Source organism: Gymnoscopelus microlampas (genome assembly GCF_963454915.1).
Source record: "Gymnoscopelus microlampas genome assembly, chromosome: 9".
Lineage (NCBI taxonomy): Eukaryota > Metazoa > Chordata > Actinopteri > Myctophiformes > Myctophidae > Gymnoscopelus > Gymnoscopelus microlampas.
The window spans coordinates 7,028,220-7,150,214 of NC_139946.1; the positions used below are offsets into that span (position 1 = coordinate 7,028,220).

General features: G+C 41.8%; 4 protein-coding genes and 2 long non-coding RNA genes across 7 annotated transcripts; 4 read left to right on the plus strand and 2 right to left on the minus strand.

The window, feature by feature from the left end:
- Positions 1-11,646: 11,646 nt before the first annotated feature.
- Positions 11,647-12,192, plus strand: LOC311052050. Its single transcript, XR_014601461.1, has 3 exons — positions 11,647-11,760; positions 11,857-11,980; positions 12,124-12,192. It is a non-coding gene; the product is annotated as an uncharacterized lncRNA (long non-coding RNA).
- Positions 12,193-18,296: 6,104 nt separating this feature from the next.
- Positions 18,297-27,215, minus strand: LOC311052156 (glutathione S-transferase theta-3-like; the record flags this gene model as incomplete). The annotated part of the gene is made up of 6 exons (XM_084066977.1): positions 18,297-18,494; positions 19,860-20,036; positions 23,215-23,365; positions 24,722-24,809; positions 26,910-26,952; positions 27,147-27,215. The coding sequence occupies 6 exons, from the start codon at positions 27,213-27,215 to the stop codon at positions 18,297-18,299; spliced, it is 726 nt and encodes a 241-aa protein (XP_083923103.1).
- A 3,639-nt stretch (positions 27,216-30,854) lies between these two features.
- Positions 30,855-38,497, plus strand: LOC311051369 (5-hydroxytryptamine receptor 3C-like; the record flags this gene model as incomplete). The annotated part of the gene is made up of 6 exons (XM_084065933.1): positions 30,855-30,895; positions 31,469-31,616; positions 31,907-31,951; positions 32,453-32,562; positions 34,412-34,581; positions 38,445-38,497. The coding sequence occupies 6 exons, from the start codon at positions 30,855-30,857 to the stop codon at positions 38,495-38,497; spliced, it is 567 nt and encodes a 188-aa protein (XP_083922059.1).
- A 24,336-nt stretch (positions 38,498-62,833) lies between these two features.
- On the plus strand, positions 62,834-78,834 carry LOC311051370 (uncharacterized protein; the record flags this gene model as incomplete). The annotated part of the gene is made up of 9 exons (XM_084065934.1): positions 62,834-64,182; positions 66,487-66,634; positions 66,925-66,969; positions 67,477-67,586; positions 69,792-69,961; positions 71,409-71,569; positions 72,311-72,521; positions 75,749-76,054; positions 78,599-78,834. 9 exons carry the CDS (start codon positions 62,834-62,836, stop codon positions 78,832-78,834), a joined length of 2,736 nt encoding a protein of 911 aa, XP_083922060.1.
- Positions 78,835-81,583: 2,749 nt separating this feature from the next.
- On the plus strand, positions 81,584-82,376 carry LOC311052336. Its single transcript, XR_014601502.1, has 2 exons — positions 81,584-82,037; positions 82,326-82,376. It is a non-coding gene; the product is annotated as an uncharacterized lncRNA (long non-coding RNA).
- On the minus strand, positions 82,205-121,627 carry rubcn (rubicon autophagy regulator). 2 transcript variants are annotated; one of them, XM_084067229.1, is made up of 21 exons: positions 121,417-121,627; positions 116,264-116,417; positions 114,093-114,176; positions 111,915-112,074; positions 111,046-111,152; positions 110,687-110,954; positions 108,861-109,325; positions 106,110-106,205; positions 105,177-105,292; positions 104,320-104,518; positions 103,455-103,565; positions 100,785-100,859; positions 96,952-97,012; positions 96,360-96,492; positions 95,721-95,866; positions 95,112-95,176; positions 94,133-94,371; positions 93,244-93,305; positions 90,118-90,271; positions 88,360-88,453; positions 82,205-84,654 (listed from the first exon to the last, which is right to left on the minus strand). In XM_084067229.1, exons 1-21 carry the CDS (start codon positions 121,452-121,454, stop codon positions 84,506-84,508), a joined length of 2,976 nt encoding a protein of 991 aa, XP_083923355.1. In that variant the 5' UTR covers positions 121,455-121,627; the 3' UTR covers positions 82,205-84,505. The 2 variants fall into 2 exon arrangements, with proteins under 2 accessions (XP_083923355.1, XP_083923356.1); XM_084067230.1 differs by lacking the exon at positions 100,785-100,859.
- Between the last annotated feature and the right edge of the window lie 368 nt (positions 121,628-121,995).

The following is a 121,995-nucleotide window of genomic DNA, read 5'->3' on the forward strand; positions in this document are numbered from 1 at the left end:
GCCTTCATCGTCATCATCGACCACCAGTCCTACCCAGGTCCACCCAAAACGCCTCATTATCTGGAGGATAGCTCGCACCTGTTTGGAGGGATATTTAATTAGTCTAGATCAGGGTTATTATAGATAACCAAAAGTAATGGAATAACAAAAAAACTTAAATAAAAAATAAAAAATAAAAATAAAAATGATAATAATTTTTAAAAAAATGTTTAGGTAACTGAAGTAAGAATAAAAACGAGGCCTTTACAACAATGATAACCAAGTGAAACTGTGTTGTGTGTAATTACAAAACTAACTAAGACAAACTAAAAGCATAGGGGGAATGTCCTTAGATCTACTATTTTCGCTATTTTTCTGACCTTGTTGAATCTTGCCCTTGACTACCCCACATTACAAAAAAAACACATCTATCGTTCACCGTGAAGGCTCCACTTGGCATTGTTCTAAAGAAGGAGGGGAACTGGTGACGGTCACTCAGACAGGGGCAGGTGGCAAAGTAACTGATCTGTAAAAAGACAGAAACATCTTGAATATGATTTTTTTCATTCCCCAAACGTCCCCTGCAAGCAGAGAATATGAGCATTATGAGCACAGGAGAATATAAAAATAAATCCAGTGGGATAATCACCCCCTCGGCCTCTCCCTCTCCCGGAAACCTTTTGAAAGGATTCACTAAAAGAGGTAAAAGAAGCAGAAAGCAGAACACTTCCATTTCAAATTGTCACCTTCAATTGACTGATAAAAAAAAAACATAACTAATGTTGGAATTAACCATTTAAAACAAGAGAAGGAAGCGTCTCACTGGACAGGTGCTCTTTGGTGGAACAGGGAGGTAGAAAGACATCCTGGGCTTCAGACCACAATGAAGACCTGAGAGGTTCAACACGTGTAGGTCATATATCCTTGTTGTCGGGCAGAAAACCTGTTATCTCCATATTTTTACTTTTTGTGTTTTTTTCATATATAAACGCCCTACTTGATCATACTAGAGCATCACACAAAAGCATCAAAAGTAGCAGATCTACAAGCTCGAAACGCAGCGTGAAGCAACACGTTTCGAGCTTATAGATCTGCTACTTTTGATGCTTTTGAATTTGAATCCTGAAAAGTATCGGTTTTGAACATATGAGGTTTCCACCCGACAGAGACGATATATTATTTCCACTGGAAGACGGAGTGCCTTGGATTTATTTTCCTTGTTAGTCTGAGGTCTGCTGTTGATGAGGAATGAAACAGTCAGACTTTACAGACAGTTAAGCAGAAAACCTTTAGGAATGGCCTACGGGATCTTACGAGACCAGGGACGTGCGTTGTGCACACATGTTGCATTTTGCAACCTTTTTATGCATTGACCAAAGTGATTGATACATAGGGTTTAAGGCAGGGGTGTTCAGCAGGGGGTCCGGGACCTCTAAGGGTCCTCAGAGTTATTCAAGTAACGCCAAATGTTTGAATGATGGGAACTGTTTTTTTTTAATTAACCACTTGAACCCTAGCATCCTTATTCTGGGGGGAACATTGAAGAACCCATGGTATAAGGTTACAAAACATGGGGACACATATACTGTAGGATATTATCCTACTTTTAGGTCTGGGCAGAGAATGAAACCTCTTCAGGTCCATTGCGCTCTGACCCTCTGAAAACCAAAATATGCTCCACTCACATGGTCCGTCTGCAAATAAAATGATGTCGCTGTCGGTAATAAGAAAAAAAAACTCTGCTCCAATGGATCTAATGTAGTTAATATTTAGTCAAAAGCAAATACTTTTCATTGGTGAAATGTTTATGAAAACCCACACAGACTTAAACACTTTAACTTAAAAAAACACACACACACACACACACACACACACACACACACACACACACACACACACACACACACACACACACACACACACACACACACACACACACACACACACACACACACACACACACACACACAAATAGCTGATCTACAACGTGTCACATCATGGTACGTTGTGAGCTTGTAGATCGGATATTTTGGTACTTTTGTGTAACGAAGTAGGGCATTCATTTATGAGAGAGAGAGAGAGAGACAGGGAAAAAAGAAAACATTCAAAGTTGAAATATGGAAATAAAGGGGTTCTGTCTGTAACAAATATCAAGTGTTTAAAGCTGTAAAAAAGACAATATACGATGTTCATCACATTTGTAAATAAATAACCAAAATTGAGCATATATCAAATTGGAGCTGGCAAAAGGCTTTACCAGACTTACCATGGGCACTCTGTACAAACCCACCACACTAGAGATGAAGTAATAAACTTACCATGGGCACTCTGTACAAACCTACCACACTAGAGATGAAGTAATACACTTACCGTGGGCAATCTGTACAGACCCAACACAATAGAGATGAAGTAATACACTTACCATGGGCACTCTGTACAGACCCAACACACTAGAGACGGCGATAGAGTTTGCTGTGCAGCAGGGGCCCACAATACCCAGCACCGGAGGGGACCCGACACAGCTCTCGTCCAATTCAAACCGCTCCTCTCTCCCGTTGACTAATGACATCGCTGCATGGAGAGCACCTCTCAGCATGAAACAGTCGTCATAGATCCTATAGCCCAGAGTCACATTGGGCAGCAGGCTGGGGTCTCTGTTGATCTCTGTGATGGCAAACTCCATGGTCTGGGCAATCCTGAACGCCTCAGGGTAAAAACTAACACAAAACATTATATTTGTAGAAATAAACAATACTATCAAAACTGTCAAAACAAGTTACCCAGTTCTCTTGCTTTATTTATATGTTTATTTGACAGGGACAATACAAAAAACAAATGTATCAAGTTATACACACATGAATTCTATGTGAGGTTTCTAGCCGAGGCTAATTTTCGACCCCTGTCCCTGGTTAGGCCTTTCTATATCTACCTTCTTGCTATTTGCATGTGTGATACTCACCTTTCGCAATTGGAGTCCAGTTGCCTGGAGGTGAAGTCCGCCTCAGGATAGATGACTTTGTTGTGGATCGCAAACAAGCCCCCCAGAACAAAGTCTCCAGCCTGGTAAAATCTGGTGAGATTAAGCAGTGCCTGTGAATCACAAGAAGAGGGAGATGAGGAAGACAGAGCAGAGAATGAAGAGAACAATATAAAGGTCAAGTTCAGGTATGAAAGCAGGTGTGTGTCTTGAGAAGCCCTCATGACTCTCCTCGTCTGTCTGACCCCCACCTTTCTAAATACATTGTCCAGTTGTTACGTTTTATACACGGTGCTATGCCATCCCCTGTGCCAGTTTATGCCACTACGTAATCTTTCACAACACCCATGTGGGCAGAGGCAGAAGTAGGGGCATGACGTAACATTAGAGTTCTCAACAGGCCTGAAAATTAAGGCACAGATATATCTGGGCCCTACTGGCCCGGCCCGAGGCTCTGCCCTAACAATTACTATACTTTTAGGCCAGAAAACCCCCCAAAAAACAAAAGTGTCATTGAATAATGCTTAATGTCTTTGCAAAAGTCAGCCTCATGGTGGCGCTATGACAGGCTGATCTGAAAAATGTGGGGGGTTCTGCTGTGGCATCCAGGGAGTGTGTGTGCGCAGCACAGCAACCGGGCCAACGGTGGCAGAGATTAGCTGGTCGCAGACGGACGGACGGACGGACAGACAGACGGGGTAACTAGTAACTACTATAAAACTAAATGAAATGTTACAATATTCCAAACTATCAACAGTACAACAGTACACAACAATTAACTGCCAGCTCATATGACTCCCACTGATTGTGTAATTACAGTAACCCAAATAAAACTGCTTTGTGAAAACCTGAACCTATACAGCAGTGGTGGAAGATATTGTACTTAAGCAAAAGTAGCAATTCCATAACATAGACATACTTTAAAGGTTCTGTATTCAAAACTTTACTTGAGTAAAAGTACAAAAGTCCTGTCTTCAGCATACAGTTACAGTACCAAAGTAAAAAAAATACTCTATGCAGACTGGCCCATTTTACAATCTTACTATTGGATTGTAGTTAATAATGCATTAATGTGTTCATCAACTTTAACGTTGCCAGTTTTATTTTGTGTTTTTATTTATTATCCAATTCAAAAATTCCTACATTTTCAAAGATCTGCGGTCTGCAGCTCACCTCGGTATGAGGGACAACTCATCTCGGTATGAGGGACAACTCACCTCGGTATGAGGGACAACTCATCTCGGTATGAGGGACATATGAAACATGTGAAACATGTGTAAAAGAATCATGGGGAAACAGTCAGAACATCATACAAACATCAAGGCTACATGTAATTGTTATTTCTATGTTGTCGTGACCTACAGTGGGTGACTGTGGTCGAGGTTGTTGACACATTACAGAACACAAACATTATTTTGATATGAAAGCATTTGCTAGTGTATGTTAATTAGAATTTTCAAATTCTGCCCGAACCCGACACTATCCGACCCTACCGGACGTTTTCGGGCCCGGGCCAGACCCAAAATCTTTGCTAATTAGGTCGGGTACGGCCAGATTCGGGCAGAATTTTATGTGTTCATCCACTTGCCATTTATAATGATATTAATTATGCCTGATCATGTTTAATTGCAATTAAAAATAGCGTTTGTAGACCATTAGTTTTCACACTTCAATGTCATGGCCACTATGAGACAATATAATACTGTGTGTGCGTGCATGCGTGCGTGCGTGAGTGTGTTTACTTTAACACACTCACTCTGAATTAACGATACATTATTTTGGCACATTTTGATATAAAGTTACATTATTCTACTCTACAACATTGTAGGGGAATTATAAATCTATATAAAGGTATTGAACTTATACTTCAGACAATCTCATCAAATAAACACATTTAATCAGAGTGGCTGATTTAGCAAGGCATTGACCCATGTGAGATTTAATTAGTGTTATTGTAACATTTGAATCTTATCCTCTGAGGTCTGCATTAATTAAAAACAACACTGTGTGTGTGTGTGTGTGTGTGTGTGTGTGTGTGTGTGTGTGTGTGTGTGTGTGTGTGTGTGTGTGTGTGTGTGTGTGTGTGTGTGTGTGTGTGTGTGTGTGTGTGTGTGTGTGTGCGTGCGTGCGTGCGTGCGTGCGTGCGTGCGTGCGTGCGTGTGTGTGTGCGCGCAGCTGCCTACAGATGACATCACTCTGCTGAGGGTCATTTGGGACACGACTGGTGAGTTGAAGATGCCTCAGGCTTCTCTCTGGTTTTCCCCTCACACCTCTAAAAACATCCCTGATCCTCCACTCTTCCATGTTTTACATCTCACTTCCTCCTAGAACCTGTGTTTCAGGTCTGTTGCATCATCATGGGCCACTTGAGACATGAATAGTTCAGATTTTCTGACATAATTCAGCTGTATAACATTTTTCTATACTGGGTGCCCAATCTACACTGCTCAGTGCTAATTTCACTTGTGTGCAATGGAACCAGAAGGACCCACAGGTCCATTTGGTTCCGTTTACACACACACACACACACACACACACACACACACACACACACACACACACACACACACACACACACACACACACACACACACACACACACAGGTCTGTAAGGGTCCATTTGGACCGCCGGTGTTTCCACCTTTAAAATCCAACATTTTACAAAAAAATCACATTTCGCTGTTGTCGGGCAGAAACCTCCTATCTCTTTTTTTCTCCGTAAATCAATGCCTTGATCACATTACAGCGTCACAAAAAAGTATCAAAAGTGGCAGATCTGCAAGCTCTAAACGGGGCGCGAAGCGACGTGTTTTGAGCTTGTAGATCTGCTACTTTTGATATTTTTGATATTTTTTGATATTTGAGCATTTCGGGTCTTTTAACAGACATACCTGGAGTGTGTAGTTTGATGTTGTGTGTAACAGACATACCTGCAGTGTGTAGATCGATGTCCATATCCAAATCAATATCCAGCAGTTTGTTTTGTTTCTCCAGCAGAGTTTCTAGTGTCTCTATCTCTCTGGAAGAGGTTGCACATGAACTCTGCAGCCGCACTGAGGCGCTCCAACACAAACACTCTGACAAGCTTCACACAACAAACATCAGCACCACGCTGCTGTTTGTCCAAAACACACAATATCTCCTCTCTCCCACCAACGTCATGTGTTCATTTATCTTCAGCCATACAGACTCCATTTAACACCTCCTTTAAGACACATGTCCGAGAGTTTCTAGTGTCTCTATCACTCTCTGGAAGAGGTTGCACATGAACTCTGCAGCCGCACTGAAACGCTCCAACATGACGCGATGCAGCCCTTTGGCAAACGCGCCCCCTTGCCACAGAAACAGTGTTTTTTTTTAACAAACACGCCCCCTTTCCACGCCCCCTATATAACCTAACGCAAGTGCACGCCTCTAAATCAGTCTAACTCCACCTACGATCCGAGAGGGTGTTTATATAGACTGGAGACTGACGTCACCAGTCTAAAGAGGGGTGTTTATATAGACTGGAGACTGACGTCACCAGTCTAAAGAGAGGGTGTTCATATAGACTGGAGACTAACGTCACCAATCTAAAAAAAGGAAAAAATACATTTCAACTGCCCCTAGCGGACTAACGGCAAGGCCAACGGAAATGCCAGTGGATGTGTTGGATGCTAACCCGACACAGCCAGATCCGAAAAGCTGCTTCACACATTTGTTTCACAGCTTCATCTGGCAGAGTAAGGTTAGTTGGATGCAGCTCAAAGTGAACTTTACTCATGTATCTAGTTTGTCGCCATCCGACCTTCTTAGCTTGTTTTATTAAAGAAAAACGGGCGACAATGGCCAAAAATCAATCGAAAATCGGCGATCGAAAATCTTCAAAAGTGGCCGTTTTCAAGATGCTTTGGCCATTATCTCTGGAACGGAAGGTCCAATCGGCTCAGTTAAAAGCTAGTTGGATGCGTGACTTACAGTTTTTCACAATTGTTAACACACAAAAAGCGAAAATTCTGCACAATTTTCACAACCTTAACTTCATGTACTAATCGCTCCACCCAATTTGGCACTACTTCTTTACACTCTGATGTCAATTACATTATCACCTTGTTGTCCAAACACTACACACAATGTTCAGTTGTTGCACACACTTCTCACATAAAATCTCAAAGCATCAATCTACAACACACCTTGTTGTCCAAACACTACACAATGTTCAGTTGTTGCACACACTTCTCACGTAAAATCTCAAAGCATCAACCTACAAGACACAAATAGTCAAATCTCTAAACACTCAGGTCTGGTGAGCAATTTGCACCACCTACAAGACACAAATAGTCAAATCTCTAAACACTCAGGTCTGGTGAGCAATTTGCACCACCTGCTCCAGTGCGTGAGTGGTTCCAGGACCACCCACATTTTTCCGTTCTGTACCTTCGACCTTATTCTCCTTTCCTGAATCCCATTGAGGAGTTCTTTTGAGCTTGGAGGTGGAAGGTAAATGAACGGAACCCACAGAGCCGGGTCCCACTGCTCCAGGCCATGGAGGAGGCTTGTGGCGACGTCCCTGTTACTAAGGTGTGAATCTTCTGCTATCTCACGATTCGATTCCGATTCTTGGGGTCACGATTCCGATTCTTTTCCGATTTTTCCAAAACAAACGATTCTCGATTGGTAAAATATGTTTTTTTCCAATTCAAAATCAAAAATGTCATTATACAAAAATCGTGAAAATTGATTCCAGCCCTAGTCACCGTTGAGGTCTGTCAGGGCTTCATGCGCCACTCGAGGCGTTTCTTCCAACGCTGCTTGGACAGGGAGAACATTGCCTATGATGTGGATGAGGCCCTCTGGCCAGACATGAACCGGAGGCATGATGCCTAAATCGTGTAGAGAAATAATACATTAAAACAGTTTTGTTTTATGTTTGACTATGAAAAAAGTAGGCCTACACTGAGTCATTTTACAAAAGGAGAAATGGCTCATTCTCCAGAGTCATTGTCATTCATATGGTGTGTTCCATTTATATGATTGTGTTTTCAATTTTTCCCTGCAGTGTGCTGTAAATGCTTGGTAGTGTGCAGCAAATGCTTAGTTGTGTGTACTGAATGAATGGTATGTGTGTGTCATTTGAAAATATGGCTGTGTGTACCAAATGAAAACACGAGTTCCATTTTGTGAACAGTTAAGAGATTTGATGGCAAAGAGTCATCTTGCAAAGGGAGTGTAGGGTTTAGCATTAATGTGTGAGGTTTGCAGTTTTGTGTGTGTAGTTTTGAGAAAAGTGTGTTAACAATTGTGAAAAACTGTAAGGACATTAAGCATGCAATGACACCTTTTCGGGTTTTCTGGCTTAAAAGTATGGTAATTGTTCGGGCCAAGCCGAGCCTCGGGCCGGCACAGTAGGGCTCAGTTAGGGCTGGGCCTTAATTTTCAGGCCTGTTGAGAACTCTAATGTTACAGTTTTTCACGAGTGTTAACACGCGTTTCTAAAAACAATGGCTTTTCTCAAAACTGCACACACAAAACTGAAAACATCACACACAAAATGCTAAACCCTACACTCCCTTCGCAAGATGACTCTTTGCCATCAAATCTCTTAACTGTTCACAAAATGGAACTCGTGTTTTCATTTGCCATATTTTCAAATGACACACACATACCATTCATTACAGTACACACAACTAAGCATGTGCTGCACACTACCAAGCATTTACAGCACACTGCAGGGCAAAATTTAAAACACAATCATAGAAATGGAACACACCATATGAATGACAATGACTCTGGAGAATGAGCCATTTCTTCTTGACTCAGTGTAGGCCTACTTTTTTCATAGTCAAACATAAAACAAAACACAAATATGCAGCCAAAAAAGTTTTTTTTCTCTACATCAGTGGTTCTCAAACGTTTTCATGTCAAAGCCCCCAAATTGATATATATTTGTCCAAGGACCCCCATCCGAAAATATTTTGAGCCAGGGACCCCCAGAAGAGAAAAGAATTTCAAGATTTTTCAAAAATGTTCAAAAATAGCAGATCTACAAGCACAGCGCGGCACGAAGTGACACACTGTGAGCTTGTATATACACTTTATCCACCAACTTATAAATGGATAAAGTGGTTAACTATTTTTGCTGGGGACCCCCTGGAACCACCCCAAGGACCCCTGGGGGTCCCCGGACCACACTTTGAGAACCAATGCTCTACATGATTTAGGCATCAAGCCTCCGGTTCATGTCTGGCCAGAGAGCCTCATCCACATCACAGGCAATGTTCTCCCTGTCCAAGCAGCGTTGGAAGAAACGCCTCGAGTGGCGCATGAAGCCATGACAGACCTCAACAGTGACGTTGCCACAAAGCCTCCTCCATGGCCTGGAGCAGTGGGACCCGGCTCTGTTGGTTCCGTTCATATACCTTCCACCTCCAAGCTGAAAATAACTCCTCAATGGGATTCAGGAAAGGAGAATAAGGTGGAAGGTACAGAACGAAGAATTGTGGGTGGTCCTGGAACCACTCACGCACCTGAGCAACCCGGTAGAAACTCACATTGTCCCAGATGAAAATTGCTCACCAGACCTGAATGTTTAGAGATTTGAATATTTGTGTGTTGTAGATCGATGCTTTGAGATTTTACGTGAGAAGTGTGTGCAACAAATGAACATTGTGTGTAGTGTTTGGACAACAAGGTGTGTTATAGATTGATGCTTTGAGATTTTACGTGAGAAGTGTGTGCAACAACTGAACATTGTGTGTAGTGTTTGGACCACAAGGTGATAATGTAATTGACATCAGAGTGTAAAGAAGGAAAGTCAGAGTCTAATGCAGATAAGGCAGTGTCAAGTAGTGCCAAATTGGGTCGAGCGATTAGTACATGAAGTGAAGGGTGTGCAAATTGTTCAGAATTTTCGCTTTTTGTGTGTTAACAATTGTTAAAAACTGTAACTGTTTCTAGCATTGAAGAAAAACATTTAGATGCAGCAAAGATGTCGCTGAGTGTTTGCACTGGGGGATCAGTCGGCACACTGAAGTCAAATGGAAAAGTTATCAAAATCTCAAAAGATAAGAGTGGATTTGACAGGATATGTCAGGGAGAAGATACAAGGCCCGTAACTTCAGAATCTGATGACATGGACGTGACCAAAAGCAAGACAGTTGCCATTGATGCCAAAATCCTCCATGCAGTCAGCCCTTTTCATATCAAGAAGCGAAAGAGTCTGGCCTTTATGACAACTTCCCAACCAGCTGACGATGGGTGTGGCATGGACATGACTAAACCTTTAACTGTTTCCATTGATCATATTACTCAGATGAGTGGCTCATGAATGCCACAGTCAGATAAACCCTTGAACAGCTTATTTCACCAAGCATCTCATGAAATGAAGAACGGAAGCTGATGCTGATACCATGGAATTCACAATGTGTCAAACAAGGGTCATTGAAGAAAAATATCTTGACACTGTGAAGCCTTCAATGGGTGTGGGCACAAGAGGACCAGTAAGCACATTGGAGTCAAATGGCCAATGCCTTTCAGAAGGTCAAGTCATAGGAAATGCTTCCCAGAATGTTTGTCATTTGCCCCAAAGTAACAAAACCGCGGTTGAGGAACACGGAAAGGTCAGGATAGATGTGGAAGAAACTAAGACAGGCCACATTTTAAATTTGGATGATATGGAGCTGACAAGAAGTCAGACGGTTGCTATTGGCGCTGAAACCACAAGAATGGGGAAGCAGCTTCATCCTGTTAATCAGGTGAAATATGTTGAAGTGATTAATCATTTTGGGAACCAAGGCCTTAGTCATGACATTTCACCTGATTCTGTTGAGCTGGATATGTCAAGAAGCCATAATGTTGCTACAGAATCAAAATACATGTTCACTGCCGTTGCGACTGGGAAAAGCGGTAACCTTGACATCCCTCAGACAAGTACACCATCTGGGGACCTGTCAAGTGACAAACGCAGCTCTCAAGCACAGGGTGAAAGCAACAAATACTTGCAAATTGAACAATTGGACACACCAATGGGTTCTGGAAGAAAAACTGTTCCAGACTCTCTTGAGTCAAAGGAAATGGACCAGAGAAAAAATCTTGAACTGGGTCAAGAATGTAGGTCTTTAGAATACAGATCGGGAAGCTCAGCCACGTTTGGTCCCAGAGTCCACAAAGTTAAGTTATCTTCAGAAGATCCTAAGAGCAAAAGAGTTAGTTTAACAGACCTCCAGTCAAAGTTAAAGCGTATAAGCCAAAACATAAATGGGGCCAATAAAAAGTTCACCATGAACGGCTGCACTGCACCTGCATCTCAATTGGAGCAGGCCTTGGATACAAACGCCACAGAAGCCATACAGTATATCTGCCTGTTGTGGAACCTGATTCTGAAGTGGCTGTGAAGTGGCACAGACTGACGGGGGGGCATTGTACTCCAGAGAAACGGTCCCCTGTAATGGCTCCTCTCAACTTGAAGAGTAAACGTCTCACATCCAGACTGTCAATGGGCTGCTTCATACCCAAACTCCCACAGAGAAATAGGCCGTCAGAAACCACAAATGACAGCCATGAGCTGAGTGTCAACATGCTGATGCAAGAACAGTATGGTGACATTCATGATGAAGTTATGCCCAACTGCCCCAGTGAAGAGGATTTGTCAGAATCACTGGAGGCTAAAGCTCCCCAGGGGACCAATGAAGTGGAGTGTGACATTTTTTTGGGTTGTCCCCAACATTGTTCAAGGCAAAAAGAGAACCCTGCCGGAAGGCTATCTCAAAGATACTGATGAAGATGACAAGAGAAGGAGACCATTGATTGACAGCATCCAAGAGATGGTAAATAAAATCAGAATATATTCTAATCTCTTAATTTAGTTCACTTTGAGATTTCAGATTATTTTCCTTATCTTAATTCGTTTTTTTTCTCTCCAGGGACCATTATCTGTTGTGTGTGACAATAACCTAACTGCATCTTCGAGCGTCATTACACAGCCCATAGATTCTTCAAACAGTAGCAACACAACCAGTCTTCGATGTGAAGCTACACTCGAGTCCAGTAAGTTCATCAAGTAAATGGGTATTAGTTATAATTTGTTTTCATCAACTGCATCTTGTCCTTTAATAAAGCGTACTACTCCAGTGTATGTCTCTTTCTCAACTTTAAACCTTTTTTCTTGTGTCTTTTTGTATTTTTTTCAGGTTTCAAACCAAGCCTGCTTGAATCCCAACTTGAAGATATTACCGACTGGATAAGTAATATACATAAGATAACATATGTTTGCAACTTCCCTTTATAGAGACAATTGTTTCAAACATATTTTATTTATATACTATTTTGTGGGGGCGCTCGGGTGATGCAGTGGTAAAGTGCCTGCCCACCACCGCAGTGGTGGTGGGTTTGAATCCACCTTGGTGCATCGGGCTTTGTCGAGCGTCTACACCAACACAATTGACTCGTGTTCGGGGGAGCACCTGTCAGCAGGGAATGTTGGGCGGGAGGAGTAGGACGAAGGCTCTACATCCTCCCAGTGGGGATTCCTCACTGGTAGGTGAGTCAGTAGGATACAACAGCAGTGACAACACAGAAATGTGTGTGCGGAGGAATCAATTGCCATAACGACTAAATTGGGGAGAAAAAGGGTTAAAAGGCACACACAAAAAAAGATACTATTTTCCCTTAATTTTATGTTTTTGTTACAGAAACTGTATGATGGGCACAGGGCCGAGTGACGTTTCAAGATGGCTGCGCAGCGGCGCTGCTGTCAAAAAAGTATCTTGCAAACAAGGAGTGTGATATTTTTCTAAGATCTCGTAAGAGCAGGGCTGATAACAAGCAGGCCTTCGCACCGCAAACAAACACACCACAAGACGCCAGCATGGCCAGCGTGGCTGAAGTTTTAAAGGAGATTAAATCACTCCGAACAGACTTTGGACTAAGGTTTGACAAAATAGAGTCTTGTTTGACTACTATGGCGAGTTCGCTGGCTGTAGTGGAGGATAAAATGACGAACATACAGCGAGAGGTCTCTTCCAATACAAAGCGTATTGTGGAAGCTGAGGAGCGCATACTAAAGACCGAAGAAACAATGGATCAAACAGAAACCGCACTTGAAGCGGCCATCAAACGGATCGCTCACCTCGAATCCGGTGCAGTGGCCCAGGAGAACCGGGACAGACGGAACAATTTACGCCTGTTTGGCTTGCGTGAGGGGGCCAAGGGACAAGCGACGCTCCTCGAATTCATCAACATCATGCTGCCACGGTGGATGGGTTTGGACCCTAAGGAGTCATTTGCCTTGGAACGGGTCCATCGCACGATGGCATCGGGGAAGCCCAATCAGAACCGAGCAGTCCTCATCCTTACGGTTCTAGGAGAAAGAGTTGGTCTACCGTAAGGGAACAGCTGGACATCAAACACGACGGGATCAAACTATCTTTTGCGCAGGATCTCTCAGCGGAGACGGTTCGGATCCGACAGGGATTTAATCCAATTACACAGCTGTCGATATCAAAGCCTTCCGTGGATTCCATCACCATCCGTGCAAGTTTAGCTCCGACGGAACCTCTCCCTCCGCTGTATAGCTCCGAGATGAGGTTCCTCCTTTTCTCTGTGCCGTTTTAGCAGGACATGGTCGCACATTTTCCACTTTACATGTTTCTTACCCCTTTCTGCACATCGTATCCAAAAAGTAAAGGTTTTCTGCCATGCTCTCAGATGTTTTAAGTTCTAGCACACAATAAAAGCTATCCAACGAGTTGAAAAAAGTATTTAATTCGCCTCTGTCCTCATCCGGTTACATGTTTTTAAGACATTGCGCAAGAGTTGCGCCCGTAGAGACAACATTACTGATTCCCCTACTGGTCAAATGTTGAATTGCATCTTCTAATGCAAAATATTATGGAACCGGCTGAGGACAGAGGCGAATTAAATACTTTTTTCAACTCGTTGGATAGCTTTTATTGTGCGCTAGAACTTAAAACATCTGAGAGCATGGCAGAGAACCTTTACTTTTTGGATACGATGTGCAGAAAGGGGTAAGAAACATGTAAAGTGGAAAATGTGCGACAATGTCCTGCTAAAACGGCACCGAGAAACAAGGAACCTCATCTCGGAGCTATACAGCGGAGGGAGAGGTTCCGTAGGCAATGTAAAGTCTCAGTCCTGAGACCTGAACTGGTGAAAAAGGAGTTCACACAGATGACACAGTTTCACGCAAATTGCTCAGAAATCCTGGGGTTAAATGTTTTTCAAACTGCTCAAAATTGCGGACAATCTAAGGGCGGAGCTTACTGGTCAAAGTGATAGGTGTGTTCCTCATGAGTCAAGGCACATGTGTAAGCAAGTTTCACGGCTGTCGGCCAAAAAGTTTAAAGTTTGCATTTTCAAAAAATTGCTATAGCGCCCCCCTTTGACCAATTGGAGTAATATTGGTTTCAGTGATTCTTGGAATGACCCTCTACATTACTGTAAAGTTTCAAACAAATGTGAGTCTGCATGTATGTGTTCGGGGCAGATGAATAATTGTCATAAAACTGCAATATTCATTGGCTCTTAAAAGCTTCATTTTTTCACTTATGGAAAATCCCCCTCCCCAGTTTGTCGGCAAAGGTCCAAAGCTCATGTGTAAAATGTTTTGTGCAGATTGCTCAAAAATCCCAGGAGATAGATTTATTACTGCTTTTCATATAATTCAAAATGGTGGGAGATCTAAAGGTCAGAGGTCAAAAGTCAAAGTATGAAAGTTGTTAGGCATGAGGAGACGCATGTGTGTATCGTGGCTGTAGGTCAAACAGGGCATGAGTTGTATCTGTTCAAAGTTAGCATTTTCAATTGAGTGCTACAGCGCCACCCTTTGGCCAATGGTTGTGAGTTTCGTGTCTTTGCCGTTTGGCATAGCCCTCTACCATATTGCCGAGTTTCGTAAAAAGTGACCACGCGGTTAGGCCAGAACTGAAAAAACGGCTATGACTGCTGAAATATCAAAGAAATCAAAAGTGCAGCAACCAGTTAAACAACACAGGATCAAATAAACACACTCAAGCCCAGAGTACCACCAAGGCTCATGAAAATAGTAATAACTTACTTTTGGAAAATAGTAAAAGTAATATTTATTACTCAAAACATGAAAGTAATGAGTTACTAGTTACTGGAAAAAAAGTAATAATTTTACTTTAAGTTATATATTACTTTAGTTACTTTCCAACACTGATCAGGATCGAATATGAACAATCTGAAAGAACCGTTCGTTTGGTTTAATGACTATAGAGATACTGTGTACCGATTTGCGTGATGTTTGGATAAAATCTGTAGGAATACCGGTGTGTAATAGTGTGTGTCACACTAGAATTACAACTGAAGTTTCACTTCTCTGTCAACAAGCTCTGTCTACACTTGGGTAAAGAGTGTGGGTTGTGTTGTTAGTTACCCTTTGCCACGATGTACATCGAAAACATTGAGATATAACGTACGTTACTAGCCCCATTACGAACCTCTCACTCCAAATATTGATACACTTTTCAAACGGACATGCGACTGGCACGTTTAACTCAAAATATTTTTACAACATACGTTGTAAAAAACATGATTCAAATCAAAATATTCTCCCCAAAGGTAGGGAATTGAGGTCTGCTGATACATTTTTGCTTGTGGTTCCAACCCAAAAATTTAAAAAGACCAGGGGTGACCGCTCTTTCCTGGCTACGGCCAGGAAAGACTCTGGAACAGCCTGCCCCTCCACATCCGATCCCCCCAATCGATCGGGGCTTTCAAGGCCAAACTCAAAACGTATCTTTTTTCCCTCGCTTTTAATACCATCTAATTTACATGGTTTTGCCTTTATCTTATTCCATTCATAATTATGTCCATGTACGTATTAGTTATTTACCTAGCCTATATGTAACTTCCACTTATACATATTTCTCCTTCCCTCTTTTTATGTTGTCTTTTAAAGTGTTTTCCTTTGCTTGCTCTTAAATGTTCTGTGAACTTGCTCTGTTGTTTTTGCATTGATGTTTTTGAATTTGCCTGTACAGCACTTTGGTTCAGCTTGCCTGTTTGTAAATGTGCTATATAAATAAAGCTTGATTTGATTTGATTTGAAGGTGAGAATATTTACAATGCAATACAATGCACGGTGAAACAGGCTTCAAAATCAATCTTAACCTGGAACCCTCGGGGGAAAAGAAAACCAGGAAGACCCAGAAACAGCTGGAAAAGGTCTGTTGAGGCAAAAAGGAACATCTTGAAAGGAAACAGAGAATATCGCCCAACACCGAACCAGCTGGAGGAAATTCGTAAATGAACTATGGTCCCCAAAGAGCAAAAGGGTTTAAGTCCAGTTACACTGTAGTGACCAGCTCACAATTCCAGTACCTCTTATATTTAAATGTAATTTCCTATACTGTTTTTTTCCCGGTTTTGTTAATCCTTAAAGCTTTTCTTTTACATGAGTCTCGATTTAATGGTTGTATAAATTATATTTATCTTCTAATTGCAAAGGATTTGGTTCCCTATCAATATTGATCTGTAGATGTTTTATTTTGGTAATTTGCAAGTCATTTTTCTAATGTATTTTCTATATACATTTCTAAAGTGTATTTTCTATGTTTCTATATTGTGCATCTTGCTCATATTGATTGAAAATAGCATTATGCAAATATTGATTGCCTGTAGATGGAATGTGCGTGTTGCTTATTTACCACTGATCCACTGTGTTCTGATTCTGGTTAATTATTCTCAGGCGTTTTTACACCTTATAAGACTCTTTCAACTGAACTCTGGTGACATCACATCCTGACATACGTTTTAACATGTTGATATATTATTTAAGGAAGATTTAAACAAACATTTATTAAATGGTAGTGCCTAAATGTTGTTTGGAAGAAAGATGACCTTCTGCTAACAGTTGGTGCTATGAAGTTTAACAATTCCATCACTAGATGGCAGTGCTGTTGCACTAGGATGAAGGATGCAGAGAGCATGAGAGACTATTCACCCATTCATACACCGATGGCGGAGGAAACCATGCAAGGCACTAACCTGCTCATCGGGATCGAACTGGGAACCCATTTAACACTTACCAACAAAATATAACTTTCCCCTTGCTTACAAGTGGAAACATGTCTCAGGAATACTCCTCATAACGTCAACATGAGTGTGGATGCAAACCTTCAAGTGACTTAACATCACTGAAACAAACAACAGAATAATATGGTTATGATGTATTAACAGCATGATAAACATGACATTTTTAAGAGAAATGTGTACCAAAATGAATGAAGTACAAATAACTGTGTTATAGCTTTCACGTCGTGAGGTTGTCATGAGCAAATGTTGATCTTATGCAGAGCCAGATGGAGGTTGGCGTGTAGAAGGTATTATTGGAAATACAGCCGGTTAACTCGCTGTGCTCATGAAGTGGTTCTTTAGTGTCATCAGACAGTTTTATAATATTCTATACACTTCACCGCTCCTATTCTTATAAGTTGTGAAAGTCAAAATAACTGTGGTCATCTCTGCAACTTAATTAATAATTCTACGATGATCTTAATTCAGTTATCAATACAACAATGCAACACGATTGTTCACATCGTGGGAACAGCTGACCATCTGACTGCATGAAATGAGGAAAAGTCTGGCGTTGATTTCACTGCTTACAATGCGTGTAAGTAATGGAGCTGGAAAATGGCCTCTGGAGGTTGTGTGGACACAGAGACTGTGGCTTGCAGTGATATCATTCAGCCAATACTGCTGCCGAGGGGATCAGGTGCTCTCACAACATTTCATATTCCTCCAGAACATTATGCCACGCCTTATTGTGTCCAAAGGCACAAAGCGGCACATAAAAAAAGTGTGCTTTCACATGTTAAGGCTATTAGGTTACATCATTTTTAATCCATTCAGAACGGGAACGCATCTGTGTCATTTTAAGATTTCTTTGGCTATAAAAAAATAGCATGTAGATCTGCTATTTTTGGTATATTTTTTAAAGCGAACATTCTTAAATATTTTGTTCCAGGGACCCCAAGAAGCAAAGATTTGAGTTACAAAAAAAGTTTAAAAGTATATATTCAAAGATTTGCACAAATTTAGATTTTTCAAAAATAGCAGATCTACAAGCTCAAAGCGCGGCACCGAGTGCCTTTGATGTCTTTGAGCTTGTATATCTGCAATTTTTTGAAAAAACAAAGAAATCTAAAAATGACACAGACGCGTTCCCGGTCTTAATGGGTTAAGATAACAGGATTACAAGTTGACCAGAGTGTAGCTGCATAAAGTATACTGTAATGCAATTATGTCAACAATAAGTATAAAAGATACAGCGTTTATTAACTGTGCTGTATTGTCAACCTCAAGCAGTGACCGTTGGTCATCACAGAAACAATCTCATGACCTTGGGTTTGAAGGCCTGTAGCTTGCTGTCGTCCATGGTCGCCACCATCTCCTTAGAAGCGAGGACCTTTTTATGAGCTTCATCGAACAGCCCCTTTCCGATGGTCTCCTGGACCCTGTCCCGCCAGGCGCTGAGCCACGGTCTCCCCTCGAACACGTCCAAACCAGCCGCCACAGGCTGTCACAAAGACACGCACGCGTACAATGCTAAATACAGTGTTCAGTTCACTCTGAAAGGCTGTCACAAAGACACGCACGAGAACAAAGCTAAATACAGTGTTCAGTTCACTCTGAGAACAAAGCTAAATACAGTGTTCAGTTCACTCTGAGAACAAAGCTAAATACAGTGTTCAGTTCACTCTGAAAGGTGCCGAATTAAATCAACAATCTGGATTGCACTGTGTACCCTCTGAAAATTGTTGTCACCGCAAATAAGTCTCTTTATTGATGCTCTGTGTATTCTTTTGGTTGATGTTCTGTGTGAAGCACATCAAATTGCCTTGTTGTTGAAATGTGCTATACAGATAAAATTGCCTTGCCTTCCCCCTACTTACCTCCTCTCTACAGTAAAATCCTCACTCAGTGTTATTTGAACTCAGAGAGTGAACAAACAGAGAGAGTGAACAAACAGAGAGAGTGAACAAACAGAACCAAACAGACCCTAGCAGGTTAATTTTGTTTCTTTTCCATTTGAACAATCAAGAGTTAAATTCACACTACAGATTTAACTGTCTACTAAATCAGGGGTCTTCAACAGGGGTTCCGGGACCCCTAGGGGGTCCTCAGAACTACTACAGGGGGTCCGCCAAATCTTTGCGTGATATTTCTTCTTTTTTTTTACCTTAACCACTTGAACCCTAGCATCCCCTTTTGTGAGGAGAACTTTAGCCAAAAATAGCCGATCTACAAGCTCTCAACGCCTCGCAGCGCGAGGCGTTGAGAGCTTGTAGATCTGCTATTTTTTGAAAAAGAGGCTATAGGTGTAAAAGGGAAAAGAGCAGACTAAGTTAAAAAGAAACTTTAATACGATATAGAGTAGGGGGTCCCTGCTTTATCTCTCTCTCAGCTAGGGGGTCCTTGGCCTGAAAAGGTTGAAGACCCCTGTACTAAATGAATGGTTGTACGGCCTAAATTGAAGTTAAGGACGCAATCCGGAACTCATTTTTATAAAATTATATTTTATCCAATCTGTATGATAGAGCATGGTAATACATGTAACTAGTACATCTGCATGGTAGAGGATTTTAAGAAAACAATATTAACTAGCACATTCCCAGTGGTTGGAGGTGGTCTCTCTACTCTTCCACTGAGAAATAAGACTCTGTTGTCACCACGTGTTGTGAGCTTGAAGATCAGCTATTTTCACCGGGGGGAGATTTTTGAAAATCTTTTGAAATAAAAATGATTAAAAACAAAATGTAGGAAACGAAAAACAAAGGAATATTTACTTGCGACCCATAAAAATGGGTCCCCGACCAACAAATGGGTCCCGACCCAGTGTTTGGGAACCACTGCTATAAATGATAGTATTCCTCCTGCTCACCTGCATGACCTCCACGATGGCCACCAGATCCGCTAATGAGATCTGTTCTCCTGCGATGAAGGGCTTGCCCTGTATGAACTTCTCTTCCAGCAGTTTGAGAGAGCCGTTCAGATCCTCCAAGGCCTCGTCCATCTTGTCCTGGGGGACCTCCTTGCCCAGAATCTTTGGAATCAAAACCTGTGAAACAAAAAGACACCCTTTTAGCAACTTTTATCTCCCAGCATTAACAAAAGATCTTCCCCTGAAACCTGTTCCCCTGCACACACATAATGACTCTTCAGCAGTGAAACTCCTAATGTGAAACTACATGACTGTAAAAATAAAGGTATTTTAGTTGTTTATTATTATTTATTTTATCATGAGTCAGGTGCTTTCTTTCCTTGAAAACTATCTGAAAATAACATCTGGAAATGCAATACAAAGATTGGGCCTAATTTCTGGCTATAGCAACCAGAGGTGGGGACTTGGACTCGAGACTCGAGACTCGACTTGACTTGAAGTCCCGATTTTGATGACTTTAGACTTGCTTGACCAAATCAAAAATAGACTTGGACTTGCTTGGGACTTGAATGCCAAAGACTTGAGACTTGACTTGACTTGAACGCTAAAGACTTGAGACTTGACTTGACTTGAGCCCTCTTGACTTGAAAATTCAAGTCTTTTCAAGTCACTTTCAAGTCACTTAAGCAAGCCAAAAATGTTTAAAAAGTGTGCATCAACTATAATGTTATTAGTCAGGAATCCCGGCCGTCAGTGACACCTAGTGTAGTGCTGCCAAAGCTGCTTATTTACCCTAACCTTTGGACCAAATTTGGTTTGTTTTTGGCTTGTTTTTGGAAGTCGGTTCGCTTGTTTCACTCCCGATACTTGGCAACACTGGCCCACATGTTGCACGTTACCAAACAAACAACACACCGGCTTCACTCCTGCCGTCGCTGCTGGAACTGAAGCCAGGTGGAATAAAATGTCAACTCCAGCAGTTATAGCTTTCGGTTTTAAAGATTAGTGAAGACAAGACGAGAAAAGCAGTATGCAAGGCAAGACTTATACTTCACATTAACATTACTGCGTGCTAAGTGCAAACTATAACCAGTGGTGGAAAGTAACTAAGTACATTTATTCAAGTACTTTACTTAAGTACAATTTTGACTTATTTTTAGCGTCGCTCTATACCTTTAGGTATAGAGCGGATCCTGCTCTATACCTGACTTTGTCCGTGTTCACCGTCAACGCTCTCATTGGTCAGACCCGTCAACGCTCTGATTGGTCAGACCCGTCAACGCTCTGATTGGTCAGACCCGTCAACGCTCTGATTGGTCAGACCCGTCAACGCTCTGATTGGTCAGACCCGTCAACGCTCTGATTGGTCAGACCCGTTTGATACAAAATGTATCAAAGGCGCCGCTACCTTCACACAGGGTGTGATTTTTTATTTACTTTACTGAAGTATTTGCAATTTTCAGTACTTTTACTTCTACATTATTTAGCAGACGCTTTTATCCAAAGCGACTTACAATAAGTGCATTCAACATATGTAGGGAACAAAACTACTAATCACCAGAAGTCTTAAGTGCATTTTCTTCAAAAACAAGCAACCAAGAGTATACCTAGCGCTAAGGTAAAAGTGCTATATATCAGCTACCTACTTCTACTCAACTACATATGAGAGGCAGATATTAGCCTACTTTTACTCCACTACAATTATTTGAAAACTTTAGGTACCAATTACTTTGTAGATTTTGGTTATTAATACAAAACATACATTGACCACTTCAGCGCTATATACATTTCCTCTTCTAACCCGGATTTGAACGCGGTTTCCAGTGCAAGTGCTGAAATTTCACCATCGTGATAATAGAGCCTGCCTGCTTGATCAGAGGATACACTGAATTTGTGTCAGATCCTGTGTCTAGGTGAGACATGGCCTTTGACATTATCTAAATGTCTCAATAGAAGAGCAGGGAGACAAATACAACCACCCTGATTGTATAAGTTATATTGTAGTAACATACTCTACCATACAGATTGTACAAAATTACATTATATTCATTAAAAAGGGCCCTTTTAAACCCTGTCCTCAAGGAGGAAATTAAAAGTACAGTATCTGCGTTCTGTTGGCCTGGAAGAACCCATGTTTTAAAACAAATGCAAATTGTGAAAAATGCTCATGATTTATGTAAATCTTTACATACCTTGAATTAACATTTTGACTTGTTTGGGACTCGAAACAAAAGGTTAGGACTTGTTTGGGACTCAAAACAAAAGGTTAGGACTTGTTTGGGACTTGAAACAAAAGGTTAGGACTTGTGTGGGACTCAAACCAAAATGCTAAGGACTTGTGTGGGACTCGAAACAAAAAGCTGAGGACTTGGACTTGACTTGGGACTTGGCTGTGTTGACTTGGACTTGACTCGGGACTTGAGAGCAAAGACTTGAGACTCGACTTGGACTTGCAACATAGGGACTTGGTCCCACCTCTGATAGCAACCAAGTGACTTAGTGACAATATTTCTACGTAAAGTAATGGTAAACACTAAAAGAAAACTTTTTTTTTGCTAAACTAAAAGAAATACACAGAAAACATAGGGTATGTTTTGCCATACTATGATCTCCACATCAGAACAATGGGATTTAGGTTGAAAATCTGTGAAGTTTGCCTTTAAAAATCTGTGATCTGATCAAGGATCAACAGACATAAAAGGGTCACAGACAGACAAAGGACACTCTACACCAAATCTCTTTGCTGAAAACAGCGGATCTACAAGCTATCAGATCTGCTATTTTCTGCAAATGTTCCCCTCAGAATAGGGTTGCTAGGGTTCAAGTGGTTAAATTAACACTTGCTTAGTTTAGTTGTGTATGTACAACGAAAGCGATGCAGGGCTGCCAACACTCCTGGATCCTGCAGGAGTTTCCTGGATTTTGGCAATGTCCTGGATTTTGGCAATCTCCTGGATTTGGTATCAAACTCCCAAAATTCACCAGAACACAGGAAATTACATCTAGGCTACTATGTTAAAAAGTTTCTGGGGGAGGACCCCCAGACCCCCCACTTTTAAGTAATGAATGGTTATCATTAAAGATGGGTCTTATTGCTTCAGTCATCAAATACATTTATGTAGGCCTACTTTTTTAATGGATGAAATTGTACCCATTATTTTCCAATGCTAGTAAAGCAAGCCTGATAAAAGTATCAAACTCACAAAATTCACCAAAACACAGGAAATGACATCTACTAAAAAAATCGGGGGGGAGGACTCCCAGACCCCCCGCTAGCCACGCCCCAACCCCTCCCCCCAAAATCTCATGGATTCTGACAGTCCAATGTTGCAGCCCTGGCGATGTGTGAACCCACCATGAACCAGAACATCTTGGATCCATTCCATCGCAAGGCCATGTGCTGCCAGGACATGTACTCATTGACACGGGCCCTCTTCTGCAGGTCAGCTGGGTACCAGAAGTCAGGGGTCTTGTACTTCTCAGCCAGGTACTGCAGTATTGCAATGCTGCATTGGTAAATCATTTTTGGGGCGGTGTAGCCGCCCCCCTATAAGTGAGTTTTGGACACCGACCAAAAGATTTGTATACCCCCTAACCCTTCCATTGTTAATGCAAATCGATACTTTTGCAAAGTCAGCCAATCACATTACAGCTAGTGTCATCACCACTAACTGTAATGTGATTGGCTGACTTTGCAAATTCAGGACTGTGATTGGCTAGCGAAACACATGACACATGTGCAGCCCTATGAATAGCAGTATGGACTTTAAAAAAAGTCATTTATCCTTTTTTAATGTAAGAGAGAGAAAGCACATTGCTTTTCTTTAAAAGTGTTGAGTTGTATTAAAGCGGCAATCCAGCATTTATTTTAATATAATACAATTCTATTTTGAACAATCTGAATGGTACAGTATGTTAGTACAATATAACTAGCACATAGTGATTGCAGGTGGTTACCATACTCTTCCACTGAGAAATGTAGACCTGTGTTCGGGTGATTTGTTTATTTTAATGTATTTGGATACATATGTACTAATTTGCTACGTTATTTGCTATTTGTCAATTAAGTGTTGATAGAGTTAGAATCTCGTTATCTTGATTGATCATAATTTGTCTAGTGCCCTAAACCTACTTTAAATGTCAAATTAATATAATGCTGTCATATTGGCCTAATTCTGTCATGTACTCTATTCTGCTATTTCTCTGTCTATGCAAGGTCAAAACTAGCTACAGGCTTTCTGTGGTTATCTGTTGTTTTGAGAACACTGTATCTCGATGTTCTTCTCTGCGCTAACAATTCCTTCAGCGCCACTGAAGTCACCACTGACCAAGTGACCGGTCAGTGTCGAGGTCAATGTGTTGTTCGAGACATGTGGACGCTGTTTTTCCAAAGATAAACGGTCACACCATCATCATCATCTTCATCATCTACCATCCTCATCATCATCTGACGACGACGTAATCATCACTATCCACCAATGACAGCATTACACCTCCGACGGCTGGACGCTCGATGTATCTTCAATGATGTCATATGTTTATGTTACCGGACGCTGTTAAAGTCCAGGGCTTTCTCTGTTTAACGGGAGAGAGACGACGACCGATGATGCGTGAACACCTGGTGATACTGTAACCTCATTCTCTCTCTGTCTGAATACAAGATATTTCACTACATCCATGGCTGCCTGTGTCCTGAGTCTGGTTTTTCTTTGTCGCCTTTTATGAAAGTTATCTGGTACTTTGTATATATACTGATGTGATGTTTCGCCCTGCATTGGTATATATATATATATATGGGTGATAAGGAAAAATAACAGCTCTATCAAGTGTAATCCTATTATTTTATACAGTAGCCTACTCACCTTTCTGCCAAACAGAAGTCTCCATCTTTAATTGCAGGGACTTTTCTTATCAGACTTATCTTCCCAAATTCATCACCAAAGTGTTCACCTAAAAGCCAAGGAACATGATTTTCTCACCAGTGTTGGGATTGACAAACAGAAGAACCAAATGGGGATTATCAGTGTAACATGACAACAGCACTGTTCTAGAAGCCCACATTAGCCTAATTATTAACACAAAAGTGACACGTTGAAAATGTAGGCTAAAAGTCAGGATACGATTCAACAGTTTACTTTTTCGATGTGTCTCATCATATCCATTAAGACCGGGAACGCGTCTGTGTCATTTTTTGATTTCTTTGGCTATTCAAAAATAGCAGATATACAAGCTCATAGCGCGGTACCGAGTGCCGCGCTATGAGCTTGTAGATCTGCTATTTTTTAAACATTGTGAAAATGTGTGCAAATCTTTGAATACTATTTTTTTAAGCGTCAGGATTTAGAAAAAAAACTGTTTAAATCAGCCTCAGGTCTTAATGGGTTACTCAATACGATATACTGCTCTCCCGTCTTTAACTATTTAACCAATAATAATGAACAACGTTTTGGCCGTGAAGGGCTTCATCAGGTTACAAGTATAATGGCTTTGGAACCCTTCATGTAGGTCAGAGTCAGTGAGTGTCACCACTCAATCAGTTAAAAAACCAATAGGTAGGCTACAGGTATCTATGCGAGGTTCCCCTACCAAAAATACATCAATTAAGGGGCCATACTTCTGAACAATTGGTTAAAGAAAACATATAAAATGAAAATACAATGTTTTTGTTAACCTTTTGTTGATTGAGTGCTGACACCCACTGACTCTGACCTACTTAAGGGTTCCAAAGCCATATGTCTGCAACCTGATCATGAAGCCCTATAGACACGGGCGAAACGTTAATTATTTTTTCTTAAATAAATAAGCATGTTCTTAAATAAATCATGTGTGGACATTCCCCCTTTTCTTATTGTAGGACCACATCACCCATTTTCAACTGGTCTTCATATCATTTGTGTCACTGTTCACTAATTCTCACCATTTCTGTCTGTTTGCTCTGTGTCTCAGAGGAGGACTGAACAGTTCAGAAACCTGCCTACCAGTGACATCATCAATGGGGTTGCAAGCTAATAGAAACGGCAGGCTTTCTCTTCCTGGAAAGTTAGCATGCTATAGTAGAAGACATTGTTCTTGCATTAATAAAATAAATACGTTTAAAATCTTGTTTGAAATGACCAAACCTGCCTATACAGATGATGTCACTGGTAGGCAGATTTCTGATTTCTGATATGAATTAAATCAAGAAATAAAATAATTTTCATATATATATATATATATATATATATATATTTATATCAGACCAAATAGACAGAAATAGTGCCATCTTATAATGAGCATTTGTGAGGACAGATTGTGTGTATTTAGGTTGAAAGTGGATGAAGTGGCCCTTTCATTTATGATGTAACTATTTTCACTTTTAAGTAATGATTACTAATGGGTCTTACATTGCTTCGGTCATCAAATCAATGTATGTAGGCCTACTTTTACCTTTTAAATGGATGCAATTGTATTATCCAATGCTAGTAAAGCAAGTAAAGTAAGTAAATGCTAGTAAAGCAAGCCTGATCAATTATAGGATCAATTTGCCCAATGGCTTGGCTTCCTAATTTCTATCCAAATACATTTTGAAATGTTTCAAGGACGGAAGTGGTGGAAAGTAATTACATATACTCAAGTACTGTACTTTAGTACAATTTTCAGGTATTACTTTACTTGAGTATTTCCAATGTCCAATACTTTTACTTCTACTACTTACTTAATAGTTACTTCAGATTTTGATTATTACAAAACATAGGCTACATTAACCACTTCGAGCCCTATACATTTCGGCCATTAGAAAATAGCAGATCTACAAGCTCACAATGCATAGCATCAGATCTGCTATTTTAAAAATATTTGTTATATATTTTGAAAACTTGTGAAATGGGAGATTGTGCATAATGAGTACTTCCTACTTTTGATAAGTACATAATTGATACCAATACTTTTATACTTTTACTAAAGTAGCCTACATTTATTTTGAATTCCGGACTTTTACTTGTAAGTAACGGAGTATTTCTACATTGCAGTATTGATACTTATACTCCAGCACAGACAGTGAAATTAACATACCGTCAAACAGCGCGACTTCTTTAAACTCAAAGGGAATGTTGTTCTTGCAGAAGAGAGGAACGATGGAGCAACACGGACAATTTAGGCCTTTTTTATTTGGTGCGGTGCAAGTAAACAAAAATAGACTGACGTTTCGGTCTTGCGACCTTCCTCAGAGTCGAACTCCTGTGACGCACCGGGACTGGCCGTTTAAGGCTGAGGCGCAACGGTAGAAACCCTTTGTTTTGGAATGTTGTTCTTCTTGCAGAAGATGTACACGGATCTGCAGGGCTGAGAGAACATGTCCACATACAGCTGCACAGACATGATGATGTGGAGGAATGTTAGAGTTCTAGATCCAACCGATCACTGTTTGTTTGACTTGTTGTAGCTCATAGTAGGGTCATTATTGGTGTTGCCAGGTTTTGCGAGAAAAACAAGCAACCAGGTCTAAGGAAACAAGCTCAAAAGAAGCGGCTATTTGAAAATAGCCGATCTGCGACGCTTGTGAGCTGCTTGTAGTCTGTAATTTTCAAAAAAAAGTATGGCGGTAATCTTGGAATATTTTTGAAACATTTTAACAACACAAATCTGGTACGGGGGTCCCTGGCACAAAATATTTTCAGATGGGGGACAATTCCGTGGAAAAAAAATTGTATTGATTGATCATGAAAATGTTTGAGAACAACCACTGTCTGGTTCCGTGTGTTAACCACTGGTCAGGTTAAAACAATATTAGGAAAGAAGCCCAAATAAGAAACTGTCTACACTTTAAAAACAAGCCCCAAAAAAACGCAACTACCAATATTTACAAGCAACTTAAAAGAAAATGGCAAAAGTAGCTTATAATAAGCGGACATGGCAACACTGAAGAGAATCAGAACCGTCTCCCCTACAACAATAAACCATAGTTATAATAATATCGCAATAAACTCTATGCGCGACACGCCTCTGAAAGCCAATTCAGTGCCAAATAATGTTCCATAGTACAACGGTGTTGCTTGTCAATGTCAAAAAAGAACGGCCTGTCACGTTACATAGCCAACTAGCCATGGATCACACGACGGTCGTCTGTCACGACGGACCGTCATGGATGAACTTCAACATAATGTTTGCACTTTCTCCATCTACAACTCGTACATCTACATAAACATTCAAATTTCAAATATAAAGTGCTTACCCCATGGCCACAAATGTTACAATTATGTGTACGGGCCTTCAAACGTGCCTGTATCTTCCGTATTGTTCAATACAAAGTATTTTGATCTGATTGGTGGCAATTTTCTCATAGAGTTATTAATGTATCAGAATGCAATACACCTATCAACCGGTAGGGTCCCGTAGAGAAAATACGGAGAAAATTGGCAACATCTGTGGCCATGGGGTAAGCACTTTATATTTGAAATATAAAGTATACATATAGATATCTAAATACGTACAACATTGTAGTTATACATGACTGTCTGCAGCTGAAATTAAGCATTTCAGTGTTTTGTCAGCTGTATCTGTCATTGTGCGTGCTTGAAATCTGATCAGATCTCAATTCACCTGCATTGTATAGTAGTGTATCTGTCAGTCTCTTATGTCATGATTTGTGTGCGTGGGTATCTCATTTTAAACAAGCTTACGTGCTTTATGAGTCTTCCAGTTTTTAGACAGTCAGTTTAGTAGACCTTGTATCGTGAATTTGTACTTCCATACTGATGTTCTCATGTCTTACTAAATAAAGTACATCAATCAATCAATCAATCACAATTAAATATAATGTATATTAAATGATCAAATATCACAGAACATTATTTTTAGCGGCGCTAGAGCGGATCCTGATCTATACCTGGCTTTTGCGTCAACGTTCTGATTGGTCAGACACGTCAACAAAGTGATTGGTCAAGCTTCACGTGACACGTGGCTATAAACACATTATAAACACTTATTGATGACAAAATGTATCAAAGGCGCCGCTACCTTCACACAGGTGTGATTTTTAAAGTACTCCTACTAAAGGGTATAAGGAGTTATGCAGTCACTAAAGGGAAACGCTCCAAACAGCAGTTCATTTAACCACTTAAACCTCACTTAAACCACCCCAGAAAATAGCAGCTTACAACAACACTTCGCGCTGGGACGCATTGTGATCTTGTCCATCTCTGCTATTTTCAGTAAAATCCTTCCCCACAATTGCAAGAACTTGTGGGACCTCAGATTATCCCCACAATAACAGAAAATATATGAGGATAGAGCCCTGAGGGACTCCGGTCAACTATATGAGGTTTAAGTGGTTAATTTCCAGCTCTGATAAGAGCTGTAAAAGGTACATAGCACAAATATAGCACATGTGTGCCCTCTGCTGCTCATTAGAGGATATTACATCTTAGAGAATAATTGTCTACTGCTCTATTATCTAATCACTTAAATCCTATGTACTTTGTTGACAGGGGTCCCCCAGGGGTCTGTACTTGGTCCACTCATTTATTATCTCTACAACCAAATCTCTTCGCAGAAAATAGCTCATCTACAAGCTCACAGTGCGTTGCAGTAGATTGGCTATTTTTGCAGAATGTTCGCCTATTATGACATGGCCAGAATAGGGACGCCAGGGTTCAAAATGTAATGCGAAAATAAAGTCCCCATAAAACAACATGGTTGATTGTATTATTGATTTTTGTCATCCTAAAGTCATAGTATGTAACTTTGCCCAGTGTTTACATAACAATATATGAATGTTTTACCCATTATTTCCCTCTATACCAGATGTTATCAGTCACTGGAGTAGTGTGGTGGTGTTATTTACCTGCAGAAACAATGTATTTTGGTGTTTTCACCGTTTGTTTTGGTAGACAGGGACGTTTTTGGGCAGTACAGACGCATCGTGAGCTCGTAGATCTGCTATTTTTGTTTGCAGTTTTGACAAAGACTGTCACTCAGCTATGGTTCCCATTATACATTATATTTACTTCATTATACCATGTAATTTAAATCTTTCCAATTGGGGGCACATTGGTCACCTTGTCACTTTTATTCAACCCTAGTTAAGCTGCCGTAGGGCCTTTGGACCCTTATTGAATCTCTAACTTGTATTCTTCCGCCACTTGTTGCAGTTCTGGCTTAACCGTGCAGTATTTTTTTACGAAACTCTGCAATATGGATGAGGGCTATGCCAAACGGTTAAGACACAAAACTCATAACTATCGGCCAAAGGGTGGCGCTATAGCACTCAATTGAAAAATGCAAACTTTGAACATGTATAACTCATGCCCTGTTTGAGCTATCATCACCATGAAACTTCAATACTCATTATGCGTCTCCTCATGACGAACAACTTTCACACTCTGACTTTTGACCTTTGACCTTTAGATATATGAAAAACAGTTCAAATCGATCTATTCCTGGGATTTTTGATCAATCTGCATGAAACATTCTACACATAAACGTTGGACCAATATCTAAAATCCCAGTGGAAGAGCAGTTTGTAAACTAAAGGTTTTATAACCACTAGGATATAAAGCCAATGAATTGACTCCTGGCACTGTAGGAGTCAGTTTATTTCTACCTGCATTTTTACCTGCTTTATTAATTGTCTTAAATCTGTATGATATTTCCTGGGATATTTTCAGTTCATTGTTTTAAAAGATTGTGTAAAGCCAACCAATACCAACCACCTAATGAGAAGAAGACAAATTGTAACTCTCATGGGTAAGAAGGGTTCGAAAATACAATGGATGACTGGTTACCGTAGGTGTTGAACAACAACTTTGCTATATGTGCAGTGTGTGTGCCCGTGCGTGTGTGTGTGTGTGTGTGTGTGTGTGTGTGTGTGTGTGTGTGTGTGTGTGTGTGTGTGTGTGTGTGTGTGTGTGGGCGTGTTTGAATGAATGAATGCAATTACTACTACTTAATGCTACAGCAATACAGCAGTCGGCACAGCTTCTTTTGAATCTTCTGTTAATTTTCCAACATGATTCCATCATGGAACTTCACACTGATCGCAACTCTACTTTTATTAACAGGTAATACGTTGAATCCCATTAAGTTTGTGTACAGTATGTTTAATTAATTGATTTAAAAGCTTGGTGTATATCTTGGCTTCTGTTTTGGTTTTAACCTATATACTGTCAATAGTTTAGTTTGACACACAAACAATATTCTACCTGTCAGTATAGCTGTGGTCAGTTCAGTTTCATTTCCCTTTTTAAATTATGCTCCCAGGTGATTTGTGATTTTGTTTCATTCTCATGATATATATAAAAAAGTCACTTAAGTTGTTCATTTGTTTTGCATTATTAAATAATATGTAACGGTGGCAGCACTGCGGTGCTATGTTAGGTTTGGGTTGAGATTCATAATTAAATTTGGTTTCAAATTTTTATTGCCGATGCCGTTGATTTGTAAGAACAACTCGGCAATGGAAAGAATATAATGAACACAAAAGTCTTCTGTCCATCTCTCTCTCTCTCTCTCTCTCTCTGTCTGTCTGTCTGTCTGTCTGTCTGTCTGTCTGTCTGTCTGTCTGTCTGTCTGTCTGTCTGTCTGTCTGTCTGTCTGTCTGTCTGTCTGTCTCTCTCAGCCTGTCTATGTCACAGTGAGCTGACCTGTAAGGAGGGTCACAGCGGCCCCACCTATGAATCCATGCAGGCGGTGTTTGACCTGAAGCACTTCAGACCAGCAGTGAACCTCAGTAACCCCACCATCACCAACATCTCTTTCACTCTGTACGCTGTACTGGGGGTGGTGAGTAAACAGGCTGTATCGAGAGACTACATAGAAAGTGCGAGCAAAAAGAGATTAACACAAAACACAAACATTTCTGCACCAAAGGTGAAATTGCAGCCACTGCCCTCTCAGTAAGAGGCATTTCATATTTATTGTTTTTACACATATCTGTTGTTTTCACATAGTATTCTGCCACACAGTGTTATTAGCATTTATTGCTGTTCAGGGTTAAGTGGCCATTTCATCATACTCAGGTGGGAAACCTGTAGCGTCCGTTTTACATGTTGTCTGTCTGTGCTTTAAATCAGAATGAGAAAACTCAGATTCTAACGACCTTCCTGTGGCTCAGACTGGTAAGTGGCATGACAAGAAATGTATGTTTTGCACTTTCTTCTATTAGAAAGCTACCTTGCCCTTTTTGTAAGTTTATGTTTATTGTGTTTATTAAATCTTGTGTTTTTGTTTGTTTGTTGGTTTATTTTATAACTGCCAGAGTGAATTATATTCTGTTCTATTCCATAAAGGTGAAATATATGGGTCTACACTCCCAAAAAGTATATTTCACCTGACTATTTCATAATGTAAAATATGTGACTTTAGGCTCTACCTCAGATAGCACATGGTTCCTGCCACATCAGGTACTTACCGCACCAGATAGATAAACGGTGTGTAAATGTAGATAATTGTTTTTATTGATCCCTCTCCCCTTCTTCTCCCTTTCCCCCCTTCTTCTTCCCTGTCTCTTATTGAAATAACAAAAACGATGGAGCTTGCACAAAAAAATAATTTCACCCACTGTTTTACACCTGTAAACCTGTGATGTGACAATAAAGATGATTCTGATTCTGATTCAGTACTGGCACCATGAGTTCCTGGTCTGGGACCCTGACGCGTGTGATGGTGTGACCAGGATTTCCCTCCCTGTAAAGCAGCTGTGGTCTCCTGACATCATCATCTACGAGTTGTAAGTGTCCTGATTTAAACATGATGCTTCTGTTTCAATCAACCAACTCAAAACAGTACTAGCTAAAGTATTTGTGAAACAGGCGAGTTTTTAGCAGCTTTTTTTAAAGGAATCGGGTCAATGGAGGTCATGAGAAGATGCAGTCATGTGGTCATTAATAGCCCACAGAAACACCGCTATTTGACAAGTAGGAAACAAACCAGTCTAGGAAAGTCCCAGCTAATACCCACCCTTTGCTTAAAGAGTTCCTACGAGGAATATCGAGTGGTCTATTGTGTCCAGGAGCAGCAAAACAAAACACTCGCCAGAGTCTGCATGCAACAGGAGGTCATTTGAAACCCTGAGAAGTGTGGTTTCGGTACTGTGCTTTGGACAAAAGCCAGACTGGAACTTGTTCCAGTTAAAAGATTGTTATTTTTGAATAATAATTGTGATTGAAAAATTACAGACCACCTTGTCTAAAATGTTTTGGCAATAAAAGGAAGTTATGTTAAGGTTCAAGGTTAGGTTTCTGTAAAAGTATAGCATGTTTAAAATAATCAGGGATACAACCAGAGCTAAGGGAGCTATTTACAATGTACAGTAAGGTTGGACTTAAGGAGTTAAATGTCTTTTTTTAAATAGAGTTTGGAATGATGTCGAGCGTACTGGAGAGACGATGCATTTTTAGAAACAATGGCTGTGAGGTCATCTAATGTGGATCAATCAATCATGAAAATCACTCAGTAGAGAGATGAAGGGATCGGACAAAATGATCCTATAGATGTATAAGTCAGTGACCTTATTTAAAAGTTATTACAAAAAAAGACATTTCACAGTCATTGTTTGAGAAAACTGGAACTTGATCTGAATAGGCAACGTCACAGCCTTATTGAGTTCTGCAAATGTGATGCTGAGTTTTTTTTAGCAGAGTGGCTTTGAGAGTGCAAGATTGCATGGTGTGTTTGGTTGATGTCAGCATTAAGCACAGTAAGTATAAAAATAATTCCTTTATGGTCCGCAATGACTCAGTACACTGTATCATCAACTCACAATACACAGCCATGTTTTTGGGCGGTGCAACCGCCCCTATATGTGAGGTTTGGACACCCACCCATTGCACCCCCCCAACCCTGCGCTGTGATTGGCCACCATTGTACCCCCCTAACCCTGCACCGTGACTGGCCACCATCGTACACTGGTTGACTCTATTCAGGACTGTGATTGGCTAGTGAACACATGACATGACACATGTGCATAGACCTATAAATAGGACTTAGCAAAAAAACACATTCATGTTTTTTGTGAATCAAGTCAACTTCCATCACTGTGATGACCACTATGACCACACCACCCACTTCACACTGGGTGTGACTTTTTTTTTTCTTTCTGAATTTGATCCACACTCCTCATCTCACGTGTCTCTCTCTCCTAGTTATGACGACCATGCAGACTTACATGCAGGTCATTTGTTCTCACATTTTTTACTTAGGCTTGTTTTTTCTTGACCACAATGTAAAAATACAGACAGAAGCTAGGTTAATTGTTTACTTATAGTTTCAATGTACAGACTATTATTTTGATAGTAATTATTATTATTGTTTTTGTCACATTCCTAAGCCAATAATTTGATGACCAGTGGAGTATCCAGTGAGTCTCCTATTGACCGATGACTCGGTCATCAAATTATTGACTTAGAAATGCGACAAAAACATCTCCATGAATCCAGGCTTCATGGGGTGTGTAATTGATAGAAATTAAGTCATTTTTTTGGGTGAACTACTCCTTTAAGTACAGTACTTGAGTACATGTACTTTCCACCATTGCTAAAATGTCAATAGTGAATTGTCTTCTTCCCTTACTGTCTCAGTGTGGACGATGACGTGTCCCAGGCCTGTCCCTACGTGTACCTGAACCACACAGGACACATCCGCTGGGACAGGATGTTGCGACTGGTCTCTGCCTGCAACCTGGAGATCTTCAGCTTCCCCTTCGACGTGCAGAACTGCACCTTCACCTTCGGCTCCTACATGCACACCAGTAAACGCACACCAGGGTTCTTTATAACAGAGGTTCTCAAAATGTTCAGGCCGCAACCCCCCAAAATAATCATATTTTAACTGGGGACCCCCCACCCTGACAAGCACTTGGAATTGTAGTTGAATTGTAATTGAGTTGAGGCATTACATTTAGTTTGAGTCGGTTCCACAGATAAACATTTTGAGAATAGCAGATCTACAAGCTCACAACACCTCGTTGCTTGTAGATCGGCTATTTTCACAATTCTTGACTCTTTCCTAGGTAAGATTTGACAATCTGACTACACTATTAAATATACAATTTTTATAGTATAGTTTCTTGGTTACTTTTGACGCAGTAATGGTCTTATTTCATTTTCTTTTTCATTCTAGAGGTATTAAAAGGGTCTTTAAATTGTCACTTTAGAAATGTGCAGATAACCTGTATACCTATATCTATAGCCTATACTGTATGTTGGTTTGTTTACTGTTGAGTGAGGAAAGGTTTTTGCATCATCTGGGGACCCTCCAAATTCAGAGGTCCCGAGTCCCGACCCACAGGTTGAGAACCACTGCTTTATAAGGCTCTTTAGCAGATAAAGGATATGAAAAAAGATACCCAAACACTAATACAGTGTTGCCAATTCTGCTTATTATTATAAGTGGCTTTGTTTTCCTGTAAAGACGCTTGTAAATATTGGTGGTTGCATTTTAGCTTGTTTCTAAAGTGTAGTTGCTTATTTGGGCTTGCTTCCTAAGTTGTTTAAACCAGTGGTTCTCAAACATTTTCATGTCTGCAGACCCCCAAATTAATATGTATTGTCTGCGGACCCCCCATCTGAAAATGTTATGTGTGCCAGGGACCCCCATATAAGATGTTTGTAGTAGCCTACTTAAAATGTTTAAAAAACATTCCATATTTTTCCAAAATATTTCAAGATAGTTTTTAAAATAGCATAAAAGCTCAGCTATTTTCAAATAGCTGTGTGTGTGTGTGTGTGTGTGTGTGTGTGTGTGTGTGTGTGTGTGTGTGTGTGTGTGTGCGTGCGTGCGTGCGTGCGTGCGTGCGTGAGTGTGTGTGTGTGTCATCAGTATCATCAATACTAGCAATAATAAAAGTATTTTACAGAAAAACAGTGGGGGGTCATTTCTTTTGGCAAGCTGTCTAGGTCCAATTGCAAATTATTTTATGCCGGTTTTGAAGGAGGGCAGGGAGTCGCACTTTTTGTCTCTCTTTTATAGTCCGTTGGTTTCTCTTCCTCTCGCTTTTTTGTGTATTCCTGTGTGTGTCTCCTGAATCCCCATGTCTGTCCGTGTCTGTCTGTCTGTCTGTCTGTCCGTGTCTGTCTGTCCGTGTCTGTCTGCCTGCCTGCCTGCCTGCCTGCCTGCCTGCCTCTTGTTTGTCCTGTTTCGAATCTTCAAGATAATTCAGCTTTCATGGAACTGATACATCCCTAATCCTGGCTATATTAAGCCAGGATAGGTGTTAAAGCCAGGCTTTAGCTCTAATTCACCTTTTGAGGAACAGGCCCCTGGTCTTCAAGATACGCAAAGGAAAGGATGAGTTAGAGTACTTCAATAATGTGAAAGACACACACAGGCACCACACCAGAGGGAGCTCCACTGATCTCACTCAACCCAGATTCGGCACAAACATGCATGGGGTCGAATCTGTTCTACTGCTATGCCACCAAAATGTTAACCTGACTCCGCCAGATGGGGGCGGTATTGAGTTTCACATCACAATACAGCCTCCATCTGGACTAGCTCAGAGAGTAGGGCTACTCCGCACGGCTACGTGTGCGAACCAATCAGCGGCTGCTAGAGGTGGGATCTTGGAAAATGTGGATCCAAACGAGCATCAAAAAGTGTGACTCCTTACCCTCCTTCAAAGCCGCCATAAAAGAGCAATTGTCTGCAATTTGTAAATGGTCCTACAAAAGCCCTCTAAGCTTAACACTAGAAATTACCCCCCCCCCCCCCCCCGCCCCATTTGAATGTACATTATACGTTCATTGCTAGTAGTGTATGTGTTGTTTATTATTGTATATTGTCTTTAAATGTTTTAATTAATTGAAAACACAGGACTACAATGGAAACAAGCCCATAGGGCTTTTTGTGTTATCCTTTTAACAATGATTGTAAATCGTACCTCTGTACTAAATGCAAGCTATTAATAGAGTATTCAATCAATCAATCAATCAATCAATCAATCAATCAATCAATCAATCAATCAAGCCTGAAAGCTTGCATTAAACTCTTAGGTACCTGCACAGTGTTTGAGTTTGCGGCTGCTGTTTTCTCCCTTTTGACCATGAACATATCACACAAAGGAGGGTATTCAACTTTTCATTCACTTTTATTTATCATAGATAGTAGATGTTTGCATCTCTGACCAGACTGCATACACACCTATTGTTACAAAATACACAGAAAATGTATTATCTTTGAATTTCTGCTTCTATGTTCCGCGACCCATGATGGCTTTCTTAGTGTTTCTCTCAGGTTTCAAAATCATTACATAACACTTTGGTCCAAAAAATACCAACAAAAGGCCGAAACTAGATGCTAAAATAGCAAATACCTCCACTACATCTGCATATTTGCCTGGAGAGCTGATATATGCTGGGATGAAGGCTATCCACACGGCACAGAAGATTAACATGCTGAATGTGATTAACTTGGCTTCATTGAAGTTGCCTGGGAGATTCCTTGCCATCAATGCTAGGACGAAGCTGAGGAGTGCCAGTAAACCAATATAACCTAGTAACACTGCAAAACCAACTGTTGATCCCACTTCACACTCAAAAACTATCTTCTCAGTGTGGTATTGTGTGTTTTTATGAGGAGTTGGTGAGGCAGACACAAGCCAGGCTGTGCAGATTATTGCCTGAATGGAAGTAAGAGCCAGAACTATTCCTCTCTGTTGCATAGCACCGAAAAACTTCATAATGTCTGCACCCCCAGGCTTGGAGGCCTTGAACACAGCCAACACCACCATAGTCTTTACCAGGATACACGAGACACACAGCACAAAGCTGATCCCAAATACTGCATGCCTTAGTTGACAGGTCAAGAGTTTGGGGTGGCCAATGAAAAGAAGAGAGCACAGGAAACATAGTTTGAGTGACAGCAAGAGTTGGAAGCTGAGTTCTGAGTTGTTGGCGCGCACCATGGGCGTGTCTCGATGATAAACAAAAATTCCCAGGACAATCGCACAGATAAGTGTGCCTAACAATGAGATGGCTGTCAAGGAGATACCAAGGGCCTCATGGTAGGAGAGGAACTCCATGCTCTTAGGGACACAGTGGTCATGCTGGGGACTGGACCAGAAGTCTTCTGGACAACTGGTGCATTCTGTAGAGTCTAACAAAGACAGCAAGGTTACAGGGTCAGACAAGTAAAGTATTGTCCTAAAGGTAACCTACATTGTTATATCCTGTCTGTCTGTCTGTCTGTCTGTCTGTCTGTCTGTCTGTCTGTCTGTCTGTAACCATTTACCTCTTTAGTTTGTTGACCAAATGATCGGAACTTGCACATGGGCTCTGACTTTTCTTGGTATTTCTTTGCCACAGACTATGGATCTGTAGTGGCAGCTGTAGTCTCAAGTACGCACATAGTTTGGGTATGGACTAGTAATCTAAACTAACCTGTCTTGTTGCTGATCTCTCCCTCAGAACAAGCAATGCAGTCAAAGCAGCAGACGGGTTCTCCTTTCCTTCTGGCCACACGGGTTCCAGGAGAACAGCTCTCACTGCACACTGACCGAGGAGGCTACAGAGGATATTATCTATGATTAATCTCAGACTAAACTAAATAACATTCACACCATGAGATCAGCATTGGTTATTTTAGAAAGCTGAAGTGACCTTTGTGGATTCAAAGCTCCAGAAGATTTTGTCTTCATCAAGGATGAGTTCTTCATCTCCGGAGGCTGACTTCTTGAACACACCTACATTTTGAACCTTTAGACTTCCATCAGGGAGCCACTTCCAGTTCACAATATCCACGATGGGTAAAGCATCTCCATTCTCATCAAATGATACCTCATCCCCAGATGATGTGGTGAAGTTGACTTTTTCCAGATAATACAAAAGCTAGAAAGTGTGTATACAACAAGGGAATTAAACAATATCAACTCACACACTGCACTTCCCCATGTTTGTGAAACTATTTAGCAAGCGATGTGTCCGATAAACGGCACTAAAATGGATGAGTAGAACTACTACAGTACAGAATAGCCTCTTTCACTTCGCCTTAAGGGTTTATGTGCTTTTGGGGTGTAGGTGGATCGCAGAGAGGAGAGAGATAGTCTAACAGAAGAGAACAGCCCCAAGCGTGCTCATCTAGAATGTCAAACAACACGTTGTGAAGGCTACATCAAAACAAAGTATAATGATCAATAATGATCAATCAAAGCCTAGATAAGAAATACGTATGAGGGTCTGACTACATACACAGGCCATCTATCTGAATGTTGTGCAAGTGCACTGCAGGTTAGACTTGCATGATGACAGTCAATGAAAGGTGTGTTCTATTCACTATATTTATATAGCAGCTGAGTGCAGACATCAGTGGCCAGATTCGGTGTAAATGAAGAGAAATTTAGTTGGCTGTCTGTTTATTGTTAAGTGATGTAAATTACAGTACATTTTGTTAAAAAGGACTTGGTTGCACATATGATCACATGACAAGACATGTCATTTTGTGGTTTGTGGCTAATATCAAATAATAGGCTATTAATTGTAGTTAATATATGGTGTCAGTCTGCCTTTACTACAAGAGTTTTATCTTACCTTCCTAAATCTGAAATAATTACATGGATAGTATATTGCTATTTTAGATTTGTATCTTATTTTACAAGATGGGAAATTAGATGCAAATGATATTTTCCAAGCAATAATTAGCCAGGAATGTGCTGTGGCAATTACATTACATTACATTACATTACATTACATTACATTACATTACAGTCATTTAGCAGACGCTTTTATCCAGAGCGACTAACAATAAGTGCATTCAACATAGGTAGGGAACGAAACTACTAATCACCAGAAGTCTTAAGTGCATTTCCTGCAAAAACAAGCAACCAACCTAGCGCTAAGGTAAAAGTGCAATATATCAGCTACCTGCTTTCTTAAACAGATAAGACAAAATAGCAAAATCAAATGAGCACGAGCTAAAACAAATAAGTGTATCGACTAAACAAGATCCAATAAAACAATACAACAATAAAACAAGAGTTCGTACAACTAGTTAACAACAAGTTGGCCAGGCAAAGAGGAAGGGTAGTGTTTCCTGAAGAGGTGGCTTCGCAGCCTGCAGCGAAAGATGGGCAGTGACTCTGCTGTCCTGACATCAGTGGGAAGTTCATTCCACCACTGTGGGGCCAGAACAGAAAAAAGCTGTGACCGTGTCGATCGACCAGAAGGACCCTTGAGTGACGAGGCAATCAGTCGCCCAGAGGTGGCAGACCGAAGTGGTCGGGCAGGGGTGTAAGCATCGACCATACCCCGGAGGTAAGAAGGAGCTGTTCCTTTCACTGCCCTATAGGCTAGCACCAGGGTTTTAAACTGAATGTGAGCCGCTACGGGGAGCCAGTGTAGAGAACGGAGAAGGATAGTTGTGTGGGAGAACTTGGGGCGGTTGAACACCAGACGAGCCGCAGCTTTCGGAACAAGCTCCAGAGGTCTGATGGCAGATGCCGGAGCACCAACAAGGAGGGAGTTGCAGTAGTCCAGGCGGGAGATGACAAGAGCCTGGATGAGCACCTGACCCACTTTGAACGCAGACTGGTTGGAGTCCAGGAGCTGGTGGAGGTAAGAGGACAGTTGTTTGAAGACAGCACGTTCGAGAGTTTTAGATAGGAAGGATAGAAGGGAAACCGGTCTGTAGTTCTTGACCTCAGAAGGGTCAAGTGTCGGTTTCTTCAGGAGGGGGGTGACTCTGGCAGTCTTGAAAGCAGAGGGAAAGTAACCAGACGTCAGAGAGGTGTTAATAAGGTGGGTTAAGAAGGGAAGACGTTCAGGTGCAGTGGACTACAGCAGAGTGGATGGTACCGGGTCCAGAGAGCATGAGGTGGGGCGACTAGAGGTAACAAGGAGAAGGACCTTGTTAGGGGAGAGGGGAGAATAGTGGGATAGAGAGGGGGAGGGAAGAGGAGTAGATGAAGGTAGAGAGGGGGGGGTGGAAGGCAGACGGGTGTGGGTAGTGCGCAGGGCACCAGACGGGGGAGGAGGGAAGGAGGATCGGATATCGTTCACCTTCTTGTCAAAGAATTAGGCGAAATCGTCAGGGAGGAGGGACGAGGAGGGAGGAGGGGGTGGTGGTTGCAGGAGAGAGGAGAAAGTTTCAAAGAGTTTTTTAGGGTTGGAAGCAGAAGCCTGAATTTTAGTGCAGAAGAAAGCAGCTTTAGCAGCTGATAGAGAGGAGGAAAAAGTAGAAAGGAGAGATTGGAAGGTAAGAAGGTCCCCCAGGACACCAGCAGGGCCCGGTGGGCGATAAACAACTGCAATGGTGAGCTTGACTGGATGAGAAACAGTGACCACGTGAAATTCAAAAGAGGAAGGAGAGAATTGTGACAGTGAAACAGGAGAGTATTTCCATTTTCTGGAAATTAGCAGACCAGCACCACCACTTTTCCGCACGGCTCTGGGCGTGTGAGAGAAAGAGTACACATCTGACAGAGCCGCGGGCGTAGCAGTGTTTTCTGGTGTGATCCAAGTCTCAGTTAGAGCAAGGAAGTTGAGGGAGAGCAAGGATGCGTAGCCTGAGATGAAAGCAGCTTTGCCTTCCACCACAGCCGAGTGGCAGTTCCAAAGCCCTACTGTTACCACTTGCTCGACATGAGTTGACGGAGCCGATTCTCAGTTCTATGTAATGTGGGTTTATAAGTTCTATTCATATTGTTAATGTGTTCAACTAATTAATCATTCAATTGAATATATGAAGTATATTCTTCTCCCTATGTGTGCAGAAGCCAAACACTGCATATTAGGTGGTTTGTTATTGTTACAAAGCTTCTGTGAGTTATGTGTTTGGCATTCCACAGTTATCTCTTATGCAGCCCTTAGAGCTCGCTGCCCCAAGTACGCTATTATCTATTACATTCAGTACTGATTACTCATAGTAGTTTAATACTTTGAGTACTTGTAGTCACGCCTCCCTGCTTGCTTCTTTCTCTACTTCTCTGTCTGCTATATAAACCAATGTAAAAGTATTTGTACTTTAGAAATGATTCAGGTCAAGCTGTACATTTACTCCTTGCGGCAAGTAAAAAGTGAAGGAGATCTCCGCTGTGTCTGTGTCTATCTTATTCCAATCTGAGCCTAAGGTGTTTGTAAAATGATAAAGCAATCTATCATGAGTTGAAAGAGTAGGATAGATGAGATTAGTGGTATCACGACATCTGGGTGTAACCCAGTGTTTTTGCGACCACCAGGAAGAGGCTTTGACAAAGTCGCCTCTCGCCTTTGTTCGCCTAGTCGGGCTTTGACAAAGTCGCCTCTCGCCTTTGTTCGCCTAGTCGGGTTTTGACAAAGTCGCCTCTCGCCTTTGTTCGCCTAGTCGGGTTTTGACAAAGTCGCCTCTCGCCTTTGTTCGCCTAGTCGGGCTTTGACAAAGTCGCCTCTCGCCTTTGTTCGCCTAGTCGGGCTTTGACAAAGTCGCCTCTCGCCTTCGTTCGCCTAGCCTTCGTTCGGCTAGCCGCTTTGAAAGCTACCGCTTTCAGAGCAAGTATTTAAGGCCACTTCAACTGATTGCTAATCGTCTGCCAGGAGTGTAGGCCCCTCCCCTACTTATCGAAGGCTATTGTGCTGGTTCAGGTGAAACTCCCTTTAATGGGGCTGTCAGCTGAGACCTACCAATATGCTTTGAAGCAAGCAAACTAACAAACTACTTTTAAGCTAAACCAACTATACAACACTGATACTTTTGAGCAAAGTACAGCTACTTATAGCAACCTGCTAATATAATAAACTATACTCAAGCTGTCAAGGTGAGTCAAGCAGTTTACAGGGTTCCTCCAGAAGTTTGAATTACACACTGAAGTAACACTGTGCCTGGACAGACTTATAAGCACCTTGAGACTGTGTAGGCCCCTCCCCTTTTATCCAAGGCTATTGTGCTGGTTCAGGAGAAACTCCCTTTAATGGGGCTGTCAGCTGAGACCTACCAATATGCTTTGAAGCAAGCAAACTAACAAACTACTTTTAAGCTAAACCAACTATACAACACTGATACTTTTGAGCAAAGTACAGCTACTTAAAGCAACCTGCTAATATTAGAAAATATACTCAAGCTGTCTAGGTGAGTGAGTCAGGCAGTTTACAGGGTTCCTCCAGAAGTTTGAATTACACACTGTAATCACAGAAACTTACAGAGTAGTTGGGTTTGCTAACTGTCCAATATCTAAAAGTTGGCTCCCCCACCTCTGATCAAAGTAAGGCACTATTTACATGTTATTACTATTCTAGTCCAAATAGAAAACCTTAACAGATAGTGTGAATTGATATTGTATACCTGCCATGGCTGTATTGTCTGCACACTGGCACAGCTGTGCCCAATGAAAGGCCCTCTTCCTGGCTCACACTGCAGCATGTCATGGAGGGCATGGGCCAGAGCATACACAGCCTTGTACGCATTATACTCTCCCCTCAGGTCAGACAGGTCATCCATAAAGTCAGTGTGTTTTAGGACCTCTTGTCCAGAACACATCGCCGGATGGTGTGAAAATGTAAAATCTTCATCATACACCGGAAGGTAATCATAGTCATCATTCTGGTCAGGAAATGTACACTCAAATGTTGACTCCCAAAACTCCCTCACCTGAAGACACACCATGAAACCATGTGAATTACTAGCAGACATTGACAATTACATTAGCAGACATCAGTTTAAAATTGCAGCTTAAAGGTAGGGTAAGTGATCTATATTGTGATAATAATCATTGCTATATACTGTTTGTTCAGTAACAGTGCCAAATAGCTCTATATTGTGATAGTAATCATTGCTATAGAGTGTTTGTTCAGTAACAGTGTTAAATAGCGTTATATCGTGATAGTAATCATTGCTAGTGTTTGTTCAGTAACAGGGGTCTTCCAGCTCTTTAATAAACAGAAAATACATTTTCAGGTAGGTGACAAAAAATCTGTCAATCAGGAGAGAGTGCCCATTCGTCAGCTTCAATTTTATAGTGTTCCAGTTCAACATGTTTTCTGCTCATTTATTTGTCACTTCCAATTCCACTTGGTTATTCTGTATCCTGTCTGAGTTCTCTATCCTGATTGGATAAAATTGGCATCCCGACCTGAAAATGCATTTTCTGTTTAATAAAGAGCAGGAGAGACATGGAGACCCCTGTTACTGAACAAATACTCTACAGCAATGAGTACTATCAGAATATAGAGCTATTCAACACTTATTTTAACCAAAGAAAATCACTGCAACTACCTTTAAATAGTGAATGAAACAAAATACTCACTACAGTGTTGTGAGGGTCATTGTCAGGATGTATTTTCATCATGAAGTCCCTCAGACCTGGTATGTCTCCACGGTGGACGGCGGGGCCCAAGTGTCCTGTCATGTAGGGCATGAAGGAAGGTTCCTGGAGTCTAGTGTATGTTGTAAGGCCAGGCCTGGTCAGCCACTGCAGACCTGTCACATTCTGCCATCTCACCTTATGGGTTGAACAGAATCGTTGGTGACGCGCACACTGACTTTGAAGACGGTCGGACTGTTCGCGAGGTATGTGAACTACCGGCGGACGTACAGACACACAGACAATCATAGATTTTGAACATTTCTTTGTAAGATGCTTACAATAAATGTGCCAAAAAAATAACAATAAATAAGCTTGCCTTATTTATTGTACTGTTGGATACTGCATATCCAAATAAATTCCACACCCACTCTCCCAACAACGGAATTAAACAATATCAACTCAAACACCAATGCATGAAATATTGCCTTGAATACTGTATTATCTAAATTCAGATCCCTTATAATCATGAATCCTAAAATCATAGGTATGTATCATAAAGCCCAACCTCATTAATGACATTGTACAGATGTTGTGCATAATAAATGACCACACGAGCCGTGGATTCTATTATCACAGTGGCGATCCCGTCCAAGATGCCTGTGTTCGGGCCTATAACCTCCACGTACGCCAGACATCCCAGACCAGAGTGGTCCAGCTCTGACCGGAGGGTCGTGGCGATACTGTGGCCTTCATCGTCATCATCGACCACCAGTCCTACCCAGGTCCACCCAAAACGCCTCATTATCTGGAGGATAGCTCGCACCTGTTTGGAGGGATATTTAATTAGTCTAGATCAGGGTTATTATAGATAACCAAAAGTAATGGAATAACAAAAAAACTTAAATAAAAAATAAAAAATAAAAATGATAATAATTTTAAAAAAAATGTTTAGGTAACTGAAGTAAGAATAAAAACGAGGCCTTTACAACAATGATAACCAAGTGAAACTGTGTTGTGTGTAATTACAAAACTAACTAAGACAAACTAAAAGCATAGGGGGAATGTCCTTAGATCTACTATTTTCGCTATTTTTCTGACCTTGTTGAATCTTGCCCTTGACTACCCCACATTACAAAAAAAACACATCTATCGTTCACCGTGAAGGCTCCACTTGGCATTGTTCTAAAGAAGGAGGGGAACTGGTGACGGTCACTCAGACAGGGGCAGGTGGCAAAGTAACTGATCTGTAAAAAGACAGAAACATCTTGAATATGCTTTTTTTCATTCCCCAAACGTCCCCTGCAAGCAGAGAATATGAGCATTATGAGCACAGGAGAATATAAAAATAAATCCAGTGGGATAATCACCCCCTCGGCCTCTCCCTCTCCTGAAAACATTTGAAAGGATTCACTAAAAGAGGTAGAAGAAGCAGAAAGCAGAACACTTCCATTTCAAATTGTCACCTTCAATTGACTGATAAAAAAAAAACATAACTAATGTTGGAATTAACCATTTAAAACAAGAGAAGGAAGCGTCTCACTGGACAGGTGCTCTTTGGTGGAACAGGGAGGTAGAAAGACATCCTGGGCTTCAGACCACAATGAAGACCTGAGAGGTTCGACACGTGTAGGTCATATATCCTTGTTGTCGGGCAGAAAACCTGTTATCTCCATATTTTTACTTTTTGTGTTTTTTCATATATAAACGCCCTACTTGATCATACTAGAGCATCACACAAAAGCATCAAAAGTAGCAGATCTACAAGCTCGAAACGCAGCGTGAAGCAACACGTTTCGAGCTTATAGATCTGCTACTTTTGATGCTTTTGAATTTGAATCCTGAAAAGTATCGGTTTTGAACATATGAGGTTTCCACCCGACAGAGACGATATATTATTTCCACTGGAAGACGGAGTGCCTTGGATTTATTTTCCTTGTTAGTCTGAGGTCTGCTGTTGATGAGGAATGAAACAGTCAGACTTTACAGACAGTTAAGCAGAAAACCTTTAGGAATGGCCTACGGGATCTTACGAGACCAGGGACGTGCGTTGTGCACACATGTTGCATTTTGCAACCTTTTTATGCATTGACCAAAGTGATTGATACATAGGGTTTAAGGCAGGGGTGTTCAGCAGGGGGTCCGGGACCTCTAAGGGTCCTCAGAGTTACTACAAGTAACGCCAAATGTTTGAATGATGGGAACTGTTTTTTTTTAATTAACCACTTGAACCCTAGCATCCTTATTCTGGGGGGAACATTGAAGAACCCATGGTATAAGGTTACAAAACATGGGGACACATATACTGTAGGATATTATCCTACTTTTAGGTCTGGGCAGAGAATGAAACCTCTTCAGGTCCATTGATCTCTGACCCTCTGAAAACCAAAATATGCTCCACTCACATGGTCTGTCTGCAAATAAAATGATGTCGCTGTCGGTAATAAGAAAAAAAAACTCTGCTCCAATGGATCTAATGTAGTTATTATTTAGTCAAAAGCAAATACTTTTCATTGGTGAAATGTTTATGAAAACCCACACAGACTTAAACACTTTAACTTAAATAAAAAAAAACACACACACAAATAGCTGATCTACAACGTGTCACATCATGGTACGTTGTGAGCTTGTAGATCGGATATTTTTGGTACTTTTGTGTAACGAAGTAGGGCATTCATTTACGAGAGAGAGAGAGAGGGAAAAAAATAAAACATTCAAAGTTGAAATATGGAAATAAAGGGGTTCTGTCTGTAACAAATATCAAGTATTTAAAGCTGTAAAAAAAGACAATATACGATGTTCATCACATTTGTAAATAAATAACCAAAATTGAGCATATATCAAATTGGAGCTGGCAAAAGGCTTTACCAGACTTACCATGGGCACTCTGTACAAACCTACCACACTAGAGATGAAGTAATAAACTTACCATGGGCACTCTGTACAAACCTACCACACTAGAGATGAAGTAATAAACTTACCATGGGCAATCTGTACAGACCCAACACAATAGAGATGAAGTAATACACTTACCATGGGCACTCTGTACAGACCCAACACACTAGAGACGGCGATAGAGTTTGCTGTGCAGCAGGGGCCCACAATACCCAGCACCGGAGGGGACCCGACACAGCTCTCGTCCAATTCAAACCGCTCCTCTCTCCCGTTGACTAATGACATCGCTGCATGGAGAGCACCTCTCAGCATGAAACAGTCGTCATAGATCCTATAGCCCAGAGTCACATTGGGCAGCAGGCTGGGGTCTCTGTTGATCTCTGTGATGGCAAACTCCATGGTCTGGGCAATCCTGAACGCCTCAGGGTAAAAACTAACACAAAACATTATATTTGTAGAAATAAACAATACTATCAAAACTGTCAAAACAAGTTACCCAGTTCTCTTGCTTTATTTATATGTTTATTTGACAGGGACAATACAAAAAACAAATGTATCAAGTTATACACACATGAATTCTATGTGAGGTTTCTAGCCGAGGCTAATTTTCGACCCCTGTCCCTGGTTAGGCCTTTCTATATCTACCTTCTTGCTATTTGCATGTGTGATACTCACCTTTCGCAATTGGAGTCCAGTTGCCTGGAGGTGAAGTCCGCCTCAGGATAGATGACTCTGTTGTGGATCGCAAACAAGCCCCCCAGAACAAAGTCTCCAGCCTGGTAAAATCTGGTGAGATTAAGCAGTGCCTGTGAATCACAAGAAGAGGGAGATGAGGAAGACAGAGCAGAGAATGAAGAGAACAATATAAAGGTCAAGTTCAGGTATGAAAGCAGGTGTGTGTCTTGAGAAGCCCTCATGACTCTCCTCGTCTGTCTGACCCCCACCTTTCTAAATACATTGTCCAGTTGTTACGTTTTATACACGGTGCTATGCCATCCCCTGTGCCAGTTTATGCCACTACGTAATCTTTCACAACACCCATGTGGGCAGAGGCAGAAGTAGGGGCATGACGTAACATTAGAGTTCTCAACAGGCCTGAAAATTAAGGCCCAGATATATCTGGGCCCTACTGGCCCGGCCCGAGGCTCTGCCCTAACAATTACTATACTTTTAGGCCAGAAAACCCCCCAAAAAACAAAAGTGTCATTGAATAATGCTTAATGTCTTTGCAAAAGTCAGCCTCATGGTGGCGCTATGACAGGCTGATCTGAAAAATGTGGGGCAGAGGTTCTGCTGTGGCATCCAGGGAGTGTGTGTGCGCAGTTTCACAGCAACCGGGCCAACGGTGGCAGAGATTAGCTGGTCGCAGACGGACGGACGGACGGACAGACAGACGGGGTAACTAGTAACTACTATAAAACTAAATGAAATGTTACAATATTCCAAACTATCAACAGTACAACAGTACACAACAATTAACTGCCAGCTCATATGACTCCCACTGATTGTGTAATTACAGTAACCCAAATAAAACTGCTTTGTGAAAACCTGAACCTATACAGCAGTGGTGGAAGATATTGTACTTAAGCAAAAGTAGCAATTCCATAACATAGACATACTTTAAAGGTTCTGTATTCAAAACTTTACTTGAGTAAAAGTACAAAAGTCCTGTCTTCAGCATACAGTTACAGTACCAAAGTAAAAAAAATACTCTATGCAGACTGGCCCATTTTACAATCTTACTATTGGATTGTAGTTAATAATGCATTAATGTGTTCATCAACTTTAACGTTGCCAGTTTTATTTTGTGTTTTTATTTATTATCCAATTCAAAAATTCCTACATTTTCAAAGATCTGCGGTCTGCAGCTCACCTCGGTATGAGGGACAACTCATCTCGGTATGAGGGACAACTCACCTCGGTATGAGGGACAACTCATCTCGGTATGAGGGACATATGAAACATGTGAAACATGTGTAAAAGAATCATGGGGAAACAGTCAGAACATCATACAAACATCAAGGCTACATGTAATTGTTATTTCTATGTTGTCGTGACCTACAGTGGGTGACTGTGGTCGAGGTTGTTGACACATTACAGAACACAAACATTATTTTGATATGAAAGCATTTGCTAGTGTATGTTAATTAGAATTTTCAAATTCTGCCCAAACCCGACACTATCCGACCCTACCGGACGTTTTCGGGCCCGGGCCAGACCCAAAATCTTTGCTAATTAGGTCGGGTACGGCCAGATTCGGGCAGAATTTTATGTGTTCATCCACTTGCCATTTATAATGATATTAATTATGCCTGATCATGTTTAATTGCAATTAAAAATAGCGTTTGTAGACCATTAGTTTTCACACTTCAATGTCATGGCCACTATGAGACAATATAATACTGTGTGTGCGTGCGTGCGTGAGTGTGTTTACTTTAACACACTCACTCTGAATTAACGATACATTATTTTGGCACATTTTGATATAAAGTTACATTATTCTACTCTACAACATTGTAGGGGAATTATAAATCTATATAAAGGTATTGAACTTATACTTCAGACAATCTCATCAAATAAACACATTTAATCAGAGTGGCTGATTTAGCAAGGCATTGACCCATGTGAGATTTAATTAGTGTTATTGTAACATTTGAATCTTATCCTCTGAGGTCTGCATTAATTAAAAACAACACTGTGTGTGTGTGTGTGTGTGTGTGTGTGTGTGTGTGTGTGTGTGTGTGTGTGTGTGTGTGTGTGTGTGTGTGTGTGTGTGTGTGTGTGTGTGTGTGTGTGTGCGTGTGTGCGTGCGTGCGTGCGTGCGTGCGTGCGTGCGTGCGTGCGTGCGTGCGTGTGTGTGCGTGCAGCTGCCTACAGATGACATCACTCTGCTGAGGGTCATTTGGGACACGACTGGTGAGTTGAAGATGCCTCAGGCTTCTCTCTGGTTTTCCCCTCACACCTCTAAAAACATCCCTGATCCTCCACTCTTCCATGTTTTACATCTCACTTCCTCCTAGAACCTGTGTTTCAGGTCTGTTGCATCATCATGGGCCACTTGAGACATGAATAGTTCAGATTTTCTGACATAATTCAGCTGTATAACATGTTTCTATACTGGGTGCCCAATCTACACTGCTCAGTGCTAATTTCACTTGTGTGCAATGGAACCAGAAGGACCCACAGGTCCATTTGGTTCCGTTTACACACACACACACACACACACACACACACACACACACACACACACAGGTCTGTAAGGGTCCATTTGGACCGCCGGTGTTTCCACCTTTAAAATCCAACATTTTACAAAAATTTCACATTTCGCTGTTGTCGGGCAGAAACCTCCTATCTCTTTTTTCTCCGTAAATCAATGCCTTGATCACATTACAGCATCACACAAAAGTATCAAAAGTGGCAGATCTGCAAGCTCTAAACGGGGCGCGAAGCGACGTGTTTTGAGCTTGTAGATCTGCTACTTTTGATATTTTTGAATTTGAATCCTGAAAAAGTTGAAGAAACACAATGTCTAGGTTTTCTCTATCAGTCTCCCAATCCAAAGTAAGTTGTTTCATAAGCTCTACCATCTTGTCTGTAGGCATATATTCTATAGCCTGAAAATTGTGGATATCTTGTCAACTATAGAGAATGCGTGCTTCACAAATAATGTTCCCTCGTGGAAGAAAGGACAACCGGTGCGCTTCCTCTGGATGCCTTCTTAGTTTAGGCAGCGGGTGCTCAGCTATGTATATGACTCAAAGGAAAACCACCTAAGTGGAAAAAGCGGCACTCCAAAATAAAGATTGCAAGACAGTGGCTCAGATGTGGTTTCTCATTTTATTGAGAGATGTGAACGCTAACGCATTTCGGCCACAGCCTTCCTCAGAGCAGATTAGATTAAAAAGTGATACTGGGGGTGCATGCCCTTCTTTTAAACAAACACAAATCATCCCCACCTGTGTAGGGGGGGAGGTACTAGCTTGTCTGTCACAGTCAGAACAGCAGTTCACAACAATATCAGTGCAAAAATCACAGATCATGGAGGAATCACAGACATCAATTTCTTTTTTAAGACATCACACTAGGAAATAAAGAGATCATCCAAAAAGCACTGAAAGGCCACAACAGGGACTCACATCAGGGAGACTTAGGACATTAGGAAAGAAAAAAAAATCTGATTATAATCAGGTTGACAGTACAGTTGTTTAACTATAAAAAGGGTTTGTTGGAGAAATCATCATTTAGGCCATTTGATTGCATGGTGTTGGGTTGATAGATCCAAAACATTTCTCTCTGAGATAGCAATTTGGGGAGGTTACCCCCTCTAGGGGTAGTAACCACTTGTCCCTACAAAGCGCAAAGATGAGGGTGAACCATGTTTTGCCTCAAGATAGTGTTTAGCCATGGCATATTCAATATTGCCTGTGCGTATAGCAGTTTTGTGTTCAGAGATCCTCAGTTTCAGGCATCTTTTTGTTTGGCCAATATAAGCCTTACCACAAGGACAGGTCAACATGTAATTATTGTTGCATTGTGCACACCGTCCACATCTATAGTTGCCCTTGAGGGACAGCCAGGTGGAACAGTCAGGATTAGAAGATGAGTGAACCAATTTGTCTCTGAGAGTTGGGGCTCTTCTGTGTGCAAAGAGAGGAGAATTAGTTGTTATGTTGTTGAGCATAGGTTCCATCTGTAAAATCGGCCAATGTTTTAATATTATTTGTTTGATCTGTTTAGAACAGTAGTTGAAATCTGACACAAAACACAATCTTGGAGGTTTCACATCTTTTTTACGCTTTGTTAACAAATCTTTCCTAGGAGTCTGTTGAGCTTGATTCACAGATTGATCGAGGATATTTTGTGGGTATCCTCTATGTAAAAAACGATTCCTCATGACAGGGACTTGGTCATTAAAAGTTTCTAGTGAGGAACAGTTCCGTCTGAGACGTAAGAATTGTTCTCCTACAAACCCTTTTTATAGTCAAACAATATGTACTGTCAACCTGATTATAATCTGAATATTATTTTTTCTTTGGTACAAATGAGCAATTCCTGTGCACTTCTGGAATGGAGGAGGTGCTGGCCCGGGTAAGCAGGTAATGTATCAGACAGGTGAGATGAGGCCGCACACTCCAATGATGAGATGGACTTTTATTAGTGTGGTTGCCCAACAGGGCAACCAGACTATAGTACTCTATACACTTTATTTATTTATTTATAGATAAACTTTTTTTCAGACGCATCTCCTCCCACAGTTTTTATCCCCCAATGTTGTGCCATATATCAAAATGACCGTCTAAATCGGGAATCGTGCGCGTGTATAGGGCTAAGAGATTGGTTGAATAGTTTAATTGATATTAATTTATTAGTGCCATTAAATGTCCCCATCCACTTTAATGGAAAAGTGAAAAAACTCAAATTCAAGTATTTTTTTCTCAGAAACCGTAAGAGCTAGAGTTATCAGATTTGGAGGGATAATTCATAATATTGTCCGAAATTATTGAAAAAAATATCACACCATTCGGCCTCATGGTGGCGCTATAACAGCCCCCTTTATGTTTTGGCCTGTAACTCTTGAACCGTAGGTCCGAAAATCAAAATTTCTTTTCACCTGGATTCCTTGGGTCACTACGCATCTCCCCATATAGGCCACGCCCATTTGCGTCAGGATAGATTTTTTGATATTGATTTATTTCTGCATTAAATTTCCCCATCCACTGTAATGGGAATTGCAAAAACTCCCATTCAAGTATTTTTTTCTCGGAAACCGTAAGGGCTACAGTTACAAGATTTGGATGGGAGGTTAATAGTTTTTTGCGAAATTATTATGAAAATAATCACACCAGTCGGCCACATGGTGGCGCTATAACAGCCCACTTTACCTTTTGGCCTATAACTCTTGAACCGTAGGTCGTAAAATCAAAATTTCTTTTTCCCTGGATTCCTTGGGTCATTACGCATCTCCCCATATAGGCCACGCCCATTTGCGTCAGGATAGATTTTCCGCCATTTTGAATTTTCTTCAAAACACACTTTTTGCTCCTTTTCCTACAATTTTTTTCCAAATCTCACACAAATCGGTACACATGATCTCTGAGCCCATGCGGTAAACATATCCAAACGGCATTTTCATAGACCTTACCGTTCGTCCGTAAATGGCTTCCAAAGTTAGCGGGAGGGGCCCGTTTTACCAAAAATGCCAAAAATCACGAACGAAACGTCCGGTCAATCCCAAATTCAAATCACATGTCGAGGGTGGTTTACTCAACAAATTCCCAAAATAATTTCCACTTTGACCCATAGGGGGCGCCACAAATGCGCAAAATGTAACCGTTTGATGCAAAAACATTATTTCGGGGTGGATCGATCCTTTCAAAATGAAACGCAAGCGATCTCATGAGAGACGTGACAATGTAATTGGCGCAGCCTCCGACGTTATTCCTCCCGGCCTATTCCTCGAGTCCCGGCGGCCGCGACCCGCGACCGGCGTCGGCGCAACCACACTCTGCAATTTCCCCGGAATTGCGACGCGTCTAGTATTTTCATTGCTTTTATTTGTGCACGACGCGTTTCGCCTTTTGGCTTCGTCAGGTGCATTCTGCAAGAGAATGCACCTGACGAAGCCAAAAGGCGAAACGCGTTGTGCACAAATAAAAGCAATGAAAATATAAAAGTCCATCTCATCATTGGAGTGTGCGGCCTCATCTCACCTGTCTGATTATTTTTTCTTTCCTTATGTCCTAAGTCTCCCTGATGTGAGTCACTGTTGTGGCCTTTCAGTGCTTTTTGGACGATCTCTTTATTTCCTAGTGTGATGTCTTAAAAAAGAAATGTAATTGATGTCTGTGATTCTCCATGATCTGTGATTTTTGCACTGATATTGTTGTGAACTGCTGTTCTGGCTGTGACAGTGATATTGTGTAATTAATTGATTGACAAGCTAGTACCTCCCCCCTACACAGGTGGGGATGATTTGTGTTTGTTTAAAAGAAGGGTATGCACCCCCAGTATCACTTTTTAATCTAATCTGCTCTGAGGAAGGCTGTGGCCAAAACGCGTTAGCGTTCACATCTCTCAATAAAATGAGAAACCACATCTGAGCCACTGTCTTGCAATCTTTATTTTGGAGTGCCGCTTTTTCCACTTAGGTGGTTTTCCTTTGAATGTTCCCATGTGGCTCAATACAAAACACATGCTGTCTAAATTGTCCCTGATAGAAGCTTGATGTCCACTAAGACATATTTACGTAGCCTTAACTCTTCCCTGATTTTGGTGAAGACCTCTGGTAACATGGGGTCTGTAGGCTTCTTCAGAATTTGGATTGGTTCCTTTAAAAACCCTTCTAAAACTCCTACTACACAGGAATCTGAGCACAACACAATCAGCGTAAGGGCGTATTCACTGTATCGAAGACACACGACAAACACTCGAACCTTTTCTCCTCCAGTTCCAACTCTTTTATCCTGAAAAAGACAATGAGACTTCTAGAGTAACACTTTCTATGTATCCCACATTATAAACAAATGCCTACTCATAATGCACTATAATATTGTATATTGCTTATAACAGTATAATTATATGCACTCATAAGGCTAAACTGTAAATATTGATATTTTATATTTTATGATTTGCATTGTTGTTTACTGCACTGTTGTTTATCCAGCTGTTTGAGTGTTGAATGGAAACAAGCCTTTGGCTTTTTTGTGTCTCATCCAGTTGGCGTTTTTTCCCCCTTCTTTTCATTTTTTTCAATCAATTTACAATTTATGCAATTAATCCAGAGTGGTACAGTAAGCAAGGTAAACACATACATCAAATGCATAGAGACAGTGTAGTGCCTCAGTAATCTAGGATCATAGGTAAGCAAATAACCTTTCATCAGTCTAAACAGTATAATATCAGACTGCATGGTCGTCAAGGCTAGGACAAGTCTGATGATTGGGTGCTTTGAGTAAAGTAAAACAAAATTCATAAAAGTTTGAATTCATACAAAACATTTATGCTTGCACGTTCCTGAATGCAATAACTTTTGATCAATTTACAATTACCACTTACAGTGACAGTCACACTATAATGCATTGTAATAGTGATTATAATACATATACAATTATTATAATGTATTTATAATAAAGTATGATTGTATATATTTTTTCTCATGCTTTTTTTTGTACATAGTGGTATTTTGTTTTCCTCTGTATTTGTATGTTGATTTTTGAACTGTTTGGTTGCTATTATATATGTCTATGAAATTAATTCAAGGACCCCAACAGAAACAAGTCCGCAAGGACTTTTTTGGCCGGACCTTTTAGACAAAAGCATTATAAATGTAACCGTGTTGTTTTACATTCTTTTGCCTAATAAAAATTTCAATCAATCAATCAATCCTCGCCAAAACATTGCATGTGAGTGTCCAGCAATTATGAAGTATTAAAATATTTGAACTCACAAGTCATTACAATGCTTTTTAATGTGTAATGATTATTGTGATGAGGATTTATTAACACTTATAACTATAATTTCACACTTTTATAAGCAGGGTCAGGTAGGTTATTATGGCCTCCTGGTGGCGCTATAATAGGCCAATGTGAAAAGGGTGCCATTTCTTCTTAGGCCTTTCACAGCAATCGGACACTGCATTCATGATTTGAGGCATTTTGTTTGAAAAATGGGGTTTGCTAAATTAGACCTGCTGGTGGCGCTATAACAGGCCAATGTGAAAAGGGGGGCATTCTTTCCTCGGCCTAGTGGGAATGTGCGTGCAAAATTTCACGGAAATCACACACTGCGTTGATGATTTGAGGAATTCTGTTCAAAACGACCCTACCTGACCCTACCCGAAATGTGTACATGGAAGTACAAATTTCCATGTACTGATGTTCTCATGTCTTACTAAATAAAGTACATCAATCAATCAGTCTACTCAGCACTGAAATCTTTGCCAATGTAGGCTGGATATGACACAATATCGAATACATTTACATAATATATAAGATGTTTTCATCATGTGTATCATAGATGAAAATGTAGTACATTGCATGTCTTATGTCAATGGCGGGACGAAGTTAATAATAACTAGAAAAAGTGCTCCTCGGAGCAGCAGACTTGTGTTGGGAATGTTGGGAATGTTCTAATTCTTATGTTCTAATTCTTACAAAAATAGAACATGTTACTGTGTCATAGTAACATGACACAATGTCTGTATAAGTGTCCTATCCCTCCTGTCTGTATAAGTGTCCTATCCGTCCTGTCTGTATAAGTGTCCTATCCGTACTGTCTGTATAAGTGTCCTATCCGTCCTGTCTGTATACTGTAAGTGTCCTATCCGTCCTGTCTGTGTAAGTGTCATATCCCTCCTGTCTATGTAAGTGTCCTATCTGTCCTATCTGTCCAATTATGTATCCTATCTAATTGTTACAGTATCCACCATTTCTCGTGATGGTTCCTGTCTTACCTCACTTTGAAAGTGGCGCAGACACTTTCAAAGTGACGCCATGTATTTATAGGCCGCTATGCGTCACTAGCCAATCAGATCACAGTATTTCACCGTATTGTCATGTGTCACGTGAGGCTTGACCAATCGGTGTGTCATATTTAGAAAGTGAAAACAAAGTCTCCTGGCGGAGACGGGAAAAAAACAAAAAAAGTGTACATGTGATGCGGAATTCTGCCGCGGAGGAGCTGTTGAGAGTGGTCGAGGATACACTTGATGTACACTCGCTCAATGCGGAAGTGGAGAGCCTCCTCGCCTCCTCCACTCGACTCCACTCGCCTCCTCCAAGACGCACATGAACAATTGGACCGCGACTACTTCCGGTTCGAAGTCGGAGTGACCGAGTGGGAGTGAGCGAGTGGCCGAGATTTTCGGTATTGGAATCTGGCTTATGACTCTTTCAAAGTGACACATGTATTTATAGGCCGCTATCCGTCCTGTCTATGTAAGTGTCCTATCCGTCCTGTCTGTGTAAGTGTCCTATCCGTCCTGTCTGTCCTATCCCTCCTGTCTGTATAAGTGTCCTATCCGTCCTGTCTATGTAAGTGTCCTATCCGTCCTGTCTGTGTAAGTGTTCTATCCGTCCTGTCTGTATAAGTGTCCTATCCGTCCTGTCTGTATAAGTGTCCTATCCGTCCTGTCTGTATAAGTGTATACTGTAAGTGTCCTATCCGTCCTGTCTGTATAAGTGTATACTGTACTGTAAGTGTCCTATCCGTCCTGTCTGTGTAAGTGTCATATCCCTCCTGTCTATGTAAGTGTCCTATCTGTCCTATCTGTCCAATTATGTATCCTATCTAATTGTTACAGTATCCACCATTTCTCAGCAATTTCGTGATAGTTCCTGTCCTCACTTTGAAAGTGGCGCAGACACTTTCAAAGTGACGCCATGTATTTATAGGCCGCTATGCGTCACTAGCCAATCAGATCACAGTATTTCACCATATTGTCACGTGTCACGTGAGGCTTGACCAATCGGTGTGTCATATTTAGAAAGTGAAAACAAAGTCTCCTGGCGGAGACAACAATAACATCAGATAATACATTTTTCATGTGAAATTGCTGTACCACGTTACGTTTGTGCAACAAGAGAAGAGCCAGTGCCATATTAATATTTGAGCATTTCGGGTCTTTTAACAGACATACCTGGAGTGTGTAGTTTGATGTTGTGTGTAACAGACATCTGCAGTGTGTAGATCGATGTCCATATCCAAATCAATGTCCAGCAGTTTGTTTTGTTTCTCCAGCAGAGTTTCTAGTGTCTCTATCTCTCTCTGGAAGAGGTTGCACATGAACTCTGCAGCCGCACTGAGGCGCTCCAACACAAACACTCTGACAAGCTTCACACAACAAACATCAGCACCACGCTGCTTTGTCCAAAACACACAATATATCCTCTCTCCCACCAACGTCATGTGTTCATTTATCTTCAGCCATACAGACTCCATTTAACACCTCCTTTAAGACACATGTCCGAGAGTTTCTAGTGTCTCTATCACTCTCTGGGAGAGGTTGCACATGAACTCTGCAGCCGCACTGAAACGCTCCAACATGACGCGATGCAGCCCTATATTTGGCAAACGCGCCCCCTTGCCACAGAAACAGTGTTTTTTTTTACCAAACACGCCCCCTTTCCACGCCCCCCCTATATAACCTAACGCAAGTGCACGCCTCTAAATCAGTCTAACTCCACCTACGATCCGAGAGGGTGTTTATATAGACTGGAGACTGACGTCACCAGTCTAAAGAGGGGTGTTTATATAGACTGGAGACTGACGTCACCAGTCTAAAGAGAGAGTGTTCATATAGACTGGAGACTAACGTCACCAGTCTAAAAAAAGGAAAAAATACATTTCAACTGCCCCTAGCGGACTAACGGCAAGGCCAACGGAAATGCCAGTGGATGTGTTGGATGCAGCTCAAAGTGAACTTTACTCATGTATCTAGTTTGTCGCCATCCGACCTTCTTAGCTTGTGTTTTTAAAGAAAAACGGGCGACAATGGCCAAAACTCAATCGAAAATCGGTGATCGAAAATCTTCAAAAGTGGCCGTTTTCATGATGCTTTGGCCATTATCTCTGGAACGGAAGGTCCAATCTGCTCAGTTAAAAGCTAGTTGGATGCGTGACTTAAGGACATTAAGCATGCAATGACACCTTTTCGGGTTTTCTGGCTTAAAAGTATGGTAATTGTTCGGGCCAAGCCGAGCCTCGGGCCGGCACAGTAGGGCTCAGTTAGGGCTGGGCCTTCATTTTCAGGCCTGTTGAGAGAACTCTAATGTTACAGTTTTTCACGAGTGTTAACACACGTTTCTAAAAACAATAACGGCTTTCTCAAAACTGCACACACAAAACTGAAAACATCACACACAAAATGCTAAACCCTACACTCCCTTCGCAAGATGACTCTTTGCCATCAAATCTCTTAACTGTTCACAAAATGGAACTCGTGTTTTCATTTGGTACACACAGCCATATTTTCAAATGACACACACATACCATTCATTACAGTACACACAACTAAGCACGTGCTGCACACTACCAAGCATTTACAGCACACTGCAGGGCAAAATTTAAAACACAATCATAGAAATGGAACACACCATATGAATGACAATGACTCTGGAGAATGAGCCATTTCTTCTTGACTCAGTGTAGGCCTACTTTTTTCATAGTCAAACATAAAACAAAACACAAATATGCAGCCAAAAAAGTTTTTAGCCGCATGCTTGCAGCGGCTCTATAAACAGCACTAGTCGTAGTCGACACCCGAGTGATAAAGTGTAGACACCTGAGTGTCATTGGCTGTCCTGGCTGTCCTTCACACTTCACGCCAATGGGGAGACGGTACTTTGAAGCACCCGCCTCTCCTCCTTTCACACCTATTTGTCATTGGCTGTCCTGCCTGTCCTTCACACTTCCCCCATTTAAGCCCCCCTTTTAAGCCAATGGGGAGACCAAAATTTAATGGACACGTTAGTCAACGAATTAGACGAGACGAAAATGTTAGGGCGGGACGAATGGAGAAGAGATCCCATCAGAATTACTCTTTTTGTGGGGCTACTTGGGAAGGAATCCAATCAGAACGATCCTCATTGTTAAGTTCGGTTGATCCACCCGGAAGCAGACCATATTAGGGGCCAGCATGGACGAACACGACACAGGAGGAGGAAAAAAGTGTATTTAGTTGTTTTTTTTAAATCCCATTACTTATTGACGCGCGTCGCGTTATTATTCCCGTAATTTCAATGTATTGTGCATCCCAAAAGATACTTTATTAACCACGTTATGGGGCTGTAATGACTTACATTAACATCATCAAATAGCATCTTTTTTTTACTGAGGGATCACTTCCGCCTTTTTCTTCTTCGACGGTGTAAACAATGACTATGTCTATGTTGCCAGATTACCAAGAGAGAAATAAGCAACCAGGTCAATGAAAACAATCCCAAAGAACTAAGTGATTATTAGGCTACATGAGCACTTTAAACCTATACGCAAAGGCTATTTGAAAATAGACTATTTGTAAATAGCCGATCTACAAGCTGTCAAGGTCACAACAAATAAAACGCAACTACTAATATTTACAAGCAACTTCACAGAAAACGAGGTCGCTCATAATAAGCATACAGGGCAACACTAGTTCTTGACGTGTGTTGTGGAACACGTCTACACTAGCGTGTGTGTCACCTACATGGTCAATCAAAAAGTATGCTAACAATTCCAAGACAGCATCAAAAGTCAAAGCTAAAATCAACGCCAAAGTCCGAACATGTTGTTTCATGAAAATAGCAGATCTACAAGCTCACAACGTGTCGCTGCCTTGTGTGCTTGTAGATCTGCTATTTTTGTGTTTTAATTTCATACTTGAATTAGAAAAGCCATTAATGAAACCAAATGGAACCATTTGGGACTTTTGTTCATGTAACTTGGACGCAGTATATTTTGAATGGGGAGTTTTACAAGCGTGCCTGTATTCAGTGTATTGTAAGGTCACTTAGTGTTGTAAATTATTAGTAGCCTTAAAGCTACTATTTGAATACTATTGTGTGGCTGGCTGTGCATCACTCTGATTGCGTCTTTCATTCATTCAGAAACGTGTTAATTGTCCATCACCTGTAAAGCTACTATGTCAATACTACTGTGTGGCTGGCTGTGCATCACTCTGATTGCGTCTTTCATTCATTCAGAAACGTGTTAATTGTCCATCACCTGACAACCATTGTTGTGCTGTTGACGACCATTGATGCAAGATTCCTATTAGAATGTTGCCTCCCACATTGCCATGTTAATGTCCAGGTTGGACCCTGGATATTAGCGCGCATCACTGAGGCACTCAACACACACAGTACTGCACCCCCCAACCAAGACCTGATCACTAAGTTCACAGACAATATCACCACCCCCATGCTAATGCTAATCACATCCAGTCTGAAGAGTCTCTCACACAATCGCCATTTGTCAAACAGCCTACCCTTGTGTCTGTGAAATGTGTCTGCACTATTCTGATTGGTGGCAATTTTCTCATAGAGTTATCATGTATCAGAATGCAATACACCTACCACGGAGAAAATTGGCAACATCTGTGGCCATGGGGTAAGCACTTTATATCTGAAATATAAAGTATACATATAGATATCTAAATACATATGTACAACATTGTATTTGTACATGACTGTCTGCAGCTGAAATTAAGCATTTCAGTGTTTTGTCAGCTGTATCTGTCATTGTGCGTGCTTGAAATCTGATCAGATCTTCAAATCTGTCAGTCTCTTATATGTTATGATTTGTGTGCGTGGGTATCTAATTTTAAACAAGCTTACGTGCTTCATGAGTCTTCCAGTTTTTAGACAGTCAGTTTAGTAGACCTTGTATCGTGATGTACTTCCATACTGATGTTCTCATGTCTTACTAAATAAAGTACATCAATAAATCAATCAATCACAATTAAATATACATGTATATTAAATGATCAAATATCACAGAACATTATTTTTTAAAGTACTCCTACTAAAGGGTATAAGGAGTTATGCAGTCACTAAAGGGAAACGCTCCAAACAGCAGTTCATTTAACCACTTAAACCTCACTTAAACCACCCCAGAAAATAGCAGCTCACAACAACACTTCGCGCTGGGACGCATTGTGATCTTGTCCATCTCTGCTATTTTCAGTAAAATCCTTCCCCACAATTGCAAGAATTTCTGGGACCTCAGATTATCCCCACAATAACAGAAAATATATGAGGATAGAGCCCTGAGGGACTCCGGTCAACTATATGAGGTTTAAGTGGTTAATTACAGCTCTGATAAGAGCTGTAAAAGGTATATAGGACAAATATAGCACATGTGTGCCCTCTGCTGCTCATTAGAGGATATTACATCTTAGAGAGTAATTGTCTACTGCTCTATTATCCAATCACTTAAATCCTATGTACTTTGTTGACAGGGGTCCCCCAGGGGTCTGTACTTGGTCCACTCATTTATTATCTCTACAAACAAATCTCTTCGCAGAAAATAGCTGATCTACAAGCTCACAGTGCGTTGCAGTAGATTGGCTATTTTTGCAGAACGTTCACCTATTATGACATGGCCAGAATAGGGACGCCAGGGTTCAAAAGGTTTTGCGAAAATAAAGTCCCCATAAAACAACATGGTTGATTGTATTATTGATTTTTGTCATCCTAAAGTCATAGTATGTAACTTTGCCCAGTGTTTACATAACAATATATGAATGTTTTACCCATTATTTCCCTCTATACCAGATGTTATCAGTCACTGGAGTAGTGTGGTGGTGTTATATACCTGCAGAAACAATGTATTTGGGTGTTTTCACCGTTTGTTTTGGTAGACAGGGACGTTTTATTTCATTTCAAGTGAACCTCAACCATGTGACAACTACCCTCGGATCAGGAGCATTATACCAAATTAATCACACCTGTGAGTGCGACGACACCCTATAAGTGCGTCACGCACCCACACACTCTCCCTCTTTCTTCCTCCTGGTCGGTAAGAGCTTATACCAGCTTGTGATTTGACTTTAATTCCTCACGGTGCTGGATGCCTACTCTGGGCTGCCTTTTATGTGGCACCCCCTTGGCGTGCCGTGAGGTTGTCTCATCCTCTGTCATAACGCAGCACTTTAATCCGCCCTTGAATTGGGCTTGCATGTTAAATTGCTGCATGTGTAATTTGAATTGATTTCTCACGGTACTGGATGCCTACTCTGGGCTGCCGTTGAGGTACCCCCTTGGCGTGCCGTGGGGCTATTATTCATCTGTGTTGTTGTTGCAGGTGACAATTGTGTTTGTTGCGTGCGATACACGTTCCTCACATTCCAGTTTGGTAGCAGTTGTGCGCTGACAGGGACAGACCGTTCGGTCTGTCCCTGTCACCCCGAACGTTTACAAAATGCATGGATGCTGCGCTGATCCCCCTGCGGCGGAGGGGCATTCGGGTGTTGAACTATCTCGATGACTGGCTGGTGTGTGCACCATCAGAGAGCCTGGCACGGAGCCACACAGAGGTTGTGTTGGCACATCTGGTTTCGCTCGGGCTGCATCTGAATGCAGAAAAGAGCAGCTTAGTCCCAGCTCAGTCAGTTGAGTACTTGGGACTTCTTCTGGATTCTGTCACCATGAAAGCATGCCTGACACAAAAAAGGAAGATGACAATCAGGAATTGCATCACAGACTGCTTGTCACGCAGGTCGGTGTCTGTGATGCAGTGTCAACGGCTATTGGGCCTCTTTGCAGCAGCTGCCCAGGTTGTACCAATGGGCCTGTTGCACACGCGTCCGCTCCAATATTGGTTTGGACGCCACAAGTTCTGTCTGCCCAGGGACAAGTCGAGGGTTATTACCCTGTCCCGCGGTGGCCTCAAGGTCCTCACATGGTGGAGGCGATCCCAGGCCATCCACATAGGCGTTTCCCTGGGCCAGGGTGGCTCCAGGATGACCATAACGACCGACGCCTCTGGCACAGGCTGGGGCGCAGTCATGGAGGGCAGGTCTGTTCGGGGTCGTTGGCCTCCTGTACAACAGGGGTGGCATGTAAACCTCCTCAAGATGGAGGCGGTTCGCCTGGCTCTGAGACACTTCCTCCCACTTGTGTCGGGGAAGCAAGTCATGATAAGGACAGACAACACAGCCGTGGTGTGTTACATCAACCACCAGGGTGGCCTGAGGTCCCCATCTCTGCATGCAAGAGTGCACCAGTTGCTCCTGTGGGCACAGTCCAATGGTGTGACCCTGAGGGCTTTCTATCTTCCGGGACCCCGGAATGTAGCGGCAGATCTGCTGTCGAGGGGAGGTCCCCACCCCGGCGAGTGGCGCTTGCACCCCCAGGTAGTGAACCAGATATGGTTTCACTTTGGTCGGGCAGAAGTAGACCTCTTTGCCACGGAAGAGAACACTCACTGTCCTCTCTGGTCATCAATGCATGGACCACCAGGACCACTGGGGATAGATGCTCTGAGCCTTTCATGGCCACAGCAGAGGCTGTATGCTTTTCCCCCACTTCCTCTCCTGCCGGCTTTCCTCAGGGTGGTGAGGTTGCTGCGCGCCCAGGTATTATTGGTGGCGCCAAATTGGCCACAGAGACCATGGATGGGAGAGATCTACGAGATGCTGGAGGGCCAGCCATGGTGTCTTCCAGTCAGACCTGACTTGCTGTCCCAGGTGCAGGGCAGGATATGGCACCCCAAGCCTCAGATGATGAGGCTTCATGTGTGGCCCTTGAGAGGCGGCGTTTGGGCACGCTTGATGTAGATGCGGTGGTGGGATTGGCTGGAGTGCCAATCTACCTTCACCTGAGTTTATTTTGTTTGCAGTTAAATATGGGCACCCTGGGTTTGCGCTCCAGAATGTTGCTTTCCTTGATTGGAACACTTCAGTTTATTGGTATTAACCTGAAAAATTATGTGTTCACATGTGTTTCAGTTAAAATAAAATGCTTGAACTCAATTGGTTGTGTTCTGCTGTATTACTGTGATGAGGTTTACTCCTCCTGTATGGCTTTTGACCTGTAGGTTTGGCCACTTCACTCTCCTCATGACTAATTTGGTATACTGTACTATGTACCCATGTTGTCACATGGTTACAGGTTCACTTGAAATGAAATAAAACGTATGTTTACGTATGTAAACACGGTTTTATGAATGAAAAGTGAACCTGTAACCCTTCATTGTCACTCGGCGGTGAAGGCTGGCCCTGTCATGCCTTCCCAGTCGGTAGAAAGAGGGAGAGTGTGTGGGTGCGTGACGCACTTATAGGGTGTCGTCGCACCCACAGGTGTGATTAATTTGGTATAATGCTCCTGATCCGAGGGTAGTTGTCACATGGTTACAGGTTCACTTTTCATTCATAAAACCGTGTTTACATACGTAAACATACGTTTTTGGGCAGTACAGACGCATCGTGAGCTCGTAGATCTGCTATTTTTGTTTGCAGTTTTGACAAAGACTGTCACTCAGCTATGGTTCCCATTATACATTATATTTACTTCATTATACCATGTAATTTAAATCTTTCCAATTAGGGGCACATTGGTCACCTTGTCACTTTTATTCAACCCTAGTTAAGCTGCCGTAGGGCCTTTGGACCCTTATTGAATCTCTAACTTGTATTCTTCCGCCACTTGTTGCAGTTCTGGCTTAACCGTGCAGTAGTTCTTTACGAAACTCTGCAATATGGATGAGGGCTATGCCAAACGGTTAAGACACAAAACTCATAACTATCGGCCAAAGGGTGGCGCTATAGCACTCAATTGAAAAATGCAAACTTTGAACATGTATAACTCATGCCCTGTTTGAGCTATCATCACCATGAAACTTCAATACTCATTATGCGTCTCCTCATGACAAACAACTTTCACACTCTGACTTTTGACCTTTGACCTTTAGATCTCCCACCATTTTGAATTATATGAAAAACAGTTCAAATCGATCTATTCCTGGGATTTTTTATCAATCTGCATGAAACATTCTACACATAAACGTTGGACCAATATCTAAAATCCCAGTGGAAGAGCAGTTTGTAAACTAAAGGTTTTATAACCACTAGGATATAAAGCCAATGAATTGACTCCTGGCACTGTAGGAGTCAGTTTCTTTCTACCTGCATTTTTACCTGCTTTATTAATTGTCTTAAATCTGTATGATATTTCCTGGGATATTTTCAGTTCATTGTTTTAAAAGATTGTGTAAAGCCAACCAATAAAAACAAAATTGTAACTCTCATGGGTAAGAAGAGTTCGAAAATACAATGGATGACTGGTTACCGTAGGTGTTGAACAACAACTTCGCTATATGTGCAGTGTGTGTGTGTGTGTGTGTGCCCGTGCGTGTGTGTGTGCGTGTGTGCGCGTGTGTGTGTGTGTGTGTGTGTGTGTGTGTGTGTGTGTGTGTGTGTGTGTGTGTGTGTGTGTGTGTGTGTGTGTGTGTGTGTGTGTGTGTGTGGGCGTGTTTGAATGAATGAATGCAATTACTACTACTTAATGCTACAGCAATACAGCAGTCAGTGGGCACAGCTTCTTTTGAATCTTCTGTTCATTTTCCAACATGATTCCATCATGGAACTTCACACTGATCGCAACTCTACTTTTATTAACAGGTAATACGTTGAATCCCATTAAGTTTGTGTACAGTATGTTTAATTAATTGATTTAAAAGCTTGGTGTATATCTTGGCTTCTGTTTTGGTTTTAACCTACAGTATATACTGTCAATAGTTTGACACACAAACAATATTCTACCTGTCAGTATAGCTGTGGTCAGTTCAGTTTCATTTCCCTTTTTAAATTATGCTCCCAGGTGATTTGTGATTTTGTTTCATTCTCATGATATATATAAAAAAGAGTCACTTAAGTTGTTCATTTGTTTTGCATTATTAAATAATATGTAACGGTGGCAGCACTGTGGTGCTATGTTAGGTTTGGGTTGAGATTCATAATTAAATTTGGTCTCTCTCTCTCTCTCTGTCTGTCTGTCTGTCTGTCTGTCTGTCTGTCTGTCTGTCTGTCTGTCTGTCTGTCTGTCTGTCTCTCTCTCTCTCAGCCTGTCTATGTCACAGTGAGCTGACCTGTAAGGAGGGTCACAGCGGCCCCACCTATGAATCCATGCAGGCGGTGTTTGACCTGAAGCACTTCAGACCAGCAGTGAACCTCAGTAACCCCACCATCACCAACATCTCTTTCACTCTGTACGCTGTACTGGGGGTGGTGAGTAAACAGGCTGTCTCGAGAGACTACATAGAAAGTGCGAGCAAAAAGAGATTAACACAAAACACAAACATTTCTGCACCAAAGGTGAAATTGCAGCCACTGCCCTCTCAGTAAGAGGCATTTCATATTTATTGTTTTTACACATATCTGTTGTTTTCACATAGTATTCTGCCACACAGTGTTATTAGCATTTATTGCTGTTCAGGGTTAAGTGGCCATTTCATCATACTCAGGTGGGAAACCTGTAGCGTCCGTTTTACATGTTGTCTGTCTGTGCTTTAAATCAGAATGAGAAAACTCAGATTCTAACAACCTTCCTGTGGCTCAGACTGGTAAGTGGCATGACAAGAAATTTATGTTTTGCACTTTCTTCTATTAAAAAGTTACCTTGCCCTTTTTGTAAGTTTATGTTTATTGTGTTTATTAAATCTTGTGTTTTTGTTTGTTTGTTGGTTTATTTTCTAACTGCCACAGTGAATTATATTCTGTTCTACTCCATAAAGGTGAAATATATGGGTCTACACTCCCAAAAAGTATATTTCATCTGACTATTTCATAATGTAAAATATGTGACTTTAGGCTGTACCTCAGATAGCACATGGTTCCTGCCACATCAGGTACTTACCGCACCAGATAAACGGTGTGTAAATATGTAGATAATTGTTTTTATTGATCCCTCTCCCCTTCTTCTCCCTTTCCCCCCTTCTTCTTCTTCCCTGTCTCTTATTGAAATAACAAAAACGATGGAGCAAAAAAAAATAATAATTTCACCCACTGTTTTACACCTGTAAACCTGTGATGTGACAATAAAGTTGATTCTGATTCTGATTGTGATTCAGTACTGGCACCATGAGTTCCTGGTCTGGGACCCTGATGCGTGTGATGGTGTGACCAGGATTTCCCTCCCTGTAAAGCAGCTGTGGTCTCCTGACATCATCATCTACGAGTTGTAAGTGTCCTGATTTAAACATGATGCTTCTGTTTCAATCAACCAACTCAAAACAGTACTAGCTAAAGTATTTGTGAAACAGGCGAGTTTTTAGCAGCTTTTTTAAAGGAATCGGGTCATGTGGTCATTAATAGCCCACAGAAACACTGCTATTTGACAAGTAGGAAACAAACCAGTCTAGGAAAGTCCCAGCTAATACCCACCCTTTGCTTAAAGAGTTCCTACGAGGAATATCGAGTGCTCTATTGTGTCCAGGAGCAGCAAAACAAAACACTCGCCAGAGTCTGCATGCAACAGGAGGTCATTTGAAACCCTGAGAAGTGTGGTTTCGGTACTGTGCTTTGGACAAAAGCCAGAGTGGAACTTGTTCCAGTTAAAAGATTGTTATTTTTGAATAATAATTGTGATTGAAAATTTACAGACCACCTTGTCTAAAATGTTTTGGCAATAAAAGGAAGTTATGTTAAGGTTCAAGGTTAGGTTTCTGTAAACGTATAGCATGTTTAAAATAATCAGGGATACAACCAGAGCTAAGGGAGCTATTTACAATGTACAGTAAGGTTGGACTTAAGGAGTTAAATGTCTTTTTTCTTTTTTTAAATAGAGGTTGGGATGATGTCAAGCGTACTGGAGAGACGATGCATTTTTAGAAACAATTGCTGTGAGGTCATCTAATGAGGATCAATCAATCATGAAAATCACTCAGTAGAGAGATAAAGGGATCGGACAAAATTATCCTATAGATGTATAAGTCAGTGACCTTATTTAAAAGTTATTACAAAAAAAGACATTTCACAGTCATTGTTTGAGAAAACTGGAACTTGATCTGAATAGGCAACGTCACAGCCTTAATGAGTTCTGCAAATGTGATGCTGAGGTTTTTTAGCAGAGTGGCTATGAGAGTGCAAGATTGCATGGTGTGTTTGGTGGATGTCAGCATTAAGGACAGTAAGTATAAAAAATAATGCCTTTATGGTCCGCAATGACTCAGTACACTGTATCATCAACTCACAATACACAGCCATGAACAAGTATGTTAGTTAGATCTCTAACTAAATATCTGACATTATGGTCAAAATCAAGTAAGTCAGTTATTAGTTATTAATTAATTATAGTTATTAATAAAACACATTGTCATACTGTACATGATGTCTGAACTATTCATCGTAGAAGAATGATGCTGATTGCAATTGAAAGCTTGCATTGGACCATTTCACTTCTCTGCATTACATTTCCTAATGACATAAGATAATGATGTAAATTCATGTTGAAATGTTGTATTTTGTGGTGCACCTATGCACACCTCTAGGCTGCCTTTCTTTCTTTCTGTCTTTCTTTCTCTTTGCTTTTGGGCGGTGCAACCGCCCCTATATGTGAGGTTTGGACACCCACCCATTGCACCCCCCCAACCCTGCGCTGTGATTGGCCACCATTGTACCCCCCTAACCCTGCACCGTGATTGGCCACCATCATACACTGGTTGACTCTATTCAGGACTGTGATTGGCTAGTGAACACATGACACATGTGCATAGCCCTATAAATAGGACTTAGCACTTAAAAAAACACATTCATGTTTTTTTTTAAGTGAATCAAGTCAACTTCCATCACTGTGATGACCACTATGACCACACCGCCCACTTCACACTGGGTGTGACTTTTTTTTTCTTTCTGAATTTTATCCACACTCCTCAACTCACGTGTCTCTCTCTCCTAGCTTTGACGACCATGCAGACTTACATGCAGGTCATTTGTTCTCACATTTTTTACTTAGGCTTGTTTTTTCTTGACCATAATGTAAAAATGTAGATAGAAGACAGAAGCTAGGTTAATTGTTTACCTATAGTTTCAATGTACAGATAGTAATTAGTGATAGTAATTATTTAGACTGATTACTTATTTTCTATCAATTACACACCCCATGAAGCCTTGAATTCATGGAGATTTTTTCGTTTTTGTCACATTCCTAAGCCAATAATTTGATGACCAGTGGAGTATCCAGTGAGTCTCCTATTGACCGATGACTCGGTCATCAAATTATTGGCTTAGAAATATCTCCATGAATCCAGGCTTCATGGGGTGTGTAATTGATAGAAATTAAGTCATTTCTTTGGGTGAACTACTCCTTTAAGTACAGTACTTGAGTACACTTTCCACCATTGCTAAAATGTCAATAGTGAATTGTCTTCTTCCCTTACTGTCTCAGTGTGGACGATGACGTGTCCCAGGCCTGTCCCTACGTGTACCTGAACCACACAGGACACATCCGCTGGGACAGGATGTTGCGACTGGTCTCTGCCTGCAACCTGGAGATCTTCAGCTTCCCCTTCGACGTGCAGAACTGCACCTTCACCTTCGGCTCCTACATGCACACCAGTAAACGCACACCAGGGTTCTTTATAACAGAGGTTCTCAAAATGTTCAGGCCGCAACCCCCCCAAAATAATCATATTTTAACTGGGGACCCCCCACCCTGACAAGCACTTGGAATTGTAGTTGAATTGTAATTGAGTTGAGGCATTACATTTAGTTTGAGTCGGTTCCACAGATAAACATTTTGAGAATAGCAGATCTACAAGCTCACAACACCTCGTTGCTTGTAGATCGGCTATTTTCACAATTCTTGACTCTTTCCTAGGTAAGATTTGACAATCTGACTACACTATTAAATATACTATTTTTATAGTATAGTTTCTTGGTTACTTTTGACGCAGTAATGGTCTTATTTCATTTTCTTTTTCATTCTAGAGGTATTAAAAGGGTCTTTAAATTGTCACTTTAGAAATGTGCAGATAACCTGTATACCTATATCTATAGCCTATACTGTATGTTGGTTTGTTTACTGTTGAGTTAGGAAAGTTTTTTGCATCATCTGGGGACCCTCCAAATTCAGAGGTCCCGAGTCCCGACCCACAGGTTGAGAACCACTGCTTTATAAGGCTCTTTAGTAGATAAAGGATATGAAAAAAGATACCCAAACACTAATACACAGTGTTGCCAATTCTGCTTATTAATTATTATTATAAGTGACTTTGTTTTCCTGTAAAGACGCTTGTAAATATTGGTGGTTGCATTTTAGCTTGTTTCTAAAGTGTAGTTGCTTATTTGGGCTTGCTTCCTAAGTTGTTTAAACCAGTGGTTCTCAAACATTTTCATGTCTGCGGACCCCCAAATGAATATGTATTGTCTGCGGACCCCCCATCTGAAAATGTTTTGTGTGCCAGGGACCCCCATATAAGATGTTTGTAGTAGCCTACTTAAAATGTTTAAAAAACATTCCATATTTTTCCAAAATATTTCAAGATAGTTTTTAAAATAGCATAAAAGCTCAGCTATTTTCAAATAGCTGTGTGTGTGTGTGTGTGTGTGTGTGTGTGTGTGTGTGTGTGTGTGTGTGTGTGTGTGTGTGTGTGTGTGTGTGTGTGTGTGTGTGCGTGCGTGCGTGCGTGCGTGCGTGCGTGCGTGCGTGCGTGCGTGCGTGCGTGCGTGCGTGCGTGCGTGCGTGCGTGCGTGCGTGCGTGCGTGCGTCATCAGTATCCTCAATACTAGCAATAAAAGTATATTTACAGAAAAACAGTGGGGGGTCATTTCCTTTGGCAAGCTAGAAGACTTGTCTAGGTCCAATTGCAAATTATTTTATGCCGGTTTTGAAGGAGGGCAGGGAGTCGCACTTTTTGTCTCTCTTTTATAGTCCGTTGGTTTCTCTTCCTCTCGCTTTTTTGTGTATTCCTGTGTGTGTCTCCTGAATCCCCATGTCTGTCCGTGTCTGTCTGTCTGTCTGCCTGCCTGCCTGCCTGCCTGCCTCTTGTTTGTCCTGTTTCAGTCAGGGACGTGAGGGTGAGTCCAGCCCTGACATTTGAGGAGATGTCGGGTAACTCTAAACGTTACCTTGAGGCCAGCGGAGAGTGGGAGCTGCTGGCGATCACGGGAAAGGCCTCCATCCTGAAGTTCGGCATCGACGAGTGGGACATCATCACCTTCTGGGTGAGTGGGACATCATCACCTTCTGGGTGAGGAAAACACAGAAGGATAAGGAAATGTGACGATTGAACCTGAACTCGACAATAAAATGTTTATGTAAAAGTCCTGGGTAAATTCCAGAGTTTCACAAACTGCCCCTGTTGTCACTTAATGCAATAATCCTCAACCTCTTCAGGCCGCAACCCCCCAAAATAATCATATTTGAACTGGGGACCCCCCACCCTGACAAGCACTTGGACTTGTAGGAGTTGAGGCATTACATTTAGTTTGACTCGGTTCCGCAGATAAATATTGTGAAAATAGCCGAACTACAAGCTGACAAATAAATACATATAAAATAAGTAAAAGGCAATATAAAGTAGAAATAAGGCACAGATAAAATAAGTGAATGTGCATTAATATATCGTTGCTGTCGGGCAGAAACCTCTTATCTCCATATTCTAACTTAGTGTGTTTTTTTTGTAAATGAATGCCCTACTTGATCATAATACAACGTCACACAAAAGCATCAAAAGTAGCAGATCCACAAGCTCGAAACATGGCGCTAAGGCTAAGCGACACGTTTTGAGCTTGTATATCTGCTACTTTTGATGTTTTTCAATTTGAATCCTGAAAAGTAACAGATTTTGGACATATGAGGTTTCCACCTGACAGAGAAGATAATACAAAACAATATCATCCTGAGAAGGTTACTGTCTAGACCCTAAACACACATACTATGTTCCTCCCTGTCCTGTCCACTAGGTGGTGATCAAGCGACGTCCGGTGCTGTACGTGGTCAACCTCCTCATCCCCAGCTCCTTCCTAATGCTCATTGACATCCTGTCCTTCTACCTGCCTCCTCACAGCGTGGACCGCGCCTCCTTCAAGATGACCCTCATCCTGGGCTACACCGTCTTCCTGCTCATCATGAACGACCTGCTGCCCAGCACAGCCAACGGCACGCCCATCATAGGTCAGAGCAGTGCTGGAAAGAAATCAGATATTCAGAAATCTGAAACTCTTTAGTGCAGTGGTTCTCAAACCTTTTCATGTCAAGGACCCCCAAATTGATATGTATTTGGCCACGAGCTCATGCCTCCTTCAATGCATGAGAGCCAACTGACCTTCTTTGTCACCTGACAGGGGGGAGTTTCCCTGGTTGGACGTAGCGCGTGGAAGGAACACGTTATTCCAACCAGTTCCCTTCCCCTCCATCAGGCGCCCTGGCTGTCATGGGGGAGGAGTTTAGTGACCAGGATTACTACATGTTTTTGTGAGGGTATCAACTACCCTGAGAGACACGGGGAGAACATGCAAACTCCGCACAGAGTGGGCCCTTTCGCCAACCCCACCTTTCTTTCTGCCACAGTGCAGCTGGCAAACCACAGCGAAAATTATATTCGCATCAAAATAATACTGAAATTACCAAACGTTAAAGTGTTCATTATGCAGAAATGTCCCATTCCACAGGAGTTCTTTCAAAAGTTTTCAAAATTTGTCCAAATCTTTTGAACATATCCAATCTATAAGCTCACAACGCGTCGCGATGTGACACGTTGTGAGCTTGCACATCGGCTATTTTCGAATAGACAAAGTATGAAATATGGCTTTAAAACAGGGTTAATATAAGTTTTGTAATAATAAACTAAATCTACAAAGTGTATTGATTGCGAGAGTGCAGTCTAGCCAACGCCAGCTCGGGACTCCTGAATCGCTGCCCTCCACACCCTCCTGTCTAAAATCAGGGTCTTGAGGTCTACAGTGTTGGGTAGGCTCCCACAGTGTCAGTGTGCTTGCCACCAGTTCCAGGTGCCTGACGCAGTGCCCTGCCAGCCTCATCCTTCTCTCTCTGACCCATGATAGGTACCCGTAGAGGTTCACGTTTCTGATGTGGTCCTCCCGTTATTTGTAACTAAAGTTTTCAAATTGTATTGGTATACCTCATAATTGTTCTCAAAACGTGGAGTAAATGTACTCCACGTTTGGGTCAGGGTCAGAGGGTGCAATAACTAACAGCTGCTGTGAATAACTAATTAATACAACTAGGCACATCCGTCTCGTGAGGTAAGGCTATGTTGTTACAATAAAGTCAAGTACACACTTTCTCAGATCCATAACATTCCTGTGGATAAGACACATATGTAATGTATTTGGTGAGCAATGGTGAGCCTTTCTTACTGCATGACCTACAGTGCCTGATTCTGGTTAGACAAGCCCATAAATTGTTATACCAGTGACAGCCAAAATGTGAAAGTAGTCAGGTAGAATTAGTCCTTGAGCAATGCTGTTGGATCAGTACAGTAGAACTGCTCAGTGTATCATCATGGTAACAGCGCTTCTTTATTGTCTCCGCCAGGCCGAAAGGCATGGCGAGAGAGTATGTTTTACCCTCCGTCCGTCCGTCCGTGTGTGTGTGTGTGTGTGTGTGTGTGTGTGTCCGTCCGTCCTGTCCTTGTGTTACCACCAAATCTCCGGCACCGTTGGCCCGGTCGCTGCAAAACTGTGCACACACACTCCCTGGATGCCAATTCAGAACCTCTGCCTCAAATGTTTCACATGGGCCTGTTATAGCGCCACCAGGAGGCCGATTTGTGCAAAACCCATTTTTTCCCATTACTCCTACAGTTTTAAACCAAACCTCATGCAAATCGGTACACAGTATCTCTATAGTCATGTGATCAACCCTGATCTGTCCGATTTCCCATATTCCATCCTCATTGGCTAAGGTTGCCATCCAAAGTTTGCAGGATTGGTCCGTTTTGAACAAACTGCCTCAAATCATGAACGCAGCTTGCCATTTCCATGAAATTGCACACACACATTCCCACTAGGCCGAGGAAGAAATGGCACTTAAAACTTTTCACATCAGCCTCATGGTGGCGCTATAACAGGCTGATTTGCATTTTTAACTATAACTGCACCGATCTGCGTGAAACTTTGCACGCCTACTCCCTAGAGGCCAAGGAAAAACATCTGCACTGCATTTTTCACATCTGCTTTTTACAGCGCCACCAGGAGGCCGACTTATGTCAAATACATTTTTGGATATTAATCCTTCAGATTTTATCCAAACATCACGCAAATCGGTACACAGTATCTCTATAGTCATGTGATCAAGACGCATCTGTCCGATATTTCATATTCCATCCTGATTGGCTAAGGTTGACTTCCAAAGTTTGCAGGATTGGTCCGTTTTGAACAAAATGTCTCAAATCATGAACGCGGCGTGCGATTTCCGTGAAAATTTGCACGCACATTCCCACTAGGCCGAGGAAGAAATGCCACCCTTTTCACATTGGCCTATAGACCCCTTAACAGACGACGTCACACTGATAAGAACCAGTATGCGCGCAACCAGTATGCGCGCAATGAAACCCATTCTGTCAGGTCTCGCTAGGACGTGCCTCACTAGCCAACACACAAGAGGGAGTTGGGGTGTGCTGAAACCAGCGCACCCCAAAACAACAGGTTGGGAATTGATTGCGTGAAACAATCACCTGTGCATCCAGTCTCAATGTTAGTAAACAAATAATTGGTCTATTATAGCACCACCAGGAGGCCACAATAACTTACCTGACCTGGCGGAGACCTGTGCTCCGAGGAGCACTTTTTCTAGTTTTAACATAATTTTTATTGAAGGATTGTCAGAGCTTACAGAATAGGATAAGAAAATAAACCCTTATGGGTTTTCTGGAAAAACAAACACACAAGACAAACACAGTCCCTCCCACCCAACTCCCTCCCCAAAAAGTAATTAAAAAGGGTACAATGAAGAAGGGCAGAAAGAGACCGATCAAATTACTGGACTAAAACAACTTCTATAACTTTGGTTCTCAAAGTGTGTGTGGGGAGGGGGGGTCCCCAGTAAAAGTAGTTAATATAACATCACAGTCATTTTAACCACTTTATCCACTTACGTTGGCTATTCAAAAACAGCAGATCTACAACCTCACAGAGAGTCACTTCGAGCCGTGCTGCGAGGCACATGTGCTATTTTTGAAAAATATCTAAAATGTTTGGAAAATGTTCCATCATTTAGAATTCTTTCAACACAATCTTCTCTTCTGGGGGTTCCCTCACACAAAACATTTTCAGATGAGGATCCGCGGCTGAATATATATCAATTTGGGGGTCCTTGGCATGAAAACGTTTGAGAACTATACTGTTCTATAACATACTGTATATATGTTCCTCTCTCAGGTATCTACTTCTCGGTGTGTCTGGCCCTCATGGTGATCAGCCTGCTGGAGACGGTCATCATCACCAACGTCCTTCATCACAACTCCATGAAGTACCGGGACGTCCCGCGCTGGGTCCGCGTGGTGGTCCTCAAACACATCGCCAACCTCATCTGCTACCGCTGGCCGGAGGAGCTCCCGCTGCCTGGCCAGAGCCGGGAGGACAAACCTGATCTGCCCCCGGACAGCAGCCCAGGCCCCTGGATCATCCAACCAGATGCTCACACAACATCTGCTCAGCATCCACCTGTTTCCACTGCTACCAATTGTAATACTAATACCGTTACTACTGTTGTGTTCACAGCAGTCTGTGAATGCATTTTCTAGTTTAGACTACGTTGATTAGACAAAATCTGCCGGAATCACAGCCTTGAATTCTATTCAAGGCTACCAATGTATGCTTAATCTTTTATATAAATGAAAGAATATCTTTATAGTGCATAAAGATATATAGTTCATCTGTTGGGTGGAAACCTCATTATGTCCAGGATTCAAATTCAAAAATATCAAAAGTAGCAGATCTACAAGGTCAAAACGCATGGCTTCGTGCAGCATTTTGAGGTTCCACATCTGCTCATTTTGATGCTTCTGTGTGACTGTAGTATGATCAAGTAGGGCGTTAACTTACGAAAAAACACAAAAAGTTAGAATATGGAGATAAGAGGTTTCTGCCCGACAGCAACATCATCAAATATCATAGTTGTGACTTCCTCCCTCGCTCCTCGCTTCCTTCCTCGTATCCGTACCTGGCTTACCGATAACAAACTGTCACTACACCTTGGGAAAACTGAATCCATTATTTTTGGGACCAAACATTCCCTCAGTAAAATGAAGGTCAAAGTCGATGACACAATCATCACTAGCAAAGAAGAGATTACCTATTTGGGATGTATTCTTGACAAATACCTGACAGGTGAAAGAATGGCAACAAAGGTAGTCAAAAGAGTAAACCAGAGAACCAGATTTATGGGCAGAGTTTCCTCTTTTGTCAACCCCCAGGCCCTCAGGACCCTCTCAGGGGCCCTGATTCAGCCCCTTTTTGACTATGCTTGCTGCTCTTGGTACTCCAACACCTCAGTGTCACTGAAGACTAAGCTTCAAACCTCCCAAAACAAACTGATTCGACTACTTCTCGGACTGGGGCCCATGACCCACCTTTCTCCCACTCACTTTGCCAGCCTAGGCTGGCTCAGGGTGGAAGACAGGGTTAAACAACTAAAAATGGGACTGGTCTTCAAAATTGTAAATGCAGATTTGCCCGAAATGCCCCCCATACCCGCATATCTGTATAAATACCTCGAAAAAGTTATTGACACCCACAGTCACGAAACTAGAGGGAGCGTAAACAACAATCTGGTACCACTAACCCATAAAACAAACATAGCAAATTCTCCTTCTACAGCACAGCCACCAAGGTATGGAATAGTCTAACCCCATCCCTCAAAAAATGCAGTTCGCAGGGCCCATTCAAAACAGCCCTAAAAACTCATCTTTCTGGAGGCCAAAAGTAGCCTGGTTCCATACCATAGACCCCGCCCACTCTCTGAGTGGACTGCCTCTTGGTCTGGAGTTGTAAATGGGACCTAGGACTTCTCCGGTACAAAATGTATTGTCCAATGAGAGTCGGAGGTGGGCGTGGGGATCCCTTAGGATTGGTTTAGGGAAACTCTAACCCCCTCCCCCTTGTAATCGCCTATACTGGAGCCAATGTCAGACTGAAGCTCCACGCAGCTTCAGGCTGATAATCAGGCTAGGCCAAAAGAGGAGCTAGTACCAGTTTCCCTGTAGACAGACGACCCCCCCTCCCCTTTTTGTCTCCGCCAGGCCGAAAGGCATGGCGAGAGAGTATGTTTTACCCCCATGTCTGTCCGTCCGTCCGTCCGTCTGTGTGTCCGTCCGTCCGTGTGTCCGTCCGTCCGTCCGTCCTGTCCGTCCGTTAGCAGCTAATCTCTGGCACCGTTGGCCCGGCCGCTGCGAAACTGTGCACGCACACTCCCTGGATGCCCATTCAGAACCTCTGGCCCAAATTTTTCAGATTGGCCTGTTATAGCGCCACCAGGAGGCCGATATGTGCAAAACACATTTATTGATACTATTCCTACAGATTTTGTCCAAACATCACACAAATCGGTACACAGTATCTCTATAGTCATGTGATCAACACAGATTTATCCGATTCCCCATATTCCATCCTGATTGCCTAAGATTGGCTTCCAAAGTTTGCAAGATTGGTCCGTTTTGAACAAAATGCCTCAAATCATGAACGCATCTTGCGATTCCTGTGAAATTTCACACGCACATTTCTATTAGGCCGAGGAAGAAATGGCACCCTTTTCACATTGGCCTGTTATAGCGCCACCAGCAGGTCTAATTTTGCTAAACACATTTTTGGAACAAATTGCCTCAAATCATGAATGCAGTGTCCGATTGCAGTGAAAAGCCCTTGAACAAATGTCACCCTTTTCACATTGGCCTATAATAGCGCCACCAGGAGGCCACAATAACGTACCTGACCTGGTGGAGAGCCGTGCTCCGAGGAGCACTTTTTCTAGTTTGTATATATTTTTTATGCTTTTTTTGTACATAGAGGTATTTTTTTCCTGTATTTTTATGTTGATTTTTGAACTGTTTGGTTGCTACTACATGTATATATGTCTATGAAATTAATTCAAGGACCCCAACGGAAACAAGTCCGCAAGGACTTTTTTGGTCGGACCTTTTAGACAAAAGTTTTATAAATGTAACTGTGTTGTTTTACATTCTTTTGCCTAATAAAAAAATCAATCAATCAATCAATCCACGTTTGTGCCAGGCCCGGTCGCTGTGCCAACGGCGCCCTCTTCCCCCGAACTGCAGCAGATCTGCCAGGACCTGAGTGAGCTGCGTGCCCACCTGACCTCCCTGCAGAAGGAGAGCGAGATGCAGGACCAGTGGTGTCACGTGGGATACGTCCTGGACTTCCTGCTGTTCCGCATTTACCTGCTGCTCATCACCTGCTACGCCATGGTGATCATCTGTATGTGGTGCATCTGGATCAGCCAGACATGAACACTTTCCTTCCTTCCTTTCTCCCTTCCCCCCACTTTCTTTCTTTCTTTCTTTATTCCCTCCTGCCTCCCTCCCTCTTTCTTAGTTTTTTTCTTTCTGTCTTCCCTCCCTCCCTCCTTCCTCCCTTTCTCTCTTCCTTCCTCCCACTTTGTCTTTCTTTCTTTCTGTCTGTCTGTCTTTCTACCCCCCCCCCCCTCTCTCTCAAAGGTTGCTGGTTTGATCCCCATCCCCACCATGAACACAGGGGTGTATTCCACGTGTGTAACTGTTGACTGGGAGGGTGGCTACTGGCTAATACTAAACAAACCCTGATGCGTGACACTCAGAAATGACTAAATCAGTTCATGTTAGAGCTCTGTAGACAGCATGTCTACAGAGCTCTAACATGAACATAAGAAAAGCCATGACAGCTGTACATAAGAAAAGCCATGACAACATTGACCTGAGCTGCAGTGATTGGTGGGGGCCATGCGATGAATGAGTCATCAGGGTGGAGGCTTAAGTTGGTACTGTAACTAACTAACTTTAATTTCATTCTAGGTTGATCATTTACTCAAAGCTTCTCCTGTCCCTTCCCTACTCTGTCTCACAATCAGGTTTACTGGTAGTACGGTAACATTACTAAATAAATAATAAAAAAGTTATAAGCTGTGCCAGAAGAACATATGTGATCTGAAAGATGTAGAAAATGTTTATTTTTTTAATTGTATGCTTTATGATGATTTGTTGGTACATTTATTTGATGTAATGCAAACTAAATGCTTTGGAATTATTCTTGGAAGATGATGGCCAGAAGTTGGAGTAGTTGCTAAAGACGCAAATGTTGTTTCTAGAGCCCTACCGGGGGCCTATTTTGCATTGCCAGATTAGTTTAGCCAGAGCACCCTGGATAAGTTTATCCATGACTCGATTTCACGAAAGAAAATGTACGCAATCCTACCTTAGTTACCATGGAAATTTAGCTGTTAAGTTAGCCTGGTAGGGAGGGACCAGGCTAACAGCTAAGCTTACTTAATCCAGTGCCTTGTTCTTCAAGTTTTTCCACAGTTAATTCAACACATGTGTTTGTATATGGACTCATTTTAATGACCCTGCATTCAAATAAAATGAAATAAATACAATAAGATATAATCAATTTAATATTACTGAAATAGTGTGACCATGAATCATAATCGTTTCAGAATGACTCATGTGATATGTCATTGTCACTCTGTTAACACTATAGTTCATATTATTGTTAGATGTTTGATATTATATTAGATTTTTTTTTTATATTATAAAAAATGTGTGACAGACACTGTACAATGTAAGTCAATAGAGCACCGAAATCTGACGTCACTGCCACTAGAGGGTGCTGTTTCACAGGTTCGTGGCTTTATTTTTTGTGTTGAAATCCCCTTTTGGGAATCTTAAAAAAAAAAAAAGTCTTAAAGGTGTAGTGAAATGAAAAATATGTTTTTCACACTTTTAGAGCATATCCGTGGTCATCATATGGGCATACCTAACAATAGATGCCAAAAAAAATGAAAAAAAAACATTTTTGTGTATTTTTACATCTAAAGTCCCTAAAAAGCCAATCTTAATTACTTCCTGTAAACGAAAACGTGCTGCGTGATGACATAACTCGACCTTCGTGAATATAAATGAATCTTGATTACATGCACCTGTTTGATTCCCATAGCTGCACGTTCTTCAAACACAGCTGATTTTAATTACAGAGATACTCCGTTTTGAATCTCATTGAAGATGAGTGTATTACTCATTTTAAACTTCATCTGCACACTAAAATATGTATCTGAAAACATTATAGGTTAGAAATAAGCCAGGTAGTAGCAAACGCGCTTCACTGGCCGTCTCTCTCTCACTTGTAAACAAACACTAGCCGTGTTGCCCACGGCTGAAGTGATTGAGATCCAACGTCCCATAGCCTGAAGGGATGGGACCTTCTGATTGGATTAGAGTCGTTGCGCCGACGTTTCAGGCTGAACCTTCAAAATAAAATGCCCGAAAATGTCACTTCAGTGCGTCTTTAAGTACTACTTCCGGGTCTGATATTACTGTCCCTACAGCAGCTGCGTTCATGGGAAATGTAGTCTTTGGGTTGTTTGACTCGTTTCTAGTGTTTATATTGTGTTACTCTTTGGGTAAATGTGTACATTTACACCTTCAGTCGATGCTTCACATACTCCAGCAAAGTAAAAGTACCAAAACATTGTACTTAAAAATATAGTTCACCCCCAAAAGCACTTTTTTTCTAGAGTTACTCACCCCATGGAGACTTGAATTCATGGATATTTTTTTGTTTTTGTCACATTCCTTAGCCAATCATTTGCTTAACGGCGGAAAGATGCTTATGTATCCGGTAGGAGACACAAAGGAGAGTCTTTGTGTCTCCTACCGGAGAGACAGGTCATCAAAGTATTGGCTCAGCAATGCGACAAAAACAAAAAAATCTCCATAAATTCAAGGCTTCATGGGGTGAGTAATTGATAGAAAATAAGCATTTTTTGGGGGTAAACTACTCCTTTAAGTACATGAGTGAGTGCATGTACTGTACTTAGTTACTTTCCACCACTGGTGTGTGGCTTTACTCATGGCAGAGATGGAATATGAGGACTTTTTTCCTTTTTCTTTTTTCTTTTATCCAACATTAAATAAATCAGACTTCTAAACGTGACTGGAGTGAAAGTTCATTGTATTAAACCATGGTCCAAAGACACAAGAGCCCACAACCACACAGATGAACAGTCTGGCCAGTCATTTAATGTCATCTTAATTACAGAACAAAAGCAAATTAACATAATATTAACAATAATAAATCAATAAATTCTTATAATACAACATTTTTCTCTGTAGTGCACATTAACCTACGCACGCCCTCCAGGTTATATAAAACGGCAGTCCATGAACTTAAAATATGGCAAAACTGAGGAGGCTTTCAGTAGAATCACGTTGAGGTCACTTCACTCTGGGGATGGAAAGACTGGTAGTACTAGACAGTGTTTCTTTTAAAAGTAGCCCAGTTATAATCAACAGAAACTGGGATGAGTTGCTTTGCTAGGGATGAGGATGATGAATTTATTGCTTAAAAGAGCCTCTAGTCTCATAAGGGCTCAGAGCTCAGATGAAGGATGATCAGTCACACAAGGAAAGTTGTAATCTGTAGTTTGCACATGGGTTGAGTTGACCACAGCCCTGGTCAGGTGGGTCATGGGTTGACCACAGCCCTGGTCAGGGGGGTCATGGGTTGACCACAGCCCTGGTCAAGGGGGTCATGGGTTGACCACAGCCCTGGTCAGGGGGGTCATGGGTTGACCACAGCCCTGGTCAAGGGGGTCATGGGTTGACCACAGCCCTGGTCAGGGGGGTCATGGGTTGACCACAGCCCTGGTCAGGAGGATCATGGGTTGACCACAGCCCTGGTCAGGAGGATCATGGGTTGACCACAGCCCTGGTCAGGGGGGTCATGGGTTGACCACAGCCCTAGTCAGGGGGGTCATGGGTTAACCACAGCCCTGGTCAGGTGGGTCATGGGTTGACCACAGCCCTGGTCAGGAGGGTCTTGAACCTAGCATCCCTATTCTGGGGGAGGCGAACATTTGACAAAATATTGCAGATCTACAAGCTCACAATGTGTTTCAAGCTTGTAGATCAGATATTTTAAGTGAAGAGATTTTGTGTAACTGGTGGACTCCGGTCAACAAAGTATATAGTGTTTATTAAAATACAGCCCACTTGTGTGATTTATCAAGGGTTCAGGCAGTGAATCAAGAACGAATGTCACTATTAACAACTTCGTCACGTTGTGATGGATGAAAAAACGTGGTTGAAACTCGTCAAAACTGTTGTGTAGAAGGTGGAGGAATCTTGAATAGGAAAAGTCTAATAATCGGATGCCTCAGACAGAAACAAACCCATCACAGGTAGAACGACATTGTACAAAGTCCATGTGAGAGTGAGTTTCAAAAGAAACACTGAGATAGGAATTAGGTGAAGTGAAGGCCCGGTGCTAACACAATACTGAGATATGCAGCAGGTGGTAAAAAGCCCTAGTGAGTGACCTCCATCCTCGCCAACAGAAAATATCAGTGCAATTAAATTAATAAAAAATAAACTTGAAATACAAACAAAAACAAAACAGTTAAGTGCCAGATTGGGCTGGTGCAAAACGTTTGCGTACAGCTGCGTATATAGCAGGTACATACATGCACACACACTGACACACTCACTCTCACACACACACTCTCTCGCTCTCTCTCTCTCTTTATATTAAGCATATTTCAATCAAGTGTGTTTCATAAGCGCAAACTCACAAACGTACAAAGCAGCACAAAGATGGCGCCATCACTCTCATCTTAAAAAAACGTTTTCAACACTGACTCATGGAAAGTCCAGTCCTTCCAAAACACTACTGGAATTCACAAAGTTCTCAGTGTAGCGCCAGCAACACCAGTCCACGTACATTTGGTCCCAGAGGCACATCATAGGCTCGGCTAAAACAGCTTTAAAAACAGTTCGATCTGGAGGGTTGGGGGAGGGGTTAAATAACGGGATTTTTAAAGGGTTAAACGCCTTCGACACCTGTTTAAAAAGGACACTTTCTCGAGGCAAAAGGCCGGATCACCCTGGTCCTCTGCACTAAGAATTAGCCTACTGTTACGCTTCGTTTTACTTGGCATTCAAATTCAAGAGCAAAACGCCTGCGGTTTTAGAACAAAAAACTAAACAAAACAAAGTCTCTAAGTAGCCAGTAGCCTGTAAAAACTTGAGTTAAAACACAAGCCTGAAGCTGCACTTTTAGGAAGGAGAGAGACACAGGAATGGATGGAGAGGGTTGAACAGCAGGTACTTGCTAGTGGCAGATGGGAGGGGTTTGTCCACAATTTGGGGTATTACAATGTGTGACAAAGTTTTAGACAATCGAAGAAAAGTACTCAAGTCGATTCGGTTTGCTTTTCTTTGTATCTTGACTTATATGACACTGCTTGAGTAAAAGGTAGGGTAAGTGATTTTCTTTTGTTAAGTTAAATCGCTCTTTATTCAGATAGTACTCGTCGCTTTAGTGTTTGTTCAGTAACAGGAGTCTCCTTGTCTCTCCAGCTCTTTAGTAAACAGTGCATTTTCAGGTCAGGATACCAATTTTATCCAATCAGGAGAGAGAACTCACACAGGATACAGATTAAACAAGTGAAGTTGAAAGTGATGACAAAGAAATTACTACAAATGAGACAAAATTGGAACTTGGAACACTGTAAATTGAAGCTTGATAAATGGGTACTCTCTCTTGATTGGCTGAAATTGACAATCCACCTGAAAATATATTTTCTGTTAATTAAAGAGCTGGAGAGACGGGAAGACCCCTGTTACTGAACAAAAACTCTATAGTATGGAGTGTTTCATTGCTATAGAGTCGATATAGCAATGATTGATATCAGAATATAGTGCTTTAACCTTTTCACCTTGTTTTAACCAAAAAATATCACTTAAACCTACCTTTAAACCCCACACATCTGCCTGGCACTCCCAAGTGCCTCATTACAAACATCATCGTAACCCTGGTCTGGGAGGGTGGGGGTGGGGGGGGGGGGGGGGGGGTCGGTCACTACAATCATTGTCGTGTTGTGCTTCTTCTTCATTGTTCTCCTGCATGCGGCCTCCTCCTTTCTCCTCGCTAGCTCCCGCCTCCCTCGTCCACCTCCGTGTCCTCCAGCTCCTCCATGTTTTTGCGTGCCATCCTCTCCCTGCGCTCCGCCAGCCGCTGGCATCGAGGACAGTCCTTACCCGCACGGAAGCAGGTGCGATGGTAGCAGGCGTGACACTCTGGAAGGGGTGAGGCACAAACACAGATATGACGATCGGTGGAAAATAAACAATTTATATTTGGTTGCTGTCGGGCAGAAACCTTGTATGTCCAAAACCATTTATTTTTAATTAAAAAAAAATGTGTAAAAATAGTGAAAATAGCCGATCTACAAGCTTACAACACGTTGCATCAAAATGCCTTGTGAGCTTGTACATCGGCTATTTTCGCTACTTTTGTGTCACACTTAATTTACAAAGTACAGTCATCAATAGCTTCAAGTACACAGTAACAACACAGAACTCAAAATTTCAATAACATGTGAGACCATATTCATGAACTACTGTGTGAAAAAGTAATTCCATATCTCAACGCTGGTTCAATGACAGTTCTCTTTCAGGACAGACATGAAAGAGAGAACTGACTTCAGTCAGGCGATCACCGCACACACTCTTCTCCTCCCTGGCTATACAACCTAAACGACGACACACCGCAACAAACCGGTCCGACCGGCAACACGAAACCGGTCGTTAACAATGAGAAGAGGCGTGATGAATGATGATGTCACAACAGGGCATCCAATCACAACAAGGATCGGAGGGGGTAAAGTTGAGAGGGAGATAAAAGGAGACGTGTGTTGAGGTGGAGAGGCAGAGGGGAGGAAGACAGGGAGGTGGAGGGACCTTCACAAGCAGAGGAACGGTGCACCACCCGTACAACCAGTTCAGACTCGCTCCGCTTTTAGTAAAACTAGTCTAATGTTTCAACTCTATTATTCATTCATAGGCTTAGGTTTGAGTGTGTAATCCTTAACCATATGTAAATGTTATGTCTATTGTCTCCATATTGTAGACAAAGTAGATTAATGACGTGACAAATGAAATGGCAAATCAAATTCAAATACTGTGTTTATTTCACATTCACACGAAGATGAGGAATGAAGCTCAACCAATAGCAAAAAAATATATAAAAACAACTTCAATAATAAATACGTTCATTCCGAGACAAAATATAACAACCATACATGATCTTCATTAAAATCGTACAAACAAATCCAAAATGAACACAACAAAGATACTATCAAGTTCTATCGAGGCAGCATAGCAAGTAACAGGCTTATCTTTCACCTGCCCAAATTGAAATTCATGACCAGAGCTAACATTAAACTGCTTCCTCATTTCATATCTCTGGCATCAGACATGACCTAGAAATATGACCACCTAGAAATATGACCTCTAGTAGATCATATCCAGCCCTTAAGGACGTACTATAACAGGACCAACAAAGACAGAGAGCCCTATCTTGCGTGCCACCTTACCCCTTATGCCGAAACTTTTTAGGCATTTTGTACTAATTTGAAAAACATTTTAAAATTGTGAAAACAGCCGATCTACATTGACAGATAGATCGGCTAGTTGTTAAATGTTTTTCAAAATAGGTTTAGGCATAAGGGTTAAGGCTGAAGATAGAGCCAGCTCGTGAGCGTGGCAGAGCAACAGGCACACACAGCCTTAGCTACAGTAACACTATCAGTCGCTGGGTTTTACAAGCCATATGCAAAAGCTATGTAAAACATGCCCGTCACCGAAAAAAACACAAAAGGCTTCACCACCAGTGCAACTCTACCACAGACAGAAACAAGCAGGAAAAACAACCACCACCTCCACTTAGGTGCAACAAATTCAGTTCCCAGGAAAGGAAGAGAAAGAGAGGGAGAGAGGGAAAGAAAGAGAGAGAGAGCCTCAACCCGTAATAGAGCCGACAAGGACACAAAAACTAGTGCAAACAACAAGATGAAAAGAGGAAGACATGCACACATAAGGAAGTGCACAATATCTACAACTATAAATCTGATGTGCTTTATAACCCATGTAACACAAAAGCTGAATGTAACCACTGTGGAAACTAACAGGCAGTGTAAAACTGAACTGTTCAGACTTGACAGTGGCAACTGTGTTTACAATCTTTAGACACTCAAACAAGTCGTTATCCGACACCTACACACACCCTTTGTAACGACAGGGGACCATGTTCCATTATACCCATTTAGACCTGAGGCTGATTCTAAAAACGCCTTCTAAAACCTAACCATAGTTTTCTGAAAACGTTCAAATTCTTACAAAAAAAATAAACAAAATGATGTTACTATATTATAGCAACAACTAATGAGACACAGAGGTGGCATCCGGATTGAAAGGTATAACAACGTATAGGTAGCAACAGGCCTCAATGGGTTAATATGTACTCTACACATTCAAATTCTACCATTTCCTTTCCAAAACATGTCATAATGAGTAGGAACAGGAAAAGGTTGAGTTTACAGTACATCATGTTGCTCAAGGGCATTGGACTCCAGAAAGGATAGAACATGGGACTTTCCTCTACAGGTCACTAGGAATACACCCAGTTTCTTAGAAGATTCAACTAGAATTGGAACAACTATCTCCCTCTTCCTAACCTTCTGTTTTCACTTCTTCAATCCACAGGGTTATAATAAGAACTTTCCAGTCTTTTGGCACTTCTGTTGAGCATCTGCAGTCACTATACCTCATCTTTCTCACTGTGTTGTCCTCCATTGTCCCCCTCAACAGTAATGTCATCGTCTACCTCCACCCTATCTTCTACCACCTTCTCCCCTCCTGTTTCTGTCCTTTGTCCTCGCATCACCTTCCTGCCTCGGCTCACTCTCTTGGCCTTGCGTAGTTTGCGGTGCCTCCAGCTGCTCTGTGTTTCTTCCTCCTCCTCTCCTTCTTCGCCTCCCCCCTCAGCGTTCAGTTCACTTTCCCTCACCCTGATGTCTTTTTTGCCCTTTTCTCTGGAGAAAAGGTTGCTCAGTCCCGGCACCTTGAGTGACGTGACGCCTGCGAACCTCCCCACTTTGACTGTGGCAGATTCTGCCTTTTCTGCGTTTATCACCTCACTCTCGTTCCTTTCCTTCTCTGCTCCGTCTGTCCCCTCGTCTCTCTTTTCTACCAGTGCTTCCACTTCGCCCTCGCTTTCCTTTACTTCCCACTCTACAAATCTTTTTTCCTCTTCTGCTTTCGCAGTACATTCAACCTCCGCTTCCACTTTGGTGGAGAGACTCTTGGCTAGCCTACCGATCCCCGGTAGGTTCCATCGCCCTCTCCTTTCTTCCTTACCTATCCCTCGTTCGTTTAAACTGTCCAAGCTGCCTCGTGATTCGCTGTCGCTGGGTGAGCGTTTCGCCCGGGTCCCCCTGCCCACCTGGAGGAGCTTCAGCAGGTTGCTCTTTACCGTCTGCGTTCGTTCGTCTCCACTTACGCTCACGTCCGACGATTCCCTATCATCTACCTCGTCACTCTCATCCATTCCTTTCTCCTCCACACCTTTTTCCCTCGCTTCTACCTCCTCCCCCGTGTCCATCCCACCCGAGACCTCCTCCTCGTCCCTTCCCTTACTCCTCGACAGAGCTTTGGCCAGTCGTCCAGACTTTAGAGCTGTAAACGTCAACCTCCGTTGTGTTTTGCCTTCCCCACCGGTGTCCCCCGACCCCTGGCCTCCCTCACCCTTCTCCTCCCTCACACCCCTGCCCCCTTCCTCTTCCTCCTTGTCTACCCGCTCCTCCCCCCCCTCTCCCTCCCTCTTGTCCTGGGAGAGGGCCCTGGCCAGCCTACGAGGCCTGGGGAACTTCCAGTCCCTCCAGGAGGGGATGAGGGAGGGTCCGGGTCCTCCCAGGCCCCGGACCATCAGGAGAGAGGGCTCACCTTCGCAGCGCTGACACTTGTTGAGCTCGAAGGGGAAGATGATGTCTTTGTCGTTGCCGCAGAACTCGCACACAAAGCCCTTGGCCTGGCACAGCTGGGGAGATATAGGGAAACAAATGGGACAGGGATGGATGGGGGGAGGTGCGAGACAAAAAGAAACGGTTCAGTTGTGAAATTGTCACTTTACTTGTAACTGTAAATACAATACTTGGCTGTTTGGTGAGTAAGTGATGCAGCTATATATAATGGAAGTGAGCTTGGTTGTGTGCCTTCCTTGAGGTCTTACTATTTATTTATTCATTCATTCATTGATTCAATTTCAATAAAGAAATAAAACATGAGAAAAGAGTTGGGTCCCTACAGAGAAACTTGGCGTGGATGTTGAGTGAGTTCAGGACAGGTTACTGAAGTTATTGAGCAAAGATACAAATATATGTATTGTAAAAAATGGATGGACCTCCAGAGAACAGAGATGGACAACCTTCTGCATGAAGTGATTTATTAGCACAACACGTTTTGCCGTGAGCTTCGTCAGGTGCTATACAAATATATCTCTGCTGTCCAGCGCGAACCTGCTAACTCCAAAACGCTCATTGTTCAGGAAACGATTTTTTTTTTTTTTCAGGAAATGAAGAAAATCTTATATTTTTAAAACAAAGCAATACTGCCTCATCATAGTTGGTATAGTTGCTTTATATATTGTCAGATACTTGCATGTGTCATTATATTATCAACACTTTAACCAAATCGCGGGTAAATCAACACTTTACCCAGCGCAAGTGGAGTTAGTAGTTTCAGACGAGCAGAAATCAAGCTGAAGTGGAGTTAGGTGTCCAAACAACAATAGCTCCACTCGCTGCTGAGGGAGAGGTTTCAAAAGGGTAGAAATTCCCAAAAGCTAACAATGGATCTCCAAGCTCACAATGCATCACAACAGCATGTGAATTAATGCCCTAATGCTTCATGACACTTATTATATAGGCCTACAACAATAAACAGGACTTTAAATATTACAATAACTTCTGCAAAGAGGTAGTAGAACTAGCGCGGCAGAAATGCTATGAACGTCTTTCTTCTTGTCACATTGCTCCTCATCATTTAACACTTCATCGATTTTAGAAATATAATTACTTGTTTTCATGACATTAGCGTCAGTGCTAAGTTTGATAAACAGGTACACTGCATAGTTTTAACAGACTGCGGGGAGTTTGTTTATGTGTTCCTCCTCCTCGTTCACTGCGCAGCGCGCTCTACTCATGCTGTTAAAAGGCAGCACTGGAAAGGAGAGGGGGGAGTTGTTTGTTTTTGACGGACAGTTTGAGGATCCAATGGAGTTGGGAGTTTTCGTCAGAGGCGCTTTTTAATACTTTTCATTGGTTCAAATGTTTTGATTTTTTACACAGACGTAAAGGGTGTTCAATAGCGTTGATTTATGAAGAAAAAAAGAAAAGAAAATGGAGTTAGCTGGTTCGTCCTGGACACCGACGATATGTAATTGTTGTTGTTGTATTTTTAGTTTAGATGTCTAAAGGCCTGTATGTATTCCCTTTCTCTATTTTATCATTTATACTTCTGACAATTAAAACAAATAAACTATAAATATTCATCTTGAATATGATGAATTTACCTCATTGTGATTCTACACACACACACACACACACACACACACACACACACACACACACTTAACATAAACAAACTTGATTCCTGCATATCTCCAGAAGGCACATAGATAATAAAAAACCTCAGTAATCTTACCACACAGCCAGCTACATGCGTGGAACCAAGTTTGTGCAGCTCTTTCAACCGGGGGGCCAGTTCCCCGTTGCGCACGGCAGAGAGGTCATTGAGGGAGAAGAGGTGAAGGTCCTCCGTCACATGACCTGGCAGGGTGTCAAACTGCTCCAGCACCCTGAGGACATAATGCTCTTGTTAGAATACTGACCATATCAATTGACCCCTTCATATTCATCAGAACTCTTGTACCCTTATACAGTGGTTCCCAAACTGGGGTCGGGGCCCCCAGGGAGGTCCCCAGATGATTAGCTTAATGTGCAAAATTGTTTTCTCACTTAACAGTAAACAAAAACCAACATACAGTATAAGTGTATACATACAGGGCATCTGCATATTTCTTAAGTGACAATTTAATGACTTTTAAGACCTTTTTAACACCAAAACGGACAAATTGTCAAATTACGTAAGAAAGAGGCAAACATTGTGATGATAGCCGATCTACAAGCTCACCACTATTTTCACAATATTTATCTGTGGAACCGAGTCAAAATAAATCGAATGCCAACAATTTCAAGTGCTTGTCAGGGTGGGGGGTCCCCAGTTAAAATATGATTATTTTGGGGGTTCGCGGCCTGGACATTTTGGTAACTAAGGGTGTCACCATACTCGATACGTACCGAAAATGTACCGAAAATGACATTCGATACAGTGTATCGAAATCAAAAGCCGTATCGCGCGCGATTCAAGGGTTAATTTAAAAAAATACCCCCGCGCAAGCGCGCATCCGATTGCACGTCCGGGTGAAGCCATGCTCGAGCCGCTGTTATTGTTTTTCCGTGCATCGCGCATGCGTGCTTACGACGGGGGAGGAAAAAAAGAGACGACAGGAGTCACAGGACAAACCCACACACACCACAGAGGAGTTTGGAGGAGACAGAGAGAGAGACAGCTGTAGCGTTGCGTCTGTACTTTACATTTCACCATGGCCACTGCTGAAGCCAGCGATGGTAATGATAATACACAAACGGAAGAATTGGAAAACCCACTTCCTTTAAGTCAAAAGTCTGGCAATATTTTGGCTTCCCAGTGAATTATGAGGGCACCCGACGCATTGTTGACAAAACGGCTACCGTTTGTCGATTATGCTTATTATTCACATTTCTTGTTTGTTAAAGCTCTTACCTGTTCAAACAATGTGAACATACTTTAAGAAGTTTAAGAACATGTAGCCAAATAACAGTTGTCTTTGGATCCTTTTTTCTTACATGTTCAACTTTGTATTTAGATTTTATATAGTTATAGAGCTTCACAAGAATGTTGTTGTTAACTCATCTTAAAGAATAATCTGAAAATGACAGTTGTTGTAAGGGCATAAAATCCTTTTTGTTATTCTCATTTGATATTATTCAAATAAAAGGGACTGTGTGTGTGTGTGTGTGTGTGTGTGTGTGTGTGTACAAAATCAATAATACTGAAAATAATTTATATACAATCTCACAGATCTGCTAATTTGACCAGCTGAAATAGTTACCCTTACCCGAGTCAAAACTACAGTGTTTTACTTAGAAGTGTATGAGCAACAAAAAATAAATACACACACACCCAGGAGGGGGTTGATAGTGTTGTATTCATTGTTCCTGGACAAAAGACCGGATTTATTTCAATGGGCAGGTAGGCTAATGGTCGTCAATAGCACGACATTTAACTATGAAAGATGACAAAAGACAGCTAGATTGTCAGGTGATGACAATCAAAGTATATATATAATATATATAAACTTTTTTGGACCAGGTACCCCTTGGAGGGGAGAATTTTTTCCAGGTACCCCCTCATCCTCGCAACACTGATAAGCATACAACCACATGTGTACATTTAGATGCCATTTGTATTAAAAACGTTTCAATCAAAATCATTCAAACCCATTTCATAGTCATAAACAGAAACCACTACTACTATATGAATCATGTGGCAATAGTCATTTTATTCAAATTGCTTTTGTGCAAAACCTGACGGCACACTTTTCAAGTAACTGATCTTAATGGTTCAGACTTCAGAAAATGAACACTTCTATAGTCCTAATAAAAATAGACATGTAAAATGACCAGTCTAAAGGTGACTTTTAGAAGTTGCTTAAATGTTTTAATAAACGTATTGTTAGGGATGTTTGATATTTACTTTTTTGCCAATATCCAATATTCCAATATGTCCAACTCTTCATTTCCGATTCCAATATCAACCGATACCGTATGCGGTAAATATCTAATACATCTACTATAACACAGTGATGTTGTTTTCAATTAAATTAGTCCCGGGACTCACTGGTGGTCATTTGAATGAGTCCCACTAATCTTAGATTAGATGTTGGCCTTTTTGACAGTGCAGAAGCATAATTGCTTTGATGGCTATAACATTAACGAGCGTCAGCTGGACACAGACAAACACACATGCCCTCTGCAGTACTCTAATTTGAAAATGAGTCCGTCTCATTTCTCTGCAAAAGCCCTTGAATATGATGGAATATGATTAAGGATTACTGTGATTATGGTAAACTCACATTTCTTATCACAAAAAGTTTTTTAATATAAAAATAAATATATAATCTGAATCATTTTGCGGACCCCCTGGCAATGCGTCGCGGACCCCCAGGAGAACCGTGGGCTTAGGAGGTGGAGCGTCCGTTTGGGAACCAGAAGGTTCCCAGCTCGATCCCGGGCTCCCCCAGACTTAGTGTCGAAGTGTCCTTGAGCAAGACACTGAACCCCTAATTGCTCCCGATGAGCAGGTGTATGTGAATGGGTGAAAGTAATGCACATTGTAAAGCATTTTTTGAAGTGAATATGTGGGTGCATATGCATAAGGTTATGTTGATGCTTTGTTTTTACTGTGTTCAATTGTTTTTAAATGTGCCCTATAAATAAAGAATGATTTGATTTAGATTTGACAGCTACTAGACATTACCCAACAATAGAGCCACTATGTGAAACACAGCAAGTTCATACCAGTAATACCATTCATTGATTGAGTCACCAACATACTTTGGTTACATAATCCTGCAGTACAGGCAATTTCATGCACAAACAGACGCACACACGTACACTTGCAAACAGAGAGACGCACACAAACGGGTATGTAAATATAGCAGCTTACTCTTTAGCCAGGCGACAGGTCTTGAAAAGGTTCTTCATGTGGAAGAGCTGGACCCTCAGAACCTAAACAGAAGCAGGAACGAATGATTGATTTAGTCTAGCACTCATTTACCCACACCAGTAATTTGACATGACCTGAGATACCTAACTATTGTCATGTTCCTCGGTATTAACCCTTCAACTTTGTCAACCTTCTCGGGGAGCCATGGGCCTTGTTCAACCAGACATCTGTGTTTCAAGGTTGATGGTGCGTTCACACTGGCAGCTACAAAGATACAGGCTACCTTTCTTTTTCAATGGTAGCTCCACTGATCACGTCCAATCCAGATTTGGCACAAACAAGGGGTTAAATTCGTTCTCCTGCTATGCCACAAAAATGTGGAATGCTCTACCAAGAGCTGTGAAGGAGTGTAAAACCCTACTCTCCTTCAAAACTGTCCTAAAAGAGTACATACAGGAGGCTGCAATTCGAAACTGGCCCATGTAAAAGTCAAAACCTAGCATTTTTACACTTTTGCTATTCAAAAATAGCAGATATACAAGCTCACTATGAGCTTGTTTTTGAAAAATCGTGAAAATGCGTGCAAATATTTGAATATATATTGTTTAAAGCGAACATTTTTAACTATTCTTTGCTTCTGGGGGGGTCCCTGGAACAAAACATTTTGAGATGGGGGTCGGCAGCCAAATACATATCATTTTTTATGGTCCTTGACATGAAAAAGTTTGAGAACCACTGATATAGTAACATTTGTATTTTCAGAAAACTGTTAGGAATTAGAAGACATTTGTAGAATCGGCCTCAGGCCTTAATGGGTTAATAAAGTATTCAATCAATAAATCAATCTTCCGAAAGCCTAAAACCATGAACCGTCTTCCAGGCCACTCACCCTGACCCCCTCCAGAGACTTGTTCTTCTTGTACAGGCCGCTGTTGATGTCGTTGGGGTTGAACAGGGGGTCTCCGGCGATCTTGCTCAGCAGGTCCCGGGCAAAGTTGCTGACGTAGTACTTGCTGAAGTCCCACTTCCTCAGCACGCGGCCGGGCACCACCGCCTGGGCGTTCTCGTGGCAGCACTGGCAGAAGTAGCGGCCGATGTACTCGCAGTAGCGCAGTCGCTTGATGTAGTCTGTCGTAAAGAGAAGCAGAGAACCATGGGGAGACAGAGGAAGAAGAAGAGGTTTGCATGGTTTGAAGCAAAATGTAATCTCATGACTGAAAACTTTTTGTTAGGCCAAGTCCCAATATGTGATTTGTCAAACTGAGTGAAAGGAGCGTCCCACACACTGGCGCTGTTTCCTAAACAGTTAGCACAATATGTAGAATTATGATGTTTTGTTCATATTCTTCTAAAGCTACGTGCTTACATTTCACTTCGCAGATTGAGGCCTTTGCTTTTATGAAATACCCAAGACCATTAGGTTTTTTTGGAGGGGGAAGATGCTTCCAAATTCAAACACTCTTTAATCTAATCTATTCAATTGCTAGTTTGAACACTTCAATTACGCTTTCATCTTAAAATAACTAATAACCGAACATAGCCTATCTACAAGCTTGTGAGCTTGTAGATAGGCTATTTTCAGTGCCCGACATGCTTCCTTGGAAGACTTCTGTGGGATTCAAATGACTGAAATCAGTCGTGACGACTGAGAACTTTAATCCATGGGTTTGGAATGAGTCCAAAACTGATTCCGGAGGATGAACAGTGGGTGCTTTGTTAATGTTCTATGGAGATAGGAACAGTGTTTTGTCTGTCAAAATTACCTTCTCAAAACTAGAAAATGCAACATAAAAATAAAAAAGGCATATTTTCTGTTATGGCCCTGGTGATAAAATGGTGCATCTGTTCTAGGTGTTGGTTAGTTGTACCTGGGTCGATGCGCGTGCCGCAGCCAGCACAACGGTAGTTCTGTTTGGCCACCACTATCTTCCTCCTAGTGAGAGACAGACAAAATTATATGAAAAGGATGAACATTTTTACAATATCAATTTAGGCATTTAGCAGACGCTCTTATTCCATAGCGATTTACAGTAAGCGGTCTAAACATTAGAAAACGACCAAAAAATGTATAATATGTACAATTTACAGGATGCTAAGTCACAAATTAACCTGGCATCTGTCTAAATAACATGCTATCTAAATCACATTTTAACCTTTTGCATAAGCCTGCAAGGTCGTCACGGTTAGGGCAAGTACTACGGGCTAAGGTGGAGTCTGAAGAGGTGAGTCTTCAGATTACGGCGGAAAATTGGGAGTGGGTCTGCAGTTCTAACTGCAATGGGGAGTTTGTTCCACAGTTTGGGAGCCAGAAGGGAGAAGAGTCTGGGACATGTGGAGTGTTGTCCCGGATGTTTTAGCTAAGGTTCTGACAGCTTCCCTGTGTTAACTGAACTGAAACACCCGTCACTTTGCAAATTAACTCTCTTTAGGCGTTATTTAGGTGAAGTTAATTTGAATGTCAGGTGGTGCTGACTCACTTGGGTGCAGGATGGATGTTGAAGATGATCTGGGGCCGTGGCGGGGCCCACTCCAGGTTCCCTCTGACCCGGATTCGCAGCTTATAGATGTCAGCGTGCTCGCCATCGTCAGGCGAGATGGGCAGGGAGTCTGGGATGGGCAGCAGCTGGTGGAGCAGGGTGTAGAAATATGTTTTAGTATGTCTACAGTACACGGATGTGTTATAGAAATATGTTTTAGTACGTGTACATGGATGTGTTATAGAGCGTATAGTAGTATATTTTATAGAGCAGAGGTGTGAATCTTCATTGGCCTCATTGATTACGAAATCGCCTGCTTAACGATTTGATACTACGATGCATTTCGATACATCTCAATTTTCTATATTACACTTAATGGCTACTTTTTGTAAAAAAAAGAAATTGTATTGAAAAAGTAATCAATAGAATAATTGAAAAGAAGATCATCGATAGTTGCAGTCCTTATCTGCATGTATGTCAGGTGAAAGAGAGTGTGTGTGTGTGTGTGTGTGTGTGTGTGTGTGTGTGTGTGTGTGTGTGTGTGTGTGTGTGTGTGTGTGTGTGTGTGTGTGTGTGTGTGTGTGTGTGTGTGTGTGTGTGTGTGTGTGTGTGTGTGTGTGCGCGCGTGCGTGTGTGTACCTTTTGTGGCGCATCGTGCTCTGGGACCAGCCAGTCGAGCTCCGAGGCAGCTGGGAGCTGCATGCCCTCAAACTGTCTGAGCAGACCCATGGCTACAGACTCTGCAGAGTTGGACTGCAGGAACAACGGAGAGCTGCACAAACACAACACACACACAAACAGGACTTAATCAAAGATTGTTGATATAGAAAGACAGACCATCCCAATTGGAGCCACTAGGGGCGAAAATGGTACAAAAATCCTATAAATGGTCTCCTAAGAGGGCAACGGCAGATCTCGTGAACGTCCTATGTTTACTGGTGCTAGATCCCGCGAGAGTGTGTTGCTGGGACAGAGAAAGGTTGAAAATAAAGTTAATTTTCGCTCTGAAAAAAGCCATTTTAGTATGAAAATCGTGGGAATAGTGTGGCTGGTGACGATCGGGTCCAATATTTAGTTCAGTGACCACGAGGCTAAAGAATGGTTCAGAAGCTGTGTTCACGTTCACTCTTTCATTGGAAATAATAGACTCCAACCTGCTTCCAGTCTCCTAAAGAGGTGGCCACCTACTTTACGCAGATACGGGAAGTAAACTGTCTTGGGTGATACTCACATAGACTCTGAGCTGAGGAAGGACCTGCTGCTGGAGGTAACGCTGCGTTTGATGTCAGCATCTGGAAGACAGGGGGTGAGGGCTTTTATCAGTACAGTATTATCCAGAACAATGCTAGCAGGCTGGGGAAGCAACTTTGTCTTCCATCGAACCACAGTGGCTCATGGGTTCCAAAATGCACCAGTCAATGTTTTAGCAGCCAAAATAAAGAATTTAAGGATACAATAATACAGCATTTGGCCGTTTGCTGGTGTTAATAACTTCCCACCCTGATGCTACGTTCACACTGGCAGATACAAAGCTACAGGCTACCATTCATTTTCAATGGAAGCCATCCACATGAAGATACAAAGCAACACTACAAAATCTACAAAGCTACAGTGCAAAGTTACTGGCTTCAACTGCAGCTAATGTGTTGTTTCACCATTTCCATTCATCATCTCTCTTCACATAATTCCTGCTTGTAACGGCGGGAAACTAATTATTTCCATCAGCCAGTTTTGTGTTCTTTTTAATCCCAGACTTTATATGTTCCTTTATATTTGTCTCGCTCGTCGTACCCATGCTGACGTCAACGAGCGTGTTAATCAACACTTCAACCGCGACGCAGTGACAGATATAGTTGCTGTCGGGCAGAAACATCTTATCTCCATGTTCTAACGTTTTGTGCTTTTTCGTAAACGAATGCCCTACTTGATCATACTACAGCGTCACACTGAAGTATCAAAAGTACAAGTAAAAGCTCAAAACACAGCGCTTTGGAGCTTGTTGATCTGCTACCTTTGCTGTTTTTGAATTTGAATGCTGAAAAGTAACAGTTTTGGACATAAAGAGACGATATGTATGTCGCTTTGTATCTCAGTTATCTTGTGTAGCCGTCAGTGTGAACGCAGCATGAGTGTCTCATAGCATAATGTGCTAAAGCTAAGCTGCCTCCCCTACAGTGAGGGGGGGAAACAGGAAACCAACAATCTCCCATTATTACAAATTAATAGGAACCCTAAAATCCCCAAAGATCCCAGAGTCAAAACTCCAGAGGTGAGTAAGCAGAAAGGCAGAAATATATGACGGCACTGTCTCAACCATGGTTTTTACTCATAAAGCTCTGAAATAACAACATTTGGAAAAAAGACATCAGAAATACACACATGTGGTCATATGTGGAACAAGCTTCTCATTACCCAACCTAATTATCGTCTCTGTCGGGTGGAAACCTCATATGTCCAAAACGGTTACTTTTCAACAGATCCGACAAGCTCAAAATGTCGTTTCGCGCCGGGTTTCAAGCTTGCGGATCTGCTACTTTTATTGTGTGAAGCTGTGTTATGATCAAGTACGGCGTTAATGTATGAAGAAGCACAAAAAGTTAGAATATGGAGATAGGAGGTTTCTGCCCGGCAGCAACGTTATGCTTAATTAATCAGTCACTGCAGTATTTTTGGAAGGAGTTTCAGCAAGAGATCAACATTCCTCCCTGTTTGCTCACATAGGGATTCATGTGCAGGCTGAGAGCAAAGCCCTTTGGGCAGCAGCACTCAAAGCAAATGTTACACCACCACGTATAAAACAGTCCCATACATAAATTAAGCGAGGGTTCAACAAGCGTGCCTCTGTTGTTTCTGTATCAGAATAACATCTGCCTAAACTTGCACAAATGATCGGGTAATAAATCCTGATTAGACACAAGTTATATAAGTTCTAATAAGACTGACTAGTTCAACTTTAATAGGATCATTTGATATAAGCTGTCCGTTAAAAATGTCTGGCCACACGCGTGATATCTGATGCCTTGAAGTCAACTATGTCGTCGCTGTCGGGTGGCAACCTCATATCTTTTCAGGATTCAATTTAAAAAATAGCTAAAGTAGCAGATCTACAAGCTCAAAACGCGTCGCTTCACGCTGCGTTTTGTAGATCTGCTACTTTTGATGCTTTTCTGTGATGCTGTAGTATGATCAAGTAGGGCGTTAATTTACAAAGAAAAAAAATGGAGATAAGAGGTTTCTCCCCGGGAGCAACGATATGCAATATTAATATGAGCCCTAGTGCAGAGTTGAAGGAGAAGCAAAGTGAAACATTTCACACATTTACACAGTGCCGGCTAGCATTAGAGCTGGTTCACGTTTCGTTTCGTCTTGTCATGCACGCTTGTATGAAAAATCTACAGCAATAGACCGGTGAGGGATAACCTTTTTAATTTTAGTCTAATCCTCAATGGAGATGTATCGGCTGTCACGATTATGACATTTTACTTGACGATTAATTGTTACTCATGTAATTGCGATTAACGATTTAATTGTGTTTCTGTCATTGAACATTATGAATAAAAATTACATTTCTGTTTGGCTTTTAGGCCTCGTAAACTAAAGTTGCACAGGGCAGATATGACAAAATAACATACATATTTAATTACTATACATTTAGAAAAAAAACTTTAATATTGTAAATAGTCGATCTACAAGCTCAAAACTGTGGATGAGACACGTTTTGAGCTTGTAGATCTGCTATTTCCACTATTTTTGAAAATGTCAGAAAATATATAAACATTTTAACAAGGAGACGATTATGACGATTATGCAAAAAATAATTGCGATTATCTCAAATAATTACGATTAGGCGATTATTATGTAATAATTGTGACAGGCCTAATCGACTTATAAATGCAAGGCCATCTGCAATGGTTCAGTTCTGTGATCGTGTAGGAAGGACTCCAGTTCGTCCATTCCTATACAAAGCATAAACCAGCTTTGATGTTAGCAATCATTGTTATCTAAGGAAGGAGGACTACAAGATGGAAGGATGTGGTTCCAATCCCACCTCCACCTGCACAGTGGAGGAACATTATTAGACAGAGCCCTGTTCAGATGGATGGATGGATGAATGGGTAGATGGAGGGAAGGGTGTATGGAACGATGGCTAATACTTAATTTATAATTTATATTCCGTCCCACGGCGGTGATTGCCCAAAAAAAAACATATCTTCAAACTAACAATGCGTTGCGATGTGAAGATCTGCTCATTTCGGCAAGCGAGATGGTTGTTGTGCGATGGAACGTAAATTGAACTTACAGTGTGGAACTGTACAAAAGGGTGTGAATAAATCCTACAGCAGCAGTCACAGAATGTCACTAGCTAACCCTCAAGTAATCCATGTAGTGGTCTTGATACCATCTAAATATTGCAGTGCCTCGAGCAACCATGCAGCATCAACCTAAGCAGCCAAGCGAGCGCATTAAGTCAGCCGAGGCCCAGGCCAGGTATGTTAGTAGCATGATTCCATTGCAAGCTCCGCCTCTTACCCTTCTGCTTTCAACAAACCTTTTAACCACTTAAGGCCTATTTCAAAACAGCCTATTACAAGAGTAATCAAGGACAGAGAGGGTAAGGGACGGAAATACATTGTCAGTTTGGAATCTAGTCGCAAACTAACACCCCGCAGTCACTCTGTAGCCCCTCCCACCTCCCAAAGCCTCCACGCGCTTCTACATAGAGTTGTTCCGATACCAGTGTCAGATATGCCTCAGATACTGCAGCATAAAATGCTGGTATCGGCGAGTACGCTAGTCTGTGCACCAATCAGATATCACAGAAATGATCACGTGCTGATGATAGCTTGTTTACGCTACAACAATTCTTGTTCATTTCGAATGTGTTTTTTTTTCGTTGATGTTGCACTACCGTTTTATAGTCTCATGTACAATTTCAATGTCTTTTTTTGGAAACGGTACAGAGTCTACCGACTGATACGCAATTCCAAATGATCGGAATCAGGAAGGTAAAACCATGGTATGGGAACATCTCTACTCGTGGCCCCACCAGCAGACTGCAGGTACCTGAGAAGAGGGAGGCGAGTGACAAGGACAGACCGCTCTGTGACGCCACCAACAGGGACTGGCCCTCACAGCCATCTGACAGAGACACAAACTAACACTCAGCACGGCACCCCAAAACCACAACATTTATAAAACACACACGCACACATAATAATGGGTTGTCTGTAGGTCACTACTTAAAGGGATATTTCACCTTCGAACATGTTTGGGGTCATTTTAACGTTTTTAAGTGGCTTGAGACTTAGATATTTGATATTCATTCATCAGACACGCCCCTTCCTATATAAACCCATTGTAACTTCAAACTCCATTTTAACTATGTTAGATTAATCGGGAAAACACCCGTCCTTAGTTCTGTTGACTGATACTGTCTAATACGTGCAAGGGCCGTGTTTTCTTCAAAACTTTTTTCATTTATTTTATTTTATTTATAATTTGTTTTCACCCTCCCCCATTTTTTTTAAATTACAAATTTTCTCACGCATTAGAAGGACAATATCAGTCACCAGAACCAAGGACGGGTGTTTTCGATGAATCCATCATGGTTAAAATGGAGTTTGAAGTTACAATGGGTTTGTATAGGAAGGGGGCGTGTCTGATAACAGTTATATCAAATATCTAAATACTGAAACAAGCAACTTAAAAACTGTCTGGGGTGCTCACAAAAGCCTGAGTAGACGTTAAAATGTTTGAAAGTGAAATATCCCTTTAATGAAATATCCCTGTGGATTAAGGACATGGCCCCTAATTGATGTGCAGCACTCTGAGCGCTGGACTTTAATTTATTGTTTACAGGTCACCCAGGCATCCATAATGTACTGAGAGATACACACACACATGCAAGCACGCAAAGTAGTGTACATCTTTGCTGCCGGGCAGAAACCTCTTATCTCCATATTCTCACTTTTGTGTTTTTACTTAGATTAATGCCCTACTTGATCATACTACAGTGTCACACAAAAGTATCAAAAGTAGCAGATCTACAAGCTTGAAACGCAGCGACGAGTTTCAAGCTTGTAGATCTGCTACTTTTGCCATTTTTGTATTTGAACCCTGAAAAGTAACAGTTTTGGACATATGAGGTTTCCACCCGACAGAGACAATATAGATGATCTAAGGTAGTACACATTTTAATGTTGTAGTGACAGCTGCATGTAACACATGCACACAGCTACTGTACACATACTGTACGTATGTTTAAAACATGCAGTAAAATGGGAAAATGGTCTATAGATCACTGGGACACAACATGGATGTTAGGAGGAACACAAAAGGCATAAACACATTATACTCCCATAAATAATGACCGGAAGATCTAGGTAAAGAAATGAACAAAAATCCCATGTTCGAGTGTTGCCAAGTTGTGAGGTGCATTTACAGAAAGTGCACAGACACACACACACAGGCAGTTAGCAGGTCATGCACAAACAAAAACCCACAAACCCATGCTGTTAATATCTGCATGGCAATGCTTGGTAATAAATAAATATAAATACTACTATATACATCACTGTTTTCTTGTTTTTAGTAATTAAATAAAACAGAGGAAACCTATTCAATTCATTTCTAGATAAAGGGCGCTATCTTGCATGGCGCCTTATGCCTAATCTTTATAGAAATGTTTTGATACTTTGATAAACATTTAAAAATAGTGAAAATAGCTGATCTACAAGCTCACAACGCGTAGATGAAGATCAGCTATTTTCACCATTTTAAAATTAAAAGTATAAAAAAGATTAGGCATAAGGGCCAAGAGAGGGCCCAAAATGTCTTCAACGTACTTTGTACACACTGCATGTAACAGATTATCAGGAGCCATCTTCAGTCACGTGTAAAACTATCATACAGCCATCCCCTCCAGGGCTGTGCCAAGACATCTAAACTGAAGGCGGACCTGGTCATAAAACGTTCTGTATTCACAAAACACACCTGAACAGCTTTCCATGACTTCACCTCACAGTTGCAAAGTACCATGTATGCTTAAGATTGATAGGTGGTGAATTATGACACCCTTTCTGGCTAAGCCTGGTCAAACATAGTTGATAAGAATAAGGTTCACGGCTTCACTTCAGTGAAGATGTTTGTTTACACCTGGGTGTAATGAACCATGCTGGAGAACATGGGTTATGAATTATGGTTCACACCAACAAAGGAAATAAGGGTAACAACTTTACTTAAAAGGTGGGGTCTATAATGCATTATTATCACATTTATGAAGCATTGTAATGCAGTTATAAGGCTTCATAACACTCGTTACAAATGTTTATAAGTACGCATAACAACTTATAACAAGATTTAAGAAGTATTATAAGTGCTGGTCATAATAATAATAACAAGTTGTTATGTATAGTTATAAACAAAAATAACGAGTGTTATGAGGCCTTAGTGGATTATAATGCATTATAAAATGTGATTATAATGCATTATAGACCAGACCTTTAAGTGAAGTGTTACACCACACACACACACCCACACTCCCTGTATAGCCTGATTTATACTTAGTTGCACACTGGGTGCAGCGTGCCGTAAATAGCAGATCTACAAGCTCACAACGTGTCACATTTGTGACGCGTTGTGAGCTTGTAGATCTGCTATCTACTGAGCACGACACCAAGTATAACTGAGGCTTATTGGTGTTTTCGACCTTTGACCATCGTGTTCTCTCTCTACCTCTCAGTTCACACTCCTCCACCTCCTCTCCAGAGCCTGAGTCGGACAGACCCTCTTCGCAGGAGTCCTGAGAGCTCCTCCTGGAACCTCCGCTGTCTGTGGAATGGAACACTGGAGAGAGAGAGCAAGGGAGGGAGAAAAAGACATTTTCAATAATCACTAGCAAATGAAGTTGTGAGGGAGGGAGGGAGGGAGGGAGGGAGGGAGGGAGGGAGGGAGAGCGAGAGGGAGAGCGAATGAACGTAAAGACGAAAGAAAGGCTGAAATCAACAGTTGCTATTTGCTATTCCAAACATTACAACTAATGTGTGGAAGAACCGGAACACTTAAAACAGATCATATGAGAGAGGAAAGAATAAACACTAAAACGAACGAATGAATGAATGAAGTCACTATCAGCAACATAACACTGTTAACTAAGTTACAGCACAGATGAAAAGCACAGATGAAAAGCACACGGACTATCAAGAAGAGAGTATTTGCACACAGGCCAGGAAATGTGACTATTTCATCATTGATTCAAAGTAACTGGTAGACAAAATATAAAAATGAGCAGGACACGTTTAGCAGCACATGGCTGGTTGAGTTTGTCTCCCCATCAACCACAATGGTCAATTTTATTATTGTATTACACTTGATTTCCAGGCCTTCAAATCCAGTCCTATATTGCACTGATCAGAGAAATGGTCACCGAGTTATGGCCATTTGAAGGGCTTAACACTGCTTAGTGCGCCATTTTTGTGCAATTTAGTTTTTTGGGTGTGACTATCCTCATGGCAGACCCCTGAACAAGGTTTGTGCCAAGTTTAGTGCGGATTGGAGCAACGGCGTGCCTGTGTTGGCAGGGCGGCTAACGCTAGCTTACCGTGCTGTGAGGATGCGCAGGGCGGCAGGCGGCTGTGTCGGATCTGCTGTCTGCGCAGACGGATCTTCTGCTTGAGCTGCTGGATCTCAGTGTCACTGTCCCCTTCCTCCTCCCCCTCCTCCTCCCTGCGGCGCATGTTGCACTTCATCAGCTCGATGGCCGCGATCAGAGACTCCGAGATGCTGAAGTGGGCGTTCTCCTGAAAGAGAGAGAGACAGGTGGAATTAGAGGGCCTGTCAGGTAAGAACCGCAATTATAGACGGCTTGGTTGAATGCTTGATTCTGATTGGTCAATCTCTGAATTAATCGGTCTGTTATTTTTTAATAATGACCGCTGAACTCAATAACCGCTAATCAAAGGCTCTAAACAGCTAGGTCATAACAATCTGACCAGTCAGTCGTATCTAACATGGCAGCCATAAACAACCACACGAGTCACTTACAGCTAAACATTGCACTTCAGAATGTTTTTGAAAACATTTGAGGCAAGAAATAGACAATACAGTGATTCTATTTTATCAACACTTCCCATTGTTTTCTGAGGCAACACAACACAACTGGACGCACCTGGCATAAATTAATGGAATACTTTCATAACCATAAGCACAGTGAAATCCCTGTTTTGTTGTTACTTTTGTTGTCAATTTATCAAGTAGCCGTGTAATAATCAATGGGGAGCAGGCCATTATTGAGAAATAAACCCTTCAGGGTGATTATATGGGGTCTAATCACCCTCAGGGTTTATTTCTCAATAATGACCTGCTCCCCATTGATTATCCCTTGCTTATTTGTGTGACAATCAATCGTCAAGCAAAGTTTTCTGATGGTGACAGCCCTACTTCCTAACTCTCACTGACCTTCTCCAGGTCAGCACAGCTGCCAAAGTCCTGCTCTGACAGGTAGCTGATGAGGCTCTGCCCCTCTGAGGGCTTCCTGAACATTCCATCTGGAACACTGCTGTACTGGGAGCCATCTGACACACACACACACACACACACACACACACACACACACACACACACACACACACACACACACACACACACACACACACACACACACACACACACACACACACACACACACACACACACACACACACACACGTATTACTATACTTGAGAGAACATAAACATTTTAAGACAGTAATTTTATGAATGCCATTATTTAATTAGCTATTTTTTACCTTAAGCCTTAAATAGATAGTTCACCCAGAAATCGCATTCCTAAGCCAATAATTTGATGACCAGCAGGTAGCGGTTCCGGTAGGAGACACAAAGGAGACTCTTTGTGTCTCCTACCGGAACCGCTGTCGGTCATCAAAGTAAAAAAAAAAAAAAAGATGTCATTTTGTGGGTGAACAATACCTTTAAGCCGAAAATAGCATACTCACTAGACTACATATAGAGGTGATTTAAGTAGTAGCATACTTACTAGGCCCCATATCCTACTATAATTCTAGTAACCTCTGTGTGTCCGTCCGTCTGTTTGACTGTAGTGGTGTCACTACCCGGTTCTCCTCAGTGGCTGGAGCAATTGCTCTGATTTTGCACACAGCCATTGACCATTACCATCTGAACTTAACTGTGAAGCCCGTTTTTCAATTTCATCAAATCTCAGCTTCTTATTAGTGTTTATGTGTCAAACAATGTAGCCTCCCGGGTTGCCAGATCATGTGCGCATATCCCCCCACGGATGCGTCGACCGGGTATGGTCTAGCAGAGGTGATTTAAACAGTAGCATACTCACTAGACTCCATATAGAGGTAATTTAAACAGTAGCATACTCACTAGACTCCATATAGAGAGAGCTGGGGGTGCTGCCATCGCTGCTTTGAGTGGAGAAGGGGCTGTAGTCCTTCATGCAGCAGACATCACCAGTTGACTCTGGGACGGAACGAACAAGTCTTGAATTAGTGACACAATAATAATGTCAATAATGCAATACCTTCAGATGAAATCATCAACATGGAACTGTTGAACTTAACAGGAGGAGCATGCGTCACCATGTTGCACATGGAGTATGGAAAGCAAACAATTAAATGCTGCACTGATGTCATGGTTACTGGCAAAGTCGTCCCAAAGAAAAACGCGATCAATAATAAGATAATAAATACAAATCTATGAGGGTGACTCATTGTAGTGTATGCCGCCAATAGCAATAAGACAGGTAACAGCTAAACATTAGGCTGTTCCAACATAACTATCAATGCCGATATTGATTCTGAGACTATTATTTTAAATATCAGCTAATAATTTATTTGAATCCGTTATTCTTATTGACAAAACCACAACAACTAAGGCATAGCCTATCATTAGTTGAGACTCATTGGACAAAAATGACAGATTTGAAAGATTTTTACAGTCATTTAACACACCAATCAGATCAATTTGGTTTGATTCGTCACATTATGCATGATGAATTTTGATTTAAAGTTTAGTACTCAGAACAGTCTCTTCAACCCAACATACAATACAACAGTCAGTATACAGGCGTAGATCAAACCTAGTCAAAGGGACGCAGTCGTATAAAATAAAATTACATCACTATGAAGTTTTAAACCATGGCTGATGTGAAACCACCAATGAATAACAGTGTCTCTGTCGGGTGGAAACCTCATATGTCCAAAACTGTTACTTTTCAGGATTCAAATTAAAAAATAGCAAAAGTAGCAGATTTACAAGCTCAAAGCGCGTTGCTTCGCCACATGTCCAGCTTGTGGATCTGCTACTCTTGTGTGACGCTGCAGTATGATCAAGTAGGGCGTTCATTTACGAAAAAAGTTAGAATATGGATATAAGGTTTCTGCCCGACAGGAACGATATGAAAAACAACACGATATGAGAACAGTGTGCATGAAAACAAACGAGGCACGACATCACATCACTGTACATGGCCTGGCCTCATGACCTCATCCTGACCTCAACAACCAAACCAAACAAAACAAAACAAAACAAAACAAAACAAAACAAAACAAAACAAAACAAAACAGGAAGAGCAGCTGGAAACTGAAAGGACGATGGCAGAAATGAGGAACCAAAAAGCCTGGCTGTCAGAGATGGGGCAGTGATGTAAAGTGGTATGTATATATCAAAATGCAAAAGGAAAGAGTTTTTTTTTGCGTGACAATGGATTTACAGTAGAACTGCACTGACAACCTGCTATGGGATCTTCAATTATTATGGTGATTTTCCGGTGCCCGCCTCCTTTAGCGCAGACAGAAGAGATTGAGAAATAGATAAAGGAAAAGAGGACAGGGGAGATATGGGGAGGAAGAGACAGTTATACCTCAAAGCCAAAGAAAATGATCTGTTAGCAGTAGTAGTAGGAGGAATTAAGAGGTTAGGGTTGGGATCCGGGACCGGATCCAACATTGAGGAACCGGAATCCGTTCCATCACGTTTGAAACGTTTCTGGAACCCGGTTTTATCACACTGTCAGAGCTCGCACGTCTGCTATACAATTACAATACCGGAACATGCATTCTATTACTAGTTTGAACACTTCAAATAGTCTTTAATCTTAAAATAGCAAATAACCGAAAATAGGCCATCTAAGCCTGTAGATAGCCTATTTTTGGTGCATACACTGTAGCATGCTTCCATAGAAGACAATTATGCTGACTTCTATGGAATCTAAATGACTGAAATCAGTCGTGCTGACTGAGAACTTTAATCCATGAGTAAGATTTCAGTTTCCACAATGAATAATGTCACAATTCTAGTGTAAACTCATCAGCTTCAGCTTCTACCCACTGACTAACACCAGACAGCAGCTTCCCTACCTTAACCTTTCAACTCCTATTTTGGGCATGACCAAGCTAAATCTTTCGACATTGACTGCCAGAATTATTTTCACTGCCTATTGTTATTCATGCCAGAGATTTTTCAATGGGAAAAAGTACTCAGGAGCCGAGATACAAAATTTTAAAGTTTTAAGTTAACAAGGGAGTGGATGAGAGTAAAGATTTTTTTTTTTTTTAAATTCTTTTTTTACTAAAAACGAGTTAACTCGATCTAGGCAGTCAAGTGATGAAAAGCTAAAAACGAGTTAAGTCGTTCTAGGCAGTCAATGTGTTAATATAGCAAATATAGCCAGTCAACGATAAACAGTCTGGCTATATCAAACAGTCAACAATACAGCAAAGTTTATAGGACTGAACCACTTAAACCCATTGGGCCCTATCTTGTGCACCATCTTACCCCTTATGCCGTAACTTTTTTGGCATTTTTTTTTACTATTTTGAAAAAAATAGCTCAAATTGCCGTGTACATGTAAATTGGCTATTTTCACTGTTTTAAAATGAATTTCAAATAGTAAAAAATGCCTAAGGCATGCAAGATAGGGCCCTACTGTATATTCTTAGTTGATCAGAGTCCCCCAGGGATCTATACAAGGCCCCCTCCTTTTTGACGCTCTACATTAAATATTCGGCAAAAATAGCCGATCTATAAGCATCACAACATGAGCTTGTAGATCAGCTATTTTTGCAGAATGTTCGCCCCCCAGTTTCGCCCCCGGGGTTAAGTGATGGAACTCACCTTGTCTGAGTTTCTGACTGACCCCGTCAGACAGCGAGCGGATGTGGCCCCGGGTCCCTCGACCCCCAGGCCCCCTCTGGCCCTCGGAGAAGGAGGAGCGCCTTGGAGGGGGAGGGCCGACGGCCACGGAGCCCCCCCGCCCTTGGGGCTGCTGGTCCTGAGTGTCCAGCAACGCCTGCTCGCTGCAGGGGGTGGAGCTCCGGGAGTCGCGGTGGCTCCGGTTCCGTTGGCCCAGGTTGCCGATGGCCAGGTACTCTGGGCCGTCATCGTAGTCTCCGTCGCCCGAGTCCCCCCCCACCTCGGGGTGAGGTGGCGGTGGGCTGCTGGCTAGGGAGGGGGTCTCCGTCAGGGAGATGCGCGGGACAGGCGAGGGGCCAGGAGGAGGAGGAGGGGTCACGTCCCGCTCACTCTCCCCTGGCCTGGACACACAAACCCAGGGGGCTCCCAGGGTGCTGCTGGTAGTATCTGGAAGACAAAGTTGAATAGTTGTCGGTAAGCGGATAGCAGCGGGCTTGTTGTTGGAAAAGACTATCAAGCCATCGGCTATTTCTAGCACCATAGTAGAGGTCTGTTGGTGTAGGCTCTCAGGTGCATTCAACAGTTTCCGACTTCATTCGACTGCCAGTCTGTAGTAATCTGTAGTAGTCTGTTTGGTGGAGAGCTACCTTTACACAGATCCACATGTGGAAGCTGCCCAGTACAACCACAGCCTTCCTCTGATAGTTACTATGTTATTCCCAAGCCAAAACGGCATAAACACACCCCCACTGCTGTCGCTGACGCGGAGGGACTGAACGCTCGTTTTTGTTCTGTGATTTAAAAAATCATGCATTTGTTGTAAAACCTTGGCTCGCACATACACAGGATGTTGAGTGAATAAAAAAAATCTAGGATGTTGAGTGAATTAAAAAAAAATTAAAGTGAGGGTTAATGAGGGATTTACTCCTTTGCTTTCATTGACAGACCATACACACCATCTGGGAATTTAAAGCCTATAACGGTGTGGTCAGAAGCCCCACCCCCTCCACTGTGCACTGTCAAATTCCAAATGAAGCATTCAGTCTATTTACTAATGTTTTGCCCAAACATAGTAGATGGTTGCTAGGGCTTCCCTGATGGCTCGCCCTCTCTCTTTCCCATCTGAAGCAAAGTAATCAACAAACATCAACTTACCAACGGGACAGAGAAACTCTCACCGTTAAATTCAATTTGTGGAAACCACCCGCTGTTAATTTCTGTATCTGCGGCACTGTGCTGAACATAGTCAACCGTGAAGTCGGGATTTTGAACGCTCTATAGCAACACATTCTTCAGTAACGGACCATGTCTGTGAACAATCAGGCTACTGTGTGCTGCTCGGTCAGTCAGATTCACACACAGACTCACTATGCTGTATTCATAGGGACCACAATTCCCCCTCTCTGTCTCTCTGCTGAGTCCAGTTTAACCAGTCGGCACCGAAACGTTTTTTTCTCAACCGTTGCTTTCCTCAAAACCTATAAGTCCTCTTGCAAAAAGTAGTCCCAAGTGAGACGTCCAGTAAATACTAAAACAGAGCTCTGACTTGGCTTGACTTCCATCTGAGCAGGCAGCATCACATCAACCTCTGCTGGACAAACAGAACTGTGGTTCTCACCCGCTTTTACACAGGAACATTAAGTGATCACCTCTACTAGGCAGCATATTATGTATGAAACAAAGCAATTGTTCTGTCTTTGTCTGTGGTTTTACCTGATTGAACACAAACATCTCCTTTTCAGAACAATATTCACACTGATAGTTATTATATCTTACAAGTACTATAAAGCCCTTTAGTTTCTCCTTACCAGCGGGGGTGCTGTTGTTTTGGGAGGCGACAGCTGTAGTGGTGGTACTGACGTTGTTGCTGCTGGTGGTGGTGCTATGGTTGGTGGTGTTGGAGTCCGTCTCTCGGAGGGAGCAGTTGGAGGTGGTGAGTCTGCGGTTCAGGGGGGGCTCCTCTCCCCTGGGACGCTGGTGGTCGCTGTTCCTCCAGGAACCTCCAGACCCTGGGAGCACACAGAGACTCTGGCTCTTCAGCAGGCCCAGACACAGAGGGCTCTTCAGCGGAGACAACTGGAAGACAAGTCAGAGACTTTAGTGAGGCACACTTCTGAAGTGCGTTTTTAGCAGTGTGCGTGTCTGTGTTTTACGTGTGTGTCCTTACCCCGACAGTGTCCACCAAAGCTAGCAGCCTGGGGTTGTTCTGCTCGACAGCCTCCAGACACTGGAACATAGCCGTCACATGGGGCTCGCTCAGCAGAAAGGCCTCCTCTGAGAGAGAGACACAGAGAGACACATAGAGAGACAGAGAGACACACAGAGAGTGACAGAGAGAGAGAAACACACAGAGAAATTGAGAGAGTAGAAAGAGAGTGTGTTTGGCTCAGCCCAGATTACATTCAGAACATGTTATAATTAGATTAGATAGTTCAAGAAGAAAGCTTGATTACATTTTTGGATTTTCAAAAGATTGAATCGATTATTTTCAACCCCGACAACTCAGCAGTCTGCGCCCCCTTTCGCAAGCCCCCATTAGTGCCCCACAGGCACTAATTTCCCCCCTCTCCCCCCTAGCAAATTGAACCATGGACTGGGTACCAGATGACTTGTGATGAGCATTTATTTACCATCATTCCGTACTTCATTGCCTCATTTTACGGTCTAAATGAATCGTACTGATCACTCGAATAATCAAAAAAAAGTTATCACGGTACAAAGTACAAATTGAAGCACAGAGACTGGCTGTCGCAGTAGTTCTCAACTTGTACGCATGTCAGACCTATGTATGTATATTTATTATGGTCTCTGTCGGGTGGAAACCTCATATGTCCAAACCTGTTACTTCTCAGGATTCAAATTCAAAAATGGCAAAAGTAGCAGATCTACTGTACAAGCTCGAAACGCGTCGCTTCGCACAGCGTTTCGAGCTTGCGGATCTGTTACTTGTAATGCTTTTGAGTGACGCTGTAGTATGATCAATAAGGCGTTAATTTATGAAAAAAAACACGAATAGGCAGCTACTGACGGACTCACCGTTGTAGTACTTGCGTGGGTGTCCCATGTGTCTGAGCAGCGGTCTGAGCTGGGCGGAGACCTGGTGAATCTGCAGACTGTGGAGCAACCAGCGGTCAGCCTTATAGCTTTCACCGGCGGTCTGAAAGCCACTGGTCAACACCGGCTCCAGCTGATTGAACTGGGGGGGAGAGAGAGAAGTTGAAATAGATATTCCCCAGAGAAGGGGTCTTCCACAGTGCCTGACCTTGACAGGGGGGCCGCCAAATCTTTGTGTGATAGGAACTTTTTTAATTTTCTTTACATTAACCACTTGAACCCTAGCATCCCTATATTCTGAGGAGAACTTTAGCCAAAAACAGCAGATATAGATCGCGCTGCGAGGCGTTGTGAGCTTGTAGATCTGCTATTTTCGGCAAAGCGGTTTGGTCCAGACCAAGTACAGAGTGAAAGTTCAAGTTTACTAAGTATTGACAGTTTAAGTGGTTAAATAGTCTGAAAATACACCTCAACATAAATACAACAACATGATAGTGCTGTCAAACAAGTGTATGATGAAAAAGTTTTATCTGCAGCACAATTTTATACAATATGTAGTGGGGGTCCCTGCTTCATCTCTCTCTCAGCCAAGGCGTCCTTGGGCGGAAAAAGGCAAGCCGTGGGGAAGAGTCACTGCTATTGCGGTTTATAGTATTATCTTTAGTAGTAGTATGGAAGTGTTTTAGATTTTAGGTATTTCTCTGGCAGGAAATGCCTAAAACAAAACCTTGAAAGAAAAGAGACATTTTTAACTAAATTAACTAAAAAGAATCCCCAGAAAACTTTAGCTAGTGGTGGTGAAATATTACTCCAAACGTTTAGTACAAAATGTTTTGCCTGTGAATGTTTTTTTTCTCTACCATCCAGTTTGGCAAGTGCTCAATCAATCATCACTCACATTTGCAGTTCCTATTCTATTGTATTTCCAGTTTCTGCAGCCAATGTGTAGTAAGTATGCAGATAAAAATAAAACCAATTCCCCTCCCTCTTTTCTCTCCCTAAAATATCTTCAACAACTTTATCATCACATGATGTCATCACGTCTAGCCATCTCAATCACAGAGGGAAGTCTACAAAAGATAGTAGATAATGAACAGTATCTGTGAAGACCCTGACATTGTTGCACAATCCCATAAAGCCTGAGTTATACATAGTTGCTTGCGGGTGTCACGCACCAAAAATAGCCGTTCTACAAGCTCACGAGGCGTTGTTGACACTGCCTGGTCAACAACCAAATCAAGCCGAACACTCCACAGAGGAAGAATGGAGTCCAGGGATCAAAGGTCATCGACCCTCACAACAGTAGCATAGGTGAAGGAGATAATGAAGGCCTCAGAGGATGGATTGTGGTGCTACAGTGAGAAGAAGGTCATGGCTGGGAGAATGGAGGGGGGTGCTAGCTATTTAGTCACTTTTTCAGAATCAATAATTTGTTTTTCTAGACAGACAGAGAGGGGGGAGAGGTAAAAGACTTACAACGCAGGTCTTCAGGCGGAAACGAACCGGGTCGTTGCGGTTATGTGCCGTTGCGAACATGTTTATTTTTATTGGGTGTCCTTTTCTGCCTATAACACAGTACTGCACTGGAACCAAATACTTCATTGTTGTTCAGAATGGGAATGAATATGAACCGGAACAATTACAATTAAATGTGGCCCAGATAACTGTCCCTTGCAATGGGCCTGGTTTTCAAGATACTCAAAAAGGGACCAGTGCGCATGTAGTGCCCGTCTAACTACTTCAAAAGAGTGGGTAATGCCCACGGGCACAACACCAGAGGGAGATTCCCTGATCTCACCCCCCCCCCCCCCTAGATTCGGCACAAACATGGGGATGAATTCATTCTACTATTATGCCACCAAAATGTGGAATGCCCTAGGCCACCAGTCATCAAAAAGTGCAACTTCCTACCCTCCTTCAAAACCACCATAAAAGAGCACCTGTCTACAATTTACAACTGGACCTAGACAAGTCTTCTAGCTTGCCAAAAGAAATTACCCCCCACAGTTTTTCTGTAAATATGCTTTTACTGCTCCTAGTATTGTATGTGTTTTTATATGTAATCTTTTTGTGTTATCATTTTAGCATGATTGTATAACTGTACCTCTGTACTTTTTGCAAACTGTTAATAAAGTATCCAATCGATCAAAACTTCCGTACCGGTTCCACAATGGAGGCCAGGTGAGGGCTGATGGTCCGGATACACCATACAAACGGCCAGTAGTCTCTGTGCTTGTAGTACACCTGTAAACACAGAGTACACTGTTAAAGTCTCTGTGCTTGTAGTACACCTGTAAACACAGAGTTTAAAGAGGACAAATACACATCCGCACAATAGAGAAGGCAACTACAATGGACACAATAGACTATTATACAGTGCTTTGTGTTAGGTTGTATTGTATAACCCTTTTGCAAACTGTTAATAAAGTATTCAATCAATCAATACTAGGGTTGGGATCCGTAACCGGATCTAACATTGAGGAACCAGGAATCGGTTCCATTAAAAAATTAAATAAATAAAAAACTGATCGGTTCCATCACATTTGGAACGGTTTCTGGGAACTGGTATGTGGACTTCACGTCTGCTAAATAATTACAATAGTGGTTCTCAAACTTTTGAATTTCAAGGACCAATATAACTGTGTATAGTGTACAAACTGTGTATAAGTGTACAAATGGAACCAAATGGACCCATAAGGGTCCATTTGGTTCCATTTGTACACTATTGGAGTTAAATACCTGTAAGGGTCCATTTGGAACCACCTCAAGTAACCCAGAGGGTCCCTGTACCTCACTTTGAGAACCACTATAATAATATGTATTCAATACTGTATGGTTAAATGGTTAAAATGTATGGTTACATTTGTGTTTATAACTTTTTTTTTTATTAAGGCCAAAATTATATAGATTTTTTTAAATGAATCGTTGAAGGGAACCGTTTAGGAATCGATTAATTGTTAAGGGATAACAATCGTTAAAAGCCTTAAAGGGGAAGACCACTCATTTTCAACATTGAACTATGTCTTTGATACACCTTAGAACTATTGTGTGGAAATAAGAAAAAAGTCCCCCCCCCCCCCCCCTTCTGTGTTGCCTACAAAAGGATAATTGATTGAGGTCATGTGATCAGTGACATACGCACAGTGTACTTTTGGCTGAGGGGATTGGCTGAAAGTACACCGTGCGTATGTCACTGATCACATGACATCAATCAATTATCCTTTTGTAGGCAACACAGAAGGGGGGGGACTTTTTTTCTTATTTCCACACAATAGTTCTAAGGTGTATCAAAGACATAGTTCAATGTTGAAAATGAGTGGTCTTCCCCTTTAAGGATCCCAACCCTACATGTGGATATTGCATACTACCACTACGTATCAGAATGTGGCCAACACTGTTGCACTTTGTACTGTCTACCTATTATTATTGTGTTTATGTGTACACAACACTGTTGTGGGTGTGTTGTAAAATTTCGCAATTACTTTCATTCCCAAATCAACTTTATTTTTATTTCAGTAGAATTCCACCACCCTAGTTAGCTGTGTGGCAACAGCAGGAACTTGAACTCGACTTTGCAACTGCAATAAATCAGGAACAGCAAAGGTTGTTTCTAGATATTCCAAATATGCAAGTTCCTGGTCCTCACAGTGCAGTGTGATTGATAACCCTTCAACTGTACTTTTTAAAGACCTGAGGCCGATTCTAAAAACGCCTTCTACATCCTGACCTACTGTAAGTTTTCTGAAAAACACATTTCTCAAATAAATTACAAAAGATAATGTTGCTATATACTGTATACAGCAACAACTACACCAAAAGGGGTTCCCGGATTGAAAGGTATAGTTACGTATTGGTGTTCCCGGTCTAAATGGGTTAGCCTGATAACAGATCAAACTGATGGGTTATGAGGCTAATAGCTACATTAAAATCTATAGTGACATCATCAACTCAATGAACAGGGTGAGGAGTTATCAACAAGTGACCAGCTTTGGTTGTGTCTGGTTTGACCATGGTATCAGCTAGCTAATAATAATCTTGGAAATACATTCTGAATGTTATATTTTGTATTTATTTAATAGCCGATCTACAAGCCCACAACACGCCGCAATGCGACGTGTTGTGAGCTTGTAGATCTGTTATAAATCTGTTTTTTTTTTTCTCACACAAATCTTGTATGGGGGTCCCTCCCTCCCCGGCACAAAATATTTTCAGATGGGGGTCCATGGCCAAATACATTCATTAATTTGGGGGTCCATGACAAAGTTTGAGAACCAACGCATTAGACAAATAAACAATTAGACAAATAAAAAAAGTAAGGAGCGGTGTGGGACCTGCTCATTCTTGAGCCCGTGGCTGAGGATGTTGTTCATGTCCTTGTGGAGCCTCTGCAGCCCCCCGTAACGAGACCACACGTTGGGGTTGTTGGTGGACACCAGACCCTCCACCGTGGTCTTCAGGCTGGACAGCAGCTTCCAGTGCTCACGCCTGGGGAGCACAGACACAGGGGGAAGGTATTAGGGCAAAAAAACGATTATTATACTGCCACTATTAATAACAAATATTAGATCATTTGAACATGACAAAAAAGGGAAAAAAGAAAAAAAGAAATTAAATAATATTTTTTTAATATTCGATTTTTATCCTGAAAAAAGATTATTTTAATATTCGATTATTCTGACCCATCCCTAGGTGTAAAATGTACAGATAAATCTGTTTATTATGACAAACATAAAAACCCAAGTGGGCACCCTTGGTTGAAGGAAAGAGGCATAAAGGCTAGGTTTATAGCCTACTTACTTACAGTAGTGAGAATGGAAGAGCTATCTGTTGTACCTGGCATGAGAAGCTGATTCAAATAGATGGCACTCATTTTGACAGCTCAGCTTAAAAAATTACAATCAAATATCAAATTTGAAAAGTGATCACCCCCATCTTTCCCAAACTCACGTACCAGGAAACCTTCTTTAAATCATAACCTTGTACGTCCAAACACCTTTTTTAAATACCTTTTTTTTTTTTTTGTGTGAAAATGGCCGTATAGGTTAAACAGGTCTAAATGGTACTTGGTGCCTCCACAACCCGTTTTTCTATGGACTGCAGGAAAACAGCTATAACACAGTGACAGCTAAGCACACACTGACCACAGAGTGCAGTCCTTCAGTTCTGGGGTCATTTAGTCAGTGTAGAAGTGCTGACCATTAGGCAGCTAACATCCTTTCTACACTCAGAGCTACTGTGTGCCAGAATACACACTGTCCCATTGCCTGGAAACACCGTGTCATCTTAGACCAGGCAGGGACACAAACAACCAATCAGGATAGAGGTACGGACAGATAGAAGTGGGTGTGGTCACCTTTATTCCCCATGACTGGACCTCACGACGATGTCATGGAAAGTGACAGAGATCTAGTTTACTACACTTTTACTTAATGTTATGGGAGACAGGGTCACAGGGACAGGTAGGTATCATATTGTTGCTGTCGGGCAGAAACCTCTTATCTTTTTTTGTAAATGAATGCCGTACTTGATCATACTACAGCATCACACAAATTCACAAAAGCATCAAAAGTAGATATGCAAGCTCGAAACTTGAGCTTATAGATCTGCAACTTTTGCTACTTTTGAATTTGAATCCTGAAAAGTAACAGTTTTGGACATATGAGGTTTCCACCCGACAGAGACAATATTAGAAAATAGGCTAACGAGAGAGAATGGTAATAAAAGAAAGAAACCTGATCACGACAATGTTCAAAAACTATCTTTTGGACACAGCAGCGCTAGATGGAATGCAGCCGCTCCGCTCCGGGAATATCCAATACCCAACCGACATGAGTCGATGTCACTTTCCTCTCAGAGAAACACAAAGTGCAAAGCTTGCATCCAGGACTTCCTGTGTTTTTTCCCCCAGGTCAGCAATGATGTGTAACCTAATGCTCTACAGAACAAACTGCGTAGGACACAGACAGACACGGCAAACCAAGCGGTCTTAAAAGTCTTTTCAGCGTTGTGCTGCTGGGGCATCGATAACGGTGTCATGATGATACCGTTTTCTGAAGTTATCCGTTGCAGACTGACTGGCGGGAAATGCTGCTCGAATTCACACATGGCAGTGAAATGCCACCGTTTTTTGTTTCACGTTTTTTAAGATATTTTGGGGGCTTTTCTGACTTTATTTCGATAGTATAGTGGACAGTGACAGGAAACAGGGAGAGAGAGTGACACGCAGTAAAGGCCGTCGGGCTCGGGAATCGAACCCGCGAATCGCTGTTAGGCTACATTAGAGCCTGACAGCACCTTAACCACAAGGCCATCGGCGCCCCATGAGATGCCATTGTTAAAAATGAATTTGATAGAAAACCCTTGATTCCTGTTGTTTAGCACACCATCATTGAAACCAACACTGCCCCAGACTTTTTGCCAACACAATGAAGCCTAATACTTCATCATATGATGACCCCCATCGTGCAACAGACACACTGTAAATTAGGCTCAACAACACAGACAGCAGGTCACATGTTTTGCAGGTTAGACCACTGAGCTCATATCACACCAGTGTCCAGAAAGTAACAAATAAACATTGTCACTTTCCATAGGGACTAGACATTCTATTCTGTTCAGGACAGACAGACAGAGCATTTTTGGCAAACAGACGTCGTTGGTCAGACAGTATCTCATGACTTAAAGGACGACGTCACCCATTTTAAACCTATCTTCTATGATATCACTGGTAGGCGGGTTTCTGAACTGTCCACAGCCCTCCTCTGAGACACAGACAGGGTAGACAAAAAAACAATATCATAATGAGCATTAGTGAGGACCAATTATATGACGATAGGTGGGAAAATGGGTGAAGTCTTCCTTTAACCACTTTAAACCCTCTATACTTAGTAAAAATGGGCCTGAGTTGCAACTGTACTTGGTACGCTCTTTTTATAAACTACACCAAGCGTGACGCATTGTGAGCTTGCAGATCTGCTATTTTTGGCAACCGTTCCCCCTTAGAATAGGGATGACGCAGTGGTTCAAGTGGTTAAAATACTGATGTAAATCAATAGTCTGTCTCACTGACAACTTGTGACAAGCGTGATGCCACTGATGATGATAGCAGGTAAATCTCAGGCAAACAATGCCACATGATTTAGAGACGTGATGAAGTGAACATTCACTCTTTGGGTCAGCACAGTGCACAGAGTATAAAATAGACAAATGAGAATGTTGTCTTTGTCTGGTGGAAACCTCTTATCTCCATATTTTAACTTTTTCGCTACTTGATCATACTAAAGCGTCACACAAAAGCATCAAAAGTAGCAGATCCACACGCTTTTTTTTTAGCTTGTAGATCTGCTGCTTTTGATGCTTTTGAATTTGAATCCTGAAAAGTAACAGTTTTGGACACACAGTATGAGGTTTCCACCCGACAGAGACGATAGATATCCTTCTAATGATCAATTGTGGAATGCATTCAGATGCCAAAAACTGATCTGTTGGGGAGTCAAACCCAGCTATGATGGAGACAATCCTGATATTTAGACAAAGTAGTAACTGAGTTAGTTTGCGATGACTTATTTCACTTGTTCCCAGAAACCTCACCAGACAAAATGACGCCTGATTGAAATTTGACGTTGCTGTTAAACTAGGGTTAACAACTATGTTAATATCGTTGCTGTCGGACAGAAACCTCTCATCTCTATATTCTTACTTTTGTGTTTTTTTGGTAAATTAACGCCCTACTTGATCACAGTACTATAGCTCGAAGAAACACGGCGCAAAGCGACGCGTTTTGAGCTTTTGGAATTTTAATCCAGAAAAGTTACAGTTTTGGACATATGAGGTTTCCACCTGACAGAGATGATATGTTTATACCCATCACAATAAGTCTTTACTGAAGACAGAACTTAAACGTAAACAGCACCATCACGAGTTCAGCTGCTGGTCCAAATCTCTTTGTGTGTGTGTGTGTGTGCGTGTGCGTGTGCGTGTGCGTGTGTGTGTGTGTGTGTGTGTGTGTGTGTGTGTAATTTACAGGGTATAATGAGCAACATTCCACCATGTCTTTGAGATTAAGGATTAACTTTACAACTGTGTGTGTGTGAGTGAGTGTGTGTGTGTGTGTGTGTGTGTGTGTGTGTGTGTGTGTGTGTGTGTGTGTGTGTGTGTGTGTGTGTGTGTGTGTGTGTGTGTGTGTGTGTGTGTGTGTGTGTGTGTGTGTGTGTGTGTGTGTGTGTGTGTGTGTGTGTGTGTGTTGACTGGTCCCAACCTTCAGATGCAATTATTTCCAGTTACTAATCTCAAACATACAATGGTGGAAAGAGAATCTTATCTATGCAGTGAGTCATTGCTTGCCTACACCTTGCCTGACTTTCACATTAGTAGCAGCGTGACAAAGCATGGGGTTCTAATCTTAATCTACACACTCAAAGTATCCAAATGGATGTCATCATCATGACGTTTCAATGTTTGTTTACATACAGCAGATTTTGCTATTGCTTGCTAATATATGCCAACATATTTTGTAAAAATAAATAAAACAAAACTTAAATATAACTCCTTACTTTTTGGCTTTCAATGCTGTACAACATACAGTAAAATAATAGCATGTTAAAGTATACTAGAAGTTGCCCCTGGCTATTACCACCTGTCCTGTACCTCCCATGAAAATACATTATTGCATTAAGTTGCCAGCTGTGTTTTTAGCCAGCAAAGGTGCATGTTGGAACACGACACATGTTGTCAATGTCAACAATGACAAAGTTTACTTTTATTAACGTTATGTCAATTCTTTACCTCAGGTTTGCTATCTGAAAGTAATCCCACTATGCTAACTGTTGTCTGCCAAGCTAGTCTAGTCATTTCTGTAAGCATTCACTGGCTCCATAGACGATAACCGGGGGGTTTTGTTAAAGTCGCTTGCAAAATAATAGATAACACTCCTATCTAATGTCTAACGACAAGATAATTCACTTTAGCTGTAGCTTTAGCTTTAGCTACTCGAGCCAAACCCATTGCAGCTGTCACACGGGACATTAATGACATATCGAATTATGTGACTCCAGGGGTCACTGTTGGCACATCCACGGTTGATCCAGGCATTATTGTTTTACAGAAAAGTGACATAATATTCTGATTTGATGAGTTAATGCAAAAAAACAACAACAAGTGTTTCCCAGTTTGGAAAGGATGCAAATATGTTTCACTTTTAGCCGTGGAATAATTGCCAATAGCCTTGGATCAAGAAGACGATCATCAAACATATATTATTTGATTCGAGTTTGACATTTACATTCGTATACGAACGTAAAAAAATAATACATGTATGATCGTCTTGATCCGAGGCTAAATTGATGCAATCAATAAAGATCTACCTACTGGCTCCCTTTCCCACAGCGAATTTGCGTGAATTGAGAGTCACGACAATCGATAGGTCACAGATGTCAGTGTACCCTAACACTCTTGCCAGGAAGGCCCTACTACCCCAGTCTCTCACCTGCGTTCCTCGGCTTCTCCCTCGGCTGTGATCTCCATGAATGTGTCTTCCTTCCTTCCTTCCTTCCTTCCTTCGGGGGAAACCGAACAACGTCGCCAGCTATCAGCTTCCCCCCTGGCGAAGATATCCAATTAGCGTCAAAGAAATGAGATCCATGGACTCTCACAGCTCACTGTAACGCCGACATGATGATGTTTCTCTCTTCTGTCACATTCAAAACAGAGGAGGAGGGGCTGGGGGGTGGAGAGGAGGGGCAACAACTACCTCATGACTTGGCCTGCATCAGCAAAATGGGCGGGGCTGACGCTATATGTATATAGCATTAATTATTCCTCTAAACAAAAGTGTTTCAGTTGCTTAGAATGTGTTCCTTAATTCCTTCCCGTGCGGCTTGTGTTTATATGTGAAACGTGACATAATTGCATGAATGGCAAACAAAAATAGGGACTTTCTAGATGAAAACCCAGAGGATCTGACCATCACGTGTTCACAATCAAACCTGTTGATGATGCTGCCACCTGCTGTCCCAAACATGATACTGCAACACACCACACATAATAGCTCAGTGGTTCTCAACGT

Coding starts and splice junctions, on each gene's coding strand:
- rubcn (XM_084067229.1), bottom strand. CDS start 121,454: ATGGAGATCACAGCCGAGGGAGAAGCCGAGGAACGCAG. Junction 106,206..108,860: donor CAGTCAGAAACTCAGACAAG/GTGAGTTCCATC, acceptor GTTCCGTCCCAG/AGTCAACTGGTGATGTCTGC. Junction 105,293..106,109: donor CTCTCTCTATATGGAGTCTA/GTGAGTATGCTA, acceptor TGTGTGTGTCAG/ATGGCTCCCAGTACAGCAGT.